We start from the raw sequence: 144,179 nt of genomic DNA on the forward strand, positions 1-144,179 counted from the left end.
GCTTATTCTGGTAAGAAGCCTGATCTTTCTCATTTGAGGATTTTTGGTGCTAACGTTTACATGCATGTGACGAAGGATGCCAGAAAGAACTTGGAGCCGACTGCAGAGGTTGGGATATTTGTGGGGTACACTGATACGCCCCACAACTATCGTGTGTATTTGCCAGACAGTGGTAAAACTGTTGTGTGACGGGATATAAAATTTCAGGAGGAGAAAGCCATGAAGTGTTCGCTTGAGAGGGAGCTACACTTGCATGCAGATGAGGAGCTATTAGTTCCTAAGGATGAGCTTCAGGACGTGGATCAGCCACAGGACAAGGTTCATGGAGTGGAAGAGACCACTCATGCAGCGCCAACCATCAGAGGGCGAAAGCGCTTGACAGAAGCTGAGCGACTGGCTCAAGATGCAGAGAAAGTTGTAGGACCACCTACAGCCCAACGCAGGCAGAGACAGTCACCTGATCGGTACACTGGATACATGGCTCTTATGAGCAAGTGTGTTGTGACTGAGCCATCCTCTTTCGAGGAAGCTGTGGAGGATCCCGCATGGGTAGACACCATGTTGGAAGAGTATGATTCTATTGTCAGAAACAGTGCATGGGAGATTGTTCCTAGACCGGAAGGGAAATCAGTGGTGGGTTCGAGATGGATCTACAAAGTTAAGCAGGCAGCTGACGGGAGTGTGGAGAAGTACAAGGCAAGATTTGTTGCCCGAGGCTTTTCACAGATTGAGGGGATCGATTATGAGGAGACCTTTGCACCTGTCGCAAGGTATTCTTCCATACGGACGATTCTTGCTCTCTCAGCGCAGATGGGATGGCACATTCATCAGATGGATGTGAAGACTGCGTTCCTCAACGGAGTCATTGAGGAGGAGGTGTACATTGAGCAACCCGAAGGCTTTGAAGTCTTCAGCAGCGAGTCGCATGTGTGCAAGCTCAAGAGAGAGCTGTATGGGTTGAAGAAAGCACCACGTGCTTGGTACACACGGATAGACAGCTATTTCACAGGACTTGGATTCTCCAAGAGCGAGGTGGATCCGAACCTATACCAGATTGTGGTGGAGGGTAAGTTGCTTATCATTGTACTGTATGTTGATGATTTGATTCTAACGGGTGATGAGCTGTTGATACTATCATGCAAGAAGGATCTTGCTACAGAGTTTGAGATGAAGGATTTGGGCCTCCTTCACTATTTCCTAGGATTGGAAATATGGCAGCGCAGTGGTGGACTGTTTGTTTCTCAGGGCAAGTATGCTCGGGAGATACTGGAGAAGTTCAACATGCATGGCTGCAAGCCTGTTGATACTCCTCTTCCTGGAGGTTGGAGGAAGGAGGATGCCACTTCGGGAGAAGAAGTGGATGCCACTGTTTATCGACAGTTGGTGGGGTCACTGATGTATTTGGTCAATACACGACCTGATATATGTTATGCAGTTAACCAGCTTTCACAAGCTATGGTTAAGCCTACCAAGCTCTTCTGGAAGGCGGGCAAGCATGTATTGAGCCACTTGAGAGGCACATTGGGATATGGATTTTGGTACAGGCAGGAGGATGCAGAGTGGGTAGGGAGCCCAACGGACAGAAAGAGCACATCAGGAGGGGTCTTCAGTATCAGATCGACAGTAGTTTATTGGTACAACAGGAAGCAGAGATCTGTGTGGATGAGGATGATCTTGGTCGGGTTTTTCAGGTCCAAGCACATCAGGTACCATCATATCAGAGATTGTGTGCAGCGGAGGATCATGTTACTTTCGTACATTCCAACGGAGGATCAAGATGCTGATATTCTGACGAAGGCTCTCACCAGGAGCAAATTCGAGTACCACCGAGGCAGGATAGGGGTTGTTGATAATCCATATCTTTTCGAGAGGGAGTGTTGAGATTGCAACAAGATGATGGAGCTTAGTGAAAAGAGTCGCCTTCACTAAGTGGGCCCGCAGGCTATTTTTGGCGCAAGTCTATTTTTAGACTATGTCTATTTTTAGACATATGGATCATGTCTATGTTTATGGATGATTGATCAAGTTGGGAAAAATAGATGGACTTCTATTTTTGATGAAAGTGTGATTGATCACAGTGTGAGTGATCAAGTCTATTTTTAGACTGGCTGTCAAAAATAGAAAAGTCAAATATTATTATCTCACAATAATATTTGGACTATAAACTTAATCTTATTCTCTTGGAGCACTTCAGTTTGAGCTACGGAAGTGGCACATGCAGCTGTCAGAAGGAAATTCGTTTTTCTTATGAGTCAATTGAGTTGTTGCATGCATGACTTCAGTTAGAACTCAAGTGAGTTGAGTTTAGTGGACTGGAGGTACAGTTGATGGAGTTGTGTTCAGTTTAACTTAGTTAAACTGGTTGTAGTTAGTCTAACTACAGATAGACTAATGATGAGTTGATAAACTAATTATTAACTCATAATACAACTAAAGAATACATCAGTTAACTCAGTTGCATGTCAGTGCATGTTCAGTTCAACAGGGACAGGTGGTAGAGAATCAGATTGCTATCAGTTGTGACTATAGTTGTGCACCAGATCTTGCACAATCAAAGGATTGAGTATGCCAATGAGTTTGCTCACGTATTTGGCCCACATTTTAGCCTTCGCTCACGTCCACAAAGAGTGAGTGACTATTTTGCAGGTGAAAATCGAGTTTGGGAAGCTATTCTCATCAGTTCTTGAGCAGGTATTGAGCAGTGGAGGCAGGCAAGCAGTGGAAGAGATTTGGAGATCAGATATGAGTTGTATTGTGTGTAACAGAGGTGGAGATACTTGTGAGAAGTATTATGCTATGTAATGTTACATGACTGAATCATTAATATACAGATAGTGTGGGGTTTTTAGCGAGATGCTTTCCCCGTGATACATACTGTTTTAATGTGTGAATGCTCTTGATGTTTTATTGTTATTGATGCTGCTATATTGTTGATCAACGTAGAGGAGCTTATGTATTGTGTATGTTTTCCGCATTAGTACATGATCAAGATAATCTCCATTGAATATGTGTTAAATTATTCAAAATTTCTACACCTGCAAAACTGAAACAGATTGATCTACAACTAACTATCTTACTGAAATAAAGATGCAGAATTAAATTGAAAGCAGGAAAGAACTAATCTACTTTGTTCAAATGAAATTGCAGGAATGGAAATGCTAGTCTACGCTTGCAGAATTGAAAGGCTAATCTACGCTTGCAGAAATGAAATTGCAGAATTGAAATGCTAATCTATGAAAGCGAGAAATGCTAATCTATGAAAGCAGGAAATGTCTATGCTACTTTTGCAGAATGGAAATGAAATAAACTACTTGGCAGAAGGCAAGAGTAAGAAAATAGAAGAAAAGAAACAATTACTAATACTCTGACGCTTCCCCAGCAACGACGCCAAAAAGATGGTGGGCTCCAGTATTGTAGCAATAATGCTACAACTTCTGGAGCTTCCTATCTCTAATTTTATCAACCCGGTAGTTCGTAACAAACTTGGAAGCAACGGTGCTGTATGCACAAGTACTAGCTCTTGTCGCAGTTGTCACTTGGTCAGCTCGCACAAGTCCGCTAGGGCTCAAGCCAACTTCTATATGTTCTCAGAAGAAGCTTTTTAAATGATGAACGAAGGCTATCTCAGAGGAAATTAACCTACTTTGCAAGAATGAACTGAAAGCCAACTAAACATGGAAACCCTAGTAAACCCTAATCTGACTAGTTTAATCTCTATGATGCAATGGTGGGAGTGAAAACTTCTAGAAATGATGCCATTACTTCTAGTGAGATGAGATGCATGAATTTTAACTACTTTCATTGAAGAGAACACATTTTTGTATTTTTGCTCAAGTGGGTGGAGTTATTGTGATTGTGCTTCTTACTAGGTTTTGACTGTGCAGGGGTAGTTCGGAGGGAAGGAAGGCTTGGAAAAAGGTCATGAAGGGCTAGGAGAGGTTTCAGAGGGTCCCTAACATCATTCCAAAAGAGTCCACAACGTTCAGGTGCTTGGCAACCGAGCTTGCAGGCTTCTACAGGATGTCTGCAGGGGATCCTACAGGAAGCTCGAGATTTCTACAGGAAGTCTGCTAACTTCTACAGGATGTTCTACCGTTGGAGTTTTGGGTGATGGAGGAGTCAAGGAGCTGTATGGGTGGATAGGTAGGATAAAAAGGGAGCTTGTGATGGCTCAGGGACAGAGAGATCAGATGGAGAAAAAGTGGGTAAAGTTGGTTGGTGGATAGAAGGGTGGAAGCAATGAAACGCCAAAAAGATGGACCTGCGTGAACAGTTGAAGGGTTGGAAGGCAAACGAGCTGAACAGAGGTTAAGCAGGTGGCTTAGGCGCAGTTGAGAAGAAGAAGAAGATAATAGAACAATGTTGCGCAGTGTAAATGGAACAAATCCTCTATGTCTTGCACAAAACCGAGAATTCCATCAACCTATTTCAACTGTGTTATTAAACCAACGAACAGCAATGTAAACTTTGGAGAGAAATCGTGCATGGTGTTGGAACGAAGAAGTATTGCTCAAGATTAGAATGCATGGATGGATCTACAATTGAAATGACTGAAATGATGGTGTTTCAGCTTGCATGAACGTATAAGACTACGTTTTTTGGTGGTTAGTACGGTCTACACCCCCAATCTCTAAACAGAGATGGCAGTGAGTGCACTGTCAACCTTTTCTTGGAGCTCTAATGAATACTAATCCTCCTATTCTAATCTAAGCTACTGAAAGCACTTTAACCATAAACTAATCCTACTCAATCACATTAAAGAAATTAAATCAGCAGACTGTGTTTTTCAAATGCATGCCAAAACAAAGAAATGAAGTGCTGAAAGGAAAGACAAGTAACAATACAAGGAAAAGGAGGTCTATTGCTCTTAGGTTGGGCCCTAAACTGAGAGTTATAGCTCCCTTAAGAACTCAGAATTGAATCCAAAGCTGCCTGCCTTTATTAAATAATCATGAGTCTAACAACATGCCAAAACTGGCTTACAAAAAGCAAGAAACCGAGTTGTAGCTCGTGCTTAGAAATTGCAACAGTAGCTCAAAAGTTCAAAAAGCCTCTATCAAAGGCTACGGCCTCAATATTTATACATGATGAGGATCAAGCTGGCTTCCTCAATTAGTGGAGCTTGGCTGTCCAACTAAAAGTAAGCTACTGTTCCTGTAGAATCCGTTGGCTGCCTTTTAGCTCGGTGGGGATAGCTGTTGGAGCTCGTAGTTAGGGTGGAGATCACGAAGGAGGTCATTCAAGACTGTGGACAACCTCCCTATAAACCCGCAATGCCACCTTTGTTGTCTCCTTGTCCCCATTTGCGTGGTCTTTGCTCCATTTAATGCCAAAAAACCTGAAATCATCATGTATTAGTCACATAGGAATAATGCCTGCCCTTCTTCCTACAAATAACATGAATATACTAAGAAATGATGCATAAGTGATAAAAGATGAAGGGTTGAGCAAGGTAAGTAGGCCAAATGAGCCCAAATTGTTACCAAAAATTGGGGCTCATCATCACCCCCCAGCTTAAATATTTGCTCATCCTTGAGCAATTTTGCTCCAGCTCCTAGTCCTTGGCCGAGAACTAGGCTCCGGAATACGCTCTTTCTTTCCTTCTCTTAGTGGCTCTGCCTGTTCTGCCCTTGTTGGTGATGAGGGTGCCACTCCTTCCCTCCTCTCTGTTTCCTGTAGTCGGGCCAGAGTTTCCTGTAGAACATTTTCAGCCTCCTATAGCCGAGCTTTTTCAGTCAACAGGTCTAACTTTTCTTGCCACGTAGTTTTCTTTGGGCTCCCCCTCTCATAGGTGACTGATATCCTCGAGGGGGACGTTTCCTTGGGCGAAGTAGGGGCATCTTCAATAACAATCGGGCTGCTGGACGGAGGCTGTGGCTTGCCCGTCTTTATTCTAACACTTCTTCGAGCTTTAAAGTATAGAGGGGTCTCCCTCTTTCTCTTCTCTTTTGGCTTAGGTGGCGTGCTGAGGGCGGCCAGCACAGCTGCTGCCTCCCTTTCATGAATATCAGCTTTCTTCTCCTTGGGTTTCACTTTTTCGGGGCTTCCTGTAGAAGACCCTGTTTTAGCCAATTCCGGGCTTCCTGTAGAAGACCCTTTTTCAATAGTTTTCGGGCTTCTTGTAGAAGCCGGTTTCTGCTTTCCTGTAGACACAGGTGTCACCACCTTGGCTTGCTTTGCTGCATGAGTTTTGCTTTTTGGTTTGGTTGCGGGTGCTGATGAGGTACTTTTGCTGATGTGGACCTTCTCCGCTTTGTCCGTTCTGCCTTGCAACCTTTTCTCTCTTGCTGTCAAGATGGGTGTGTCATCTTTCTCCTTGGCATCCTTTTTCTCATGCTTCTTCCTTTGTTCTTTCTTCTGCACTGTGGTCGGGGTCTTCTGGCCTGTTTCTTTCTTTCCCGCGGCCACTGATTCTTTTTCCTCACTGCTGGAGGAACCACTTTCTTCGGTCAACATCCTTATGTCTCCATCTCTTGTCAAATTTATGAATGCTTCCCATGAGAGAGGAACCTTATATGAATGAAGCGCATCCTCCACGAGAAGTTTGATCAATCCATGGTGGGCTACCTGGTCTGGTATGCCTTCTTTTAAATTTGTGGCGCACTCAATTAGAGACTGTAGCAAGAAATAGGGGATGCTCAGTTTATTTTCTACAGGAAGATCAATCTGGTGCCTCAATTCAGTGAGCAACCGAAAGTGATACCCGTACACAATGCTAAAACGGCCTTCGCAGGTTATATACTTCATGATCTGCTGGCTAACTTCATTCCATGGTGGCAGCAAACTAGTTCTATGCACCCCATTCTTGTCTTCCGAGAATTCCTCCTCTGGGGGAAAGAATTCTTTCTTGGCCTGTTGGCTCAACTTCCTTTCTTCCTTATCCCATGGCAACCCATTGGAAGTTCATTAATTCGACTGATATATTGCAGGGTGAGCTTGAGGCTTAGGCCCCTGAAGTTCATGGTGGCCAATGTTTCGGATTTCGGCCTCAGAGCCTGCAAAAACTCTTCTGCAACTTCGTCGTCATAACCCTGCAATTTGTCACAGAAGGATATCCATTGTGCTCGTGTGAAGAGCTCCACTACCTCAAGATTTTCCCTTAACTTTGTTGAATCAGTGGGTTCCCGTCTAATAAACCCACCCGGCATGATAAAAATTGTTGCTTTAACTAGAGGTGGCGAACGCGGAAGAAATTTGGTCTACTGAGACAGAGCGTAGAATTACGCTTCTGTCATGCATATAATCCACGAAGCTTATCTCTGAGGACCTTAACACAGCTTAATTACACTGACATCCTGTAGAACGACAGTTTATGCACAACAGACAACAATTGCAACAATTTCCTACGACCAGACTATAGACGACGATTCTGCCACCTTCAAAAGCCAATTGCATGGAGAGTTCAGGTTTACCTTTTTATCTGCCACCTTTTGACGTGAGGAACCCGCCTTCCTGTAGAAACAGCTTTCCTGTAGGAGCAGCGCGCGATTTCTGGGAAAGACTATAGTTGGTCTGCGCTCTTGGTGTTGCTTCACAGGCGTTCTAATAGCCAAAGGCTCGGCGTATCGAACTGCAGAGGGATCCAGATGATCACTTGAGTTCCAAACGGTGAATGATAAATGCATGGGGCGATCTAGCCGATTAGATTTGAATCGGCGGAATCCATGGCGCGGGGGTGAGCTGTCCCCGCTGGACTGTTGGATGACGTCGTCCCATCATTTGCCTGCGAGTTCACTTACTACCGCATCATCCCCCCGCAGATCTGCCGCCGTCTCTTCTGTTAAACTCGTTTTTCCCGACAGGATTTCTCTCACGTGTGTGCTGCCCATTCCTTTTTCCCATGGCCGCCACCCAAACATCCGACTAGACCATTAACTGGTCGACATGGCCAGTCAAATGGCCATACAGCCGCTCAACCCACTCACTTCACACTTTGCAAACAATTCAAAGTAAAATTCATGCAATCTGACGGAAGAAAGGGTCGAGACACTTACCTGTGCGGCCGCAACGCGATTTTTCGGTTTTTGGACGATGATGAGTGGATTCGTTTGCCGCTGATGAATTTGCACAGGCCCGGAGGTTCATGTTTACAGGCTGCCGACAATGGATTGGATGTTGTGGCTGCATGCACCCGCGTTTTCATTGCATATGGCCAGCACTGTGATTGGTGTACACTCTAGCGGGCTTAACTGTTACACGACTCCCGCATGATGTCTTGTAACAGTTCTTCCTCCTCGGGTGCATGTTGCACGACGAAGGATTAGGCCTCACGATCACGCTCCCTGAGCTCATGGATGGCTAGGATGGATATGGTATGACATCTCAGCATTTTTTTTATCTTAAAAATTTCTTTCTCTTTGCTAACTCAACGATCTGCTTTGCTGGTGCAGGTAACTTCATTGAATGTCGACAAGGATGGTAGAACGAGGTGACAACAGTGTGCAAGGGTGACAACAGTAGCTTGCATGCATCCAAACCGATCCTTAGTCGTTAGATCTCCTCATAAAATGAATTCTGGGCCGTCCCGAACTTCTACAAGAAGTTTCCTGTAGAAATACAGAGCTTCCTGTAGAAAGATTGCGTTTCCTGTAGAAAGTTTGCGTTTCCTGTAGAAAGTTTGCATCTTCGTGTAGAAAATTTGCATCTTCCTGTAGAAGACTCAAGCCGTGATGAAATTATGCACATACCTTGGAGAAAAGGAGTATTCTTGGAGGAGGTGCTGGTGAGGTCTCCTGACAGCATGATAAGGATCCTTGACTCTGAGCTGAGAGGCTTCCTCTCCTCCATAGAACACCTACAACCTGCATGCAATTTTACATTATGAACTTGCTGTCCTTTTCTTTTTTGCTTATTGTTTTTTCTTTTCCTTTTTTCCTTTTTTTTTTTGAAAGATAACAGGGGCGCCTCGATGAGGTTTTCACCCTTGCCACCTGCCTTAAGCGCCTCAGAGAGGTTTTCACTCAAGGATCTTTTTCAAATCTCTTTTTTTTTTTTTTGAAAGACAATAGGGGTGCCTCAATGAGGTTTTCACCCCTACCACCTGCCTTGGGCGCCTCAGAGAGGTTTTCACCCAAGGATCTTTATTATTATTATTTTATTTATTTATTTTTTTATTTTTTTAGATCTTTCAGGGTATGCCCAAAGCAGAGGCAGAACCCTTCTCTATGGCCATCATTGATTTCTCCATAGTTTTGATGAAGTCTTGTCTTGAGAGAGGCTTCCTGTAGATCTTCAAGCGATGCCCATTGACAAGCATGGGGATGGCTTCCTCATCAATGGTTCGAATAAGAACAGATCCATTGTCATGGCATTTTTCCACTGCATATGGTCCTAGCCATCTGGTTCTCAGCTTCCCCTTGAAATCTTTGTATCTGGAGTCATACAACAATGCCCAATCTCCTGGCTGGAATTGCTTGTCATTGAGGTGTTGGTCATGCCACACCTTTCTCTGAAGTTGAACCACTTCCGAGTGAAGGAGGGCCTGCATTCAGTGCTCGTCCAGTCCATTCAGCTGCAATAATCTTTCTTGTTGTGCATGGCTAAGATCTAGGTCCAGCTGAGCTGCCATCCTCAAAGTGTTGTATTCAAATTCAATGGACAACAAAGCTTTCTTCCCATAGACCAGCTCATAAGGTGTGAAGCCGGTGGTGGTCTTCCAGGTAGTGTTGTAAGCCCATGTGGCCTCAACCAGGCGATCTCCCCAGTCCTTTCTGCTGCTGCTCACCACCTTAGTCAAGATCCCTTCTAATGCTCTATTGGTGACTTCCACCTGCCCATTTGCTTGAGGGTGATAGGGGCTGGAAGTCCTATGCTTGATCTTGTGATGAGCTAGTAGATCTTCAACTAGGTTGGATGTGAACTGGCTCCCTTGATCGGTGACCAGCTCTCTTGGGTAGCCAAACTTGTAGAAGATGTTCTCTCTTAAGAACTCGGCCACCTTTTCTTCTGTTGCTACTTTGATTGCTTTGGTCTCTGCCCACTTTGTCAGGTAGTCAGTACACACAATGATGTAAGACCTTTGTCTCGAAGGAGGGTTGATTGGACCCACAAATTCCATACCCCACTTCTCAAATGGCTCAAGAGTCACTTGAGGTTGGAGAGGCATCTCATCCCTTTGAGTTGGTTTCCCCATTCTTTGGCATTGGTCACATTGGCTGATATATCTTCTGACATCTTGATGAAGTGTGGGCCAATAGTAGCCTGCCTGCAGGATTTTGAAGGCAGTCCTCTTTGCTGCAAAATGTCCTCCACAAGGCCCATCATGACAGGTGAGGAGGATATCAAAGACTTCCTCCTCCCTTACACAACGCCTTAAGATTTGATCAGGGCCAAGCTTGAACAGATTGCCCCCGATCCAAGTAAATGAGGCACTTTTCTGATGATTCTGCTCTTCTCTCTTGAAGATAGGTGCGGAGGGAACTTTGCTGAAACAAGGTAGTTTGCTATATCAGCAAACCATGGAGAGAGTGCTGAGATAGCAAACAGATGTTCATCGGGCATCTGGTCATCCACTGTTCCATCCTCATCTGCAGACAAATCCAATCTAGATAAAAAGTCAGCAACAACATTTTCTTTACCTGGTTTGTCAACAATGGTCAAATCAAACTGCTGCAACAAAAGTAACCATCTAATAATACGAGCATTCACATCTGGTTTATTCATTAAATATCTAATTGCAGCATGGTCTGTATGTACAAAGGTTTGATATCCATTAATATAATGTCGGAACTTGTTCAGTGCATGGACCACAGCCAAAAACTCTTTCTCGGTTACAGTGTAATTCAGTTCAGCTTTGGACAAGTTTTTGCTAACAAAGTAAATGGCATATGGAAGTTTTTGTTCAACTTGTCCTAAAGCTGCACCTATGGCTTTGTTCGAGGCATCAGCGTGGATGTGGAAAGGTAGGGCCTAGTTTGGACCTCTCAAGATTGGGGCTGACACCAACTTGTCCTTCAATTCATTCAAAGCCCTCTGACAATCGTCAGTCCATTTAAACTCCACATCTTTTGCCAACAGGCCAAACAATGGCGAGGCTAGCTTGCTGAAGTCTTTAATGAATCTCCTGTAATACCCTGCTAATCCTAAGAAACTCCGAACATCCCTTACCTTTTGAGGAGGTGGAACCTTCTTGATGAGAGCAATTTTGTTAGGATCCACCTGTAACCCTTGGCAAGAAATGGTATGGCCTAGCACAGTCCCTTCAGTCATCAGGAATTCACATTTTTTAGGACTAAGGGACAAGTTCATCTCAATGCATTTGGTTAGGACTTTTCCCGGATTGGACAGTGCTTCCTGGAAGTTGGCCCCATAAGGAGTGAAGTCATCCATATAGATTTCCACTGCATCATGGACCAGCTCCGAGAAGATGCTCAAGACAACTCTCTGGAAGGTAGCAGGAGCATTGCATAGCCCAAAGGGAAGGACTCGGTAGGCAAAGGTACCCCAAGGACAAGTGAAGGTGGTCTTATCTTGGTCTTCCGGGCTGATTTGGATTTGGTTGTACCCGCTAAACCCATCCAGGAAAGAGAAGAACTTCTTTCCTGCCAGTCCGTCCAACACTTGATCTATGAAAGGTAGAGGGAAATGGTCTTTCTTGGTAGCTTTGTTCAGTTCTCGGTAGTCCACATAGATTCTCCACTTCCCATTCTTCTTGGGAACCAACACCAGAGGGGACACCCATTCACTATCTGAGATGGGGTAAATGAATCTGGCATCCAACAGTTTTTGCAATTCTTCCTTGACAATGTCCTTAAGGGTTGGATTCATTCTCCTCTGAGGTTGCCTAACTGGCTTACAATCCTCTTTGATGTATATGTGATGGGTACAGACCGAAGGATGGACTCCTTTCATCTCCTTATAGCTCCAAGCAAAAGCATATAGATGGCTGGCCAACAGGCTACACAGCTCCTTTTCCTGGGAAGGAGATAGGGAGGAGCTGATCGTTAACGTTCTCTCAGGGCCGAACTCCACATTCTTGACTCTGGGAGTGACAGGGTTGGTTGTACAAATATCCACTAAGGTGCTGGCTTGGGCATCCTCCACCAATTTCTCTAAGGATAGTGCACTGGAAGATGGATTCTTGATCAAGGTCTCAGTTTCACCTCTCCCTTATTGGATCAGGGGCTGGAATTATAGAAACAGTGTTGCCCAACAAAAACACTAGTTTGCTTGGCCATGCAATCTTTGGTGTAATGTTTTCATTTGTAGAAGTTAGTCATGCGTTCAGACCTTTTGAAACGTTTCTTTGCTTAAGTGTTGTACATGGTTCTCTGTATAAATAAAGTTGTTGTTCATTTGTTTCATTGACAGTTAGATTAGATTAGCTTAGATTTCGATTGTGTGCAGGACTTAGTTGATTCGGTTAAGTGTACACCATGCAGGGCATCTCCACCTCTCTCTCATCCACCTAAGCTTCATCCAGGCTAGCTGCTCCATCTCCTGGTTAGGTTCCTCGTCTCACAACTGTTCTTCTGCCCACGTAACCCTACCTTCTTGCTCCTCCATTGTCTTAGCCTTCTTTAACACAAGCCAGCTTTCCACACCCTCTCACCACTCCATCCATTAGTCCCTGGGTCATTTCAGGCCCCTACCCTACCTCCCTATCCATTCATGCACCCTACCTCACTCACCCATCCTCCAAAATCCAATTTTAAAACATCTTGTAGAAATTTCTGAACATCCTGTAGAAATCCCTGAAACATCCTGTAGAACCCCTGTAGACTTCCTGTAGAAGCTCACAAATGAGGTTGTTGGATAGCCAAACTTTGTGAAACTCTCTGAAAGAGTGTTAGGGACTCCTTAGACCCTCTCTGAACCTTCCCAACCTTTTCCAAGCATTTCTCTTCCTTGATCCACCCCTGCACAGTAAAAAGCTAGTTAAAACACATGCATGATAATTCTGATAACTTATTCAAAAATACAAAAAGATGTTTCCTTCAGATAGAGGTAACCTAGACATGTGCATTTTACCTTCATAGAAGTAATGGCATCTCTTTTAATAGTTTGCATTCTCTCCTTTGCATCAGTAGGACTAGCTGGTAGAATTAGGGTTTGCTAGGGTTTATGTTACTTTTTGGCTTTCAGTTTCTTTCTGTAAGTAGATCAGCTTCCTTTGAGTTAGCTTCCATTCATCAGTTAAAAGGCTTCTTCTAAGAGCTCATAGAAGTTGGCTTAAGCCCCTAGCAGACTTGTGCCAGCTGACCAAGTGACAACTACGGCAAGAGCTATTACTTGTGCATACAGCACCGTCGCTTCCAAGTTTGTTACGAACTACTGGGTTGATAAAAGTAAAGAAGGGAGTCCCAGGAGTTGCAACATTATTGCTGCAATACTGGAGCCCACCACTTTCCCCAGGTTATTTCTTCTGTGTTATGTGTGATTGATTTCTCATTCTTAGTTATATGTGTTCTCTTGATCTTTCTCAATTCGATTAAGCTTCCGCAAAGTGTTGTTGAAGTAGATCTTGTAATGTGTTTTAGTATATTGCATAATCTGTTGACATACAGTGATAATTTCTACACGGGTAATATGTTTACTTCTTGTGCAACGACAAATTATGGTTTGTCGATGGTGATGAAAAGTTGGAGTCATATTTAAGCTCTTTCCCCGACTCGTAAAAAACTGAAATGAAAATATTGCAGAGTATTTCCCTTTTTGACTCATTAGAGAAAATAAAAAATGGAGTCCGCTTTAAGCCCTTTTCTGACTCTCAAAACACGAAAAGATTGTCAAGTTCTTGTCATTTTGACCTCGTAAATGGTTTTGAAATGTCGTTTACCCAATATACATTTACCCCTTTTTCGAGCTGTGATAAACTATTTACGAAAAAGGTACTCCTTGACTGACATGGTCAAGAGGTTCTTTCGAGTATCATTTTCTACCTTTTCAGGCTCAAGAGAAAACTTTACGAAAAGGGACATTTTGGAGTTTTCTTTGTTGTGTCTTTTCAAACTCTCTGAACATGAAAAAGATACTGAGTTTTCCCTTTGTCGAACTCATTAAACTTTAAATGACATCGGATTCATCACCATGACGGACGCAAGCTTCTCCTTCCTAGGGTTCGTTAATCTTACTAGGTCGGATCTATCCGAAGGATGGAATTACATTACAAGCATATTCTATCCCCTTCTAGATTGTGATAAAAAATAATTCAGGTACCTACTAGAAATGGTGGGGGAAATGGGAAATTTTTACTAGTTGTGTCTGTAGCTTGTCACTCTTGGACTGGACACTCTTTTGCTTTGTGTCGGGTTGGGATATCCCCACTTCATCATTGACCTTCTTGGGTTTGGGCCGCCACTTTTTTCCTTTCCATTTGATCTCTACCACATCATCATGACCTCCAATCCTATGGATCCAAAAGCTGCCAAAATTCGGAGTCGTGTCACCGATATGTTCAAGAGTTAATCCTTCTGCAATTTACACTCATTCTTGATTCTCTGTATCATCCATAATCATTGCATCCCTTGTCTCATGTCGATGATGTGGGATACATCATGGCCCTCCTTTGACAAGGTCACTTCCTGTCGACTTCAGCTCATTATCCGGGAAGTTGATCGAGAGACTCCCTTCTAGTACCTTAGAGATTACATGCCCTAATGGCAATTTCTTTGCACTCGACAACAAGTTCTCATCATTGGATTTCGATCGAGTGACTTCGCGGATGTTTGAATTAAGTTCCTTATTCAGAATCCGTGAATTGTGTTGCTGGTACCTTGAGAGCCATTGTCATTATTCGTGGCTTCTCTCGCGCTTATTAACAGTTCACAGCATTGACTGGTAATCAAGTGATTTTCTAGTATGTTCGACATCAACACATCTATTCACATGCTAGAATTTGTACTTTGATCAGGTCGTGTTGGAGCGCAAGACCCTAGCTCAGATTACACAAGTCTAGGTTACAGAGAAATGTGACATGATCATGCTTACATACGTGTCTCTTTCAGATGGATGGCTGTGACCATACCATGAGTCTGTTATATGCAATCCTTCTCATTATTGGATGGATACAACCATACCTTAGGTTTGATATGATCCTTCTTACTAGATGGTTGCACCCATACGTTGGATCCATTTACATGATCTTTTTCTATATGGTTGTGTCCATACCACGATTCATGTATCAGATATTTCAGTGATGTATATGTATCTATGCTAGCTACAGGTTTTCCAACGGTGGTCTCTGGTTCCGTGCATATACTCATAAAGCATTTCACCCGTCACTCTTGCTCGACCTTCATGCTTTAGGGGGCATCTATTACACAAAATTTTGTCACTGTCCCTGTACTCCCCGTTCCCTGGTCTTGGAGGACCTCTACTATGACCCTCATGTGCTTTCCTACTATGAAGAACATGTCCCTACATCCCACTTCATTTGTAGAACATTTCCCTCTTACATCATTTCCCAAGAATATTCCTTCAAATTTAGTTTTCAAGGTTGGTGCTAGCACTCAGTTTCCTCCCTACGCCGATTTGCAGAGTCTAACATTGGGCCTAGCACTGAACGGCGCTGGTAAGCCATTCATGACCCACGCTGACCCTCTTTTGGCAAGTTTTTAAAAATGGAGTCGAAGCTTCTTAGTCTAAAAGCTTTGTGAACGGAAGTGTGGTAAATGGTTGGGCAAGATAGAGCTGAGAGAGACTGTTTGGGTTCCTTTCCGCTATTAATATGGAACAAACCAAAAGGGATAAGGCTTATCCCATCATAAGAGGGTCTATTTCCCCTCTATCAAAGCTATATAAACTCCTCATTTTACAACCTCAACTAGCTAATGAATAGGCTGAAATAGTTTGAAAATATTGATAGCCATCTTGAGAACTTTATCCTTCTAGTTTGTGTGTGAAGAGAGAATAAGCTTATAGTGTTTGGTTTGGAGCAAAGGAAAAGAGGCCTTGAACTTCCATTGTTTTGAGGGTGAATCATGAGATGCTTATAGTGGTGTTGGAACCCGGACATGCCAAAGGGAACTTGTAATGTCAAGGTTCTAGTTGTATTTCTCTTTGAAGTTTATATTAATACAACTAATGGTTTATTTCCTATATTGTGTGTAATATTACATTTGATAGCTTAAAACTCCTTGACCTTTTAAGTATATTGAATTTGATTTTATGTTATCACGTTTGTTGTTGTTTCTTGCATGTTTGTTTTAGGTATTTGAACGAAAGGAACAAAAGGAAGCTAGAGCAAGGAAGCAAGATCACCATCAAGTGGATTAGTGTTATAAGAGGTAGGCCCTCTTATTCGATTCTAATCTAAGGACATTTACGTTAGATTGTCTTGTTTGCGGCTAGACCCACTCTCATGGGCTAGAGGGATCGTCTCTGTCTGCGGAGAGGATACTCCTACTCCACACCGCGGTTTCGCACAGAGGCAAGTAAGCTGTCCTTGTTGGTAGCAAGGGTGTGACATATGCGGCAATTCAAGGAAGGTGCATGAGTGGTTCTAACACACGGAGGGTGAGGTGAGTGCGCCCTTTGGAAACCTATGAAAGCATGTAGTTAAGAAGGGAATACACTAGTAAAGATGCATCACAACATGGAAGGCAAGTAAGATAGCAATCCAAAGTGATGGTTAAATCAACAACACATTTCAGTAAGATTCATACATACATATACAAAAAATAGATACACATGCATGCGTAAGCAAACAGATACATATATGCTGGCATTATAATACAAGTATTTTCCTTGATGGCAACTCTACAGGTCAACTCAGTTTTGATAAGAGGCTAATATGAATATTCAGAGGCAATAGGGCAGTGGTACAGAGGATCAGGAAGATGGAACTAAGGTCTATTGATCAAAACAAAGGAGTTGAAGGAAGAAGATGATGTAAGAGAAGTTTAAGAGATACACGCAGGTTCACTTAGTCCAAGTAGCATATACATGCAAGTACTCAGAACAGAAATAACGTATAACGTACACACGCACTCCCACAGAAGGCAAAGCGTGTACATATTGAAAACCATGGTTTTGGTCTGAGGTGTTTGGTCCAAGGTATCTTTGGACCATGATATTGACCCTAGGTATTTAGTCCAAGGTATTCGATCCATGGTATTTGATCCAAGGTATTGGTCCTAAGTGGATTTGGTCCATGGTATTGAGAAAGGCCGAAAACTATACAAAGAAGAGACGATCATAAGGTTAGATGTGCAAGTGAATAAGATTCTAAGGAATACTTCTATTTGAAGTATATTTTATGTTGCAGGGTTATGTTTGGGACTAGATCTGAAATATTTATGTGTACCTTGAGTTCAATATTGGATCAGGATCATGAGACTTGAAATGAATTATTCTTGAATGATCTGATATTGGTTGAGGCTAGATCTGATGTTTTGCATCTGTTTTATTCGTTGTCTATCATTTATCTGAAGTCTGGAATTGTAGCAAATTTCTAAGTCAATATTTGCAGATTTTTACGCAGGTTCGTCTCAGCAAAAGAGCGTATACACGCAGGTTCTATTCTTTCAAGTAGTCTATACAAAAGAAAGGCTTGATGTTCAGAGATGATTGATCTGTCAAATCAATATTGCTGATTTATTACTGCTGCTATTTTACTGTTGTCCATCAATTAAGTCTTCTTAGATTTGAATATAAGTTTGAATGCATAAGGAGGTTGATATTTGATTGGTTGTATAAGTGAGAAGTGTTTTCTGTTGCCTGCCTATGTAAAGTTCTATAAGTTGACAGTAGATTTTCAGTACACTGTTGGTTGGTACAGTTCGTGATTCATAGATTTTATGATTCAGAATTTTTAGAGGTATACACAGGTTGGGTTGAAGGAAGTGGTGTATACACGCAGGTTTTCTTCATTGAAGTAGCGGATACAGTCTGACACATGAACTTTTGAGGTTTCAGTTGGTTCTAAATGTTGATACAGGTTTTTGGGTTCAACACAGTGTTTTGATGACAGTGATTTGATTGTTTCAAATTAACTGCATGTTGGTTGATAAAGTTTGAGTTTCTAAATTTCTAATGGGTTATTGATGAGTCAAGGTCTTCATATGTCTTGATATGTGCTAGGATCATCTAATCTGAAAATTCATGAAATGTGGCCCCTGGTGGAAGAGTGAAGTTTTCTGTAGGCTAGCACATATGTACTAGTAAACATATTGGCTAGTACAAGAGCTAGGGGGTTGTAGCTCCCTTCCAGTAGAAGCTGGAGAATGTGAGAAGGTTGTAACCTTCTGCAGGTAGAAGCCTTTGTACTAGTATGAGTCTGCACCAGTACAAGATTGTAAACAGATTTTCTTATTATTATTAAAATAAGACAGAGACAACAGTAGCGGGTGTTTTTCACCCACATTGGGTTTCCACCTTAAATCTTGGTGTTCATGTGTGTTGCTTATGTGTAATGGTTTATTATGTTCATACTGCACATGGTTACTGTTTAATGATTGATGAAGTATTGATGCACTGATTAAAGATCAACATATGATGAATTAACTAAATCATAAATTTACCACATAAACATTGGTTGCCTTAAAGAAAGTTGCATTTACATGCTAGTTCCCCTCTTTGAAGTAGCGTATATAAATCTGATTCTGAAAAAGAAATATTGATTCACCCCCCCCCCCCCCCCCCCTCTCAATATTATTTCCAACAATATATAATTTAGAGTAAACAAGATAGATGAAATACAATATGACATATGCATGAAACATGTTGGCTCTGTTATATTAAGAAGTGTAAGTTCCAGTCATACAATACAACCATGACCAACCGCTAATTCCGATAGCGAAACATTACAATCATTGTCACCTCCTCCTACAAAGAGATATACTAGCTCTACACAATGGAGAAGCCAAGGCTCATTACAATACTATCCAAGCTCTCTCTAAGATACTCCTATCAGAAGCTTGGCTGACCAAAATCATCTACAACGAGTTATGAGGTACTATATATCGCAAAGGGTGGGGTGGCCCTTGACATTTCCCTTTGTGACTATTCACCTACCCTCATGACTCTTCAACTAATCTATGACTGTTACATTCAACTATCGACACTTGAACTTCCACTTGACAAGATGTTACATACAATCTGCACATGTACCCATGTGAGACAAAATAAGCTTGAGCAAGCCATGCAAGACATCGCTAACACTTGAACCATTGTGGTAAGACCAACTCTTCGACATCCTTGTGATGATCGACAGTGGCGAACTGATGCTAAGCTTGATCGTCCGTGATGATGTTCATGCACTCAATGGTGACATCCTGTTGAAAGCGAACTCTTGCCTTCGTTGCATCCAGGTACACTGATATGGCCCCTCTGTCCAACGCGTTCAATAGAATGTGCATCATCATATTGAGTGTGGCTAGACCAACAACATATTGATGCATAGTGTCTGTGCTTATCTCCAAGTGTGTGCTAGTGACAATGTGCATCAACTTGTTGAAGTACATGTTTAGCTCCAGTCAAACTTGCTTCTTATCTTCGCCTCAATGAGTGTGCCAAATGGGTGGGATCGCATGTGTGCGCACAATGACATGCATGCTACTGAATTCCCTTACATGCGATCAACAACACTACTCACCTTGTCTGCTCCATGCTAGCTGCTAGGATGGATCTATAACTGGTATGAGCACAATTTCATCCACCTGTGCATGTTGCGCCCCCTGTTGTACCTGTTCCTGCTGCAACTCATTCTCTCGTCTGTGCAACTCCTCTTCTTCGTTGAGTTGCCCCTTCAACACATGCAACTCCTTTTTTGTTTCTCTCCCTGCCTCCACATGATCTTCGTGTTGCGCTATCACCTCATAGCTTCAATCTCGAAAGCTACTTTAATCATGAGTGGATCTACTTTGAACTTGCAGCTTTGTTATGCCTCTATGTTGTCAATAACCTTCCTCTTATATTCATCGTGTGCAGGTGTGTTGTCTTTTGCTGCTACTCATTGTGATGCCATTTCCATTCCTCTTGATATCCTTATTCATGAACAACTTGATGTCTTCATGGATAGGAAAGTTCATAGACACTTGATTAACTACATCCCCAGTTGCGCTCTTAATGGTGTCTTTGACTCTATTCTCCTGGAAGCCATTGTCCCTGTGTTTCTAGGAGGAGGACAACAACTGTGATACCTAGAGACATAGCAACACTCATGGCAATAAATCTGTCAGTTGAAAATGAAAAGAAACTGGAGGATTGACATGTAACATACTTGTGTGACTGTCCATGAAGATTTCTCAATTTTCACCGATAGGTTGGGAGATTGATTGCCAAGACTGCAGACAACATAGTTCGGGCTGCCGGGAGGCTAACTGACTGCTAGAACTATGCAATGCATGGTCCAGCCTGGCCCGCTAAGGACTGAAATTGTGCAATGTGCAATTTCATTCAACAGTGACATGCAACCAACAAATTACATTGCGCAATTTCTGGGGCCAACAGGAAACTGCCTCCAAGAATTGCGCAATGCAAGCCTGGAGGTCAGTGCCAGGCCAGACTTGCAAAATTTCTAGGGGGAAGGTAGAGTCTTCGCTTCCGTAAATTCACAGTGCTAGCCGGGCAAGGCAAGGTCTGGGCCAAGGTAGCCCAGACCCACTGATGGGCAATTGAAAACATGAGAAGTCTGAATGCATGGTGATACTAAGTGTAAGCAAGAGTGAATGATCATACATGCAAACTTCAAGTGCAAGATTGAGAAAATGGGAAAGCATGCATGTGTGTGAAGCGAGTTGCCGCAACGACGACCATCCATGCAAAAACAGTGTCATGCATGTGAAATCAATGAGATGCGAATGAAAACTGAAACGGTGCTTCTACAAGATAACATACATAAAAACGACAGCAAGCGCTCACTGAAATCAAGCAGACAACACTCACACAAAGCAAAACACAAAAAGAGACAAAAATGTCACATAAGACATGAAAAACAGACTTACCCCGAAACAGTTTAGATGAATGTGCTGATGACTTCTAGATGTAATGTGGGATGTCAGAGCTGCAAGGTCGATATGATGAATTAGCTTTGCAACGTCTAGTTGATGAGTTTTGATAAAATCAAGGTTGTGATGCTCATGCCACAAAACTAGGAAAATCGACACTTGACGGTAAGTTTATGAAATGATCTTTCCATGTAACCTCCAACTGCTAAAAATAGATCCCGAATTAAGGGATGCCTTTGCATGCTACCTTGGGAAAAGCAGACCATGCAAGCAAATCAATTTTTCTCGATCTCAGAGGGAATCAGTCAACTTGAAGGAACATGCATTGGTCTGTGAGTCTGGGATGAAAATCTGTGCAGTTTTTGGGCTGAGAAGAGATGGTAGTCCTAGAGGGATTGCATAATTTTTGGGAGGAATAGGTGACTGTCTCCCAGGATTGCGCAATTTCAAGACTAAGCAGTTGTCCTGGGTCAGACCTTGCAATTTTCTCAGGGAAGCTTGTCTGACTGCATTGCGTAGTTCTGAACCTAGCAGGCTCCTTGATTGATTTGTGCAATTTCTGCTAGCTGTAGGGCTGGCTGTCCTAAAGGGATTGTGCAATTTCTAGGAGTAGTAGGTGACTGTTGCCCAGAATTGCACAATTTTTGGGAGCAGTAGGTGACTGCTGCCCAGAATTGCACAATTTTTTAATGGAAGACTGTCAGGAAGGATTGCACAATTCTGGAGCCCAGATGGGTGTCTAGCCGGGTTTGTGCAATTTTTGGAGGGAAGTTTGGTTCCCCTCCAGAATTGTGTAATTTTGAGAGAGAGCTGCTCAACCAGCAACTGACACTAAGTCCGAAAAGCAATCCGTGAAGGGGGTAGAACAAACTTGCAGGCATAGGCTGACAAGACTCTATGAAACAACTAAAGATGATGTGTTTGACAGTGCAAGACATGCTGTTGAGGATGGTCAGTATGGAGGCTCCAAAACGAAGCTAAGGAAAAATTTTGGAGGGTGGTTATAGCCGCTACAACACGATTGACATTTTTTTTTAATTTAACCCCTTTCCGATGTTATCGAGTAGTATACGCACTTGTGTGCATTATGTACTTAGCGCACCATTTTTTTAATTTTTTTTTTATACCTCTACCACAGTGCACCATATGCTATTAAGCACTGGTGTGTATAATTAGGTAAAGCACCGATGAGTTTGTATATTATAGATGCACTATTAAAAAACATCTGGTAAAACATCCGCCCACCAAACTTCGCTAGTGACCTTCGCTACAAATATATATTTTGGACTATTTTCATAGGGGCTTCTGCAAAAAACTCCACTAAAGGGTCTTTTCCTTATAGTGGGGAAAGATTACAAAATAGGTTGTAATTAGGACTATAGTAGGCATAAAGGAGATTGACTTCACTTTGAGATCACCTTTTCCATGTCTTCTCATTTACCTTTTAACATTATGTCTAGTGTTGGATGATATTTACAATGGGTACTTGAAACACATGGCATATGAAAGGTTTCTATTTAGTAGCATTTAGGAGAAAGAGGTAGGCATGAGCATGGAGCTTAGTGATGATGCCACCTATCTTGTGAGAGGAGTTGGGTCCATTTCTTTTCAGATATTTTCAAGTGATGTTGGTGAGCTATGTGATATTCTATTTGTTTCTAGTTTAAAGAAGAATATTCTTTCAACTCTTTATATGATAGATCTAAAATGGAGAGTTATAGTTGAGAAATAGTCATAGGGTATTGTTATTAAATGAAGTCTAGCTAGCTTTAAGACCTTAGATAAAGGGTTGTGAGTTTGTGTCCCTTATAAGTCACTTGTTGATCTAGTCTTAGGTGTGGATTTAAGTGAGAGGCTAGATGAGTATTATAGTGTTTAGTAAGCTTAAGAGCATATAGGAGAGCCTATATATTCAATGAGGAAAAGTACACCTCCTAGGAGATGTGCTAGACATTTTCACTAGTTTCTTACATCTACATGCCTTCTAATTATTTTGAGAGGAGGTTTGATGCTTTGATGAAGGAAAATGTTGAGATTGATTTCAAGTTTGTAGTTGATGAGAGTATTATAGAGTACAAGGAAAAGGTTGATAAATGATCTTAGATAGATGGAGATACCCTCTAAAATAGAGGGAGTCTTACTCTTACTTTAATATTCTTTCACTATGAAAGAGTTTGCATGTCACCTAGTTAAAGTTATTTCAATTACTAAAGGAATTGAGGTGTGTAAGAGGGACTCTCATGCTGATAGTTTATTAATTCCCTTGCATAGGTTGCTAACTATATTATAATCCTTGTATTTTAGGATCAATAAATTTACTCTTTCATATTTCTACCTTTGTGACTTTGATAAATGCGATCCACTTGCATTGGTATTGTATGGAGATATGATATCTTTACAAGATATCCTAGATAGCTCATGATGTGGTGTCCTTTAATTATATGGTACAATTTTAACTTGAGTTATGATGGAGTTTACCAAGTGTTTTTATGATCTAAGGTTATGTTCCTTCATATTCATAGGTAGCTGTTGTGAGAATTTTACCCTTATTTCCAACTAAGGAACTCCAAAATCTATCCATTATCTATATAGAACAAAGGATAAATCGTATATTATCTCCATAGATCTATCTATTTGAACTATTTACAAACAAGGAAAGAGGTTATGATAGGATGAGGACATACCTTTTGTGAGGATTGGTGTGATCCTAACTATTTATGGTTATATAAGATCTTTCTTTAATCCTTGAAGATATTGCACCACTCCACCATATGTATCCTGCACACAATGTAGAAAGACACACAAAAAATTCCTTCCAAATGATTCAACGTGAGAGAAATATCACATCTAATCTATACCACTCAATATAATATAGATTTAAACACATATGAAATGAACACGATGAATTTTGGAGAAAAGAAATAGGATCTATATTAAAATGAAGCATGAATCATACATGTATACCTTGAGAGTATGAATATCCTTCTTGGATCCTTGGCTCTAGTTGCTCCTTGGGTAATGATCAAAATTCATGTTATATTTTGATGGCAAGGAGTCTCTCTAAGAATTCTAGCATTATTTTGTTATTTTATTGTCTCTATCTTTGGTCCCCCTGTAATAGCCTCCTTATATAGATTTGATGAGGAGATGAAAGGATGAATGTAGACACTTACTGCTTAGTGAGTTTGGATTCCAATACAAACTTCTAGGCCATTATATGAGCTCATTCACACCTTCTCATAGTGCTCTCCCCATAAAAGAGAAATTCTAAAAGCTTTATAGGGTCATCACCATTTACTGAGGGACATATTGAGATCATCACTCCTTGCAAGCTACAATGGAGCAATGCATCACTCCCAGTTAGTGTAGTAGGAATAATGAATTTGTGATTTTGAGTTTCCCAAGGTAGATTTTTAGTGTTTTAACTAAATAAATAATGTGGGTCTCTCAATTAAGCTCAAGAGTGACATATAAGGTTATAATAATGGTTAATATTATTGGAAGGAACAACATGGTATGATAGCACAGGTGATAGGTTCTTGATAGTTGATCATGGTTAATTCTAGGACCTAAAAAGGTATAGGTATATAGGTGAAAAGTTTGGTAGAGCTATAGAGGGTGTCAACACATGCTAGTGTAAATGCTTTCTTCATAACAAGGGAGTGTTAAATTTAGGTTTACTTTGAAAAAAAAACACTAATATGTAAGGTACTTCATGAGATTTGTGGTACATGGGGATGTTCATGCCTTGAATGGTCCAAGATGTATTGGCACATGGGATATAGTTAGTGATGGATTTACACATTGGAGATAGCTTGCATGAAAATCTTTATTGTAGATTTCTTGTAAGGGCGCCAACCACATTTTATCGATATCCTCCCTGGCCACCCATATATATATATATATATATATATATATATAGAGTGATGTGCAAAATTTCAAGAGTAAATTCTAGGAGAAGTTGTACATGGTAGGGCAACATCTTTGTTGGAGATTTCTCTCATGACTAAGGTTTACTATTGTGAAGAAGAAGATATAGGAGATGCTCATTATTCATAATAACTCATTATGTCTATCACTTCTGTGTCAAAAATGTGATAAAGTGAAGCACACTAGTCATATTCTCTATCTTATATCTTCATTTGTACTTAGTCTCTCTCTCTCTCCCTCTCTCTTGGAATTTATAGGGTTTATTGATCTTCTTGGAGCATCTTGAATTTTAGATTTAGTGTTTCATCCCTTCGAGAATTTAGATTAATTTTTTGAGATGAAGCCTTACATGTATGTGGTTAAAAACAAGAATAGAAGGAGACTTCTTTCCTTAAAGGATTTGTTTGAGTGATTCATGTATGTTGGAGGTCATTGGTTGAGTTAGTTTTTTTTTAGTTCTCCCTATCGAGGGTCTTGGAGAGCTAGTGGACTATATTAACCTTTCAATAAGCTTATGGGATGTACAACAACTTCATCATATGCACATTAATGAACTTTTCTACTATCTAATACTTGTGTAAATCGTAGTTTTGGTTTTCAAACATCTATGTTCTTCATGGTTTGTAATTTATAGGTAAATATGTCATGATAATTTGACTAATTAAATGGTAAGTGATTTAACATCATAATTGAAGAAGCTTAGGTATGTTTTGCTATTCTATTTGCTATTGCGAATAAGATATTTTTAATATATTTCAAGCATGATAATATTTCCCTATAGGGTGAAGCTTATTAGAATACTTTGGTATCTTTTGTAGACTTAGATTACCCACAAGTTTGAGGTTGTTAAGGATTGAAATGTTGTCCATTTTTTGTTGTTGTTTTGTATTGTATTTTATAACAACAGTAAGGTTGAAATCAATTAAGTGTTTTGTTAAGTCAATGAAATTTCAATTTTGCATTAAAATCTAGTAAAATTTCCGAAACAAATAACATCAATTGACTTTTGTTAGTTGTCTATATTCTTAAATAACTAATAAATTTACAAATATTTATAAGTATTTACCTTGCATTATTCAACAAGAATATATTTCAAGTTCTTATATGACTCCTACACAAGTTTCCTATAAAAAAAAGGTAGTTATTAAAGGTAGGTGAAAATGTTTGAAAGATAATCATCATATAATATTAAGGGAGCCCATAATTAATTATGAAAATGCATGTTGATTCTTGAATAGGGGCATGCTAAAGAGTTGTATGTATTTATAAATGGAGGGGACATTATTATTTTTTATTCAATACATTATATTATTTTAAAATATGTTTTTAATAAGGTAACAAAAAAATTAAGTTAGGTTTTATGCATTTTATATTTTTATGAAAGAAGCAATATACATATTTTTTTAATATTATAGGCATTGAGAGACTTTATGTTATTAATAGATTAGACATGAAATAAATGGAAAATTGAAACTCTAATATGAGCAGTAATTAGAAACTAAATTATATATATATATATATACTCACTCTAAGTTATTAATAGATTAGACTTGAAATAAATGAAAAATTGAAAATGTAATATGAGCTCTAATTAGAAATAAGTTAGGAAGGTAAATAACAATTTCAATGATATATATATATATATATATAAAAGTTGTATTAATGTAGAAAGTAACTAAGCAACTAAATTGTATTTTCAAAAATGTCTCTATATTCATACAGAACATGACATAATATCAAAAATGTGTTTGTTGTATCTTTTTTTGTGTGTATATTATTGCATTTCTAGTAGTAGGGTTAAAAGACATTTATGTTAAAAACATATAAAGGTTTCACATCGTAACTAAGAAATTTTTATTTAAGTAGTGACATGATTTAAATTAAGTAGATTATGTATGTTATTTTTATGGGATGTTTAGCTTGGACATCTATTGGAAGTTTAATTCTTTCAAAGTGGCTTCCATCCTCAATTTCTCCCTATAAGATTTGAAACTGTGACTTGATAAGAACTAAACCCACACAAGCTAATTAGGTTATACCACATAAATTATGAATTTTATATATTAATAATATATAAAAAAATAAATCAATAAATGTATAAATTTCACATTAAAAATATTAAATATAAATATATATTTTTTGGAAAAAAAAAAAAATTTAACTAAAACGTTTAACCAAATTAAAAAAAAAATAAAAATAAAAATAAAAAATAACTCTCACGATAGACATTAAATCATGTAACTATATATATATATATATATATATATATATATATATATATATATATATATTATTTATACGCACTTTTAAATAGTATTTATTTTTTTATTTTTATTCTGAGTTGACACGCCTATTTTAATAACTATGACAGGGTTGAGGACATGGTAGGACCAAGTCCTCAGCCCTGGCGGAGCATGCGGGGAAAACTATGCATCATGTTTGTATAGAAGAGGCTCAAGTCATTGCCAAAGTTGGCCAGTTTCACCATGGCAAATTTAGAGAGGCCCTGGAGATTGAGAAAAGGCCAAACAATCTTAATAGGGATGATGGTGGGAAGATTAGCAGTTGCTGGGTCCCAGCCTTGTCTTCCTAGCCTCCTCATTCCCCTTGTGTTAGGTCTTAGGCTTTCTGTCTTCCTCTCCTTAAGTTTTATTGTTGACGGGTTAGTCATATTATTATGAAGTGGTTGAGTTATTTATTTAGTAATTTCGGGCTAATTTTCCCGTTTATGATTCTAAGGGGTATATTCTTATTAGTTTAGATTTTTTGGTTCCATAATCTCTATTTGAAATTTCCCTTTAACTAATTTCCTATTATTTAATTAATAAAAAACCCCTTTTTAAACCTATAAGTAATAGTTTACTTACCTAATAACATAGTTAATTTTAATAAAAAAAAAATTAGTGATTAGATATTCATTATTTAATGAATACAAATTACTAAATTAATAACCATTAGGTTTAAATGATAAACAAGAAATTAATATAAATATATGATATACCAATAACATTGAGTTAGTTTGAATTAGTTATATTAAAAAAAAAAAAAAACATATACTTAAATTATGGTATTTACCTAATGTAACTAAATTCTAATGTTTTTAATAATATTGGAATTACAAATTATTAAGTAATTATAGGTTATTCAATAACTTTAATCATTGTATTTCAAATGGGTCATTGTATTAAAATAATTAATAAAGATGATATATTTTAAAGAACAAATAGAGAAGATCCAGTTTACCAATGGACCCTTAGATTTAAATAATTATTATTAAAATTATATACACAATTACCTATTGTAACTAAATTCTAAGAATAATAGTATTTTAATACTATTTATTTATATAATTTAGGAATAATAATAGATATAGATTATTTAATAAACATGAAGATAGAATTTATTATGGACCATTATATTTAAATAATAAATATAGATTATATAAATTACATTTAAATAATAATAAATATAGATTATATTTAAATAATATATATAGATTATATATATTTAAATAATAATTTTAAATATTATATTAACTAATTATATGTTTTTATTAATAATAAGATTAGTGGTTTGACTAAGATCATTAGGTCAAATTAGCCGTTGGCAATATAGCCGTTGGAGTCTCTGCACACTCTATTTAATCTAGCTAAGCCAGTTTGGTTCTTCAACTTGTCCTGACGATGAACCACACTAGTTGGTTCGAAACGCGTCGACAAAAGATTGGTTATGTGATTTTGCATTTTCTAAACAATGTCATGGATCACAGAAGTCTAAATTCCTTAACTATTTAGATGTCTTCATACACAAAATATAATAAAATAAAATAAAAATTCTCAGGCTGGACATTAAATCATGTAACAACATTAAATTAAATTAAATTAAGTATTTATACTTAAAAATATATATTAATAAATATTTTATTTATACACATTTTTAAATAATATTTAAATTTTATTTTATGTTGACTGTCACCTATTTTAATAACTATGGTACCTAGATTTAGATTAAGATGGCACTCAAGTTTAGAATATCATTTAGATGGGTCATTACGTTCTTTGCCCTTTAAATAATATGTTATATTAAGAATATTTGTTCTATTGTCTCATAGATGTACTTCAACTTTTAAATAATTTGTAGTCTCCTCACAATTTTAACATTATGAGATGCGTACTTTATTAAAGAATTTTCATTGAAATCTACAAATAGTGAGTTGACTAGTTGGTGAGGTGAAAGTAGTTTAATTTCAATTTCAATCTTTTCAAAATAATGGTACTGTAGAAGTTAGGAAATTATATTGTGATTATGGTACGTTAGAAGTTAAGAAATTATATTGTGATTATGGTTATACGTTTGCAATTAAAATAAAATAATTATATATATACAAAGAGGGGTAAAATATATTTTAATTAAATTATTTTTTAATAAAGATAATTATTATTAATTATATATTTTTTTAAAGTCTGTCGACTTGTTATTACTGTTTTGAAAATTACATTATCTAAAATAATACATTGGTGATTTTTGAGGAGGGAACTTTAATTTTTTATATTGCTAATTTACTTATTTTTTAAGTTAAATATCTTTATTTATTATATTGCTAATTTACTTTTTGTTTTTATAAAAGGATGAATTCTTAGGTAACAAACACTTTTCAATTTCAACCTAAATAAAATAAAATAAAATAAATAATAATCATTATTAAAACGTTAAATAATAATCATTATTAATACGTTCTATAGTGAGATGATATACTTTATACTAATATTAAAATTACATTTTATATATTTATTTAAATAAATAATATCAATAAAATAAAAAATTAAAATTAAATATGTTAAAATTAAAATTAAATTTACTTTTCAGATTTCTGTGATTGTTGGAAATGTTAATCAAATTTTTATGATGTGATTAATTTGAAAGACAATCTTATTATTAAAATTTATTTTAAATAAAATATTTTTTTTGTCCCTCCTCCCCCTTTTTTTCTTGATATATTTTATCTTATTTAACATAATTATAATAATTCTCAAGCTCCTAAGTACTCTATTTTAAATAAATTCCCTCCTCTCCTTTTCCATATATATTGTTAGCATATATTATCCCTTATCTTTATTCATATTCTAACCCTATTTTAACATAATTAATATATACTATTAAGCTCTTAATTGCTTCATTAGCATATAATATTTTGAATCTATCTCTTAACTCCTCTTTGCTTCATTATCATATCTCCTCTTTACCCTACTCTTTACAGTATATAATAATTTAGATCTAAACCTCACTAGTATTTAATATTATTATAATCTCCTAATAACTGCCGGTAGTAATATTTATCGATTATTCTTAACCATCTTCTTAATGTGGAGTATTCTTAACAATACTAATTTATAACTAAATTTATAATAATAAATATTTACTAATTTATAATAAATAATTCCTTTCCCGTGTAGCATATTTGAATCTTACTCTTAGCCTTGTAACCTGATTATTTATTATATATAACAACTATTTTTATCTTATTATTATATAATCTCCCATCCTCTTTTTATTAAGAACTTATTTTAACTTTTTAAACAACTTAATACTTTTATTAACAATTTACAATAACTACAATATTAATAATTCATAACTAAAAACAGAATATTAAATAATATATGACTAAAACTAGAATATCAAATAATTCCATTATACATTTTTTGAATTTCTATTTACCTATTTAACTAATCTCCAACTGTTAGTTTTTCAATGGTTGACCTTGGGCTGTGATGCATCCTTGCTATTTGTTCTTTTATGATTTTTTCACTTTGTTGAAGATGAACCTCAATAATTGGTTCGAAAAATTGACTAAATCCTAATGGTGTGATTACTCGGACACACATTAATCTACAATATAGATCACAAAAATCTCAGATCTAAAATAATTACATATTTTTTAAATTCTTTTAAATATTAATTTTTTTCCTACATTAAATTATATAACATAAATTTAATATTTTTTTTAATATTAAATTGTATTTTATTTTTTAAAATATAATAGTAACGTATTTTGATTTTTTTAATAATATTGATTAAAATAATTAAATGTGACGTGTATGGAATGAATTTTCCTTTATTTGGAAAATCATATTGATCAAATATCTCTTCTAATCCTATGCTTTTGAATAAAATCTAAAAATTAAACTTAGTCTTATCCCTAAAATCAACCTAAAATATTTTTATAATATTTAAAAAAGTATAACCAATATTTAAAAATGAAATGAAAAATTATAAATCAGAGGAGGGGAGAAGAATGTGACCATTATAGCTTTTTAAAATGAGATGTGCAATGTCTTTATTTTATAGGATCCCGTGTCTGGAAGGGCACATGCACCTTGGTCAGAAATACTATTTAACTACCAGTAGAAAGGCCACAGTGAAAAAGGACAAAAGTTGCAGAATACTGCATGTTATTGCAAGGGTGGCATTGACGAGATTGGATCCTGGACCCTCCAACAATCGCGCTATATTGTCTAGTCTCAGCTACCACCAAGCGCACGCTAAAACTATTAGAGGACGGCAACAGTTCCCAGATAGCAATGGTTCAGGAAATCCGTGGACGAAATTGTTTAGAGAGGTAGAGGTAGTACTAAGGGGCAAAACGACGGGTATGACTGTTAGGTGAGCACCAGTGTCCACTAGGGTATAGCTGTCACTGTAAGGACGACGGGACCCCGTTGGGAATAAAGCCTGCTAATGCCAATATAAACACACCACTCCCTTCTCAAGCTCCCCACCGCAGAGTTGCAGAGCAAAACCATTTGTCTTCGTTATCTGGAAAATTCAAGGCGGGCATCATGCCGTACCCCTTCCAAAGAGTTGAACTGGGGAGGCCTGAGGAGGCCTACCACCCGAGCACTCTCAGAGCTGCGCTCGCGGAGTTCATCTCGGCTATCATCTTCGTTTTCGCCGGCGAAGGATCCGTCATTGCTTTCTGTAACAACGATGCCGTTGCCCTAATGTGTTGTTCTTTCGTTTCTTTTTTCCTGTTTGCATCTAGTGATTTGATTTTGTTTGCGTTGCGCAGCCAAGCTGACAAACGACGCTTCGACAACGCCGGCGGGGCTGGTGGCGGAGGCGTTGGCGCATGGCATAGCGCTGTTTATAGCCGTGGCGGTGGCGTACAATCTCTCGGGAGGACATGTTAACCCGGCGGTGACCTTCGGGCTACTCGTTGGCGGCCACATCACACTTCTAAGAGGCGTTTTATACTGGATTGCCCAGATGCTCGGCGCCACGGTTGCCTGCGGGCTCCTCAAGTATACCACCAACGGCATGGTAAGCCACTTCTTCACTGGCTAGTAGTTTTTTTCAAAAGGAAAGAGTTAGTTTTTTCTTCATCAGGGAAGAAATTGGGTTTAGAGTAGTTTTCAGGTATGTATAGTTTTATTTGAGTTTGAGATTGGATTATTAGAGTAGCTTTGAGGTATATATGGTGTTGTTCGAAATTGAACCATATAATTTTGTTGGAAATTGAACTCTAAAATTTATGAGACTAAATCTCCTCACCTAACTCTGAAATAATTACTTCTTATAAACTCATTTGGTTAACATAAACCCCTCTACTTAACCATGAGACCACATCCTCCCACTAGTTACTTTATTACTTGTTATGAACTCATTTGGTTAACCTGAATGCAGAGCATCTGGGTGTTTTTGTTGTCTTCCCCCTCTACCTAACCATGAGACCACATCCTCCCACTAGTTACTTTATTACTTGTTATGAACTCATTTGGATAACCTGAATGCAGAGCATCCGGGTGTTTTCGTTGTCTTTCCCCTCTTACCTAACCATGAGACCACATCCTCCTACTCGTTACTTTACTAGTTACTTTATTACTTGTTATGAACTCATTTGGTTAACCTGAGTGCAGAGCATCGGGGTGTTTTCGTTGTCTTCCGGCGTGGGGTTGGGCAACGCTCTGGTGTTCGAGATCGTGATGACCTTCGGCCTCGTCTACACGGTATACGCCACGGCAGTTGACCCCAACAGGCGCTGCCTGGGCACCATTGCCCCGATCTGCATTGGATTCATCGTGGGCGCCAACATTTTGGCCGGCGGGGCCTTCGACGGAGCGTGCATGAATCCGGCGAGGGCCTTCGGGCCGGCGCTGGTGAGCTGGACATGGGAAAACCACTGGATCTTCTGGCTTGGACCCCTCATTGGCGGTGGCCTCGCAGGGGCGGTGTACGAAACGTTTTTCATCTCGGCGGAGCCCACCCATGAACGGCTGCCGCTGTTGGACGATTGACGGAATTTAGAGTCGGAGTTTTTCGTGTAAAGTGTGTGCCGGCATCGCATTTAACATTTTTATTTACATTTTTCATCATTTGTCTGAGGCGGAATAAATTTCTACTTGTTTGTAATGCCGCGTTTGTGTTGCGTTCCCTGAAAAGGCCTGAACGGTCTGAAAAGTTCTATATTATTGAAATTCTGGGTTTTTCATTGCATACGGTTTCCAATCCACCAAATTCTATGTTCTGTTCAAATTCTTCTGAAAATTTTATGTTCTGTTCAAATTCTTGTGAAAATTCTATGTTCTGTTCAACACTTTTGGAAAATTCGCTAAATGTCGTGTTGCTCTTTTAAATTTTAGACGATTCGCCCAATTGTTTGAATGTCCGCTAAATGTCTGAGCATGTTGTTCTTTTCAATTCTAGACAATTCGCCAAATTGTTCGAATGTCCGCTAAATGTCATGCTGTTATTTTAGCTTTTAAACAATTTGCCAAAGTTTGATATAATTCCTGAAAAGCTCAAAGTTTCACTAAAGTTTTATAACAGCTTAATAGGATGAGGTAAAAATACAATAATAGTAATAAAAATTTCATTGGAGTAGATAATATTGGAGTGGTTCTTTTTGAGATTTTTAAGATTTTTTTTTTTTATGTTTTTCCAAAATGTTTGACGTGAAATTTTGATTTGTGTTATTTAAACTAGTTTTTTTATTGTATATATGAATTCAGCACTCTGAAAAATTTTAAGTTACTTCAATTATGCCAAAATTATATTTTCAATAAATTTCTGCCAAATTATCGAAAAATTAAACTTAAAAAACCAATCAAAAACACTTCTAAACAGTTTCACTAAAAACAAATCTAATAATATTTACTTGCTCCAAATTTTAACGTAAGAATATTCTCTTTTAATACATAATATTTCATATTGGTGGCAGGTAATGGATATTACTTTAATAATAATGTAAGTCAGGAAAGCAGAAAGGCGGGTAAGATACCAGGAAACGACATACAAATACATAATTTACTTATTATTTAACTAGCATTTGCACCAAATGTTGCAAAGAAAACGCCGTAAGGCATAAAGTGCGGAAATCCATTATCCATGTAGTCTGTGCATTATTCAACAAGGTGGATCTCTCTAAATTCGTTGCAAACATTTATGTTGTTGCATTTCTAATTTATTTAGAATCTACTACTAGCTCCTCTTCTTGGAATATTAAATTTCTTATCACCCCATGATGACAATCCCTCTAATTATTGGCATCACAGTTTTTTCCACTTTAGTGGGTTTACCTTCAACCTAAAGAAACATGAACTTGAGTCACTCAATTAAAAAGAAATTGCTAAATTGCTATTTATCAAGTTTTGAGTAAAAACAATTAATAAGTCATATTTACAACCCTTTAAATATTTACTACCTTTTAAGTCTTGTATTTATAACTCATATTTATAACCCTTTAAAATGAAACTGACTATTTATATTTTTATTAATAATAAAAAGAATCTTCTTTATAAAACTGACACTCACATGCTACTCCTATATATTTATGTTATATTTAATATTCAGTGTCCATCAATTGAATGACAAGATGAAAGCTCAACTTAATTGCACCTTTAAAATGTGACTTAAAAGTTTAATTGGTAATTATTTATTCAGTAATTTGTACATTGTTAATTGCAATTTCTCTTGAAAACCAATGTTTATATTAAAATTTTAAAAATTAACACTCACTTCTCTTGTAGTCTGGTGTTTCTTTATTTGATCATGGTACTCAAGATTGCCCTTCTCCAAAGTATCCAATGTGAAGATGATATCTTATGTGTTTCCGTGTTTCTTTATTTGATCATGGTACTCAAGATTGCCTTTCTCCAAAATATCCAATGTGAAGATGATATCTTATGTGTTTCCGCTTTCTCAATAGGTTCATGTGATTATTATTTTTTTTGTTGTTAATGTTTATGTTTTTTTATGCCCATCCATTATTTATTATCTAAACATTGATGTTTGAAAATCCGTAAGTGGCTAGTGTGGAAATTGCAAGGTATGCTGAGAATTTGGTTATCTAGTAAGCTTAGAGTCATTCTTGAGTCATTATCTTTACCATCTCATGAAGAAGAAGAAGAAGAAGAAAAGCCTATTGAATTGAAAAAGAACCCTAAAAAGTATTAGGATCCATGGGTCATTTTTTTTGCATCATGTAGCAAGATCATATGGTTAATTGATTATGCCACATGAAGAATTAGCCTTTGCCAATAGTTAGGCTTATGACTAGGTGATTTTTTCTTTTAAATTAAAAGGCAAGCACCGTTTTTTAGTGTTTCAACTTCATTTATAAAGAGTTTAGTGCTGATAATTAGTAGATTATATGAAATTTTGAAAATTGCAATAATATATTATTGTTGTAAGGCTCTAGATTCTCAATGGAACTCATATAGTGAGTGGATAAAGAAATGATAAGTTTTTCAAATGGTGAAATAATTTTCATATGCGTGATATTGTGATCTAGATAAATAAAACCAAACTCTTCATTTATCATGTGCCTTAACTCTTTTATATCTCCAATGTATTTTTCGTACAAATAAGAAGCATTTTTTAATCATGCATCATGTAATATGATCTCCAATCAGTAGAAAAGACTTAATATCAAAGAAAGAAAGACAAAGGAAAATGCTTTTAATGTCCCAAATGACTCAATGTTACAAAAGAGATGCTTGCTAATGAATAGGATAAGGTAGCTTGGGAAAAGTGTAGTAACAGCTTTTATAAAGAATCCTATATAGATTTCCTGTTAACAACATATTAAGATATTTTAGAGAGTAGTGAAGTATGTTTAGAGATGTGCTAAAGAAGATAAGGTGACTAAATAAAAAAAGAAGATAAACATTAATTCTTATTCGGAAATAATACAAAAAAGAATTTGTGGGAACTTACTACTCTTGAGAGAAGCTTCCTAAAATTTCCTAATGGTGCTTCTCCTTAAATAAATAGGTTTAAGGCTACATCTAATTACATCAACATGGATAAGACAAGCTCTCAAGGATATGGATGTAATTTAATTACTAGAGTTGATATTCATGAAGTGAGAGTGCACACATTAATATCTCCCAAGATTGAGGGAAGTGGAGGTTAGATTAACACATACATGACCTTTGTTGTAAAAGGGATCAAAACAAACAAATAGATTTGCAGGAGTGCATCATAAAAACCTATTAGATGATGAAAAGTAGGCATGTAGGCATATTTTCCCTAGTGTGGAAAATGAGTAAATTATATTTTAGTAGAAAATATTTTCCTATTATTTATAAGGTCTAATATTTTAACAAAAGATTGGCCAATATTTCACAATTTTTTATAATTTAAAGCAAGATTGGCTGAAAATCTACGAGATTTTATAATTGAGAGAAAGATACGTCTAAATAATATATACATATTTGGTTATCAAGAAGACATATATATATATATATATATATATATATAGAGAGAGAGAGAGAGAGAGAGAGAGAGAGAGATTGATTTTTTAACTTAAGGTTTTATATTAATCAAAGATCATATTTACATGGGTTTATAAGGATTTCTAGACTGACCATGGAGGATACAACCTCTCATCGTTTGCTCCCTAAAAATATACCTTCAAGGTTCCTTAGGTGGATAGCAGAGCTACTATACTTGACATTGGCAATGTCCAGTAGCTTTTCTAGCCCAAAATCTGCTATGTATGGCTCCATGTCAAAGCCTAGAAGGATGTTGCTTGGCTTAATATTTACATGAACAAACTTCCTTCCATGTAAATAAGCCAGGCCTCTGGCTACTCCCTTTGCAATTTTAAATGATAAGTCTGTGTTTACAAAACATAATCTACTGCAAGGATGCTAAGCTGGAAATGGCTATCTACCTTTCAGCGAGCATTGTTGACCCCTCCTCAAAGATTTCCTGGACAATGTCTATATTTTGCTACTTTTCAACTGACTTAGACGATGAATCAGTGGATTTCCTTCTGGAAAAATTCTTAAATTTGCCTTCCTTCTTAACTAGAGCTGGTGGTGCGGATTTTTTAGGTGGGATCAAATCCACTACAATGCATGTAGTGTCGTCCCTAAGTCCTCTTATCCTCAAAGCCTCCTACAGCTAAAACGGTTAGGCTATGATAGAAAATAAACTTAAAGATGGTGACATTGATCGCTTATCCTTGTCAATAGTATTTGTACCTTAACAATTTGTTTTGCAACAAGTTCTACTGGCAAGCCTCGGCAGCAATTTGTAGCCTTCTCAGAGCTCAATGCATCCCAAACACCATTAGTTGCAATGATAAGCCTTCCTCCAGCATTCGATAACTATTGAAACAAAAATTACCAGTCTAAATCAAACAGACACATTGTGACCAGGTAATTTTTTCTTCCAGTAAATGGATAAAATCCATCCCCTGCCATTGCAACAATAATACACCATATATCACCTTCCCATTAAAACTGAGAATGAGCTGCAAGTAAACTGTGAGAATGCAGATGCCTCATAAGCATGGAGTTAAGTTTGATCCTTGAGCTTTGCTACAATCCTCAACTGTAGAAATATTGAAATTTTTAAGAAGACTCTAGCCATTTCATAAGCAGCTGAGTTGACAGCAGAGTTCGTCTGTTGTTGAGTCCCAATCATAGAGATGTCTATATGAGTTATGTCAATGTCTAAGTAGAGCTATTGAATATGGAATGTGGGTGTAAGTCCTCATCTCTATCCAACTTATGTCAAAGCAAGGATGCTACATAGGAAGAAAGAATTGGTTAATCGGTTGTGGATGATGGCATTTTTTCTAGAAAATGCAATACCTCCATCATTGATGGTCTCTTTTGAGGGGAAGTAGAAGCACAATTCAATGCAATCCCCACAGACACTGAGATTTCTTCCCTTCCTTCAACCTCTGGTCGAAGAGTAGGATCTATAATGTGCAAAAGGCGATGCTTGTCATCTACAATGTTTTGACCCCATGCTACAAAATCCTTAACTGAAGGCTAGCATGCACAAAAATGCCCTCAATAGGTGTGATGTCAGTTTGACAGACAGCACAAGCGAACAATCCTCATACTGTCTGCACCGTATATTCTGAGCCCAGCCTACAATGTGAAATACTCAATTATTAGCATGACAGACTTGCAACAAGATGCATTCTACAATATTCTCTACAGCTAGTTTTTATTTCAGTACATCACATAGAAAAGCAAGGATTTATGTCTATATATCCCACAAAAGATTGTGCAGATTCCTACCTCGGCTCCACCAACAGTATTCAATCTACCAATCTCACCACCACTGGCCATTATGCGCTCTCTCCTACAGTATCATATATCAATACAAATCAAGAGCTTGAAACAATAAACTGGCTAAACAAAGACTGGTTTCCACAATCAACCGACCAAAGGAATACAGACACTCGTATAGCACAAAGGGTCATGGTTTGTTCTACATCATGGCAAGAATCTTACTCTTCAAGATTGGCCTCAAGCCTGTGATCAACAGTTAAAAGAGAAACCAACCCTCTAGGCGATTCAAGAATGCAACGAGAATCACCTACAGATGCTACCGTGACTGTCCAGCCATCTATTATCACAAAAGTAACAGTGGTTCCTGATGTTTGTTCTGGTAAAACCAACAGATATCAGAACAAGAAGGATAGGAAGCGCCACTAGTAAAGATATACAAGACATGCAGCTAACAAAATATTAATGGCACATCCACAGGCATATATCAAGGAGGTCTCGGGATCAAATGTCATTGAATATCTAGTGGTTACCAGCAGTAGCTAAACAGGGGAAAAGTGTGGAATCCATAAGGAACTCATAATATGCAGGCTTGTGATTACCAACAGTAGCTAAACAGGGGAGATTGTGGAATCCATAAGAAACTCATAATATGCAAGCGATTGAAGGGCTATCTTTGTAAAAAAAATAAAAAACAACCATGCAGAAATGAATTGAACGAGATTTCCTGCAGATATACATGAAATGGAAAAAAGAGAACAAGAGAACCCACCATAATAGGCATTTGCCAAGCTTCCATGTGGAATGTAGTCATAAACCAGCAGTTTTTCCTCTATACCCCAATAGAAAGCTCGGAGGCGAACAATGTTGGGATGTTTAACCCTACCGATTTCTTTAGCTTCTGCTTCAAAATCCTTGTACCTTTCCAAACCACCATCACCAAGTCGCCTTTCTGCAAAAGTTAGCCCATCTTCCAGAACTGCCTTATACAATATAGTATAACCACTGGCACCCAATATATATGCGGAGGCTCTGAGTAGCTTATCTAATTCCATGTCAAGATCTCCATTTAATGTCACAAAAGCTCCTTGATGTTGATCTCCATTGTCCGAGACACTTCCATCTGAGCTCTCATCAACTTTTTTAAGGCAGAGCCATCCAACTCTACCCAAACTGGAAGAACAGTCTCCATTGTCGTCCAACTGAATATTCCTGGTATTAGGCCCATCCTCTGACTCCTTCTTTCTTCTTGTTCCCCAGTAACAGTACATAAAAACTGTGCAAAGGAGGCTTATCCCTACAAAATCGCCAACTACAATGGCAACTATGGTGCCTTTACTTAGACCTTTTCCCTTGTTGATAACAGGCATGGCTGCAATTGCTGAAGGTGAGCTGATTTTTGGAGGATCCGAGAGTGTTGAAGGAATTGAACATAAATTTGTCAGTGGGTGACCACAAGGACCTGGATTACCAACAAAAGCATCATTTTTCTGATGCAAAAGAGCTTCAAACTGTGGAATGGGTCTAGTCAAAGGCACAAGGTTACCCCAGCGTAAAAATTGCAGACAAAAATTTGTAGGCGTCTTCAACAACACCCAACACGAATCTGAAGAAAAATTTTGACAACGACAATGGATTTCTCAACGACTTTTCTTCCTCTGGGGCGGATTCGCCCTCGACTCCTGCAGATTCAATCACAAAAACCATTTGGACACAGCAGTCGTCGTCAGACGATTCATCTCTGACCTTATTTGATCCGGATCTCATTTCTACATTCAGGAAAGCCATGGATGAAATTTGCCCCAGAGATTCAATGGATGGAGCCCGTTTCAGAGGTCTGTCAGGGCAGCATGGGAAGCAAGAGCGGAGAAGACGAAAAGGGTACCCCAGGCAAATCTTTCAGGCTCCGATCTAGCAGCATTCAGGCGAGGGTTTGCAACTGTTTCAAAAATCGTGAACAGTTGCAACCACTCAACTACCTTCCCTTGATCGAACGATTAACAATCTTCTAATCGTCTAACACATAATCTAACGGCACACAAGGATGACACGTGGATTTTAGGGAAGTTCATTCAAAGGGAAACGCCTTACGGTGTAATGAATGTTATAAATAATAATGAGGAACTTATTAGAATTGAGATAATCTCAAATCCCAAGGAAATTGGTAGCCGAGGAAGCGTGACACAAATATATTTTTTTTAAATTTATTAAAAGTCAATGCAACCTAACAAACTTATGCTGAGCATATTCTCTCAATCTATGCCCTCAATTAAAAAAAATAAAAAATCAACAGATCCTCATCCACCTTAAGTTGAAATAAGAAGCCTTCGCAAAAATGAAACATTACAATGTAATAAAACTCATATCATTCAAATTTAATCTAAACAAACAAAAAAATCACCCCATTAGAATTACACCAAAATTATAAATAAGTAAAATTATTTTCAAATATCATAAAATTTTGGATATTAAGCTTTAAATAAATAAATAAAAATATAAAATTATATTTTACCATTTTTCAACCAAAAAGTCTAAACAAGTAAACTAGCAATTGTCCCAAAAGGTACAAAGAGAGGCCGATAGGATTATTAAATTGGAATTGTTGAATTTTTATAGAAGAGTTAATTGGTTTGTCAAAAACCTTGTTTTCTTGGACTGGATCATTGTGCAATTACTTTTCTTTAGATATTTTGTTTATATCTATATTACAAAGAACACATTGAATGTCTTATTTCATTTTAGAGTAAGTTAATTACCCAAAATCAAGAGGTTAAATTAATTACCCAAAATCAAGAAACCTCTATAGATGGCCAAGCATATACAAAGCTTGCTAGTGACCAAGGCAATAACCACCATGACTATCCAGTGCCAATATATTTCATTGAAAACCATAATTGTATATTGCATTTAGAAAGTCAAAACATAATATTAGAAAACATGTTGATATATTGCTATTAAAAAGTTAATTCCATTACAAACCATGATATTATTATTATATTTTATAAAGAATAATATACATATATAGAATGATACTACATTGAAAGCCATAATTGTATAGTGCGATTAGAAAGTCAAAATATAATATTCTTAAACCAATACTTATTGTATTCATATGTGATGTTTAATAAAATACAATTAAATTTGTGATGTATAATTAATTTTTTAACTATTTTTATTTAAATAATAATAATAATAATATAATTAAAATAATAATTAATAATAATATAATTGAAATGATAAAATATAAAGATTCATAGGGATGACCAAAACAACCCAACTTGCAAATTGACAATTGGACATCTTAATAGTAAAGGCATTTTAAAAATAAGCATGACTTTGAAAGAAAGTTGAAATTGATTTGATCATGTCAAACCTTTTTTGTTTAATAAAATACAATTAAATTTGTGACGTATAATTAATTTTTTTAACTATTTTTATTTAAAAATTAATAATAATAATATAATTAAAATAATAATTAATAATAATATAATTGAAATGATAAAATATAAAGATTCGTAGGAATGACCAAAACAACCCAATCTACAATTGACAATTGGACATCTTAATAGTAAAGGCATTTTAAAAATAAGCATAACTTTGAAAGAAAGTTGAAATTGATTTGATCATATCAAACCTTTTTTGACCTATGCAAAAAGTTGATGAACAGTTTTGGACATATGAAAAAAGTTGCTAAGGAGAGGTTGAGATTGAAATATATAATCATTTTGGCCGTATGTGGTGGGTGAGAAAGTAAAGGTCGAAATTGAATTAATTTTTCATAATTATAATTATGATATTATGTGATAAAGGATTAAAAAATATAAAATCCCAAAGTAAAAGTTGTTCCAATTAAATTTACTTTATCATAAAAGAACGTTGTATCTCCGTGCATATTGTTCTGTATCTACATACCTGTTATAGACATTTTTGGGCACTGCAACCCCATTGAGCATAAATGTCCATAAACCAAGGGCTCCTAAGTCCCTAAAAGTGTTGTTCCGACCCCTAAAAGAACAAGGTCAACTGATTACATCTTCTCCCAGAAGTTCTCCATGAAAAACTACTCAGAATTGGTCAAAACTGGACCATTTCACCTGCTCCATAGGCAAAGTGCATTGCATCCCACCTAAATACACACAGTAGGTGCGATGCATGTCAAAAAGCCCTTCTATGGGGTGCGATGGGCGAGAATGGACAAATGGCAGGGTCAATCCGCAAGGTGGAGGAGCATGGAATCTTCCAGAAACTTCTCCTGTGACACTTGTCTCTCTGAATTCGACCAGGGATGAGTAAGAGATCATCAATCTCCAAGTGGAATCAAGAACTATCAGATGGAAGACACTAATCAAATCTCAAAAGCTGACTCACCTCCTTTGCAGACATCTATATATGGATCCCTCATCCCAGAGATCCAGGGGCTGGAATTTTGTATCTTGTAAGGAAGTGTTGTTGGTTTCTTGGTGCAACATCATAGTGTTGGGTGATCTAAGCTTTTCATGAGGTGAAGAAGGGCTTCTTGCTGAGAGGATGATGCTGGGTCAGAACAATTGGTTGTAATTCTCTTGGCTCTTTCTTGATTATCAATAAAGCTATTCAAGTTTTACTCCACATGATTGTATGATTAATGTTTTATGCATTTGTGTGGTCAATGTACATCTGATCCTATATTGTTTATGATAATAGATCTATGTTCTTGGATAGTATTATGCTGCTTTGATTCTACAGGTACCCTGTGAAGCTGGGTGGACAAGGAAGCAAGTAGCAAAAGATCTATCAGGAGGGAGAGGAATCGAACAAGGAACCAAGCGCAAGACAGAGGTTGGTCTCCTTTATTCTTCTCTTATCTATTTCTCATAAAGGAGAACGAAAGTAGTTTTAGTTTGTTTGTTTCTAAGGTAGCTACCAGCCTTAGTGGGATTAGCAGCTCTGCATAGACACTATTCCCGGTAACAAAATGGCGACTCCACTGTGGATCGAGTAGATTGTTTGTTCATCTACATTTGTTTACTTTATAAACTTACGGACGGAGCCTGAAGTCAAGCCAACTAGCCTTCGAACTGCATTTGCTATGCAAGTGCAAAGTAGATCAACGCTGCTTCAGTCAATCTCCGGGTTTTGTTTATGAATTAAACAATTGATTTACAAGCTTTCTAATTGCCCTCGTGGTGGCTCTAGTAACCTCCTTAGATCTACCCCTGTGATTGATTTACTGATTACCACTTGCTCGGCCAAAATCCCTGAACTGAACTGCAAACTATGACCCGGAACCCAATCAAAGTCTCGTCCCTGGTCCAGCGCACTGTCTGTTCTGTGAACTTCAAATGCAGCGCACTTCCCGAGTGTAGTAGGTGCGTTGCATTTCAGTTTCACTGTGTTACAGGTGCGCTGATCAGACAAGGCCTTGTTCCTAAATTTTGGTTTTTGTGTTCATTCTTTTCAACTCTATTCAGGAGTTTTGCTGCCTGTAGTCAGTACACCTCTGTTTGAAACCCCTTTCCTTGCTGTTATTCTGCCTCCATTGTGCAAAGAACTGTAAATGTTTTTATGTATTTTTTGAGTCATTTTCAGTTCTCCTTTACAAAGAAGTAGCGTAATTGTACTGTCGTTTCTTGATTTGAAAGTGTCGCAAGTGTCATTTTCAGTCATAGAAGAGAATCTGATTGTTCTTGATAGTCGATTACCCTGTTACTCTTGTATTTGATCTGAATTAGTAGTTTTTCTAGTGTCGAAAGCAAGTTTTCAATTCCAAATCGCAAAGTGTTGTCCTTGTCCTCATTTTGTTTTGAAAAAGAAACTTGTTAGTATTTGTCGCTTTGGAAAAATAATTCAAATTTGCACGTAGCTTTCTTTTTATCATTTACACATTAAGAAGGCTGAAAACAAATACATGCATGTGCATTTGCACTTAGACTGTTTGTTGGTTTGATTTAGGACAGTGCATATAGTGTGTGCTCTTTGCTCTTTGTTGAAAGAACGCCATCTCTCTTTCCTTAGTAGCTAGGATTTTCATTTGCAAAAAAAAGACTAAACGACTGTTTATCATCTTAGATTGCATTTTAGGAATTGTACATCTACATCACGTGGTGAACTTGAAAGGAAAATTTCTTAAGCAAGATCAACTATAAAATAAATTTAATGAATCTAAAAACGCTTTGGAACCTAACGCACAACATCTAGAAGTCTAGGCTAGAGACGTATTCCAGCGTCGTAAAGCCTGGTAACTGTTGTTTTCACTGTTGGTTGGGTGATTCCTCCACTTTGAGACGATAAGTACCAGTACGGACTTGTGCTCCCCCGTAGAGTATATTTTGGGAGACCACAATAGGCTTAATCCTTTATCCATAGGAAGTCATGTCTGCTGCCCTATCGATCGCAATGCACTGAACACAGCATTCGGGAAGATTGACTGCCGTACCGTAAAAAATATTATGCAGTTTTGCGATTGGTTTGGTAATCCCTCTGTCTAGATTTCCAGAGCAGTCCCTTTCGTTCCTTTTTAGACTCCTTAACGGAAAAGGTCCATCTAAGCACTTGTCACTTCAGGCTCATTAAAAATCAAAGGCAACTAGAGTCATCTTTTGTTTTTTTTCGACTCTTAAAAATTGAAAAAACAAGTTGTGTCAAAGCGTCTAAAATTTATTTTAAACGGAATAATTATCACCTTTCCTACATTGGTCTTAGGTTGAGGAAAATGGAGTCCACCAACCAAGGAGTTCCCCTTGGAGGAAATCCTAGTCCCTTCTCCTCTTGGGGAGATGTTGGTGTGCCCCATATGGCCACATTGTCACTTCCAGGATTGACAATTGGCTTGCCCGTATGGCTTTTCTCAACCTCCGTCGTTCAGAACACCGCGATTCCTAAACAATCGAGTCAGCAACTAAACGATTCCAGAGTTACCCCCCAACCCTCTACTTCGTCCAATTCTTCCTCTCCTCCTTCCTCTTCGCTTGATGAAGCTGGTAAAGCCAAAAATCAAGTACCTGAGAAGAAGAAAGAAAAGAAGAAGAAAGAGAAGAAGAAGAAGGAGCCAAAAGCGAAAAGGGGCAACCAAGCATCATCTAGCGAAAATCCACACACTGCACCGACCAGGCCTAAATCGCCATGTGTCATTTTCAAAGGAGACCACTATCATCGAGATTGTACTTGCATCCCTCAGATCTTAAGGGACTGGTCTCCTCGTTTGCACAACCCAGTGTCGTCAACCTCTGATGATCATGTTGAAAATGCACCGTCAACTAGTGAAAGTGAAGCCCCTGGACAAAAAGGAAAAAGTAAATTTCCTTGTAAACTGGGTGAAGGCGATCACGCCGTCCACCATTGTCCCTTCTTAGATGAGGCTAAAATAGTTTTGGACGACCGTCCGGTTTCACCGTTACGGCTCCCTCCTGGATATAAGAAACTCTTGCCGAGTCCATCGCTAGTTGAAAATCTGGCTGACACACCCTTGTGGTTGGCTGAAGCATCTATCATTGAAGGAAAACCCTCTGAATCCATACTAGACGGAAGTCAAAAGGTCGAGGCAGCAGTTGACCCAATCTTGCCTTTAGAGGATCCATCTTCAGATGATACAATCATCGAAGAGAACAAGAATGACACCGTTCAAATTCTCTTCGTAAACACAGACTCCGATGAACATGGGGGCAGTCTACCCGTTCCTTTACCACAGGAAGGAAGTCCGTCAGAGTCATACCTGGCCGTCTATTTAGTCCCACCTCCAAGCAACCTAGTTGTTTCCTTTGACTGGAATCTACTAGGCAGACCCCGTTTATCGGCTAGTGTACCATTCTGAATCATTGCTCAAATATATAGAATGGTCATGGCCGGTACCATCATAGATGAAGGGGCTTCTGTGAGTATCCTTTCCTCAACTGCTTGGAAAGCGCTTGGTTCGCCATCGCTTTTGCCTGAAATGAGAAATCCAACAGGCTTTGACAAAGGAACCAGTCGACCGTTAGGGATCCTTCCCAATGTGCCCATAACATTGAGAGGGAAAACCATTCACATGAACGTAATGGTAGTCCAAGGACCCCTGGATTATAATCTACTCCTTAGACGAGACTATATTTATTGCATGGGAGCTATTGTCTCATCACTCTTTAGAGTAATGTGTTTTCCACACGAAGGAAGAGTGGTCAAGCTCGTAGACCACCTTTCATTTCTCGGTTCACACATAGAAAATAGTCATATACCAACCCTGAATGGTCTTTTCACGCAAGGAATGTCTCATCAATCTCCAGTCCGTCCTCCTGATGAGCACGAGTGATTCGGAGGATATGACTGAAACCCAGGGGGCATGCACCCTGGTCTGCTTCGGCAGGAAAACTTCAGGTATAGGGTAGGTTTCTGCGAGGGATATATGACTAGTCTGACACACCCGTCCGTTTTGGAAAATGGGATTAGACTGGAATAAGATTCCCTCGTCAAAGTTATGTGAGTGGAGGCATCTGCGCCACTCGCCTTTGTCTATTTCGGTAGACATCGCCGAAGAAGTGTTTTGTTTGTAACACAGATAGAACAATCTTTGGTAACCTGAAAGAGGTAGGCCTTTCCTGATAAAACAAATGTTTTGTTTGCAAATTGAGGGGTAACCTCGAAACTCTATTTCACTATACCTAGGGGCATGCAAACCTTTTGGCATGCAAGCGAAGAGTGACCATTTATTTTTTAAATTTGTAGGTCCTCTAACCCTTTAAACTCGTAGGATTGGTCGTTTCCTAACTTGCATAAAGAAAGGATGCGGGGCAAAGCTTTGAAAAATTGTCATTTTTAGATGAGACATTCTTATTATACGACTGGATCAAGCAGTTTTAACGCAGACTTCAAGCTCGTTAAAAAATAAACATAAGCAATGAGCAAGTGTTTCCCCCAACGTTTAAGCTCATTTTAAAATAAAAAATGAACTAATTTCCGGTAAATAACCGTCGTGAATGTAGTACTTCAGCCTTTAAAGCCTTGGTCGTGTTTTCATCATCACCTCCACTCTGTATTGGCCGATCATTCACTTCCACTTGATTGTTTACCCCTTTTGAGGAACAGCTGCGAAGAGTGATCCTGTTAGCCACCCTTGTAACACTGCCGTGATTGAAAATTCCAAACCTTACCTGGAATCAGCTGCTACCCGAATTTATCACTCGTTCCTCAAAGACGAGTCTCCTTTAAGCTCTTTTCAACTGACTCGTAAAATATGAAAAGATTGTCGAGCCATTGGCCTCTCCAGCTCGTTAAAGTGACCGGAAGTGCTATCCCTCCTTTAGATTTTAATCTTTTTAGACCTGAGGGATTATTACACAAAAAGATCGAGCACTTGTTTTGTTCAGCTCGTTAAAAGTACCGAAAATTCATCCCTTCTGTATTATTTTATACTTTTTCAGAATTAAGGGATTAGATGACGAAAAAGGATTTTTGGAGTTTCATTTACGTCCCTTTTCAGACTCTCTAAAATTGAAAAGGACCGAGTTATCTTTGTCGTTAAACTCGTTAAAACCTAATAGCGACAAACTTGTCCATAACAGACAAGAACGAGTTTCACTATCGCTAGGCTTGTTAAAACATAGCGATGGGTTTGCCCGAAGGGAAAATTATAGAACAAGCATATGTTATCCTCCTCAAGCTTGAAAAAAATAAAGAGGTACTGGTCAGCAATGACTGGGGAAAAATTGGGAAGAAAACTTGAAGAAACTTTGTTGGTAGCAAGTCGCTCTTGAACATGACACTTTCACTCCGCATCCAAGTCGGGTTGGGTTGTTCCATTCACTGGTCATATCACCATGGTTCCATCACACCATCCACATTTGAGGTTAATGCTACCGATCCATCATGTCAGTGTCGCCGATATGTTCAAGAGAAGTCGCTCAGAGAATTCACCTGTGTCTCACCCACTATAATACATTTACGCTCCATTCTTTCATGACCGCCACCCTGAACCTTATATCACCAGATCGTTTTCACCTCCATTAAAATCATTTGCTCCGTCCCGTGTCATTGATGTGGGATTCACTAAGGCCCTCCTATGACGGATCGCTTCTTGTCGACATCAGCTCATTATCCAAGAAGTCGATCTAGGAACAACCCTTTCAGTACTTTGAAGCTTGCATGCCTCAATGGCAAGTTTCTCACTTCCGGCGATAGGTTTACATCAATGGCCTTCGACTGAAAGATTTTGCGTGGTGTTCAACGCCAAGTCCTTTATTCACACCACGTGAATTGTACTGTAGTACCTTGAGGGTCATCATTATTATCAGTGATTCCTCTCGTGCCTGTTAATGGCTTACATCATTGGCTGGTAATCAAGTGATGTCTTTCCATGTTCAACTCCAGAACATCTCTCACATGGATCGACTTGTACTTTGAGTGAAGATCGAATGAGATTGAAGACCCCAGATCTAGTTTCATCCATCTGAGCTGCGATATATATTCAGGAAAATAAAGACATCAAATGTACATCATTGCTGCACAGATAATCATTCAATCTAAGGGATGATGGCTCTACCAGAATCATCAGTCTACACTCAGACGATTGTCTGTCCTATGTACATGAAAATGAATTTATAAAGCTAAGCATGGGAATTCCCGCCTCAGCTAGATCATAAAAATAAAATGAAGATAATGTATTGTATTGTATCTTATTACAGGTCGCCTCCCAGCTCGAAAAAACTTCGGATCCTCATGATAAAGCATTTCACCCGACATCAAAAAGATTAACGACCTCATGCTTTAGGGGGCAACTGTTATAGACATTTTTGGGCACTGCAACCCCAAGCATAAATCTCCATAATCCAAGGGCTCCTAAGTCCATAAAAGTGTTGTTTCGACCCCTAAAAGAACAAGGTCAACTAATTACATCTTCTCCCAGAAGTTCTCCATGAAAAACTAATCAGAACTAGTCAAAACTGGACCATTTCACTTGCTCCATAGGCAAAGTGCGTTGCATCCCACCTAAAAACACACAGTAGGTGTGATGCATGTCAAAAATCCCTTCTATGGGGTGCGATGGGCAAGAATGGACAAATGGCAGGGTCAATTTGCAAGGTGGAGGAGCATGGAATCTTCCAGAAACTTCTCCTGTGACACTTGCCTCTCTGCATTCGACGAAGGATGAGTAAGATATCATCAATCTCCAAGTGGAATCAAGAACTATCAGAGGGAAGACACTAATCAAATCTCAAAATCTGACTCACCTCCCTTGCAGACATCTATATATGGATCCCTCATCCCAGAGATCCAGGGGCTGGAATTTTGTATCTTGTAAGGAAGTGCTGTTGGTTTCTTGGTGCAACATCATAGTGTTGGGTGATCTAAGCTTTTCATGAGGTGAAGAAGGGCTTCTTGCTGAGAGGATGATGCTGGGTCAGAACAATTGGTTGTAATTCTCTTGGCTCTTTCTTGATTATCAATAAAGCTATTCAAGTTTTCCTCCACATGTTTGTATGATTAATGTTTTATGCATTTGTGTGGTCAATGTACATCTGATCCTATATTGTTTATGATAATAGATCTATGTTCTTGGATAGTATTATGCTGCTTTGATTCTACAGGTACCCTGTGAAGTTGGGTGGACAAGGAAGCGAGTAGCAAAAGATCTATCAGGAGGGAGAGGAATCGAACAAGGAACCAAGCGCAAGACAGAGGTTGGTCTCCTTTATTCTTCTCTCATCTATTTCTCATAAAGGAAAACGAAAGTAGCTTTAGTTTGTTTGTTTCTAAGGTAGCTACCAGCCTTAGTGGGATTAGCAGCTCTGCATAGACACTATTCCCGGTAACAATACCTATTTGAAAATGGAAAAACACCCACTTTAAATTCAAATTATACTCGTCTATTAACTGGAAATACTTTATCAATATGAAATCATATACCATATACCTCTCTTAACTATATCCACTTTATTAATGTGGATCCATGAGCTGGATGACACTTGTGGCCATATAAAAGTTTAAAGTCAAGAAGCTTGGTGATAATCGAGCATTTAAATAATATTTTTGAATTTTAAATATTTAAAAATGGTATATTTATTCTGCATCAAAAGATACCTTTAATGACAGAAAAGGGAAGCTACCTTGCTTGTATAATTTCTAACTTCAAAAAGCAGGAAGCTGCCTTTACTTTTATAATTTTGAAAAACAATATGATAGAATTGAATAAAATATCATAAAATATCATAGACTGAAATGAACAAAATTATAATAAAATATAATATAATAGACTGAAATGAATAAAATTAAAATAAAATATTGAACAAAGAAAGTAGTAATCTTTCCATACAAGTAAAATTTAGTAGCTAATATTGCAAAGGGAAATCCCATCATATTACAGAATGAAATCCCATCCTATTACAAGTAAAACTGAGAAATTTCATATACCACAATACAAGTAAAACTGAAACCAATCTTGTAGAGTGAAATCCCATCATATTACAGAATGAAATCTCATTCTATAGGATTTACTAGGGTCATTACAGAGAAAATAAACATAAGTGGAGAGCTGATTCACAAGGCATGACATGGACTCTGTAGAGTGAATCCCATCATATTACAGAATGAAATAGCATTCTAAAGGATTTACTAGAAACGTTACAAAGATCGCTATCACAATGGAGAGCTTCTTCACAAGGCAGGACATGGATTCTACTTACAGGTTGTAAGCCCTTCATTCACCACAGAAACTCTTGTTGTTGAAGATGAGAATCAACACAAAAGTTAGTCATTCCACATCTACTACAAACTTACAACAATATTAACATCCTGCAAATATTCTCATCTATGAGGAGCTTTGGGGGCCTATAGATTACAAGAGAATAGCATAAATTCTTCACTAAACATGTTAGTAGTGTACTGATCATCTTCGCTGTTGGAGACAGAACTGGTGTTGAAGTTCTCTTTCCTCACAAACCCAACAGGGGCTTTCTTGTCATAATTCTGAGTAGAGAAAGGTTGGTAATCGAGTTGTATGGCACGTATGGCCACAGTTCTGCACGCTTCCCAGTGTGTTTCACTTTCTTCAGTACCTTGTTCGGCTTCACATATCTCGTGACTGTCACTTTCTACATATTTCTATTTATATACACCATTTGAACTCCTGCACAAAATGTCCCACAGAAGAGAAACAAAAGTTATTACAATCATCAAAACCTAAGCTTATATTAACGTAGAAAAGAAAATGATGGGCCACTTTGGACTGTGGCTTAGAGGTAGATCTCGGTTGTAATAGGTGACAAAAGTTAGCATCTCCTTACAGAAATCAGCAACAAAGCTAATGGATTGGTAATGAGCAAACATAGATCCTGAGGTGCAACTTTTCAAAAGCCCAAAGTTAAAAAAAATTGGTAAAACAGAGCAAACATGAACTCTGAGCTGAAAAACTGAAGAAACTTTAAAGAATTAATCAGCACACAAGTAGTTAATGCTGAAAGCATTTGCAAGGCAGTGTATCATTCTTCCACTTTGATCCACATTTCCACCATATGTGTCAATTCTCCTTGTGGTTTAAATAACCAAGCAATGCCTCTTAGTTTTCCAATATTGAACAACAAATTTCAATGACAGTTTCACCAGAGGCGAGGGAAAGATTTTAGTTAAGTAGTGTTGGCGAGGTAAATCTCCTCTGCGGACAGAGGCGATCCCCACTAGCCCAAAATGGGTCTAGCAACAATCAAACAATGCTAACACGCAGGTTCCTAATTACAAATTAAAGGTAGATGATGAGAGCCTACTTGGATTCCAACGCTAGTGTTGTAGAAGAGTCGACACTCCCGTTCCTTTGCTTCGGCCGGTCACAATCCTCACGATCTTCATGAATGGACACCTACACATGCAAAGAACGACACAAATACAAGCATAAAATCCAATAGATGCAATTATATATCGGTCAGAAAAGATATAACTCAAACATCATTACAATGAACAACAAGAGTGGAACCATAATGATAGTCATCTATTATTGATAAACAACAAAGAAGAATACAACCATAGTTCTGACGTCAAATCCTCCTTTGGCTGGGTGATCAGCTACATATGCCTTGCAAAGCTTGTCGGGATTGGGAACAAGCCTCTCTCTCTTTTATTATGAATGCAAAGAAGACTCTTACAGCAATCTCTTAGACTTCTGAAAGTATAATTCTCCCTATGCTCGAACTAGCTTGTCAAAGGCAACAGAACAAGCTTTTATAGATGGAGGAGAAGAGATAAGATTAATCACACCATCTATGGGATTGGGTTTATCCTCAAAAAGCTATTATGGATAGAGGAAAGGGAGATAAGATTAATCACGACATCCATGGGATTGGCATTATCCTTAAAAATCTTCATGAGTCGAAAGGAAAAAACTTTCGCGCATGTGTTTGTTAAAAAGCTTTCCCAAACTCGGTTGCCGTGGGTATAGATCTGAGACAGAGCGCAAACTGGCATGCCCTCTTTGGAGGATTTCCCCCATTGGCGCGAGTAATACACTGTGGATCCGCGCTAATGGAAAAAGGGAAATTTTTAAGGATATTCTGCAGGAGATGTCTTCAGGGCATATGAAGTCCATACTTAGGGGAACATAATGCAAGTGTTTTCAAGTTATGTCACTTCTCACAGGTCCCGGAATGAGTCCTCCAAAGTGCAGGAGAGGGGTAACAAGGACGGTAACAAATGGTGACAAATTACTGTGTAACAGATGCCCCCTAAAGCATGAGGCCCGAGAGAGAGAGGGGTGAAATGCTTTACAAGAACACATGCAACTGAAAATGCTGCCGCCGGAGAATCTGCATAGAGAGGTACAACTGATATCTCAAGTACATGATATATGTGGTATGGGCGCAGCCATCCATAACAGAGTACATAATAATCTAGATCCAAGGTATGGGCGCAGCCATCCGGTGAGGATCGATGAATAGACTCAGGCATGGTCGCAGCCATCCAGTGAATGAGTCATGTAATAATCACAATAATCCACAAAATCGCAACCTGGATTCCAACAGACAAAATCCAGGGTCTTGCGCTCCATCTCGACCCGAACAAAAGTACAAGTTCAAGCATGCAAATACATGAATTAAAGTCGAACATGCATGAACATCATCTGATTACCAGTCAATAATGAAAACTGTTAACAGACGCGAGAGGTACCACCAATAATGACAATGGCCCTCAAGGTACTATAGGTACAATCTACGGCATGCGAATCCGTGAGTTGGCGTCGAACACCCGTAGAATCATTCGATCGGAGGCCAATGATGAAAACCTCACGCCGAACATGAAGAACCTGCCATTGAGGCATGCAGGCTCCAAGGCACCGGAAGGGAGTCTCTATATCAACTTCCTAGATAATGAGCTGAAGTCGACAAGAAGTGACCTTGATCGAAGGTGGGCCATAGTGTTTCCCACATCATCGACACGAGACAGAGGAAGAATGTTGTGGTGAATCAGAATTATGTGAGCTATCAGAGGGAGGTTGTTATTCTGCAGAGGTCAACTTCTCTTGAACATATTGGCGGCACGACAGTGGACTTGGTAGTATTTGACAACAATGGATCAAAGGTCATGGTGACGAGGCAATGAGCAGATGAGAGGTCAAACAGGATCACCCAAACCCACGAAGGCAAGCGAAAAACGAGATGAGATGTCCCCACCCAGACACAAATGCAAATAAAGTGCCATGTTCAAGAGCGACATACTACCGACATGACAATAATTATGGTTCCATTTTCCTCCACCATTTCTGGCGAGTACCCCAGTTATTTTTATTAACAAGCTTGAGGGGGATAGCATATGCTTGTGAGGCATCATTTCGACGGGATCCAATGTCATCAGGTTTTAACGAGTCTGACAAAGGAAGAACTCGGCGTCTTTTCATGTTTAGAGAGTTTGAAAAGACAGCAAAAAAGAAAACTCCAAGGGTGTCCTTTTTCGTAATGTTGTGTCTCTAGAGCCCGAAAAAGTATAAAACAATGCTCGAAAGAACCGCCCGACCATTACGATCGAGGAGTACTTTTCATGTTTAGTGACTTTGACCTGAAAAATTAGAAAAGCGACTGAAATCACGTCGTTTCATAACCATTAACGAACCTGAAATGACAAGGACCCGACAATCTTTTCATATTTACACGGTCGGAAAAGAGTTTAAAGACGACCGCCTCTTATTTACATTTAACGAGTCAAGAGGGGTAGCTCGGCGGTCTTTTCGTCTTTAAACGGTCGGAAAAGAGCTGAAAGTAGACCTCTATTTTTATTCTCTTTAACAAGTCAAAAAGGGAAAAGTACTCAGCAATCTTTTCATCTTTTACGAGTCTGAAAAGAGCTTAAAGGAGACTCGACCTAGAGGAACGAGTGGTATAAAGGGTAGCAACTGGTTACGGCAATGGTGGAACTACTCAAAACATGTAATGGTTAAGAGGCTGGCTAATAAAACAACTCATCGCTGCGGTTCCTCAGGAAAGGATAAACAACCAAGTGAAAGCATATGATCGGCCAAAGATATGGTGGCGATGGAATGAAACAACCAAGGCTCATCTAACAGAATTTAGCAGATAAAAGGCAATCATGAGATGTAAATAAGGTATGGGTTCATTTTTACACAAGCTTGAACCATGGAGAACTCTGCTTAGATTCGGTTTCATGTTTACACAAGCTTGAAACGAAAAACTATGCTTGTTATAAGTTCGCATGCCCCCAGCATAATAACGCAAAATGAGGTACATGCCCCCCAAGCTCCATTGCATTCAACAAAGTGGATGGAATGAAGGTTCACTCTCGAGATGTATGAAAGACTCGACTTGTATTTTACGAGATCTTAATCAAAGACTCGATTTGGAAAGGAGGAGATGTTTCATTTTTTAATGAGGTTGACCTAGGAAAAGAACTATCCTCATAACCCTTATTTCATTTTTTAATGAGCTTGACACAAGATCAAGAACTATGCTCGGCCAGACCTAGTTTCATTTTTTAAGGAGCTTGACATAGGAAAACGAACTATGCTCCGCCAGACCTAGTTTCATTTTTTAAGGAGCTTGACATAGGAAAATGAACTATGCTCCGCCAGACCTAGTTTCATTTTTTAAGGAGCTTGACATAGGAAAACGAACTATGCTCCGCCAGACCTAGTTTCATTTTTTAAGGAGCTTGACATAGGAAAACGAATTATGCTCCGCCAAACCTAGTTTCATTTTTTAAGGAGCTTGACATAGGAAAATGGACTATGCTTCGCCAGACCTAGTTTCATTTTTTAAGGAGCTTGACATAGGAAAACGAACTATGCTCGACCCAAGCCTAGTTTCATTTTTTAAGGAGCTTGACATAGGAAAACGAACTATGCTCCGCCCAAGCCTAGTTTCATTTTTTAAGGAGCTTGACATAGGAAAACGAACTATGCTATGCCCGAACTTCATTAGAATGAACAGGAAGTCGGGGCTTCCAAGAGTGCAAGTCGGGGCTTCCAAGAGTGCCACTCCGGGTGGAAGGGTAACATCTCGGAAGTCAGGACCCAATGCCCCCAGGACACTATGCACGACGGCGACATCACTGGATACAGGCACGGGATAAGTGGCCACGTAGTTGATCTGTGGTGGGGCAGATGCAACTGGTGGATGAAAACCAGGAGGGGATGACGACTGCGTAGGAGGCACCCGGGGACGAACGAATGATAATTGATCTATAGTCACTATCCTTCCATCGTGTGGAAAGCAAACCACACGGAAAAGTGAAGAGACCAGGGCCCCCATGGCATAAACATAGTCACGGCCAAGGAGAAGACTGAAATCTAAAGCACCTTGGGTAACCGATACGTCTATATAGACGGTTTTGCCTCCCAAAGTAATAGGGAACTTTGGAAGGATCCCTAATGGTTGACTAGTTCCTCTGTCAAAAGTCGTCAGATTCGGTGCGACTGGCACAAGCTGTGGGGAACCCAAAGCTTGCCAAGTAGTAGCGGGCATAAGACTGACAGATGCACCCTCATCCAAAACAGTGCCAGGTATCGTCTTATTATAGGCGTGTACCGTGACCCAGAAAGGCACATGGGATGGAAGGCGGGAGGTAGTCAAACGACTCCAGTCAAAGGAAACGACTGAACTACTTGGTGGGGAAATCGTATGATTGCCCCCTGCTCTAAAGGGACCAAAGCAGGACTCTCGGGAGCAGCTGGGATAGGAGAATCATTTCCAGATGCAGGAGAATCTGAGGAGACGAGAAGAACATGGGAATGATGCTCTTCCAAAACAGAGTGGTCGACGGGTGGTGAACTCGAGTCGACACTCTTTCTGACCAATGGTTGGTCTAGAACAGGCTTGGCACAGCCAGGTTCGGGAAGAGGGGCCTGGACACGAGAAGAATTTGAATCAATCTCTTTGTCAACAGGGGGACGATCTGCGGCTGCAGAAAGACGTTGATAGCCAATGGGTAGTTGGGGTGAAGGAGCTGTAAGACTTTCCAAGACAACAGAGGCTTTATCCATGAGCGGACAAAGGTGAAGGTGATGATTTCCTTCACAAAGTCTACAAGGGATTCGAATCTTCCCTTTTCCTTTACCATTTCCAGCTAATAGAGTAGCATCGCCGTGAGCTTCAGAGGATGATGAGGGGCGGGCCGGATCATGAGACCATACTTCTAAGACCCTGGGAATGCCAGGACAATTGCGCAGAAGATGGTCATCCTTGCATAATCTACAAGGAAATTTGACTTTCTGCGGAGGAGCAGAAGGTGGCCCGATGGGAGGTGTACTCGAGGGACTAGCTGCAGTTTTAGCCTCTCCCTTAGGAGACTTCTTCTTCTTCTTCTTCTTCTTCTTCTTCTTCTTAGTCACCTAGTTACTCCAATCTAGACTTTCACCAGGCGAAGTAGAAGATGAGGACGTAGAAACAGGCAAAGAAGGGGAGAGGTCCACCTTAGAATCAACATGATGTTGTTCAGGTGGAGGGACTGATTGACCAGAAGTTGAGACGGCAGGGACCAAAGAGGTTGGGAACAACCAAACAGGCAACCCAACAGTTAACCCTGGGAGGGACAACGTTGCCATGTAAGGAGCACCAACATTCCCAAAAGGAGCGAAATGACCAGGGTTTTCGTCAGAGGGGATCCCTGGGTTGGTGAACCCCGGAAAGGTTGCCATCGAAAAAGAAGCCTACTCAAGCTAACACAAACAAGATCTAACCGGGTAAATGTGAATCGCGGCCGAATAAATTTTAAGACAAAGGAACTGAACTTGACCTTTTCATGTTTTAAGAGTCGAGAAAAGGACAAAAAGATGACTCTAGTCTCCTTCGAATTTTTAATGAGCCCGAAGTGACAAAATGCTCAGATGAGCCTTTTCTTTTAGGGAGTCCGAAAAGGATCAAAAGTGACTACTCTGGAGAACTAGGCAAAGGGTTTACCAAACAAATCCATAAAACTGCATATACACCTTGGCAATCATATGAAAACCAAGGACTTTCCGTACGGAAGTCAATCTTCCCGAATGCTGTGTTCAGTGCGTTACGGCTTGTAAGGCGGCAGACACGGCTTCCTGTGGATAAAGGATGATAACCTAGTGGGGTCTCCCCATATACTCGACGGTATGTGGGAGCACAAATCCGTGCTAGAACACTATTGAGTCACAAAAGGAGGAATCACCCAACCTTAATGTGAAACAACAGTGACTAGGTTTAACGACGCCAGAACACGTCTCTAGCCTAGACCTCTAGATGTATGCGTTAAGTTCCAATGCATTTTTAGATTCATTCAGTTCATTTTACGGTTGATCTTTGATTAGGTTTCAGTTTCCAGGTCTTACCGTATGTAATCTCTCACAATTTCCTAAATGCAAGCTATATGCCAAAATATATCATTTCATTCGATGAACACTAGCTACGAGAGAGTTGAGATCTTTCAATCAAACAAAATGATCATAAAACAATCAACAATGATGCTAATGCAGCTAATGGCAATAAACAAAACTTTTCTTTAAAGTCACTAATCGCTAATAACAATGAAAAGCTCTAATTTCCATTAACTACTGCAACGCAAAAGAGATTGTTTGTTTTCTTTTCGATGGCAAAATGCACTAAACAAATTTTGAGAGATAATAACAAAGAGTAAAAAAGACAAATTTCACTCAATGAAAACACAATCAAGTCCTTGAAACACCAAGACAATCTTTCAAACCAAGAAAAATCACAAAGACCTCAATGAGCTATGTAATCTAAGCCCAAACGAAGCCAAGCGAAATCCAAACGAAAAAGAGGTAAATTGCTTGAAGAACACAATAAAAAGTTTTGAAAACCACTAGACAAGTGCAAAAAGTAGCCAAGAAGTCGCCTGGACAATCAAAGAACCAAAAACTCCTACGGAAGGCTCGATGCACAAAGCCACTAGATGCCCTAGCGCTGGAATGTGAAATCGATGGAAAGAGCAAACATCCAAAGGGTAAAGGCTAAAGACCAATCAAACAAGACTCTAACACATTCAGTGATTGAAAAATAGTATCTAGACACAAAAACCAAGCTTGGAAGGCTCAAAACAAGCAAACTTTAAAAGTTTCCCTGAGCTGGCGCGACTTTCAAGCTAAAAGTAGCGCCAATTGAGGATTGGCGCGGGCTGTACATTGACAAGTTGCGCCAATTGGCGCGACTGTCATGCAAAAAAGAGCGCCAATCAAGTTTTCTATGCTAAAATAAAAAACAAGCAATCCAAGACTAGGCCAGCAGTATCCAGACAGACCAGGCAGCAAGAGACAGCAAAGAATCCAACCCAGAAAGCTATCTAAGCAATCAAAACAAGAGAAAACCAAAGAGACAAGACAAACTCCAAGTTGTTTAGTTCGTAAACCAAACCGGAGATTGACCGAAGTGACGTTGATCTACTTCGCTAATGCAAAGCAATAGCGCTTCGAAGGCTATCTGGTCGTACTTCAGGCTCCGTCCAAAGTTTACAAATCAAACAACAAGCTAACTCCCTAGCGGAGTCGCCAAATTGTTGGCGAGGTAAATCCCCTCTGCGGACAGAGGTGATCTCCACTAGCCCAAAATGGGTTTAGCAACAATAAAACAATGCTAACACGCAGGTTCCTAATTACAAATTAAAGGTAGATGATGAGAGCCTACTTGGATTCCAACGATAGTGTTGTAGAAGAGTCGACACTCCCGTTCCTTTGCTCCGGCCGGTCACGATCCTCACAATCTTCGTGAATGGACACCTGCACATGCAAAGAACGACACAAATACAAGCATAAAATCCAATAGATGCAATTATATATCGGTCAGAAAAGATATAACTCAAACATCATTACAATGAACAACAAGAGTGGAACCATAATGATAGTCATCTATTATTGATAAACAAAAAAGAAGAATACAACCATAGTTCTGACATCAAATCCTCCTTTGGTTGGGTGATCAGCTACATATGCCTTGCAAAGCTTGTCGGGATTGGGAACAAGCCTCTCTCTCTTTGATTATGAATGCAAAGAAGACTCTTACAGCAATCTCTTAGACTTCTGAAAGTATAATTCTCCCTATGCTCGAACTAGCTTGTCAAAGGCAACAGAACAAGCTTTTATAGATGGAGGAGAAGGAGATAAGATCAATCACACCATCTATGGGATTGGGTTTATCCTCAAAAAGCTATTATGGATAGAGGAAAGGGAGATAAGATTAATCACGACATCCATGGGATTGGCATTATCCTTAAAAAGCTTCATGAGTCGAAAGGAAAAAACTTTCGCGCGTGTGTTTGTTAAAAAGCTTTCCCAAACTCGGTTGGTGTGGGTATAGATTTGAGACAGAGCGCCAACTGGCGCACCCTCTTTGGAGGATTTCCCCCATTGGCGCGAGTAATACACTGTGGATCCGCGCTAATGGAAAAAAGGAACTTTTTAAGGATATTCTGCAGGAGATGTCTTCAGGGCATATGAAGTCCATACTTAGGGGAACATAATGCAAGTGTTTTCAAGTTATGTCACTTCTCACAGGTCTCGGAATGAGTCCTCCAAAGTGCAGGAGAGGGGTAACAGGGACGGTGACAAATGGTGACAAATTACTATGTAACAAGTAGTTTTCAAATACTAGGTTTCCCTAAGCTAGATACATTTGAAGAAACATCTTTGTTAAGCTGTGGAGAATTAGTATGTAGATTTGCTTTTTAGCTGAAAATACTTAGGCATCCATATGCACACAGTAAAGATATCATAACCTACAACTATGATTTACTGTATGTGCTTTTGTGAAGATGGACATTGCAGTTCATAAGATACTTTTGTTTGGAATTAAATAATAAAATAGCCATTTGGAAGATGGAAACAAGTATAAGAGTTTGACACAAGCTACACCATAGTTATTATGATTAATGCCTGTGTAAACTAAAATGATTTAACATAAAAGTAGGGTATTGTTCTGTAGTAGGTTCTTGATCTAGTCTAAAAACTATGTATGCATACTCGTTCCACAGACAAGATGTCCAGAGCACATTGAGATGCATTGCCATCTGCTAAAAATTCTTGGGGATGATAAAGCAGCCAGTCATGACATGGGAAGGCAACATAAAACTGGATCATCCTTTGTGATTGCAAACTGGTATTATTTATCTACTCTTATGAAGGTGACACTGTAGTGCATAAGATACTTTTGTTTGGAAAAATAATCAAACAACCATTTGGAATATGGAACTTTGCAATGCCTGCACATCATTTGTACCAATTGAATATCTTTGTTTAGGATCTGTAATTTGTAATTTTTTATGGATCATTGGAAACAAGTATAACGATTTGACACAAGCTATGCCAGAGGTATTATGATTAATACAAATATAAAATAAAATGGCTCAACATAAAAGTAGGGTATAGTTCTCGAGTAAGTTTATTCTAAAAACTATGTATACATATTCTGTTCACAGACAAGAATTCAACATCACATTGTGATGCATTTCTATCTCCTAAAAATTTTTGGGGCCCAACTATAGACTATACCTAACTACTCAATACTAAATAGTGCTTTCTTTTCTCTGAGAATGGTCAATTAACTTGCAGGAGATATTGGGAGCACGAAGAAGTATTTACAGATGATGATGAAGCAATTGGATATGATCATGATGAGAGAGAAGATTTAGCTCCTGAACTTCCTGCCCCACCCGAGATCAAGCAAGTATGATTGTATTCAGATGATTTGCTTATGATATACTAGGTTTTATTTGATAGCTGCAAATGTTGTTTGGTTATATTAGGTAACTAAGTAAGTTGTTTACTGTTTAACATGCTATGAAGCTGGTTAGACACCTTTATAAGTTATGATAAAAAAACTTAGTTTGTTTTGTTACTTACATGAGATCATGCAAATCAAAGGAAATTTTCTTTAATTTTGATCTGTCTCGCTCTAACACCCTGACACATTATTGGCAAAATACCTTCTCAAGTTCTCTTCCATGTGAGGTTGCCTTGCTACTACGCTTGTAGTTCTCATTTTTGCACTGGAGTTCATGGCCCTAACCTAGATACATTTGAAGAAACATCTTTGTTAAGCCATGGACAATTAGTATGTAGCTTTGCTTTTCAACTGAAAATACTTAGGCATCCATATGCACACAGTAAAGATATCATAACCTAAAGCTATCATTAGAAAATCTAATTTTCAAATTGGAACCAATTATCTTTATCAAAGATGAATAAGGTATTATCAAAAAAAATATATTCAACAAAATGCATTTTACCAGTTTACTGACCTGCAAATCATGTGACAACATCTAGATGTTTTTTCAACAATTTGTCCACATTTTCCACACAGTCGCCAATCTTTTTTTTTGGCGAGCTTTAAGAGAAAAAAATCATCTTTGTCTCTCTCGAGAATAGACAATTTCTCCAGGTCAGAGCAATCCAAACCCACATGCCATGGCACACCACATTGAGCACAAAACAAACTTCTACATTCAGGGCATTCTGACTCTTTAATAACAACAACAAAGGGCAATCGATGAATTCTATGATTTGGAGTTTAGATAATGTACTTTCATTCCACCCATCAGATCCAGCTATATTCTCTAACTTGTTTAGTTCATCCAATGTTAAAGACTCTAACATTGGATAACTGCCACTGCCAATGTCCATCTCCATCAACTGATTGCACATAGTAATTTGTAGTTCTTTTAATTTAGGCAGCTTCATTCCCTTTGGAAACCTTTGCAATGATGGACAATTGATAATTACCAATAATTGAAGTCGGGACATTGTTACTTTATTCCACTCACCAGATGACCCTGCAACTAGGGATTTTAACTTGAGCAAGTTTCTTAAAACTAATTTTTCTAACATGGGAAAAGACTTACCTGCAGTTTCACTTTTGGTCTCCTCCAAGGTAGGAAGAGCCTCCAATTGGTAACATGAGCGCAAAAGTAACACTCTGATATTTTGTAACTTACAAATACTGTTGGGTAGAGTTGCCTGTTGATAATTAATGAGATGAAAATCCTGCAATTTCTTCATATTCCCTATGTTTTAAAGAATACCACACTCAGGGGCTGCACCATCTCTATCTGCACCTGCATCAGCATCGTTGTCACATTCTAATGTTAAGCTTCTCATCTCATCCATTATACCCAGTGCAGTTTCTGATTTCACCACCGTTGTCAGCTCCATGAGACTGGAGAGCTTTGAGAGATCTTCCACACTCATTGCACAAGTAGACTCCATTAATGGCAAAATGAGAGGAAGTGAGCTGAGAAAGATTTTCCGGAATCTTCTTGAGACTAAAGCATGCATCCAGCTTGAGATGCTTTAGATTCTGAAGACCTCCTATTTTATTCGATAGTGCATCCAATTCTATACAAGAATTAAGATTCAAAACTTGAAGACTAGATAGATTACAAAAGTTCTCAAGCAATGATTTTATTGGAGTGTATGACAAATCAAAACCTTTAAGTGACAGGATACTGAGGCTGTCAGGAAAATCAGCAAGCTTGGAGCAGTTAGACAAGTTGAGAAACTGAAGCTATTAAAGTTGCTTCAAGGTTGGCAATCTTTATTGGAGTGGATGACAAATCCAAAACCTGAAGAGACTGGGTATTGTTGAACAATTCTTCTGGAATCTTTTCCAAACGCATATTGGAGGTTGAAACCAAACTCCTCAGTTCTGAACATCTCAAATCATTTGGCAGATCACGAAGAGCATTATAGCCCACCGATATTTGTCTGCAATGCCTGGAAACTTTGTCAGTCAGAAAGCTCTACACTGTTGACCTGCTGCAAATAAGCATGTTCCCTCCTTTTGGCCTATGTCAATTGCCATGTCACGAAAAGCTTCATGAATTTTTAAATACTCGACACTGTGATAGTCATCATCAACAATATACTCCACACGGTCCACCAAGCACCTTCTTACCAATTCATCAATGCATTGCCGCCCAACATCCACAAAATAAGGTGTCCCTGGCTTGTTGAGGAAGCCTTCCGCGTCCCACATCTGCACCAGCGTCTCCACAACAATTTCTTTATCTTCTAGAAATGTTGCACAATTTAGAAAAAAAAATCTTTAGATGGAATTCTGACAATTCATTGCAAGTCCATCTTAACACCTGATAAAGCTCTGCGTCAATGGCCCTGAGATTTGTTGGGACAGAAGCATCTCTCTTTCTCATTGAATTTAAAGCATGGCTCCACTCATACTCATTCTTTTTAAACCTCATCACTCCAGCAACTGCATTTATGGCCAACGACAAGCCTTTGCAATCCGAGGAAATTTCTCTCGCTCTAGCCTCTACAATATCATTCTCAGGTCCATTTTCAAAAGCTCCTTTTCTAAATAAGTCCCAGCCTTCATCTGAGGACAAGGGTTCTATCTCCAGGGAGTAATCCTTTGCTCCCATCTTTTCAATCACTTGTGTGCTGCGGCTGGAGACTAAGAGTTTGCTACCAGTATTATCCCCAATTCTGACGCCCACTTCACTAAGATCTATTTCCTTCCCAATGTTGTCCAATATAAGAAGCAATTTCTTTTTGTCTAGAGATGCACTCAATTTCATCTTTTTCGTCTCAGGATTATCATTTTCCTCCATACTTATATTCAGAGCCTTCGCAACGGAAGCCTGCAACTGTTCAATTTCAAAGTTCCCACAAATTGTAAACCAAATGACGAGATCAAAGAAATGACTGACCTCTTTCTTGTAAGTATTGTAGATGATTTTGAGCAACGATGTCTTACCCACACCCCCTTTACCATATACACTGATTACACGAGCTTCGCGACGAGCTCCCTCCAACCAACCATGCAGCTTCTCCCAAGCAGATTTAATGCCCGCCCCTACGAATCCGAAGTCAGGCACAGGTTGAAGAAGGCGCTGTGCTCTAGGAGCGGCTAAGGACATAATCTACTCTGCATTGGAGGACATCGAAAAAACCAACTACTATGTTCTTTCTTTTTATTACTATGTGCTCATATTAGCAGTTGTTGTTACTTGAAAAACACCTTTTCTACAAATATAACATCCTTGTTGTTTTTCTAGCACATTCAAAAAGGTTCCACTATACACATACTCTGTTCTCATTCTCTCTTATTTCCACTTCCTTATGATATTTTAGTCACCTTTCCTTTCTCCACATTAGAAATTTATTGTATCATTTTTTTTGTTGTATATATACTTTGATCCTTCTTATTACCATGGGTATCAATCCATGGTTTAATGCATGGAATTCTTCCTTAAATGTATCAGCAAATGGTTCCTCTACAAATCTAAATTCGTTAATGGTGCAGCATTTCTTCAACTCCTCTTCCCTTGAAATTTTTCTCTATATGACCATGAGCTAAGACCAAGTGCTAAACATGTTGTTGCTAGACATATCGTTTTTCACCAAGTATTAATCCCTAGGCTCCTCCTGACCCATGGTTGGAATCATGGCCTCGACCAACAATGCTTGCAATTATCCTTGTGGTTAAACACATAGCATGTTTCAAAATGTGCCAAGTTTTCTGATTAAGATCGATGGTGTAAACTCCACTTTAGGGGCCCCTTCCTTTCCATTCTTTAACAAAGCGGGGGGGAGGGGGGTTTTCACAATTTTTCATTTATGCATGTTAAATAACTGGCACCTTTTCAATGCATGTCAACTAATCTCGTAAGGTGGTCAAATCTAATGACAAAGACATAAATTTGGGTCCCCCTAACTTTCCAAGATTTAATGGGGGGAGGTCTAAAATTTTATCATATGCACTCGTGCAACATGGCACCACAAAGGATAATCAAGCCCACTTACTTGTCACTACCTGGTGGATTATGCATGATTTCCCATGCCATGTCCACATCATTGCCACATCACAATCTGCCACATCACCACCATGTCACTACCATGTGTCACTCGAAAATGAGCCACTTAGCCACCCAAAAGAGCCAAAACCACTTGCCACATGTCCTCACCTCACGGTGCCACATCATCACTTGAGCCATGTAATATCTCTATCACTACCACTTTTCTCCAGATGTGGTTCCATGTCACGTTGGGGTCCAACTACATGCCACCTGTGCCACCTATTTCTCATCACTCATTCTTATGTGTGCACATCATTTAGAATGGTTAGTCAAACACGCAATTGGGTGCTTAGGCTAAGCACCCTGTGACCAAGGGCTATGATTGGGAGCCTTGTTAGCCACCGCTCGTTTATTGTGAGCAGGTCCTTTGGGCTAGGTGGTCTGATAAGCACCTAGTTTCTTATCGCTAGCTCCTTGGCAACTTGGAATTGTGACTAGCGCCTTGCCACTCCACCACTCACTGCTCATTGCTCATTGTGTGCAAGTCAAGTCTCACCAGTGATATGATAAGTGCATAGAGTATTGCCTCCAACTTTTTGGCAGTCGGGCATTATGACCAGTGCTTTGTCGCTCCACTGCTCATCCACCATCGACATATTCCTACTAATCTTGTGCATTTTGTTTTGTTTGGCACCAATCCGATGAGGTGGGGCCCTTTCAGAACCATGTCCCTTAGGAATCATGACTAAACTTTAACTCGAGATTTCTCCTCATTCCTTAGGAATTTGACCAAGTTCCGTATGTCATTAGAAAGTTACTTGAGAGGGAAATATAAATAAACACTTTTCATGCCCTTTAAGTCAAGGAAACTATAGTCCAAATCCTTGCAAGGATATACTATCCAATTGGCCTGCATTCATGACTTCATATAAAACAATATGCAATTTACACTTAATATCAGACACTTAAAGAAACAAATTCATGAATACTAAGCATGCTCCCCTGAACTTGACATCTCTTGACACCAATGACTATACATTACAACAATGACAACGATCAAACTACCAACATACTCAACAATTTAAATAAAAAGGGAAACAAGCTTCACAATATTGTTAATATGGTGATTTGTCAATGCTTTCCTTCTTTGAAAGTCATAAATATCAACCTAGGTGATACAAAAATATCCATTCATGTTATAGATGTAAACAAACTGATAATAATATTTAAATCAATAATAATGTATCTAAATTATATATAAATAAAAGTAATAATTAAATATAATAAAAAATTTCCAAATAGTACATGGGTATTTGGTAAATCAATGTACGCATGTCACCAATTCAAATCCCCTTAAATATTAGAAAAAATAAATAAAAACACTTTGAATAAACAAAATAAATAAACAATTGCATATATATATAAACTCACCCATTTGTGGTGGGCCATGGATCTTTAAAGGCAATCGGAAGAGGAATAAAGGGCAGGCAGAAGAGATTGAAAAGATGTATTTTAACGGCGTATTTTTTTAATAATTTTTGGTAAAATATTTTATGTTGTAAAAGTAGATTCATGTCATATTGTTCATTTAGATTTTAAACAATTCGCCAAAGTTTATGTCGTTTTTGGTTAGACTTTGATCATTCCTGAAGAGCTAAAGTTTCACTAAAGTTTTGTAACAAGTTAATAAAATGAGGTAAAAATAAAATAATAGTAAAAAAAATTAATTATAACAAAATGATGAGTAGACAAAATTTATGTGCTGCAAATTTTAACGTAAGAATACTCTTTTCATACAAAATATCGCATACTCGTGGTCGGTAATGGTTCTCACTTTAAGGAATACCAGTAGCAAATTCACCCGGAAATTCTGTTTCTCGTAATAGAGAATGGCAAGGAAATGGTCAGTCAGAGAATGTGTCTCAGGCTGATTAGAGATGACCACAGGCATATTGAATTAATTACGTACCATTCTTTGCACCCGGACGTCGCTACTCCCAACAGAAATCCTGAAACCGCACCATTCACCGATTTGAATTTGAATTGGTTTCCCGTGCCAGTTTCATTTTCATTTGCATTCAATACCCAGTGAATGATCCAGTTTGGGCTGCTTTCTTACCAAATTATAGTGATGAGGTGAGGTTGTTGGAAACGTCATGGAATCAGGTGGGTTTGAGGTTAAGGGATGGGCTTCCATAGACAAAACGTCTATGGGTCATCGGTCCTCTTTTTACTCAATCAATTTGGATGAGTAAGAAGGGTAATTTATATGTTGAAAGTTTTCTAAGATAGTTGGACGGCCAAGCTCCTAATGCAGTAGTTTATGTTTTCTTCATACAATGTCAATGTCTTCTCTTTTGTCGTAACAAATCCAAGAATTAGATAACTTATAGCTCTTTTTTTGGTGTTTCAAGTTGTTAATTCAAATTGGATCATTATATTGTTTGTCATCCATCTAGATGCATTTTGAATGGAAAAAGTGGAGGAATCAATGCACGGGACCGTTTTCACTGACGAGACCCATTTTGGCGAAACGGGGTCTGAGACCTTCAGGTAGTGTTTTGGGGCATCAAACAATGTTTTTTGGGGGTAAAATTTTGTTATTTTTTTATGTAACATATTTTCATGTTATTCTACACACAAAGACCTTTTCAACGACGCAAGAAGCGTGCCAATCAGAGTTCGTATGCAAAATTTATGTCACTCAGAAGTTGACCTCCCTGTTTTCACACCTATAGTTTGGGAGGATGCCGCGTCAGGCCCCATTATTCATGGAAAGGGAGCTAGTCATGTGTTTGTGACGTAAAAGAATCTAGAAGAGTCTATTTTGTAGCTCTAGCTAAGAGTTGATGTCGTTAAACTTAACCACTAGAAGGTTATCGCGCTATGTTATAACCGAGCCACTAGGAGTGAGAGGGATTCCATTCTTTCGAAAGCATTTTGTTCCATCGCTGACCAAATATAGCAAAGAGAAATAAGAGGTAGAGAAAACAGAGAGGATTTATGAATTGTAGCAGGCCATGGACCACATGCATTACTTCTTTGTACTTGCAACCATATTTCTTGACAGAGAAAGAGAGCCTTATCTTCCAGCTAGGTTTTCTCCCCAAAGGTTTATCTTGTGCCTTAATTTTTCGTTTCTACTTTTCTGCATAATTTTCATTCGCATCTATGTACTAATTACAATAAAACCAGATCTAAAATTTTAATAAAACTGTAATAATGTAAAATTACGATATTTTAATACATTATTATTAGATATATCGTGACGAACTGTCTAATGAAATATTTACCGTAGTTAATATCTACCGTAGTTTACCGATCAATTGCAAATGAAGCTCCTTTCACCGCTAGTTGGATCAAGTGCAAAATCACTGGATCAGAGAGTTTCTTCTTAAAGGGTAAGTGGCTTGAATCGTAGGACGCGACTTTCTGGCAAGAGGCAAGAGAACAGGGCACCTCAGCATGATTTCTTGAATCGAGTGATGGTGAATGATGAGAGGCAATGGAAGTGAAGAAGAGAGAGACAAGGAACTCAAATATGTCGCTCGAATTACTGTTGCAGATGGAGAATAGTCATGGAATGAGTTGGAGTTTGTGGATCATTAATCCTGAATGAACGAAATCAAACTATGATTTTGGCCAACTTTCAGAGTTAATGATTAGGCATGGAAAGGTTTGAAATTGGAGTATTGCAATATTTTATAGGCTGAGATATCTCATGGGCTTCAATTTATTGCATTACAGTTTATGATGTATGAGATTCATACCAGATGTAAGCTCATTGCAAGAAATAAAGCCAATGAGTTAAATAAATTTTCTTTTAAAGTTTAAAAAAAGATTTATCTCTTTGGAGCTTTGATTTTGGAACAATTTCAACCCAGTTTAGTTTTGTGTTACAGAAGGGTTTCCGTCATAAATCAACAGCTTTAACCAAAATCTACAATGTAGTTAAACTCAATTTTCTTGATATCAATTTCTATATGTTACATTCCAATTCCATGGTCTTTCCTATTAGTTTCGCTTATAATTATATATGGCAAAACTTCACCAAGCTTCATATAAAATTATATATTGCAAAACATCACTACTCGTTGATTAAGTTTCATTTATTTTAAAAGATGTATACAGTCTATCCATGAATCAAAGTTCAAACCCTCTAAAAACCATGTTTTATTTTTGGCCTAGCTTATGTTCACAAAATTTGCATCCATGGATATAATTTCAGAGTTTCATACAGAGGTTGTGCACCCACAATGCACATTAATATATCATAACGAGGACCTGGTTAGCTGAATATTTCACGAAGGACAATATGACTTATTAAGCTTTATAGAGCCAAATATTTCAGGAAAGATATTATGATGTATTAAATTTTATAAATTCTTCATTAATGCAGACCAAAAAACTTATCGAGAAAGTGTTTTTTAAATGAAAAAAGTTGTGCTCACGGTAAAATGAGCACATGTCCAAATTGACTACATCTAAAATTTTTGCAATCCTTTAATTATATGTACAGCAAGAGTGTTCAAATTCAATGCATCTAAAATGTCTTTAATCCTTCAAGCGAAATTTGTTATATATATATATAATACTTCCTTTTTCTAAATATCTATTTGGCGGATCATAAAGTCACTATCAAATTTCATCTAATTAGAACATTATGAACTTGAATGTTCTCATTGAGAGGATTAAAAGATTAAGATATTCTATTAATATTTTAAAGAGGAAGATTAAACATTTTGTGTATGTGGCTAATTTGAGTTTGGTTAAAATTAATTTTATATATAATTATTAACTATAAGAGACTGGGCAGGTAAACTATTATGTAAATTTTATTTTGAAAATTTCATTATCAATTGTTAGGCATATTTTATTTTGGGCATGGAAATTAAATCTGATTAGGAAAAGAGGAAGCTCTTATTGAATGAGAGGAAGTATGCCAAAGCAATATTGTAGAAGTTTAATATGTGGGATAGTAAATTGATGAAGGTTCATATTCCTATAAGTATAAAGTTATTTGCATAACGTTGTCCCAAGACACAGGGAGAGAAAGAGAACATGTCTCATGTTCCATATGTCAGTGTAGTTAGTAGTTTGATGTTTGAAATGGCTTGCACTAGATCGAAAATTGCATATTGTAAGATCCATTGGTATACCTCATACAAATACACTAGATTTTTTTTTTTTAACAAATTTTACTAACATGTGACATTCCACGAGTTAACATATACTCAACTAATAATCAAACAATAAAATCACAATTAAGTGAAATAACCGTAGAAAGGGAATAACAGATTGCGTAAAGAAATAATCACCAGTGCAACTTGTTTCCACAGTGTATTATGTTGTATATTTGCAACATTAACATTGTTTAATTAATGAGGGCTTATGGCGAATGATTTATTTTCCAACGTCGTGCAAGCAATATCATGAGATAGATAAATAGAAAATCACATAAATGGACACCAATATTACCTTGGAAACCCTAAAGTGAAAAACCAACAAATGTTTATTTTATTAAACGTGTTGTGAGAGAATTCACCCCTCACTCATTGGTAGCAAGGGAGTCCATCCTTTATCCATTATTAAAAATTTACAAAAGAAACATAGTCTTAAATTCACGCATAATTAACTAAATGCCATTGCATTAAACATGATGTCATGTTTCTCAAACTCTTTACCCCATAGTTTTTCGAACACACTGCCTTCGTGGCATGGTTGCTTCCTGCAGTAAGTTACTAGTTGTAAACTCTGATAGATGAACTTCCACTCTACATGTAACAATAATTATACATAATGACCTCATCGAATGCAATAGTATTAGTTATAATCCGTCTTTTAATCATTGCAAAAAAGGTTAGTTTAGGAAACTATCACTCAATTCTTCATGAAAGTCATGATTGTTTCCTACAATCATATTGCTAGTAAAATCTAATATCAAGATTATCCAAATCCAACATATGATCTTATTTTTATCAAATAAAATGTGAGAGAACCGAAATCTCTCTATCTCCAATATTCAATTTATACTGGTTATTCTTTGAGAATCATTTACACATTATACCTATTTTCAAGAACACTTTCTTACACATGTAAAAGCAAAAAATTGCATCCATAGCTAATAAAAACCATATTTTTAATGCATTTAATTGAAAATATATATATATATATTTGCACAACTGTGGTATTGTTTTCTAGTTATTCTTCTTCTTGAAAAACTATGAATAATATTCTACCAAATCTTGTTATTACCATTGCAATGACATAGATTAATAATATAATAAGTTAATATTCTAAACATTATAACTCTTTTCATGAAAACACTTTCTTGAACTTGTAAATGTAAAAATCATCTCATAACCATAAATATTTAACACTTGCAATACCTTAACTATTATATGAAAAACCATCATTTTAATGCATTTAATCAAAATGCATGGGATTAAATACAACACTATGAGAATATGTTTGTACAACCATGCTAGGATTCGAGGTTCATTTATTCACAATGGTGGATTTTTCGACTTGGAGCAAGAGAGTGTCTTTGATTGACACAACAAGGGAATTTCTACAAAGAAAGGCATGTCACAGATGTCAAGACTAGAATGTAATATCTTTGCAATGTCTTTTATAATCTAGTTTAGTGACCAATAAATGAAACATTGGAGTAAATTTAATATAAACTAAAGCAACCAAAGGTTTCAAAAGTAAACACAAAATTCAACATACCCCAAAATTATTCGATCTTTAGTAAAGTCAAAGATCATATTTGATTTGAGAAATTTCATAACCAAGCCAAGTAAGCTTACAACTCTCTCTATATATTATTATTATTATCCAATTTTAAGGTCACAACCAAGCCAGACGCCACATTGGTGTATGAGACCCCCTTGTTTCTGGGACAAGGGACCCGCCACCATGACATTGGTGTATGAGACCCCCTTGTTTGTGGGACAAGGGACCCACCTCTGCGTCGTGATTTGACTACTAAGTCTATGAAGGCATACATACTCTACCCCCCTCTGGTTTTGAACCTATGACCTCTTAAGATGAAACACATGTTCTTAACCATTAGGCCCACTCAAGCTGTATATATTTAAAATGATTTTAATGCAGTGATATGATATTCTATAACTAGTCTTTAAAAAACTGGAAGAAACTCTCTCACAAATAAAACTGAAGCCACAAGACGTACCAAAAAGCAACATGCACATAATACATCATATTTAAAGCAATTTTGATGCAGTGATAGGACATTCTATAACCAACGTTTACGAAAATAGAAAAATCTCTCACTCATCAAACTAAAACCATAACCATTATCCTTAGTTCTCTTGACGTACCAAAAAGTAACATGCACATGCTTCTTCAGCATTTTTAATTGAGCGATAGAAGAAATGACGCATACACAAACTCTGTGAAATTGAACCTGTGAACCAAATCCAAAGCCAAACAAGGAAAAACTCTAAACTATGGAGGGGACTTTGTGTGAATAGAAATCATGGTCGTGAGAATGCATATGCAGAAATATTAAGTAAGTTCAACAGGAAGAAAACTTAACACTAACTGACCTTCTTCATTATACTCTTCGTCTTTGTAATATTCCTCATCGTCATGGCCATCTTCATCTTCATCTTGTTCATCACATTCTTTGTCATTGGACGAGATTTTTGATGCCTTTTCAGAGGGGAAGTCAATATTCTGATTTGCAAAGATTTCACAATCATGCACCAGAATGGTTGTCAAACCATTTGGAAAATGAAGAATTCTATATTCACACGACTTTAACGATTGCATCTGTGTTGGTGACAATGGTAAGATGACATCCTAAAGACACACATGCACTGGGAGTATTGACCAGGTTTATGTCAAAACTAGGGAAGGGGCATTAGATAATAGTAAAGAGGCTTTTCAAGTATCTGTGTGGCACTAGTGATTATGGTTTGTGCTACCAAGTAAGACTAGGATTGGACATAGTGTTAGACATATATGGCTTTGTTGATACAAACTAGGTTGGAGATCTAGATCAAAGAAGAGCTACAAGAGGGTATATGGTTAACTTATTTAAAGGAATCGTTAGTTGGATGAGCAAGAGACACTCTATAGTGGCACTTTCAACTACATAGGTTGAATACATGGCAGCCAATCATGTAAACAAGAAAGCATTTTGGTTTCACCTGATTGATTTTTCATTATATTCGTTTGAATGTTATAGTACATTGTATACATGTCGAAGTATTCATAAACCCCCAATCCATTAACCATGGGCTAGAACATAATCGTAGTTCCCTTGATCAAATCTACAAAATACCATGGGAAAAACCATCATATCCAAAACCATGTGAAAAACCATGGGTGGGTCTCTCCACCATCCTTAGATACACCTCTCATCCTTAGGTTTTCCCAACCATCTTTGGATCCGCATAAAAAAAAACAGGACTTTGCCCTAAATCTTGTGCAGGGGAGCTATCACCCCTCTACGAACCTCTCACTGCGCTTGACGCAATGTAACAATGCATGCAACTAGTTATCCAAAGAATGTAACACATACCCACCATATTATATGATTTTTGTCACATGCTACCCCTTGACATGATGTTGTCACATAGTTATTTTGATATGAAAGATGTTGATTTTTTTTATACTACAACTCTTTTTCGGACTATGGATCCACCACTAAACACGTCACTACTGCTTGGAATGTAATTTTATTTATATAAATAAAATTACTAACTTATATATATATATATATATATATATATATATATAATTTTAAAAATTCATATTTATTTTGAAGTGGAAATTTTTTTATAATATTATTAATATTAAAATGGAAGCCATAAAATATTTTTCTAATTATATATATATATATATATATATATATATATATGAAATATTTTATATAATTTTAGAAAAAATCAAAGGATTTTTAAAGTAAAATATTTTTATTCCATAAAATTTAGATTAATAAAATGGAAATTGACTTGTAGTTGTTTGTAATAAAAACATGAAAAATTAATCACAATGATTTTTTTTTCTAATCAAAATATCTCATTACTTAGATTTAATAAAAAATACGTGTCTTAGTTTTCCATTGGAAATCAAACCATTGGAAAAACTAGAGTTGTTTAAGCATCCAAAATTTGAGAATGTTTTGAGAGTTTGAAACTTAAAAAAAACTATATTGAGGCCTATATCCTTCTAAAACATCTAGAACATCTAGATATAGAAAACTAGAATACCAAAAATGAAAATGCGCCAATGAAGAGTGTACTAAGGTTGTCATCCAGTGTTGGGGAAGTTTGACTCATCCGTAATGATTTTTTCTTTGTTTCTCCCTGTTGAGAAACCTAGGTTAGGTGGAAGACCTAAATGAGACTCAATAAATTATCTATTCTTTTCACTGTGGGTTGAAGGCCATCAAGCATTAGTGGTATTTCATCTCAGGTTTTTTTCGAATCTATCAATACTCATCTTAGCAACATCTTGAGGTGTCAATTTATGTCAATCGCGTGCATATATTGGCCGAACCTCCCTCTAGTGTGACCAACATCTCGAACCCAATCTGTAATTTCAATAGTTGTCTCTATGTCTAAGTGGCAACCTCTCACTCCTGTGATGTACCTCTTAGTGTTAGAAATTTCATCTTCTACTTGTAGTGGCATGTCATCCCTTTAGTGATTGGTAGATGATTTTTCTCATTGTTTCACATGAGAGTTCTTTATCTACCTATAGTATGTTACTCTGTGACAAGATCATGCATGCTATCTAGGCATGATGACCAATGAACTATTATCCAAGACTTTAACCTATTATATAAAGGGGCTTCTAGGTAGAAGGGTGATGGAATTAGAAGTTTAGATGAGAGTGGACACAATAGGGGAGTTAAGAGGCCTAAACTAATGACTAGCTTTAGGGATACTTTTCACCTCAAGTGATCAGAAGGGGGACCAGACAAAAGATGAAATTTAGGAGTAGTCAAGAATAGAGAGAGGGGTGGAAAAATTTTTGAGGGACAAGGCCAAAAATAAGGATGATTAATGGAAGAAAAAAGCAAGAGCATGACCTGCTTAAAAGAGAAATACCAAGAAAGGGCCAGCATGAACAATAGAAGACAAGAGATGTAAACAAGCTTACCACCAATCCTGCTTAAACACTGCAAGCAGGAGCCAAAGGCCATGAGTGGTCGAATCTCCCCATTTTTCTGTACCTTAATCCATGAATTACCTCCTAGCTCATATAATATCACTAAAGTACTCAACCCTGATGCCCCTAGCTCATGTAATGAGAATTTAACATTAAATCTTGCAACTTCAAAGACTTTGTAAAGTTTTCTTGCAAGCCTCCACTCTCATCATTAACAACTGATATAATAATCCATCATTGTAAACATTAAACACCACCTATGTTGATGAATGTTTGAGCTCATTATATAGTGTGTCGACATGATGGTAATCATGTTTGTCGAAAAATTAATGTTATGAGGGGTGTTGTTCCACATCTACCAATGGTTATCCTTATTGGGAACAACCATGCACTCGCCGTTACTTGGCATCCACCCCACCCCACCCCCGACAACCACCCCACCCTCGACAACCTTGTAGAAATTATGTCTACAAATCCAGCGATGTAGACCTGTTGCAGGTTAACCCGATAATGCAATATAACCAAAGCAAAATAATATAACCTACTTCCACTATAAATTTGCGGAATCTTAAAGATTGAGCAAGATAGAGCTAAACACATATAACCAGAATAAGAATCAATGCACATGAAACACAAAAGGATACTCAGGGGAAAGCCTCAGCTAAAAGCCCCACTATCTGTATTATCATACAAGTTGGAAATATCTCATAATTACACAAAGCCTTAGCTCTCACAGCTAGCTAGCTTTCAGTACAATCCTCACAGATGTTCACAAACAAAAATTGACTTCTCATAAGTCTTCCTATCTGTCCTCCAAGCTCCTATTTCCTTTGTGTAGTTTTTCCTGGGTGATCCTCCTGTTACCAAGTGTAACACTGCTCTCACACATTGCTCTAACACACTGCCAGAACTACGCAATCCTCAAGGAACCTTCCCTTGAATGCATGCATGAGTTTCCTTTATAGGAAAACACATGCAACTAATAGTACATTGTCCTTGACATTTAGCTCAACTGGGTCTTTCTCAGAATAGACATGCATGAGTTTCTGATGAGGGAATCTTCAGTTATCTGAAGTACACTAGTTGAGTGCATGCATGCATCAACTGACTGAGAACTCACAATTAGTTCCTCAAACAGTTTGGAACTAATTTAACTAGACTTAACTCAGTAAACTAAGCTAACTAATTACAACTCAAATATGACTCAATCTTATCTCCTTAATTAAGGGATAATCTCCTTAATTTAAGGGATAATTGTTGCATGACTTCAGAAAGACTTCTAACTTGAATTTCTCCAACTAATTAATCCATAATGAATTAATTAATTATTTCCAAGCAGCTGGTGAGACTAAATTCGAATTTTAATTCAAGGACAAATTAAAATTGGAATATTCTTGTTGCCACATTTCAACACTCCCTCTCTATAAGAAAGAGATTATCTGCCACCTCGATCCTGTCTCTATGGAACTCGAATTCACACTTTGACAATGCCTTTGTCAAAATTTCAGTGTGTTGCTCCTCTTTAATTAATGAAGCTTTTCGGAAAAAATCACATTGCGAATATTTGGTCGATGCGTTTTGAACCAGCCAGTGTGGTTCATCTTGCTCCTCTGTTCGAAATATACTGCAACAACATGATCCTCCTCACTACACAGTCTCTGAGATGATGATATCGGATGTCGATGTGCTTCGACCTATTATGAAATATTGGATTCTCAGAGAGTTTGATACAACTCTGATTATCACAGTTGGATCCATCCTCTGATCAAACAAACCAACTAGGATCTTCCACATCCAAATGGCCTCACATGTTGCCTGACTTGCAGCCATGTATTTAGCCTCTGCCGAGCTGAGTGCAACCGACCTCAGTTTCCTGTTGTACCAAGAAACTGCAGCTGACCCAAGGTTGAAAATCACTCCTGATGTGCTCTTCCTATCTGATGGACTCCCTACTCAATCTACATCAATGAAGCCCTGTAGCTTCACTCCCTCTATCTATATGTACCATAATTCATATTGAGATGTGCCTCTGAGGTATCTCAATACATGCTTTGCCGCCTTCCAAAACATCTTGGTAGGCTGAACCATCGCTTGAATCAGCTAGTTCACGACATAGCACAAATCTGGTCGTGTGTTCACTAAGTACATCAGTGAACCCACAAGCTGCCTGTACACAGTAGCCTCCACTACTTCTCCTGAAGTAGCATCCTCCTTCCTCTAGTTACCAGCTAGAGGAGTCTGCATGGGCTTGCACTTCTCCATGTGGAATCTCCTGAGTATCTCATTGGCATACTTGCCCTAAGACACAAACAACTCCCCATCCTTCTGCCACACTTCCATGCCAAGGAAGTAATGCATGAGACCCATGTCTTTCATCTCGAATTATCTTGCAAGCTCCTCCTTGCAAGACATGATCAACTGATCATCACCTGTCAATATGAGATCATCAACATAAAGTACAATGATCAACGGCTTACCTTCCACCATGATGTGGTACAGGTTCACATCTGCTTCACTCTTTGTGAAGCCCAACCCGGTTAAGTAGTTGCCTATCTTGGTGTACCAAGCACGAGGTGCTTGCTTTAGCTCGTACAAAGCTCTCTTGAGTCGACACACATGTGACTCACGATCGAAGGTCTCAAAACCTTCTGACTTCTCTATGTACACCTCTTCCTCAATCTTGCCATTGAGGAATGCAGTCTTCACATCCATCTGATGGATCTTCCAACCCATCTGTGCTAATAGTGCCAACATCGATCTGATCGATGAATACCTTGCGGACAGGAGAAAATGTCTTATCATAGTCAATCCCCTCAACCTGTGAAAATCCTTAAGCAACAAATTTTTCCTTACGCTTCTCCACACTATCATCAACAGCTTGCTTTACATTGTAAAGCCAACGAGAACTCACAACTGACTTGTTCTCCGGTCTCGAAACTACGTCCCAAACACTATTACGAACTATGGAGTCATACTCCTCCACCATAGCATCAACCCAAATCAGCTGCTGCACTGCTTCCTCAAAGGAAAATGGCTCAGTATCAACACATTCCCCAACAAGGGCCATGTATCCAGTGTACCTCTCAGGTGACCTCCTCTGTCTACACTGAGAAGATGGTTCTCCCACATTCTTTCTTGTACCCATCAACAATCTGTCAGCTTCTCTTGTGCACTTCCGTCCATCTCTGGAAGACTATTCCTGAGTGGATGTCTCCACTCCTGGAATCTCTGCATGCGGTTGCTCTGCATTAGTCTGAGGCTATTCCTCCTTGGGAACCAATAGTTCCTCCATAGCCTGTGGTTGGAGCTCCCTCTCAAGGGAAACTCTCATGGACTTCTGCTCATCAAACTTGAGATCTCTGCAAACCATTGTCCTCTGACTGGTAGGCAAGTACACCTGATAGTTGTGAGGTGTATCAGTGTACCCCACAAGTATCCCCAACTCTGCTCTCGGCTCAAGCTTCTTTTGTGCATCCTTTGTCACATGGAAATATACCTATGAGTCAAAGATCCTGAAGTGACCCACATCTGGTCTCTTATAGGAGAAAGCTTCCTCTGGTGTCTTCATCCCAAGTATGCGATGCGGGCTTCTATTCTGCAAATAGACCGTTGTGTTTCATGCCTCAGCCCACAAGTGAAGTGGTAGGCCTTGGTCATGCAGCATCGCCCATGCTGCCCCTACAATAGTCTGTTCTTTCTCTCGACCACCCCATTTTGCTGTGGGTTATGAGATGTTGTCAACTCTCGTTTAATTCCTTCCACTGCACAGAAGTCCTTAAACTCTTGAGAGACATATTCTCCACCGTTGTCGCTTCTCAAGGCCTTGATCTTCTTCCCTAACTCTTTCTCGACCAAAGCTTTGAACTCACAAAACTTTGTGAAGGTTTGGTCCTTCTTCTGCATGAAATAAATCCAACATTTATGAGAAAAATCATCAATGAAAATCACATAATACCTTTGCTTCGTTGTGGATGCTGTCAAGAATGGTCCACACAAATCAGTATGAACTCGCTCTAAGATAGCCTCTACTTGACTGTCTCGATCATGAAAGGAAGACTTTGTGTACTTTCCCAAAGTACAACCTTTACATGTGTCAACTTGCTCAAGTTTACCTTTGGGAAGTCCTATAGATATCTGCTGCATTATCTTCAAAGCCCCATGATGCAAATGGCTCAACCGCCTGTGCCACAACTTGCCAATATCTTGGCTTTGCACCAATTCTACTTTCGTACTCAATGTTGCACAATCATCTACCTCTAGTTTATAGAGATTCTTCACCCGAATCCCTATCCTCTTGGTCTGACCTATGGCTATGTGTCCTAGGAACACCTTTCCTTTACTGAAGACAACATCGTAGCCTTTGTCCTCCAACATCGTGACCGATACCAAATTCTTCTTCAGTCTAGGCACATACTTCACATCTGTCAAGGTGAGAGGAGCTCCATGCTCCCTCTAAAAAGCAACCGTGCCCACTCCTGAAACACTGTACTTTCCATCGTCACCCATATCTATGCGCATCTTGAGGTCTTTCTCCTCCAAGGTACTGAATAAACTTTTAACACCAATCATGTGGAATGAGGCTCCACTGTCAAGATACCAAACACAACCCACCATCAATGACACCATGCATGCGATGAGGGTAAAGTCCATTTCAAACTGAGAAGCTAATGCCTCACCTTCCGATCCTTTTGTGGATCCCTTCTTGGATTTCTTCGATGGGCAATTAGTGTCATGCGGAAAGAGTCAATTTTGCGGACAAAACCAACCTCCCTAGAAGCTAAGGCTTTCTAGTGACAAACAAGACAATTAAGCACTATCTTTCCCTAAATATGCATTTAGAATACAAGCAATCAGGTGTTTAAAAACATACCTTTAGTCCAACGCTGTTCGTAGCAGTCTAGCCTCTCCAATCCAAATGAGCTCCTCCTTCTCTTTGAAACCTGCATTCACTAACAAGCAAACGATTACATAGCACCTGAATAACTCATAAAATAAAACATATTCATCATAAAGACCAAGGAGTATATGAAACAAATTATATATAACAACTTGTTGAGAAAAATGAACTTAATTGTATTAAGTGGAAACAAAAGAAACCATTACAACCAGTGCCTTGGTGTTGTGCAGGTCCCTCCCAGGGTCCAGCAAGAGTTCTCCTTTACTTTGATCAGCTCACCCACTTCCAAATGAAGCTAAGAAAGGATGGGAATCTCTCCTCTCAAGCTCTATAAGGGAGTCCTAATTTCAGCAGCATCTACCCTTAGGAATGTTCAGCTTTCAACCTCCTCTCCCTCTGGCCCAATGCCTGTATTTATAGTGCTTTGGAGGAAGTTAATCAGGTCCACCATCAATGGGATAAGCCCCTCTTTCAATGGGATAGATCCCCTCTTGATGGGATAAGTTCCTCTTTCTTTGGGATGCATGAACCATCTGGAGGCGCTCAATACACGTCAAACCATCTTCTAGAATGCTCTAGAATCGACCACAAGTAACTTTTTTGGAGTAAAACTTGCGCCTTTTGACCTTTACAGGAGTACGCACCCACCACTTTACAGACAGAGCGTACAAGTACGCAGGTATTGTGAACTTGAGGTGCGTACATGCAGGTAAGGCTAAGAGAAACTGCGTACCCAGAGTTATATAGATTTTTAAAGACTTTCTCTCTTTCTTGGAGCTTGACATGAGTAGCAGAGGTATAAGACTTGCCAAGGAGGATAGTATGAGAGTTGATGGAGCCATACTAACTGCAAATAGTCATGGTGACAAATTTTAGTGTAACAGATTGCCCCCTAAAGTGAAAATCCTGTAGTAGATTAGGGTTTCATATCATCTAGGAAGGGTGAAGTACTTTATCATTTCAAGGATTATCTTGTGGAGAGCCCAGTCGGAACCTGCAAATATTCAACACAAAATACATATGTAAGATCATATCATCACTGAGGTAGGCATTCCCATACTCAGATTGAAAACTTTAACTAACAAACTAACTACTGCTCTGATATAGGAATGATTTTGCAGTACATCATAATCATAGACTCATGTAGACACAGTATGGACGCAGCGATCTGTTTATGATTAGTCTACTGTATAATGAATACAAAACTCCTCGCAGCCTGGATGGTTGAAACTAGATCCAGGGTCTTCATTTCTACTTCCCGAAATGGTACGATTCTATCCATGCGAATAAATGAGTTGATGTCGAACATGGTAGAAAACACTTGATTACCAGTCGATGATGTAAACTGTTAACAAGTGTGAGAGAGACCACCAGTGATGTCAATGGTTCTCAAAGTACCCAGTACAATCCATGAGATGCGAATGAATGCGTTGATGTCGAACATGTCATGGAATCCTTCGATCGAAAGTCAATGATGTAAACTGTCGTCAAAGGCGAGAAACCTGCCATTGATGCACGCAGATTTCAAGGTACTGACAATTTCTAGGTCATCTTTCTAGATAATGTACTGATGTCAATAGAAAGCGACCCGTTGCAGGCAAGCCCTCAACACAAAATCATAAATCAAGTTGAAGAAATGTAGCTGTAAGGACTGACTCAGGGATGGTCGAGATGGATGACAGGTATTTTGCAGATGAATGGTTTATTTGCAGTGACCTCTTGAACACATAACGACACGACAAATGGCTTGGTGACAATTGACCCAAAGTTAATACCCGGAACCGGTTGAAGATTTTCAATGTGGTTTGATCAACTGTTAGGCAAAGGATTTCCCAACCCAGGTGAATGAAAAGTGTCGTGTTCAAGAGTGGTGATAAGGTTTCTTCTGAGACAAAGGATAACAAATAGGCTCATTTTTCTCTCTTTTCCCCCACCATTTCTGGCAAGTACCTCTTTATTTTTTACAAGCTTGAGGAGGATAACATATGCTTGATTATAAGCTCATCCTTCGGATGAGTCCAACTTAGTTTAGATTCGAACCCTAAGAAGGAGTGGTCTGTTCCTGTTTGTAATCGAACAGGTCCTTTACTGTGAAATTTTAACGAGTCCAGTATAGGAGAAACTCGGCGTTTTTCAATTTTAGAGAGTCTGAAAAACTTAAGAAGACTCCAGGGTTGACTTTTTCGTAAATTTGTGTCTCCCAAGCCCGAAAAAGTATAAAATAATACTTGAGAGAATCGCTTGATCTTTTACGACCAAGGAGTACTTTCATAATTAGTGTCTTTGACCTGAAAAGTAAAAAGCGATCAAGGACACGTCGTTTTATTTCCAATATCGAATTTGAAACGACAAAAATCCGGCAATCTTTTCCTGTTTTTACGGTCAGAAAAGGGCTATAAGGGGACCGTCTTTTAATTCCGTTTTAACGAGTGTAAAAGAAACACTCGGCAATCTTTTCATGTTTTAGGAGTCAGAAAAGGGCTTAAAGATGACTCTGATGTTTTTGTTTGTGAAAAATGACAATTTTCCCTGAAAATCCTTTATCCTGCACAAAAACCAACACATTACTCATACCTGTTTAAAGATAGATAAAAATACTTTGAAAAATACCTTTTCATGGTGAAAAATAAACAAATTTACCATTTATTTACCCAAAAAACCTATAAAAAGGGCTTTTACCAATTCATTTTTACCATTTTACTGTTGAGGAGAGAAAAAGGGCTTTTGGCAAGAAACTTCCCGTGGACATTGCGGAGAATCCGACCGTCGAAATCGAACGCCGTCTCATCAGGTATTCTACAACATCCTCCTTTGCATTTTCATCCGTTTAGAATTTGTTTTTAGGCCCTAGTTTCATTTTTTGGAGGCTTTGGGGTTTCAAGGTCCGCCTTTCGGGGTACGCAGGTGCTCCACTGGTGACCTGCGTACCCCGACATTTTCTCAGTTGGGAAAATGGCGGGCGTACGCACCTTGCCTTAAAGGAACCCGCGTACCCACGCTCTGTTCCTAAAGGCGGGGTGCGTACTCCACGCAAAGGGTTTACAAACCCCAAATTCTCCAAATTGGACCAATAAATTTTGATTTTATAAATTCTAACGGATGTTTTCTGGTGTGTAGATTGCCCACCATGCTTGATTGGCGCGAGAGAGAGCACGAAGATGTTGATTTGGCCGCCATTAATCATCAACCGTCCATTGATGCTTTGAAGGCATGCGGCCTTTACAAATACTGGGCCATACCTGGCATGAGGGCCCAGGTGCGCTTTCTAGAGTGGCTGGTAGAAAGGTGGAACGTTCAGGATCAGTGCTTTTACATTGGAGGGCACCAGCTCGAGATAGAGCCCTCAGATATTTACTTTCTCACTGGTTTGCCCAAGAGAGGCGAACACTTGACTCTGTTCGGGACTAGGCCGGGTGGCCAGTCCATCGCTAGTCTCCGACTAGAGTGGTGTAACACTCAGAACCAGGAGAAGGGGATAGAGATCAAAACTATATCCCGACCTGAACTTATGGTAATTGCCTTTACAGTTACCAGACTTTGCGGGGCTGCCGCTTTGCACATTGCCACTGGATCCCAGATGCGGATGGCGATTGATTGCTATCGGGGCACCATTTTCAACTGGTGTGATGCTGTGTTGGCCAATTTAAAAGGCCAACTGACTAGAGCCAAAAACGGACAGCTGAAGACTTTTGGTTATGGGCCTTTAGTTGTGAGTTTTGGCTTAGAGAGGGTTCCGATGCTGATCCCACAGCAGCTCACTGTTGAGGTTGGGCTTCCCCGAGAGCCTAAATTGATGCGATGGGTTGCGGTTATGGCCCGTCATCCTGACGAGGGCACGGAGGTTGTCCGATTTACTCCGGAGTATTTTCACTGGTTGGAGGACCAGATCTTTTCTATACAGGATTTTCCTTATGCCGGAGTTGATTTTCGTGGAGATCCGGACATGGTTCTTCCACCGGGAGAACAATGGGATGACACAGGTACTTCATTTTTCACAAGTTTTTAAATTATTTTTTTTTTTTGTTTTTATATCGTCTCAAAACTGACAGTAATAATTTTCAAAATGCAGATGTAGGCCCACGTCGTCCAGCCAATCTCCGGCCTTTCGAGAGGAGACTACCAGTTGCAGCGGCACCGGCCCCACGGGACGAGGCCACAGAGACCCTAGCTGAGTTGGAACAAGACCTAGAGCGTCTTACGGCAGACATACCAGAGACTACTATAGATGATATTCCTATCAGGCTTCAGCGCTATGTAGTCGCAGTCCCAGGACCTTTTAGGAGGTTCTTGTGTAGGGTGGCTCGTGCAGTGGTGTCGTATAGAGAGCATCACCAGTGATTGGATGGTCGTTTTTGTAGACACATGTGACATTTTGGTTTTTTGTACTTATCATTTTTGCCGATCATAAGGTGTTTTTCAACCTATGATCGAAGACGATGTATTTTTTGACACACTCCTATCTATATATATCATTATTACCGGCTTATCTTGTTAAACATGTGTGATGAAATGTTTTTAAATTTACATGTATGATTATTGCAAATGTCTGTCTAACATTCGAGAAGCAATTGCATCTGCTAATGTATTTAAAGACCTTGGAATATGCTGATATTCAATGTAATCAAATTCACGTTCCAAGAGACGCACTCTCAAAAATAACCTTAATAACACTGGATTTCTAATGGCATACACTCTATTAAGCTGTAATACAACGAGTTCAGAATCTAACCTCACTATCAAACTCCGAATCCCAAATGAAATAGATTCAGACAATAACTCAATCACTGCACTGTATTCTGCAATGTTGTTTGTTGTTTGACCGAGGCTCACCCCATGCATAGAAACTAACTCGTCAGAGGGCGAATAGATAACCCAAGCTGCGGAAGAGATATTCCGTGTACTACGACAAGCACCATCAGCAAATCCAATGTATGTTTGGAGAGGCATCGACATCTGCAAACATCAAGAGTAAAACCAAGATAAGCAGAATAACGACGAAAAACACACTTTCTAAGCTAAGCACACTGTCTAAACTAACAAACACACCAGCTAGAAAGAAAAACCTAACCTAACTAAAATCTCCATACCCATCATTTAAGCATAATACCTCTTTAGGTAAAGTCCATTTCTGGGTTTACCCAAAGAGTCCCCGTCAAAGTCTACCAGCTCATAGGCCCCTTTTGCTAGCTTTCGCTTGACAATGTAGGGCCCATGCCACATAGGAACGAATTTTCCAGCACCTAATTTATCGTTAGCTTGATCATATAATAGCACTAGGTCTCCTTCCGAAAAATTTCGAGGGGTCACATTTCGATCATACTGAGCTTTCATACGTTTTGCGTGAGTCTCGATTGCCAATGCAGCATCACGTCGAGTCTCATCTAATTGAGCTAAGTATAATAAACGCTTCTCCTCTTCGGAAGTAGCTGGAAGTAATTCGACGGCCATTTGAAGTGACGGGATTTCGCATTCAATGGGCAGCACAGCTTCCAAACCATAAACTAGTTGGAAAGGAGTGAACCCTGTTGATGTTTTCACTGAGGTTCGGTACGCCCAAAGCGCGGAAAATAACATGTTGTGCCAATTCGACCGATGAATACCAATGATTCGTCGGATCATGATAACTAAAACTTTGTTGATGGACTCAACCAGACCATTCGCTTGTGGATAATAAGGAGTTGAGCTATCGTGACGCAAACCAAGCTGGCCTGTAAGTTCTGTCATCATAACGTTTCGAAAATGGCGCCCATGGTCAGTGATTATCGCTTGTGGGACACCAAACCTAGCAATAATGTGATTGAATACGAAAATTGCAGCTGTCTTGCCGTCTGCCTCGAATGTAGGCATCGCCTCGGCCCACTTAGTAAAATAATCTACCGCAAGGATGATATACGCATGCCCCCCGGCCGAGTGAGGGTTACATGTAATAAAATCGATACCCCATTTGGCAAAAGGACCAACGGCAATTATAGGGTGGAGAGGAGCAGGTGGAGCGCGCATCTTGCGATCAAACACTTGACAGTTGTGGCATTTCCGGACCGCAGTAATACAGTCTTTAAACAAGGACGGCCAGAAGTAGCCAGCGCGCAATATCTTTTGGGCTGTGGCATACCCAGACATATGACCGCCACACGCTCCAGAGTGACAGTCATTCAGAACCCTTTCAGCTTCCTCGTGAGTTAAGCAACGTCGAAAAACCAAGTCCGCCCCACGGCGATAAAGAGTATCTCCAATAATTTTGTACTGTTGGGACTGGAATCGAATTTTCCGACGTTCCGACTTTGAAACTTCGGGCCGAAAGGATTGGGTCTGGAGATAGACGATTATATCCCCATACCACGGATCTAAAGTGCTGATGAGAAACAAAGATTCGTCCGCAATGGGCTCCTCTGCCACAGTTTCTGTGTCAGCACGCGGGAAGTCACACATTAACTCTGCAAAAACTAAAGATTTCTTAGACTTAGATTTCTCAAACTCCAAGTCGAACTCCTGCAGGATAACGATCCATTTAGAGTACTTGCCCCCTAGCAATTGTTTAGTCAAAATGTAGATCATAGGGTTGCAATCCGAAATGACTGTAGTTTTACGGAGTAGAATGTAGTGACGAAAACGTTGGACAGCTTGAACGGCTGCCAATGCCAATTTCTCCACATGTGAATATTTGAGCTCAGTTGGATTTAACGTCCGACTAAGGTAATATATCACATGTTCCGTTCCGAATTCGTCTTCCTGAACTAAGACCATTCCAATGGTGGAATGAGCGGCGGCGAGGTACAAAAAGTAATCCTGGTTGTAGTTGGGAGGATGCAGCAACGGTGCATGGGTCAACGCGTGCTTGAGTGCATCAAAAGATTTCTGAGCTATCTCATCCCAAGAGAATTGAGCGTTCTGTTTCAACAACCGGGTAAAACCCTTTGTAATCTCGGCGTAGTTAGGAATGAATCGTCGTAAAAAGTTTGCTTTCCCCTGCAAACTTTGGAGTTGGCGAAGACTCGAAGGAGGAGGCAATTTGATGATAGCTTCTACCTTCGAGGGATCGACGCGAATGCCGGCTTTTGAAACTACAAATCCCAGCAATCGTCCCACTTCTATACAGAAGACACATTTGTGTGGGTTCAACCGAATACGATAATGCCTACACCTCATGAAGATTGCTCGTAAATGGACAAGGTGATCAGCTCGATGTAATGAATGAGCGGGCAAATCATCGAGATACGGTTGCACAATGTGTTTGATGTCATGAAACGCATAAGACATCGCCCTTTGAAAAGTGGCTCCGGCATTCTTAAGCCCAAAAGGTAATTTGCAATAAGCAAATGTCCCCCATGGACAAATGAAAGCCGTTTTTGGTTGATCGGCAGGTAGAATATTGATTTGATTGTAACCGGAAAAACCGTCCATAAAGGAAAATATTTCACTGCCGGCACAATCATCAATTATTTGATCGATATAGGGTGTTGGGTAGTTGTCCTTTGGACAAGCTCGATTGATATCCCTATAGTCGATGCATATTCTTATTGTTCCCTGTTTTTTGTTAACCGGAACAATATTCGATACCCAATCCGTTAACGGGATCGGATAAATGAAACCTGCTTTCAACAGCTTCTCAACTTCTGCTTTAATTGCAGCCGCTTTTCGTGGGTGAATCTGACGCAAACGTTGCCGGACGGGTTTAGCGTCCGGGTAAGTCTTGATCTCATGGACAACAATCGCGGGATCAATTCCTGGCATTTCCTCATAGGACCAGGCAAACACGTCGCGGAATTCTTGAAATAGGGCCTTGTATGTCTGAATTTCGTCATCTGAACACGAGGCACCTATATGAATGTGCTCAACAATTCCGGGCTTGACTGAAATGTCAATGGGAATAGTGCGAGAAATGTTTCCCAAATTCAGCTCTGAATCAGGATGTTTCATTGGATTCTGAGCTTCTTTGACATATTCAGCTGTAAAGATTGATGAGAAATCATTTTCAAAACGATCATCCTCAGGTAAAAACGAAGATCTGTGATGGAGATCTTCCCATGGTAAATCGTCTACACACAGGACTTCACGAAGTTGCTCGTCAGATGACACAACTTCGGGAAACGCTATTAACTCCGAGGTTGACGTGAAAAGTGATTCCTCACGGACCACATTCATTTGGTCGATTTTGGTTGAACGCGGGTCGGTAAAAGACTGCACGGCTTCATAGGCAATTTCATATGGACTCAAAGGCATAGCATCACCAAATGAGTCTATCTCAGATTCAGAAGGAACGATCCAAGGATCGTCATAAACAATGGTGTCTGATGTAATCATATGAATGGATGCAAATGAAGACAAGGCGTTGATTGGAGGAAAAGGAAAAGTTCCCAGTAAACCGGCATCTTTAACTAATCCTACTCCAACATCCTTATAAGGGATAGTCGTTTTACCGACATGCTGGATACTCTCTGAAGAGGCTGGGTCGGATGAAAAGTAAGCCAGCTGGTCTATTGTTACGATCTTGCCATTATGTGGAAACTTTATTACTCTGAAGACCGATGAAACGACCGCTGTCATAGCGTAAGACCAACTTCGACCCAAGAGAAGGTTGTAGTCTAGAGGGGCATCAACCACCTCCACATCTAGACTAACGGTTTTTCCTTCAACCCCTATAGGCAAATCCTGTAGAATGCCAAACGGATGGAACCCACGGCCATCAAAGGCCTTAAGAATTGTCGGGGATTGATTTAGTGAAGGAGAACCAAGCGATCTCCAACACTGTATCGACATAATACACGTGGAAGCTCCCTCATCAATTACAGTCCGATGAATAGGCCTGTTTTTGACTATCACTGGGATCTGGAAAGCCATTTGATGAGGTAAACGCGGTGTACTATTTTCTAGATCAAAGATTATTAGGTTCGGGTCCTGAACATCAACAGCTCCTATAGCCGACAAAAGTAATTTGCGTTGTGCTGGGCATGATTGCAGCACTTCCAAAGCCGACATTGCTGAGGGTGAAACAGCTAAATCCTCAACAATGTTGTAATTCTGGGCCGCTCTCGCATGTGGATTGAAAGCAGACCTTCGAAGTACACCCTTGGCGGGCGGTTTGATTACTAAGTCCGGGTTAGGTTTCTCGATCTGTAGTGGATCGGAACCGGGAGCTGAGGTTGATGGATTAGAATGAGAAGATTCTGCTTCTTTGCCATCAACAGGACTTTTACTACCATAATCTTGCGATCGAGTCGCAATCCTTACATGAGACATCATCAATATGGGTTCTTCACTGGCACTCGAGGAAGAACCTATCATCTTACTCTCCTGCTTTGGAAATGGATCTTTCAAAACAGCAGGAGTTGGGGAACCCTTGACGATTTTCACAACCTCGGCCCGATGAGGGCAATCTCTTGTAAAATGATCCTCTTCACAAATAAGACAAGGATATCGAGGTTTGCGCTTTTCGTCATTGGTTTCCGACTTTTCTGTTTTCTCCTTTGGAGTTTTGTCTGCTTTATTCTTCTTCTTACCTTTCTTTTTCCCACCGGATTTTGATTTAGCCGTAGATGACTCTACAGCGTGAATATCAGCGGAAACTTCAGCAGAAGATTCTCCTGTCGGGGAGTCTGGTAAGGTTATAATAGGAGAAGAATTCTTTGAGGATTTCTTCTTGCTTTTAGTATTCACCGTACCAATCATGCCATCAGCGGCATGAGACCCCGAAGGAGCAGCAGCGATTTGATTTGACTTAGGAAGATCTGGGATCTTTTCGTGTAACGTACCTGACTGAGTGTAAACTAAGTCAAGGTACTGCGCTTGAGCAATCACTTGCTCCTCAGTAACTACTCCGGCCTTAGCTACGTCTTCAGTAATCTTCGGTAACAATGATTTAACAAACCATTCAGCTAAGATTTGGTCCGGGATAAAAACTTTCACTAATCGCCTTCGACGTCTCCATTCATGAATATGATCGGAAATATAAGTGGACGTCGATTGTTTTAATGAAGTTAGTAACTCCGTGCCATTATCATATCTGACCGGCAACTGAAAATGAGTTAAGAACGAGGTAGCTAACTGGCTAAAATTATAAAAAGAGGCCCGTGGTAACTCAATGTACCACTTGGCCGCGAGACCAATGAGAGTACGCTGGAAAAGACGTAAGCGGATCGAATCATCCGAGATGGAATTAGAGGCACACCAGAGGTGGTAAGTCATCACATGATTCGACGGGTCCTCTCCAGACTTACCTTCGAACTTGGGTATGTCACTGGGCAACTTATTTGGCATTGGCGGCCAAAACGGAAGATAATTTATTGGATCGTTCGTTAGGCGCGACAAGTCTGGTAAATCCAAAGTTGCGATAAACGGTAATTGCCGATTAGGATCCCTAAAACTCTGGGTCACGAGACCAGTCCCAGGAGGAGGATATCCAGGATAACTTGGAATAGGAATCGCATTCGGGATATTGTATCCTCCCGGAAAACCAGGATTAACCGGACCGTACTGGGGTTGTTGTGGTTGTTGATAAGTGTACCCAGGATACGGTTGATACTGGTAAACTGGCTGCTGGACAGCAGGCCCGTATTGGTACTGTCCCTGGTACGGTTGATAAGTGAATTGTGGTTGACTAGTGACAACCGTACTTAAACCAGGTTGTCCTACAGGCATCTGAACCGTAGTTTGAATCGTGGATCCAGACAATGGTAAAGATGTCTGAGGAGTAGTTACAGAGACAGTAGAAACCGGAGCTGTCGATACTCCAGAAGTAAGTGGGGTAGATTGAACAGATGTTGCGGTAGTTGCAGCAGTCGTTTGAGATGGAGTACTAGGTGCAATAGGCCCAGACTGAGAAACTACCGAAGGTACAGAAGTTTGAACATTAGACTGGACTGGTTGCTGGGGTGAACCAGAAACTAAGGGTTGTCCAGCTTGAGATGACAACTGTACACTTGGCTGCAATACCTGTTGAACTTGCGATGGATCCCACACTATGTTCATTCCGGGGTATTGACCCATGACAGGTTGAGGATATTGAGATCCATAACCGGATTGAGGGTAGGATTGATAATTGAAAGGTACATTTCCCGTACCTTGAACATAAGATTGACCTTGGGGTGGTTGATAACCTTGACTCGAGTACTGACCTTGGGGTAGATACCCTTGAGGTAAGTACTGATACTGGGGTTGACCTTGAGGTATAAATTGATACTGAGGTTGACCTTGGGGTACATATTGAGGCTGGGGTTGACCTTGAGGAATGTATTGCACCACGGGTACATACTGTCCTTGAGGTTGCCCCCCAGACGCAATTTGTGTACCTTGAGGTTGCCCCCCAGGCGTTAATTGAGGCTGCCCCCCAGGCGGTAACTGGCCACCTTGAGGTTGAGAACTGGGAATTGAACCTGACATCATGTAAATGTCTCCTACGCCCAACGGTTTATTACCATTGTTTCCAGTTAATAACCCATGTTCAATGGGTTGAGGAGATGCTCCCGCAAAAGTACCAGAAAGTGACTGATACCCAGAGGGAACAGAAGGACCGCCGTACAAGAAAGATTCAGGAGATTGAGTAAACATGGACGACTGACCAGACATATTTACAGGAGTATAAATACCTCCAGGTGGATAAGGAGTACGAGGTGGAGAAAAACTTGACCCTGAGTTGTCCAAATAATTAGTTAACGAAAGATACCAAGTAGTACTTCTAGGTGGACTGTAAAAAATGGATTCACGCTCCCTTAGATCAATAGTAGGTTGATCTTCAGGGATAGGGACGCCTATTTCTTCTTCTGGAGCAAGTTCTTCAATAGCTATCAAACCAGAAGGAAGATTTTCGGTGATGACTCTTTCTACCCTAGGTGAATCAGGAGCACTAGAAGTTGGAGTAACAGGTTCAGATATCTCAGGTTCTTCGCCTATATCACTAGTAGATGAAAAACTACCAGCAAGCTCGGAAACTGCAATAGCTTCGGGATTATAACCTGTTTCTAGACTTTGGTAATCTGGATGGACTACCAACGAAGACTCTCCTTCTTCAGGTGAACCTACTTTACTGCCACTAGGAGTTACAAGGACTTTCAAACCTTCGTAATGACCCGGGACGTCTTCAGGAGGTTGGCCCCGAAGTCTACGGGACTTCCTCAACAAATCGGCCACGGTTACAATCTCAGGAGACTGGCCCCGAAGTCTACGGGACTGTCTCGGTAATTCAGCCACAGTTAAAAACTTTTAACTACTGCACACGCAAACAAAGTAAAATCTCAAAGCAAACCGCCTAAAGTCTCTAAAGAACCAAACAAATTCGAATCACACGCCTAAAGAATCTAGGGCGTCAAACCATACACAAACAGTAGCCTTCCGGACCGAAAACACTAGTTGGTGATGAAGTCCAACATCGCCGAATTCAGTACAGAAGTGGCGGGTGGAACAGTTACCCCGGCAACCTGCTTAATGAATAGACCGGCACAAGTTCCTCCACTTTAACCGTCTCGAGTGAAGTGAACCCCCCGGAAAATCCAAGTGAGTCTAGCCGACGTCTGCTCCAGGTACAGTGGGATCTTCCCTCCACCGTCACCTTGGGTAGAACCCTAAAGATAATGGTCACTAAGGTCACCAACAGCAACAAATATACCTGGGGGAACAGTCTACGATCCGATAGCACGCAAGGGCAGAGTATCAAGCTCAATCCCCTTGCCGGCTCCTTGACAATAATCCAAGGTTTACCGACAAGTGACCCCAGGCTCCTCGACAATAATCCGAGGTTTACCGTTTGTAGTACGTGCGTATCTGGCGTCGTTCCCAATGAAGGAGGATTGATCCCCTCACTGGTTCGGACACGATCTCGTGCTTCTCCTTTAAGAGGAGCTTTCCCAGAGCATAAATGTAACAGTTGGATTTATCCTACCACAAGATGAGCTACTTGTTTGGTTTTGCTGTCTTGGAGAGTTAATTACTCTCCTACTCCAAGACACTAGCCTGATCTATATTGGTGTTTCAGAGCCCTAGTAAATAAAAAGTTACTAAGTTAATTTTACTTTAAGCGTTAATTTTTATGGCTTTTCTTTAGGACAAAAGGTAGTGGAGATGAAACTGATGGTGTGTAGACTCGACTCAAATCCACTAAAAAGATGCACCTAGGATGATTTAAACTATTTTTCTTTTTCAATGAATTCCCTAGCTAAGAGAGTTGGAGAATGCAAAATTGATATAAAGACAACTTTCTTGGCAATGAAAATCAAAGAAACAATCTCTTTATCTTTTCCAAAGCATACAACACATGACCACTAATTATTTCACGAAAATTCCTTTCTCTTTTCAAAGACTTCAAATGCTACTAAAACAAACTTTTCTTCAAAAGAGATTTTTGTATTTTTTCCTATATTAACAAAGCATGTAAAACTACTTAACAAAAATCAAATTTAAAAAATCTATGACAATCAAATCAATTTTACCTAAAAGCAAATCTAAGAGAAATTCACCTAAAAGCAAATCTAATGAGGCAAAAGCCTACAAAGTATAATTCCAGGATGTTTTACTCAGTTACAATTCAACCAAGGACTAGTTCATGCAGAATCATAAACCAGTCAAAAACAAAAATCAAAATCTTTTGTTCTTTTTCTTAAGAATGAAATTCACAGCTTAACCAACAAGCTTTCTCGAAATTCCGCAAAGAGACAACACAAAGGTAGGTTTCTCACACAGGTGGATTTTATGAAAGGTCCGACTCCTAAGAAGACTGAAAAGACCAGGGATATCCAAGGTTTTACAACTTCTAAAGCCAAAGTCACTACAGGACCAATGCAAAAATCAAACCCTAGGGCTAGAACTTCTATGAATTTCACTAAAACCCTTGATACTAATGAAACAAGCTTAGATGAAGACTTCTGACAGGTAACCAGTGGATCTGGGCAGCAAAAACAAATTATAAACAAAATCTAAGAGGCAAAAAGGAAAAAATTGAAATTTTCTCAACTTTTGACAGGGTACGCAGGCAACCTGTTTGCACAGGTGCGTGTACGCTCTGTGTACAAAGCTGCAGTGCGTACAAGTACGCACTGTGCTTAACGCAGAGGGTGCGTACTGCTAGCAAAACAAGAAAAAAAAATCTAACTTAACCCTAAGCTATTCCACCCAAATTCACAGTCAATCAGCCAAAAACCAGAAAGAAATCGACTTTTCTCAAATCAAAGTATCAATCAAAAGAGAAATCAATCAAATCCATGGATTCCCCAGTGGAGTCGCCATTTTGTCATGCGGAAAGAGTCAATTTTGCGGACAAAACCGACCTCCCTAGAAGCTAAGGCTTTCTAGTGACAAACAAGACAATTAAGCACTATCTTTCCCTAAATATGCATTTAGAATACAAGCAATCAGGTGTTTAAAAACATACCTTTAGTCCAACGTTGTTCGTAGCAGTCCAGCCTCTCCGATCCAGATGAGCTCCTCCTTCTCTTTGAAACCTGCATTCACTAACAAGAAAACGATTACATAGCACCTGAATAACTCATAAAATAAAACATATTCATCATAAAGACCAAGGAGTATATGAAACAAATTATATATAACAACTTGTTGAGAAAAATGAACTTAATTGTATTAAGTGGAAACAAAAGAAACCATTACAACCAGTGCCTTGGTGTTGTGCAGGTCCCTCCCAGGGTCCAGCAAGAGTTCTCCTTTACTTTGATCAGCTCACCCACTTCCAAATGAAGCTAAGAAAGGATGGGAATCTCTCCTCTCAAGCTCTATAAGGGAGTCCTAATTTCAGCAGCATCTACCCTTAGGAATGTTCAGCTTTCAACCTCCTCTCCCTCTGGCCCAATGCCTTTATTTATAGTGCTTTGGAGGAAGTTAATCAGGTCCACCATCAATGGGATAAGCCCCTCTTTCAATGGGATAGCTCCCCTCTTGATGGGATAAGTTCCTCTTTCTTTGGGATGCATGAACCATCTGGAGGCGCTCAATACATGTCAAACCATCTTCTAGAATGCTCTAGAATCGACCACAAGTAACTTTTTTGGAGTAAAACTTGCGCCTTTTGACCTTTACAGGAGTACGCACCCACCCCTTTACAGACAGAGCGTACAAGTACGCAGGTATTGTGAACTTGAGGTGCGTACACGCAGGTAAGGCTAAGAGAAACTGCGTACCTAGAGTTATATAGATTTTTAAAGACTTTCTCTCTTTCTTGGAGCTTGACATGAGTAGCAGAGGTATAAGACTTGCCAAGGAGGATAGTATGAGAGTTGATGGAGCCATACTAACTGCAAATAGTCATGGTGACAAATTTTAGTGTAACAATTAGTCGCATTATGTTCTATCTCGTGACAATTAAAGCATCTCACTTTAGACTTGTCACCCTTCTTCCCTCCATGAGAAGAATTTGATTTGGAATGGGAAGCCTTCCCCTTTCCTTTCCTTGCCTTACTTGCTAAGGCCAAATTTTCTTCATCATCATTCTTTGATGAAGAACCATCTCGTGTGCTCCTCTTGATCTCCTCCTGCATCAGATCCGACCACAATCGTTCCCAATCCAGCAGTTTCTCCCTTCCATTCACAGAGTCCTGGTAGTTATTCCAACTCTTTGGAAGGCCGAGGAGAGCGAGGCTCACCATATCATCATCAACAGTAGTTATTCCCACACTGCCAAGCTCATCTTTGTAGGTTGTGAGCTTGTTCAGATATGTGGAAATAGTATCGCCCTTCTCCATCTTGATTTTTTGAAGCTTATCCTTGAGTGCCAATTTCCTCTGGTCGCTACTGTTCTGGTAGAGGTTCTTCAATGTCTTCCACATTGAAAATGGAGTATCCTTCCCATGGAGACTCCAGACAAAATGGTCTCAAACTCCCTCAAGGATGATCTGTCTCGCCTTTGTTACACACTTCTTCCACTCAGCCAACTCTTGTGCATTAGCTGCAGCTGGCTTTGGGATTTCTTGATCAATGAAATCCTTCAAGCCATTGTCTTCTAATACAGCCTCCATTCTATCTTTCCATGCTATGTAATTCGAGCTGCCTTCCAAGGAATACTCAAGTCTCAAGCCATAAAATGCCATTGACCAACCTAAAGTATGGTATGAATTTGATTTGCACCTGCAACCCCAAACTTCAAACTTCAAATTCTCTTCTTAGTATACTATTCACAGCTCCGATAAACTTAGCTCCGATACCATGTAGAAATTATGTCTACAAATCTAGCTCTGTAGATTTGCTGCAGGTTAACCCGATAATGCAATATAACCAAAGCAAAATACTATAACCTACTTCTACTATCAATTTGCGGAAGCTTAAAGATTGAGCAAGATCAAGCTGAACACATATAACCAAAAGAAGAATCAATGCACATGAAACACAGAAGAATACTCAAGGGAAAGCCTCAGCTAAAAACCCCACTATCTTTATTATCATACAAGTTGGAAATATCTCAGAATTACACAAAACCTTAGCTCTCACAGCTAGCTAGCTCTCAGTACAATCCTCACAGATGCTCACAGACAAAATTGACTTCTCATAAGTCTTCCTCTCTGTCCTCCAAGCTCCTATTTCCTTGCGCAATTTTTCCTGGGTGATCCTCCTGTTACCAAGTGTAACACTGATCTCACACACTGCTCTAACACACTGTCAGAACTGCGCAATCCTCAAGGAATGATTCCTTCTGCATGCATGATTTTTCCTTATAGGAAAACACATGCAATTGATAGTACATTGTCCTTGACATTTAGTTTAGCTGGGTCTTTCTTAGAATAGACATGCATGAGTTACTGATGAGGGAATCTTCAGTTATCTGGAGTACACTGGTTGAATGCATGCATGCATCAACTGATTGATAACTCACAATTAGTTCCTCAAACAGTTTGGAACTAATTTAATTGGACTTAACTTAGTAAAATGAGCTAACTAATTACAACTCAAATATAACTCAATCTTATCTCCTTAATTAAGGGATAATCTCCTTAATTTAAAGGATAACTGTTGCATGACTTCAAAAAGACTTTTAACTTTAATTTCTCCAACTAATTAACTCAAGATGAATTAATTAATTATTTTTCAAGCAGCTCGTGAGACTAAATTCAAATTTTAATTCAAGGACAAATTAAAATTGGAATATTCTTGTTGCCACATTCAACAAACTTGTCCTCTCCTTATCACCTCATCTAAAAACATAATGAAATTTAACTCCTAAAATTTTACCATATTTTAAATTTTGAAAATGATAATGTATAATAAATTGAACACATCCCTTATTACTCTAACAATTAATAATTCAACTCTAACAATTAATAATTCAATGTCTCAAAGTATCCAAAGATTCAAGTTTGTTAGACGCTATTTAAAACATAAATACAATTTAGATGAAACAATTATAGGCAAATCAAATTAGAGTATAGTTTCTTTATTAAATAATCATATTTAAATATAATGGTTTTATAAAAAATTATGTTTATTTATTTATTTTATTTTTAAGTTTTAATTAATTTATTTCTTTTTAAAGTTAATATTCAATTATGTTATTTAATATAGATATTGAAATATTTTATTTAGGGCCAAAGTGAGTAAAATATTTTTATTATATCTCTTTCATATTGAATTATAATATCACCATGAATAGAACGAGTACAATAAATATAGGAATATTCATGTTTTATGATGCTTTTAATTATATTTAACCAAACCTCGAGGATAATAGCTCACTTGGGAATCACAAAAAATTAGAACTATTTAAATATGTATATTTATTTCATTTTATTATAACTAACATTATTTTTTTATTTAAAAAATATTTTATTTTTCTTTAAAAAAAATGTTAATTCTAAATTTAACATGGAAAAAATTACACATCTCCTTTAAACTAAATTATAAAATACATATCTCAATACAATAACTACAAATTAAAAACAATTATAAATAATAAATAAATAAATAAAATCAAACAATAATTTAAACACACACATGACGAACACTGAAAATTTAGATTTGAACTCACTCTAATTGATTGGATTTATTGCCTAGACTAAATTATAAAATACACATCTCAACACTAGAGGTTTGGGTTTAATCAGATTCAAGACCTGACTAAATTATAAAATACACATCTTAACACTAGAGGTTTGGGTTTAATCAGATTCAAGACCTTTTTATTTTAGATTTTTTGCAAACCATATGACTGATTCTTTCGAGGTCTTTTGCAAACCATATGACTGATTTACTCGTAAAAGGATGTGACAGGTAAACCTTTCAATTTTGTCATTTAATGTGGAAGACAAACATGCCTATCCGGTAAATAAGATGGCTATCCGAGAAATTAAAAGGATGTGACAGGTAAACCTTTCAAGTTTGTCATTTAATGTGGAAGAGAAACATGCCTATCCGGTAAATAAGATGGCTATCCGAGAAATTAAAAACAATTAAGTGAACAATTTTTATTTTTATTTCCTTTTTCTTTTTCTACCCTTACCCTATAAGAGCAAATAGGTAAGAATTTTAGGAACGTGACAGAAAGTTCCTGAGTCTATAATTAGCAATTGTCCCAAAAGGTATAAAGAGAGGCCAATAGGATTATTAAAAGCAAGAAACCTCTACAGATAGTCAAGCATATACAAAGCTCGCTAGTGACCAAGGCAATAACTACCATGAGCATCCCGTACCAGCAGATTTCATACTAAAACAACAAAACCAAAACCAAACCATTCATATCAATATATTAAGTTTAAAACGCGTTCATACTAAAAGCTCAATAGCTTATTGGCAACACACTTTATTTTTTTAAATAAAAAATAAATTACACCGTTTTACATGATAAATGAAAAGCGGAGAAATTTGTGATTTGCAAATATTAAAACAAACCACTTACATTGCTGGTTGACACTACGACTAAAACATTAAGTAATTGTAATATGCTTTTCCACATTGTAATTTAATATTTTAAAATAACCGCGCGTTATCTAATCTATTTCTATCTTCAACTTGTAAACTCATTAATTATTTCTAAAATTGTTGTCCACTTATACCATATATAAAACCACCTTAATTAATAATGATAACCCCTCAAGTGAAGGTCAGATCAACAATGGTTAATTTCAAATAAGAAAAAACATTATTTACTTAAACCATGAGTGTTGAAAAAGCATTATTTAAATAGATTATATAAACATTAACCATTCCGCAATATCAACATTATTTACTTGGATTATGTCAACATTTACCATTGCGTGTATTTCGAATTAAAAGACATTATTTTTTATTTATTTTATAGGTAAACATAGAAATAGAAATCCGGAAGGTAACCATAACCAGATGGAAATAAGGTAGGCCCCATAATTGTATAATGCGATTAAAAAGTCAAATTATAATATCTTAAACCAATACTTATTGTATTCATATGTGATGTTTAATAAAATACAATTAATTTTGTGATCTATCACTGATCCCACAACAAAATAAATTATGAATAAGAATTTCAATCAAGGGAACGATCATGGATGATTTTATTATTAACAGTGCAGGAAACCATAACTTTAGGAATTGGATAAAACAGTATACAATGTCAATTATATCCTTTAATTGATCTCTTTTTCACAATCATCAACAAATTACCCTCAAAAAGTCCAGAAAATGATTTATCTGTTGAAACCCCACAACTGAGAATACAAACTTTGTTAAGAGGAGCCTCTGGATTAATTTGGGCAACACAATCGACATGCACAACTGTATACTGGCTGAAAGTGGATGTGCCAAGGAAGTGGTAAATGGGTTTCCCATTGATTGAAAACCTCGACTTCCCGTCATTTATCATAACCCCCCTGTCAGTATTAATTCTTATAAGATCACACATGTTGCTTTCGTCTAACTTGCAGTGTCTGCATTCTCCACATTCTCCAGTAAATTCTTAGAAGATCACACATGTTGCTTTCGTCTGACTTGCAGTGTCTGCATTATGAAACCAGCTCAAGAAAAGATAGAAAAGATAGATCAACGCCTTAGAATTCAGCCTCTTCGAGGGGGCAACCTCCTTTACATTACATAAATGAACAATTCTTGGATGATACAAATGAAAAGACCTCCTTTCTATATATAGGAGTCTAAGGGGTTATAACATAATCAGAGCCGACATAACAATAATAATGTAAGGGCACAATAATAACAATAGTGGGCTTCTATGGGGTACATTAGTAACAATATGGGCACTACATGGGTACATCAATATAATAAGTGGGTTTTACTAATAACAATAAGGGGTTACACTAGTAGTATAGGGGCCTAACATGCCCCTCTCCTTCAAAAAGCGTTGTCCTCAACGCTTGAGTAGTTCTTGATGCTTCTGTATAAAATTCTTGTCCTCCCATGTGGAATCTTCAGCGAGTAAATTCTTCCACTTGATGAGATACTTTGAAATTGATCGATTTCGTAGCTGTCGGGTTCTTGTTTCTGTGACTGCTCCAGGTTCCAATATGATTTTTCCTTCCTTTTCAATATCTGGCAATAATGTTTGAATTGGGATCTTTTGCAACTTTTGAATAAGTGGCCATACTTCTTCGTCCTTCTTCCATTCATCCCTTGCTTCGTTTATCCAATCTGGTTGGATAACAAAACAATGCTTCCACATCCTCATCCTTGAAGAGTCTTCCCATTCGGTAAGGTCGCCATTTTTTAAGTGCTTGTTGTTTCGTTTGATTTTGCACCGAAGTGGCGTTATCCTTTAAAAGTTGGAGAACTTGTTGTTGATGCTCGATGTGATCTTTCACTGCTTGAACCTTTTTCTTCTTGATATGTCCTTCTATCTCTAGAGTTTGAGGAGTGGTAATTTCTTCCAATCCTTTACAAGATATGGTCGGATTCATTTCTTGATGCTCGATGTGATCTTTCACTTCTTGAACATTTTTCTTCTTTATATGTCCTTCTATCTTGATAGTTTGAGGAGTGGTAATTTCGAACAATGAATTACAAGATATGGTTGGATTCATTTCTTCTTTCTCAATGTGATCTTTCACTTCTTGCACCTTTTTCTTCTTGATATGTCCTTCTATCTTGAGAGTTTTAGGAGTGGTAATTCTTGCCAATGCTTTACAAGATATGGTCTGATTCATTTCTTCTTTCTCTGGGGTGGGGTCCTGGCGTATATATTCTTCTTTTGTTGTTTCTTGATCCTTTTCTTCCTCCTCTTCATATTCTATGTAAAATAATTTCTTCTCAGCACACTTATGACCTTTAGTGCATTTGCTATCACAATTGTAACAAAGCCCTTTTTCTCTTTTTTCTTCCAATTGTTGTGGTGTAACCCTTGCAGGTTGTGGAAGGCTAGGAGAAACAACACTTCCATCTTTATAGTTGTGAGAGGTACACTTCCTGGTTTCCATAATTTTGCTTTCCACTATGTCACAAAGCCCTTTTACTCTTTCCAACTGTTGTGGTGTTGCTCTAAAGAAGGTGTTTCTCTTTGTATCCTCATAATGTGCTATCATTTCCTCCGTGAAAATTGACCACGTAACAAGTTGTTTACAAGAACAAAGCCCTTTGTACCATAAAAATTGATCTGGTTCTAAATATGAAGATGCAATACATACCTTTTGTAATAGTTGTACACCATGTATATCAAAATATTGCTCCATCTGAAGTATCCAATTTACCGGATCCTTGCCATCAAACTTCCTCATCTTGCTTTTTCTTGATTTTAGGAGCTCGACCTTGAAACGACTGTAACTATGTACTTTCAAATCTTTAAGTTCTGAAATTGTGACCTGTAGTAGCCCTCTATGTCCTCTTTCCAATGCCACCAGTCTGATCCAAATTGGATTCTCCAAGAAAGAGTTATGCACAATCTCCCAAGATGACCTGATTATAGACTAGTTCAGTAGAGCGAACTTGTACGACGTGCCACGAGTCACTATTTCGACCTTTGGATATGAAAAACACCCAAAAGAAACTACAGTCCGTCCTCTTTCTGTACCTTCTTACGAAACTTCAATCCGATCCCTAGAGAGAAAGTTATGATGATTTTCCCCAGGTCACCTGTTTTGAATGTAATTCAGGAGTATGCAAAAAGACCAACTTCCTCAGATCATATGTCCACAAATATCACGCGAAAAGCTCTGAAATTCGGACCCAAAGTTTAGCGTGATTTCTTCTCAAATGGGTGTTTTTTGCGACTTCTGAAACGTCACAGAAAAAAAGTTATAGCGAAAATGCCAAGATGACCTGTTTGGAGCAGCGAAACCCTAGAATCCAAAGCTCTGATACCAATTGTTATGAAACCAGCTCAAGAAAAGATAGAAAAGATAGATCAACGCCTTAGAATTCAGCCACTTCGAGGGGGCAACCTCCTTTACATTACATAAATGAACAATTCTTGGATGATACAAATGACAAAACCTCCTTTCTATATATAGGAGTCTATGGAGTCACAATATAATCCAGCCGACCTAACAATAATAATATAAAGCCACAAAAATAACAATAGAGGGATTCTATGGGCACATTAATAACAATATGGGGGTAATGGGGGCACAACAATATAAATAAGGGGTATAACTACAATAGTAATGGGGTAATCACTAGTATTATAGGGACCCAACAACATTCTCTAGTAAATAAGGGAAGCACACTGTCACCCTCCTTGAGGTCAATCACCCCTTCTCCAACACTCTCAACAACTCTGTGTCAAGCAAAAGACCTATAGTTAGTGACCAATGAATCACAAGAAAATTACTGTCCCTTTTCCCTTTTGAAATTCTACATGATGCCTGCTAGTATGACTAATTAATTTCTTTGAAATCCTACATGCCTGCTAGTATGACTAATTAATTTCTTTGAAATCTTGAATGCCTGCTAGTATGACTAACTAACTTTTTTGAAAACCCACATGCCTACTAATATGACTAACTAATTTTTTTGAATATATAGAACTCATGGGCAAGAGCAGAGTGCATACCCAGCTCCTTCATGTCCCAAAATGCGGGGAAAGAGAGGAGTTTGGCCCTGCAACCAAAGCAGTATCAATATCAGTCATTCCATTTCACTGTTAAAAGCAATATTTGTATGTGTTATACAGTACAGTGCAGTTGGAGATGTGTAATTAATATCCTTCCTTCAAATTTTCTTGATGTTTAATGATAATTATTCATAGCATATGTTTGCTTCCCAGAAACTTGATGTTTAATGATAATTATTCATAGCATACCTTTGCTTCCCAGAAATAAAGGTCTGTATGACACAAGGCAATATAATGCACTTTGATTCTCACTTCCATTGCCTGTGGAGGAGCCACTTCCACTTCTTCAATCTTAAGAGGCTCCCCTACACCCCATGAAACAGCAGCTGTAACAAAAGTACAAATCAAAATATATCAGATTTCAAGAAGCATAAATTGCACACATACACTTTGCATAAATCCAGCTTAACCCTGAAAATCAATTTTGCCATGAAATGATATACATGAAATAAAAAGAATGTGGCCATGACTCCTTGCACTGAACTGAAGTGAACTGAAGTAGTTACCTTTGCATTTGATAACCTGGCCTGCAGTACATCTCGCCATTTTCCTTTCTGCCCAAACAAACAAACTTACTTTTGCCTTTCGCGTTAGTGTTGCAGGAGGCAGAGATGGATCCTTAATTTATATTCTACTTCCTTTGAAATTGCCTTGAGTGAATGATGTTGAATTGCTTGTTGATGTAGAATCGTTTTTGATATCTTGACACAGGGTTTGATATCTTGAAAATCTTCTCCACATAGTTTGGGATTGCCTATAAATGCCTCTTTGAATTTACTCAAGCTACTGGGGATTGTTCCAAACAGTTGATTGTTTGATAGATTTAGGAAACTAAACGTAAGGTTGGCTAAAGATGCAGGGACTTTCCCCTTGAGTTGATTGCTGGATAGATCAAGGTATCTGAGGTTTTGGAGATCACCCATTTGCATAGGTATTTCACCAGAAATATCATTTCCTTTCAAGTTAAGCTCTGTAAGTTGTTTCAGAGACCCAATACTCGACGAAATGTTACCAGAAAGTAAATTTATTTGCAAACCCAATACATCAAGATTATGTAACCCATAAAGCGCATTTGGTATACTTCCTGAAAATTTATTATTTCTAGCATTGAAAATAGATAAAAGCCCTACCTTGGCAATCTCAGATGGAAGCTTACCTGAAAATCTATTACAGTCAATTTGTAGGTTAGATAAATTTATAACATTGCCAATATCTTTAGAAATGCTTCCTTCAAAGTTGTTAGAACTGAGATGTAGCAACGAAACTCTTGGCAATCCCCATTCCAAAATAAAAAATATCAGTTTTTTACCTCAATCATTTCTATTCCAAAATGAATATTTCAGAAATCAAAATAAACCTTGCAAATAAAAATGCAAACAAATTAGCCTACCTAGAAGTATGTTCTCTTTTGCATTGCATTTATGCTAAAAGGAAATGAAATGCAAAAAAAAAGGGTGATATTGCATATGAAAATAAATGGATAAAAAACAGGGTGACTAGAGAACTTAACTAGTGAAACAGTTGAAAATGGTTCTATCGAAGCCGCGCCTCTGCTCCAGCTTGCCATTTTCTTTTACTTGCATCATAATGTGTGCTCAAGTTGGAGATTGAATTATTAGCGCCATGTTTCAAGCCTTTTGATCTTCGTTGGACAGACACAAATCGTAGGTATGCTCTAATCCATAAGGATGGTTGATTGGATTGTCATCGATCCGTGTCGCATATGAATGAAAATGATGAGGCTTCATTGGGTCGAAAAAGATTTGATCTTGAATGCGAGATGCCAGCGAAATGATCAGTCAGAGGTGCGTGCAGATCAATGTATACCCATTTCCAGAAGAATTTTGTCATCTGTGTTCCTTGAAATGAATTATTGTTCAAACATGAAATTGGTATCTGAAATCCATAAAGAGTTTAATGACTGTTGTTTTGAATACTTGACAAACCTCCAAGAAATGGATTTGTTCTCTAATTTGGGAACTTGATGAATCTTCAATTTGAATAACTTTATGAATCTTCAAACACATGACTTCTCCTCCAATTTGAAGATGCTTCCAAATGCTTTCACAATGAAATTTAATTTAATATATGGCAAGTCTATATATAATGAAATTTCATAATTTTCATGATTCCATATTTTTGAAAATGAAATTTAATTTGATGTAGAATGAATCTATCCATAATGGAATTTGGATGTGGACAAATATCTAACTGGTTTGGATGAAATGGTAAAAGATTTTGAAGAAACATAATTGTTTTATTAACACAATTCAAGATCTATGCACAGTAGTTGTACTCCACTTTGCAGATGATTCAAATTTTTTGATAATGGTATCTAACTTGATATAGTATAATGGAATTTAATGTGCCACTTTGCAGATGCATCCACATATTTTTTGAAGATGGAATTTAATTTGATATGGGGCACGTCTATGTGCAATGGAATTCAATGCAATTTTTTACAAATTGACCATGGAGTTGCATAAAGAGAAGGATAGAAAATAGGGGCATGTGGGTGGAAACCATACTCACTGTTTGGATGTTTGGAGTCATAGGAAAATACAAAGAGGGACATATAGATGAAAATCTCTACTATTGCCGCTAACTCTTTGAGACATGATTTCTTATGGTGATCCAGGGATGCGCTAGGTTGGATTGTGTTGAACCCTTCAGGTGGTTGAAGGGATAACCTTTAAGATGGAATGTGCTGAACACTTGAGGCAGTTGGAGAAAGTTGAAGGCTCTGGCTGCTACAAACTGGAGATGGTTGAAGGGATAACCTTTAAAATGGAATGTGCTGAACACTTGAGCCAGTTGGAGAAAGTTGAAGGCTCTGGCTGCCCCTAACTGGAGAAGCAGTAATGTATTGGGAGAGCATACGAGTCATATGTGGTATAAAATGAATTGCATCCTACAATATTGTAATGTCCATTACTATGTATTTCATTTTGCCAACACTAATTGTTTAGCACAATCTCTCCTTGTGAAAACAAAGTACTATTTAATTTAAATTTTATTTATTCACCCATGTTGATGATGATCTTTTCATTATACTCCTAGTGTTTTATGATGGTTGATTTTGAGAGAATGTCAATCTTTTTACTTCGGTCCTACTTCTAATTTAATAGTTATGGACAATGAAAGATGGGCCACCATGCGCTGTTTTGATAGTATAGATAGATTGTTTTCATACGGTTTGGTTATGGATAATGAGAGATGTGCTGTCACAAATTGTTCTCATGGTAGATACTGTCTATTTGAAAATATCCACCATTTTCATTGTATAGTTTGACATTTCAAGCCCAAAGTTGTTACATAAATGCATTTCCAGACTAAAACACCAAAAATTAACATTAAAAAACAATTGCAATCTAGCAACGTTATACTAGTTACAAAAAAAAGGAAGGGAACTGGGAAGCCAGTAAACAATAGAAGCCATATTTTGGTTTTTTTATCCAAGTTGAAAGATATTGTATGAAATCATGACACACATGGTTCTTTTTGTTTTCGGCTCGTTACAAAAAAAAGGAAGGGAACTGGGAAGCTAGTAAACAATAGAAGCCATATTTTGGTTTTTTTATCCAAGTTGAAAGATATTGTATGAAATCATGACACACATGGTTCTTTTTGTCTTCGGCTCGTCCACATAGTTAACCAGGTATCCTATGGAGTTGCAAATTTGTATTTTCCAGATTCATTTGTCCTTTACAAATTTCTCTTATCCATCGCTATTTACAATTTTCTAAAAAAAACTCTTGGGAGTGGAAAGTAAGGGCTTCTGTATTTCCAAATATTAAAGTTTTCAATTTTTTTTAAATTACTAATGGTTTCCTTCCATATAAAATTATAATGATAGTGATCTATTAACATCCTTCTTGATCAAGTCATGTTAAGGTTACCTTTATGATATTTATTAAAGTTCAGTTTGATAGATCCTTGTAATGTGTTCGGAACTCTATCCTTGGGGAATGGAACATGAACTCTGTAAGGGCCATTTCAACTTTAGTGGGTTACTCTCAAAATTTTGTATCTTATTTGCTATTCAACTAAAAATATGGTTCCAATATATGAAGTTGAAGCTCCTGGATTTAAATTTTCAAAATATGATTCCAACTTCCAAGAAATGAAATTGAAGCTCCTAGAATACAATTTTCTTTGGAGCGCAACTGCATGCTACTATCACTGGAATAACATTTGCGCATAATTTTTTTCCAACATGTTGTATTTGCCTTTTTGCATAAGAAAATGGAAGCAAATATATGCGTGTATTTTTAAGTCAAAATTAAAATAACCATAAACAACACCATGAAACTTCTTGTAAATTACAAATACAACTGTTCAATAGATAACATATCTCGGTAGAAAAAACCAATTGTAGAGGGATATTGTTTCCACCCAGATGTAGAAATCCCAAACCCCAAGTTCAAGGCGAAGATGTGATAAGGGAAAACTCTCCCCAAAACAACAACAATGTGAAAACCAAATCCAAAATAAATGAGCATCAGAATATTTCATTACAACGAAATAGATCCCAATTATGTCTCTGTAAAAGAAGGGCATCAATTCATAAAATAATCAATCAATCCCTTGCAGTACTTAGCCATCGGCAAGGAAAGAGAAATGTTGTTCCTATACAATGAAAAAAAGCCCCCTGAATCCCAAAATATTGTGATATCCATCGCCACTTGAAATGAACTGCAATGAATCCCAGTAGAGAAATCTGTATCATATGAAATGACTTGCAATTAATCCCAGAAAATTGTGATATCCATTGTCATATCTTTCATGAGGGAAATGTGTATTGTCATATGAAATAAATTGCAGTGAATCCCACAATATTGTGATGTTCATTATCATCTATGTCGTTTTGCCAATGCTACTTGTCTGGTTGAGCACAATCTCTTTTTGTTAATTCACTTTATTTTTCATTCATTCATCCATGGTGAAGATGATCCATGTTAATCTTTTTACTTCTGTAGTGCTAATTTTATATTATAGTTATGGGTAACGAGAGATGAGCCACCATATATTGTTTTCATAGTATGGATGGACTGTTTTCATAATATTGAGTGTTCTTATAATGACACTGATGCTCTTAGAATTTGTCTTCCAGGAAGAGGAGGTTGAAGTGTAGACTTTAGAGTTAGGCTTCTCTCCATCCTCGTCTTTCTCATTAATAAAAAATTTCAAAATTTACATTAAAATTATAAAATACTTGTAATGTTATTGAGGCGCCCCAATTTGAAGCAGTGGATCTAGACTGTAAGAATCTGCAGGAACAGTGCTGCCGCGCCACCTGACAGAAGATAAGTTTGTAATGCCAGGTGATAGACATGTGTTCATGAAGTTAATCTGTTCTGATCAATAGCACCGAAGATAACATGCAGAGAAGGATTTGATCTGATAGATGAAATAAAAGCTTTGTTGGAGAACAGATGCAGAGGAATCGTCTCCTCTACTGATGTTCTCATATTGGCTACTCATGCTGCAGTTGCACTGGTAAGCTGTCAATATCAAACATCTTCCTAAAAAACAATGAATTTAGATGCAAAGGCAATATTTACAACTGGAGATTGTAATATCAGTTAGGGGATCTTGATTACCTAGTACCAACTGGATGAAGGGATGACATAGTAAGTATTCCAAGTCCAACATTCTCCGTTGGCTTTGTACTAAATGCATTTGAAACAGTTGGTTTCAACCCCACAGATTTAGTGACAATGCTAGGTAAGCTTCCTGGAGAATCGGCAGATCCATGACGATGTTGCATCCGCACAGGAAAGTATACACTCTATCAAAACCTGCAACCTTGACGCCTACCTCATGAAAATTGACCTCTTCGGGGCTTTTGACTGCGTTGACTGGGAACTATTGTGGATGATTCTGTACAAAATTAGCATGGGATCTTTATTGATAAATTGGATTAAAGCTTACATTAAGATGGCCTCTCTAGCACTAAATTCTTCCAAATATCAAGAGGACTTAGACAAGGCTGCGCTTTGTCTCCTCTTCTATTTCTCATCACAATTGATGGTCTGTCCAAAAAATTAACAAATACTCGAGATCGTGGACAAATCACTGGCTGCAGAAATGGAAACAGGGTATCCCTTTCACATTTAATGTTTGCAGAAGCTCTCTTCACAATAGGCCAATCATATCCTTCAGAATGGCGGGTGATCTTCAATATAATTACAGATTTTGGAACCACATCAGGCCTTCTTGTGAACTGGTCAAAGTCTTTATTTATCTCGAGTGATCCTGAAGCCACAAAGATAATGGAGATTGCTAACATCTTTGGAGTTAAATCCTCACAAATGGACGAGGGCTTCACCTCCTTGGGCTTTTTTCTAAAGCCTAACGGATACAAAATCAAAGACTGGGACTAGTTGGAAAAAATCAGAAAACGACTCTGTATGTGGTGTCACTGGTGGATATCCCTGGGGGCGTATTATTCTGGTAAAATATGTTCTGCATAGCATCCCTATATACTGGATGCACATTGTCAATTTACCTCAAGGAGTTCTGCACAAGCTTAATACAATAATCACAGGTTTCATATGGGCCGGCACACAACAAGCTCGAAAATTCCATCTCGTCAGTTTGGACATTATAAACTGCTCGATCAAACAGGGTGGATGGGGGGGCTATTGGGGACTGTTCCAGACAGTTGATTGTTTGATAGATTTAGGAAACTAAACGTAAGGTTGGCTAAAGATGCAGGGACTTTCCCCTTGAGTTGATTGCTGGATAGATCAAGGTATCTGAGGTTTTGGAGATCACCCATTTGCATAGTTATTTAACCAGAAATATCATTTCCTTTCAAGTTAAGCTCTGTAAGCTGTTTCAGAGACTCGATACTCGACGAAATGTTACCAGAAAGTAAATTTACTTGCAAACCCAATACATCAAGATTATGTAAGTGTAACCCATAAAGCGCATCTGGTATACTTCCTGAAAATTTATTAGTGCTAGCATTGAAAACAAATAAAAGCCCTACCTTGGCAATCTCAGATGGAAGCTTACCTGAAAATATATTACAGTCAATTTGTGAATGAAAAGGACGACGAAATTCGATTTACATATAGAAGAAAGGAATGTCTGTAATCCAGTGAATCCAAATTTCAGTGTTGTGTGTAAATTTCCAGCCATCGAACTATAGCAGAGATATATGGCGTCTGCCGTTACAACCAGTAGCAGGAAATCTCCCCATGTGCTGGCCATTCCATTCCCTGAACAGAACCAATTGATTCCATTTATCGAATTTTCCTATCGACTGGCATTCCATGGAATCTCTGTCACGATTCTTACAATGCGTTCTCATTCCCCTCCCCTGCAACATTTCTTACAGTGAGCAAAAACAGAGTCCCTGGACATTTAGCCTCTGTACATCCCCCTCCCATCAAATCAAAACGAACTACAAGAAGATATTTCCCGGAAATCTGTCCCTCTTCTCGTCTACTCGTTTCGATTATTAGCAGAGCCAATCAAGCAATGGATCCAACCGCAGAAGCCACGTTCCGTGTGCATCATTAGCGACTTCTACCTCGGCTGGACTCGGCGGTTTTCCACACATCCAGTGCATTTCCTGCCTGAATAGACAATTACCTATGGACGCACACCACATCTCGAGGTCAAAACCGACGATGAGTATTTTATAATGCCCGACCTTCCTCTGCAAATCGCGTTTGGCTGGACCCAAATTTCACGTCACGTGTCAACCTGAGAATGGAAAGGATGAGGAAACTCTGTTTGAAAGGAAGGCCTACCGGCCTAATAAGAAGTGCTGCATGCAGCCTGTGGTCAAGTGAGGAGGGCGAGGTTGGCCAGGTTATATTGGCAACAACAATGTTCAATGTTTTGTTTATATATATATATATATCTATATATATGTATATATAAATTATAGTTTGTTTTTATTGTATAATAAAAGCAACAATTTTGCTGGTAATATGATGAATTTTTATAATGATGATGATGATTAGTAAGACTTATGGGTATTATCATGTAGTAGATTCATGGAGGTCAGAATCACAAGAATATACAACATTATCATAATCCTTTTTTTCTGAAGTTCCCATGATAGTCCATGCCCATGAAGGCCATTATTGAAGTGGAAATCAGTGGAGGAAAGAATATGACCATTGCACAGATAATAGCGGCACAAAGATTTGCAAAATAAAAACTTTGTTGGGGTCGGACTCGCAAGCCTTAAAGGTATCAAGTATAATCTCATTCCTCTTCTAGTGATCAAGGTGGTGTGGCTATCACAGGGAATGTTAAATATTCATAACAATAAAATACATAATAAATAATAACGACTATGCAAAAAATAAGTCTTGGGAGGCAAGGCCTTGGTTTGGATGGGATTTTGCTTGTTCCAAGGTAAGGAGAACTTTTTGAAACTTGAGAATTCTAAATGCAATTCCATCTCCCCTCATTGTTTTTGTTCTCAGCATTGTTTTCTTAATTATGTGAAAGACAAGTGTTTTTAGAAATCTAAAATTATTCCCATCCAAACCCAAACTTATCATAATCTCAATGCACTATTGGAAAATATGTTCCGTCAAAACTGCAATATTCCAAATCTCTCTCTCAATCATTACTTTTGTGATTGTTTTATGCAAATTTCAACCAAAGATAACCAAAATATAATCAAAATATCTAATCTCAAACCTAGAATTCTTTACATCAAATTTTCATGTTCTGGTGAAAATTTAATATTAGTGTAAAAAGTATAGTTTCATGCAGAAGTATGATATTTATTTACGACAAAATTTACTCACAATTTAACCATAGTTATCTCAAGTTCGTCAAATTACTCGGAAATTCTAGTGTTTTTTTCAGCGCCTTTGGCTGGTTTTTCTATAATATTGCAGCGTTTGTCCAATTTTTCGCGGCAACTTGTAACTAGCAATTTCTTTCTGCAAGATTGTAGCCTTGCGCGTCTCTCTAGTTTTTCTACAAAATTGCAACCTCTGCAGCCTTGCGCGTCTCGCCAGTTTTTCTACAAAATTGCAACCTCTGTCCAACTTTTTTGGGGTAACTTCTAGTAAGTTATTGCTTTCTGCAAGATTCCAACCTATGGCCAACTTTTCTGTGGCGCTTCTGGTTAGCTATTGCTCACTGCAATATTCCAGCCTATGGCCAGCTTTTCTATGATAGCTCTTGGTCATCTATTGCAACATATTTTCTCCGGGTCAATGAATTATTTATGTGAATGAATTAGTTTGGTAGGAAACGGAAAGATGCGAAAAGGAAGTAGACGAATGAATTATTTCTAGAGGAAAAGAGAGAGGAGGGTGGTGTGATATAAGGAAAAATAGCTTAAAACTAAGATGCGTGGACGATATTTGGTCTCAACAAATAATGGGAAGCACAACAAGTACTAGTACTAGTCTTACATGGATTTTACTGAACTTTGGATAACAGTATGAATATGCATGTATTATTTGAAGTATCAAATCTAATCTAAAATTTCTATAGGAAAATTTGCATTGGATATCCAAAGTATCTATCTTTTAGACTTTGGATAAATTCTTTTTGGATATCTAAAGTTGCTGAGTACCTTCTTTTTAAACTTTGGGTGTTTTTTAGGTATCTAAAATTGTCTTGGGACAAGTGAAGTTTTTAATAAGACGTTGAATTGGAAATTTTGGTTAAATTTTAGGTGAAGTGAAATCGGCACCAAAAAAATTGGTTAAAATTTCATAACAAAGGAAGATGTTTAGTCAAAGAATGAATTAATTACTGGTCAACGACCGCGAAAGGGACTAATAAGAAACATTTTAGGAATTTAAAAATATTTACAAACGCACAACTTATAAAGTAATACAAAATCCCATATAGGTCCTCACCAGGTAAGCATGGTATAGTAGGGGATTTGAACTTTGAACCTCAAGCTTTACAAAAACTTCATATTACTAGAGTCACCAATATGCCACCCTAGACAAATAAATCCTAATCTTCATCACCACATTCTTATTGAACTTTTTCTTTTAATAATTAATAAATCAAAAATTAAAATAAATCCTAATATTAAATAATATAAATATATTTTTATAAAATATATCAAATTTTTAATTATTTATTTATTGATTTAAGAAATTCAACATATATGAATAAGGTAACCATCATTATTCCAAACTATTTATTGATAACATATCCAACTCTTCAAATTAAGACATCATACTTGATATTACTCTTTCCAATAACTATTTCTAATATTACTTATTGTTAACAATTTTTGTGATGATGACGATGATGATGATGATGATGGTTAATGTCCACTGTCTATTGGACCTAAAGAAACAAATTATTTAGTTTGATTTAATATTTTATTCCTATGTTCAAAAAGCTTGGAGAGAAGCCTACCGAACTCGCTGTATTTTTGACAACGTAAAAGGCTAGGAAGGTCAGTTTTGCAACAAATATTTTGAAACTGAGATCTAATGTGGTTGTACATAGGGCACTCTAAGAGGAAGTGATTTTCATCCTCGATGTTTGTATTCTCACAGAGATGGCAGAACCTTTCCATCCATGGTGTTTTAGGAACTGCCCAACGACCTGTTTCACTATGGAGCTCATGAGAGTTCATTCTAATCTTGGCTATATTAATTTTCTTCTTTGAGCTAGTTAAAACAGAGAGATACTTTTGATATTCTAGGGTGGGGTTGATGACCTCCTTATAATGTCTTAATTTTCTTTTAGCTGCTAAATCTTTCTCACACCACATTTTTTCTTTGAACTTGGAAGTAACAACATTTTTAATGTTATTAATGTTTTGTAATGCAACATTCTCGTCGATCTCCCAATGGTTTAACCAAGCCCTAGTGTCTTTATACCAACCTCGTTTGAGCCTTAGGTGGTTTTGGCTGGAATTTAAAGCTAGCTTAGGAAGTCTATGGTCTCCTATGTTATTGACTTTGTGCTTGTACAACAGAAGCCTAGTCATAGCTAGGCTCTCGATAGGGGAAAGACCCACTTTTATAAGGAGAATAGGATAGGGTGTGTTGTTTTTTATTTTGAGGTTATAAGTTATAAAGCGCTTCTGGATTTGCTCAATCTTTCTCTAGGATTCTCTGGAGATGCTACAATCCCAAACCTCACATCCATATAAGATAACCGGAGTGACTAAAGTTTCAAAGAGGAACTTCTTTCTATCCCACATTACGAGGTTTGTCGTTTTACAATTATTTTCAAGACCAAAATAAGCTTTCCATCCCCCATTAATCCTTTTCTCAATGCTATAGTTCCAGTTGAGCTTGTGATGAATATCAATTCCTGATACTTGTAGGAAGACACTTCCTCCAAGTTACTATTGTCATACATAAAATTAGCGTAAGTGCCCTTCTTGGATTTGATAATCATAACTTTTGTTTTGTTAGTGTTAACAATCATACCCATGGTAGAGCATAAATCCTTAAGAAGTATAAGTTGCTTATCAAGATCAGATGGGCACCTTGCGAGAAGAATAATATCGTCAGCGTAGAGAAGAAGGATGATGACTATCCCAGTTAAGATCGTGCCAGCACATCCTGCTTCCTCTAAACAACCTTCTAGCTTGTCGATGTAAATGCCAAATAGGGTAGGGGAGAGGGGGCAACCTTGTTTAACTCCGATATTACACTTAATATCTTTCGACCACCCCTCATTGCTCTTTAACTTGACAATTACATTCTCGTATAACCTTATAGCGGCAGCTCTCAACTCAAAAGGAACCTTTAGCTCTTCTAATTTGTTCCAAAGGTTGTTTCTAGGAACCATATCGAAAGCCTTTCTAAAGTCCACAAAGCAACAAAAGAGATTGGATTTATCATTGCGGCATTCCTCCACAATGATCCTAAGCGTAACGAGGTGGTTTGTTGTTGAGTGCTGCTTTCTAAAACCCGCTTGGCCTTTAGCCCGCTTACCTTCACTTTCAAGCCATATGCTCAACTTCCTTTCCAAAATAATACCATATAACTTGGCTAGGAGAGGGTTGATCATAATTGTCCGATAATTAGAGGGGTTATTTATATCCCCACTTTTAAAAATAGGGATAATGAGGCCTTGAGTCCATGGTTTAGGGAACCCTTGCTTGACCACTTGATTGAAAAGCTTGTGAATGTGGGGAATGAGGACAAGACCTCCAAATTTTAAGATTTCTGCCTGGTAACCTTCAATGCCCTTAGCTTTCTCATTAGCCAAGCGATTAACCCCAAAATCAATGTCTTCTAATGAGAAAACTTCTTTCGTTGTGAGCAGGGTTTCAAAGTTATCCATGACATTTGGAGATTCATAAAGCTTTTTAAGATAGGAATTCCAGTCATGTAAAGAAATTTTATTATTATCTTTAGTTTTCCTAGTTAGAATCTGCCTCCAGAATTTCTTAGGAGCTACCTTAGAGAGGTGTAAGAGATTCTCTTGTCTTTTACAAATATACTGTCTTTTTTTCCTTTTAGTTAGGGCTTTGTATATTTTTATCTTGCCAATTTTAAGATATTCATCAACAACTTCCTTAATTGCTCTCCTCGCACTTTTACAATCTTTGTCATACCATGGGTTGGTTTTGTTATTTCTTTTATTACTTGAAACTTCAATTGAGAACTTGTTAATAGAATATGAGAGGGTTGTAGTAAAATTATGATAGAGATCTTCTATGTTGTCTATACTAGATAAAGGAAGCAAATTAGTTTTTAATTCATTTAGAAAGAGATCTTTTTTATTTCTATCAAAGATTAACTTCTTTTGGCTATAAGGATTATCTTCTATGGGATCTCTATGCATGACAAAATTGAGAGTTATAAGTAAATGCCTATGATTAGAGTCAGGCTCATGGTCATTTAAGATGTCAAAATTTGTTATTTTGTTGTATAGAAGGAGATTAGAGATAACATAGTCTACCACGTTGCTACCAAGCCCATGGATGCAGGTCATCTGGCTAGAATTGGGCCACTTCTCTAGATCGTTGCAAATTATGAGATCCTGAGCAATACAAATCTTGACTAGCTCCAACCCAAACAAATTCTCCCCGAGGTCTTCAGAGCTCCTTTTGTATTGGCTAGCTAGAGGATTAAATTATTAAATGAATGAAATAAATTTTTTTATAATATCTATTAAAATAAATTAAATATAATAATAATAATAATAATTTTATTTTAAAATAATTAAATATTTAAATGATATTTTATTTTGTAATATAAATTTTATTATTAGTATTTAATATTAAAAATATATTTATTATAATTAATATAAATTTAATTTATAGAAAACATATATTTTTAAATATTGAATTCATTCAAATTACATATATAATATTTATAAAAATAAAAATGAAAAATACCATTCTTAATGAGGATATAGTGTTTGTACTATTTTGCATATGATATACTAAAATAAGAATATACTATTTATACTATTTCGCACATGATATACCATTTTTTCCAAAAGACTTATCATTATCATTTTCCTATGAAAAATCTTATTTTCTTCAAGAAGTTTGAATTCATTAGTTCTTTTCTAGAATGATTCGATAATCTCATTTCTTCCATGAAGAAAGATCTCTCTTCTCTTTCTTAGTGGGAATAGAAAGAGTCCTTGTTTTATCGGATGGTTCCGAATTGATCGGATCTGATATGAATTCCGTTCTCGGAAAAATATGGGACATAAGTCATAGATTCCTTTGCTTTTTCATATACCATTTCAAGTGCTATATCTAACATGTGCTAGATATAGATGTTCGTACCGAAAAAAAGATGTTCAACTTTGATCCTAAAGAATCCGCAAGTACGTTCAGAATTAAGTCTGTCTGCATTGGGTCTATTTTTCTAGGAGCAGGAAGAAGGTGATGTGATCAGCTTCGCTATTTTATGGTACAAGGTCCTTCATCCTACATTTACCATATATGGATAAGTACCATTAAGATATATTTATCCATATACGGGTGTAAAAGAAGAAGCAGTACAAAAGAAAAGGTTAGATATTCTTTTCCTCCGTACTACTTTTTTTTCTTTTCAAAAAAAATTAAAAGCAATCCCTACCCTGTATTGTTGTAATACAATAGATCCACCCTACCCTGTATTGTTGTAATACAAGATCTCATAACCTATTTTATACTTATAATCTGGATCATAAAGATCTATCTAGTGATCAACAATCAATTTATTTTCATCAAAATCAATTGCTTCCACTGCTTGCACTGGCCGTTTTGACGTAAGGGATAAGTAGAAAGCAGTAGGAACTGCAAGGAACAATACAACACCAATAAACGCAAGGGCATTTACTTCCATGATCTCCTTATTTTAACTTTGTTCAAAAATGGATACATAGACCATTGATGATACTTCCAAAACCACACCAAAAGAAACCCTTTTAGGAACAACCTTAAAACTGCTTAATTTAGAATATGGTAAAGTAGCTCCTGGATGGGGAACTACTCCTCTTTTGGGTTTTGCAATGGCTCTATTTGCAGTATTCCTATCTATTATCTTGGAGATTTATAATTCTTCCGTTTTATTGGATGGGATTCTGGTTAGTTGGGGTTGAGGAACTCTAAAATTCACCTGGTGAGCTCTTGAAGAAAAAAAAAAAAGAACTGAGGGATTCAAACCCGACCAGATAGTGGCTTTGAGTTTTTAGCTTATCTTGTTCCAATAGTTTTATCATGTAATTACTTTTCTCTAAGGATTTTTGGAATATGGGTGTGCAACTTGTTGAAATTGATCCATATTTATAGTACAGAAGACTGATCTGTTATCTTCATCAAGATGGTCCTACCTCGTTGGATATTCCATTTCTAGAATATTTAATCTCTAGAGCATGAGATCCCATTCTCCTATTTCATTATTCAAAGAACTAATTGGGTTTCCGATCTTGTCCTATTCGTCAATTCCTTCGTAATTTGAAGATTATTTTGTACGTTATACTGAAAATTCCTAAAGAAGGAAGAGCAGACAAGTAAGGGGAAATATCACTCATATAAAAAAAAACTATAAAACTTTTGATAGGGTTTGTTCCTAATGAGAGAAAATGAATAAAAGGTGTTTTTCCTCCTCTTTTATTTTGTAAGCCAAAAAAATAGAAGAAAATATTCTATCTGCACATTTAGATTCTCATAGTTCGGGTATTTACAAAAACTTCACATAATCTTCCATCAGAGAAATGAGCAAATATTTAGTACTTAATATTCTCTGTTTTTCTGTTGTTCCTTCGACAGATATTTAAATTTGATCGATCCAATTTTTTTTCCGATCATATAGTGGAAGAATAGATTGGCTCATCACTTGACTGAAAGGCATTGAATGAAGTAAATGACAGAGTCATTTTATTTGTACAAATCTTCTCTTCTAATTCAGATTAATATAGAAAGAATCTCAAAAAGAGATTTCGATAAGGCCTTACCCTTCTTTGAAGGGTAAGGCCTTATCGATTTTTCACTTTCACATGTATACTACTTCCCACAGTAAGTGCATTTCCCCTACTATAGGGATGACCCTAATTCGGAATATGAACCATAGAAAAGGACACCCAGTAGACCAATCATGATAATACTAGTTACAGTACCTATCAACCAAAGAGGGATCCTTCCAGTGGTATCGGCCATTTCTCTTACTCCCTTTCACATTTTCTTAAGTGGTCATACTCGAGACATAAACAGTCATAGCATAGATAATTATGCGTATTGGATCTCTTCGAATGGAGTGAGAATATTATCATTGTTCCTAATTGAAAAAATAATTGGAGAATAATTACAAAACCATATGGGATAGTGAAGACTATCCTCCTTTTCCAATTCTGTTGACCAGAAAAGTTGGAGCTGCATAGACGATTTGAACCATTCCTATCAATCATTACCAACCACAGCGAAAAGAAATATAAAATGAGTATGAGGTAGCAATTCCATGTTTGAATTAACCCATTCCCTTTTTTCAATGGAACTCCGGCTATTGAAGCATACATGTACTATAATAATGCGCTTACCCATGTAGGGTAACTAGGTATGTGAAAAAATTGGCGATTTCATTGTATAAGCGATGAAGAACCCTAAATAGAATACTATTTCTTATCCAATATTCCTGAACCTAATGTTGGTCTATCAGATCTCTAGAGACCTATACTTAAAGCTTTGATTAGCAGAAAGATAGAATTACTCGCAGTGTATTGTGGCCAAATAGAAACGTCTCCCCCCTCGTACGGATAGAAGTGGGTGGAGGTACCAAATAAGTGACTACTAGAATCAGGATTTTGAGCATAAAGATTCCATTGACCTGTGAAAAGTAGTTCTAAACCTTCGGGATGCAGTAATACATCCAAAAAATTATCCCATCTAACATGCACTCCCCTTGATTCAGGAATAGCAACATGAACTAAATGCCTTGTCCAAGCTAGAGAACTGACTCCGAAGAGTCTTGACAAATGATGATTGAGACAGAATTTGACATTTTTGAACCATGAAAGACTTGGTCTCCATTTAGGTTGTAGATGTAGCCTACCCGCTACTAAAAAGATGACAGAAAGAAATAGCAGGAAAAGAGCTCTAGCATAAAGATCTTCGTTAGTGCGTAAGCCAATTGTATACCACCACTGATAAACACCGGAATAAGCAATATTGACCGGATCGGGAGCACCTCCTCGGGTAAAGGCTTCTATAGCTAGTTGACCAAAATGAGGATCCCAAATTGCATGAGAAATGGGTCTTACATGTAAGGGATCGCGTACCCATGCTTCAAAATTGCCTTGCCAAGCCACATGGAACAAATTACCAGAGGTCCACAGAAAGATTATTGCCAACTGACCAAAGTGGGAAGCAAAAATTTTATGATAAAGGCGTTCTTCGGTAATATCATCATGACTCTCAAAGTCATGTGCGGTTGCAATACTGAACCAAATACAACGAGTAGTTGGGTCCTGGGCCAAGCCTTGGCTGAAATTTGGAAATATTGATGCTATATACTTTTCAAATCCTCCTAGCCTTTATCCTACTACAATAATTCTTTCCAGGAAGAATGCCCATGTTGTGACGATTCCACCCAGAAGGTAATGAGCTACTCCTACAGCACATCCCTGTACAATGCTCAAGGCACTCGGCTGGATAGTAGGAGCAAAATTCAATTTGTTATGGGCCCAAATAATAGATTCAATGAGTTCTTGCCAATACCCACGGCCGCTGAATAAGAACATTAAACTGAAGACCCAAACAAAATGAGCACCTAAAAATAAAAGACCATATGCAGATAATGAAGAACCATAAGATTGGATCACTTGAGAGGCTTGTGCCCATAGAAAGTCACGGAGCCACCCATTAGTTGTAATGGAACTTTGTGCAAAGTTTCCTCCCATAATATGAGTTACCACTCCCTGATCACTTATATTACCCCAAGCATCGGATTGCATTTTCCAGTTGAAATGGAATATTACTACCAAAATTGCATTGTACATCTAGAATAAACCAAGGAAGACATGATCCCAGGCAGATACTTGACATGTTCCTCCTCTACCAGGTCCATCACAAGGAAAGCAAAAACCCAGATTAGCTTTATCAGGTATTAAACGGGAGCTACGGGCAAATAGAACACCTTTAAGTAGGATTAAAACAGTCACATGGAGAGTAAATGCATGAATGTGATGTACCAAAAAATCCGCGGTTCCTAATGGAATTGGTAACAAAGCCACTTTGGAACCTACTGTCACCAAATCACCACCTCCCCAGGTTAAGCTGGTACTCGCTGTTGCACCAGGAGCTGTTGAACAAGGTGCTGAAGCATGAGTGTTTTGTATCCATTGCGCAAAGATAGGTTGTAATTGTATAGCAGCATCTAAGAACATCTACTACTTTAATGCCTGTTTCAAAGATGGATAATTTTGTATCCAACTCTGTAAAGGCGGGAGCAGGTCTATGAATAGGAGATGTTATGCAAGCATCTACAGGACCCAAATTATCGACAGGTTCTCCAAGAACATTGAAAATTCATCCGAGAGTAGCTCCACCAACTGGAACACTTAGATGAGCTCCCATGTCAATCACTCTCATTCCTCTCGTCAAACCATCTGTAGCACTCATAGCTACAGCTCTAACCTTATGATTTCCTAATAATTGTTGTACCTCACAAGTAACATGAATTTCTTGACCGGCTGTACCTTGATCCTTAACTGTTAATGAATTGTAAATATGAGGCATATTACCTGGAGGAAAAGAGGCATCCAGTACTGGGCCAATGATTTGAGCAATACGTCCCACATTTTTTTCTACACGTGAGGAAACCCCAAGAACAAGAGGATTTTTTCTCATACAAAAATGGAAATAATTTCCATGAAGAATATATAAATATGATTTTGCCAATATCATCAATAAAAAAATGTTCCATATTGTGTTGATCATACCAGTAAATAATAAATGGAAGTTACCACCTTGGTAAAATCCAACTTCATTGAAAAGTTTAAATTCATCCATATTTGGAATATGAAGTAGGTAGATGGATATGAATAAGGATCATGAGGAGGATAAAAAAGTTGGTTATTCCCTCAACTTCAATAGGATGGAATTGAATATAATTTTCTATGAATTGTCGATCCAAATGGCTCTAGATAGAACCTATAATAGGGTCTCGAAAAATAAGTAATTTCTTTTGGGCTTGTATCCTCTTTCTGGGTTCACTAGGATTTTTCCTAGTCGGGATCTCGAGTTATTTTGGTGAGAATCTGATACCCCTATTATCATCTCAGCAAATACTCTTTGTTCCACAAGGAATTGTAATGTGTTTTTATGGTATTGTAGGTCTGTTCATTAGCTCTTATCTGTGGTGCCCAATTTTGTTCAATGTGGATAGTGGCTATAATAAGTTTGATAAAAAAAAGGAATTGTATGTCTTTTTCGTTGGGGATTTCCCAGAATAAATCGTCGTATTTTCCCACGATTTGTTATGAAGGATTTTCAGATGATCAAAATGGAAACTCAAGAAGGTATTCCCCTCGTCGTGTTCTTTATATGGAAATAAAGGGCCGACAAGACATTCCTTTAACTTGTACTAGTGATAATGTGAACCTAAGGGAGATCGAACAGAAAGCCGCTGAATCAGCCCGTTTCTTGCGTGTATCCATTGAAGCGTTTTGAAATCGGGGGTGTCTTTATCCTCGACATACATTCAAAAAACAGAGACTAAAGCTAGTGTCGGATTCAAAGCTGGTGTTAAATATTATAGATTAACTTATTATACTCCTGAATATCAGACCAAAGATACAGATATCTTGGCAGCATTCCGAGTAACTCCTCAACCCAAGGTGCCACCTAAAGAAGCGAGAGAAATAGTAGCTGCTGAATCTTCCACCGGTACATGGACCATTGTTTGGACCGATGGACTTACTAGTCTCGATCATTACAAGGGGTGATGCTATGACATCGAGCCCGTTCCTAGAGAGGAGACTCAATTTATTGCCTATGTAGCTTACCCCTTAGACCTTTTCGAAGAAGGTTCTGTTACTAACTTGTTCACTTCCATTGTAGGTAATGTATTTGGATTCAAGGCCCTATGGGCTCTACGTTTGGAAGATTTGCGGATTCCCCCTTCTTATTCCAAAACTTTTCAGGGTCCACCTCATGGTATCCAAGTTGAAAGAGATAAATTGAACAAATATGGTCGTCCTTTATTGGGATGTACTATCAAACCAAAATTGGGTCTATCAGCAAAAACTATGGTAGAGAAGTTTACGAATGTCTCCATGGTGGGCTCGATTTTACTAAGGATGATGAGAACGTAAATTCCCAACCATTCATGCGCTGGAGAGATTGTTTTGTCTTTTGTGCGGAAGCAATCTATAAGGCTCAGGCTGAGACGGGTGAAATTAAGGGACATTATTTGAATGCTACTGCAGGTACATGTGAAGAAATGATAAAAAGGGCAGTATTTGCAAGAGAATTGGGAGTTCCTATCATTATGCATGACTACCTGACGGGAGGTTTTACCGCAAATACTTCTTTGGCTCATTATTGCCGAGACAATGGCCTACTTCTTCACTTTCACCGCACGATGCATGCAATTATTGATAGACAAAGAAATCATGGTATGCATTTCCAGGTACCTCTTCACAAATATTGTGTCAAACCAACCCCACATTTCATGGAAAACCTTTCTCACTCCCCTCAGGATCATTACTTTCCAAAGGGATTTTACTGATAGGTCCTATGGGAACTGGCCGTTCCTATTTGGTCAAAAGTCTAGCAGCAGACTCATATATTCCTTTAATAAGAATATCTCTGAAGAAGCTCTGGTATGGTGAGTATTTAGATTACCCTGTTGAACGTATTCCTATTGAGTTTGATCCTTTTGTGAAAGACAAAATGGAAGATTTCCATATTACCTTAGAATTGGCAAAAAGCATGTCTCCTTGCATAATATGGATTCCAAACATTCATAAACTGAATTTAAATGACACAGCTAACTATTTATTTGGTTTTGGCTTCACTGACTTGTTCCTTAGTGTATTAATGAACAATCTCTTTAGATTTAGAGATGGTGAAAAAGATTCTATGAGAAATATTCTTGTTATTGCTTTGACTCATATCCCCTAAAGAGTGGATCCAGCTCTAATAGCTCCAAATCGATTAGATAGATTGATCAATATTCGAATGCTTGTTATCCCACAACGACAAAGGGAATTTCCTATCCTTTTATGTAGCAAAGGATTATACTTGGTAAAAGTTCCCGAGGAATTTGGATCTATAACCATAGATTATGATGCACGAGATCTAGCAGCACTAGCCGATGAAGCCTTAATACTTAGTATTACCCGAAATAAATTAGTTATAGACACTAATACAATTCGATCCGCTATTTATAGGCAAATTTTCATTTACAATCTATGGATAATCAGGTTGGATCTGGTCAAAATAACGAAAGAATTATCTACAAAGTAGGAAAGGCTTTTATACAAAATACACTTAGAAGAAATTCTCCCATGAATCCTCTATCTACCAAAAAGGAATTATGGAAGAAAAGGTTTTTTTATTTGTCCGAATGGTATTTAGAACCTTGGATTGCCGAAACAACTATGAAGGAATTGACCATACTTCCCCATATTTTGGGTTGCTTGGCCGGATCAGCGGCTCGAGATTCTTGGTCTATATCAGAACGAAATAGAGAGAATTGGATTCCTTTCGATAAATTAGCTGAGCATGATCTTGATATAGCTTCTAGTCTTTTAGAAAGTATTCTGGTGGAGTTTCCATTTTCTAGGTTAGGAATATGTCGGGGTAAGTCCGATAAGGATCAGATCACATTTTCTCCTCAACTCAAAATGAGAGATCATCTAGATATGATACGATTTATGAAAGAATATGAATTAAAGTTTACTCCCTACGCTGGTTCAAATCCAGCTCGACCCAACAAATATCATCAATACCAATCTATCGGTATGGTTATATTCATGCTAATCATGAATGAAAAGATAATTGGTTATTGAACCCTGACATCGATATCCATTCATATCGTAGATGCCCAATTTCGTATGAATCGATACAATTCAAAAATGAAAGAGAAGGATAAGATATTTAATCGACCTAGCACTCGCATAATCTATATGACCTATCTAGCACCTATCATGGAATAAATATTATCCAATAGTAGGTGAACTGTACTATATTGGGATTGTACAGTCCGTCCTCATTAACCACTCGGGCATCGACCCAGGAACAAGACAATAATTGAAAATTATTTAGGATACCTAACGAATGGATCATGGTACCCCCAGGGGAAGTTGAATCCCCGTTGCCTCCTTGAAAGAGAGATGTCCTGATCCACTAGATGATAGGGGCCACTAATCTATTCTTTATAATATGAAAGTGATCGGGAAGTTGTCAATAGTATGACCAGAATTCTTGGTTTCCTCAAGTTTTTTTTCAATAAACTTGCCTATCGATAAAATGGAGTCCCTTCAGAAATTACTTATTGCAACTAAAACAACTCTAAAGCAATTTACAGAATCTCTATTTGTGATCCATCGGCCCAGTTCCGATAAAAAAGACTTTATGGACTCAAATTATATAAAATGTTTCATGCTTGATAATTTTAATCATTTTAATAGTGAATGAGGCTTATCGTTCTCTAATCGAAGTTATCCGGAAAAGACTCAAAAAAAGATAAATGGGTTGGTTGGACAAAAGATTGATCCGTATGTTACAATCGGATCGTGGCGGGTATAGTTTAGCGGTAAAAATAAAAATCTTTCGGGATAGCGAGTATTGTCCAAAATCTCTTCGAGATTTAAACCCATAGCTGATAATAGAACTGGAATAGATATTTTTTGTTTTCTGCTTACATGAGCCCATATCCTTTCTCCCACATCGATCTTCTTCCCCAATTTGAAATCAGAGTGCCAGTATATATATAATTAATTCTATTGTGGTCTAATTCCGAACGGTAATAAATACCAGGACTTATTAATATTTGATTAACCACGACTCTGTAAATCCCATTTACTACAAATGTTCCATGGGAATTCATTAAAGGAATATTTCCGAGAAATACAGTTTGTTTCTGTATCTTCCTACTATTCCTCCGAATCGATCTTGCTAGTACATATAATTCAGAGTAATAGGTAAGGGACTGATATGCAACATCTCTCTCTTTGATGAAAGGTTCTGCTAATTCATATTCATTACCAAAAAGCCTGAATTCAATTTCTTTATCTATATCCTCAATTTTTGGAAAATTATGAAGTTCTTCCATCAAGCCCTGATTGATAAAATGACAAAATCCTTCAAATTGTGTCTTACCAAATTCAGGGATTGTAAACACTCCCTCATTTTCATCTAATCGCATTGGAAGTTTCCCATCTGTAGAAAAATATATTCAATTATTCCCGATTGAGTTCCAATATGAGCAGGACCAGCATACATCCAATGGGCTAATTTCATAAATTGAACCTTATCTCAAATTGATTCGTATTCCCATCTTGCACCACAGATATATCCCTTTATCTCTTCCCTATTGTAATCACATCCCTTCTGATAAGTATGGTTAAATTATGATAAAAAGGAAAACAAAGTTGGATGTTTTACGAAAGAAAAAAGGGAAGAGCGAAGGAAGGGAAAACAGGAACCAATGAAATAAGTCTGGGATGGAAGGATTCGAACCTCCGAATAACAAGAGCTGCCTTACCACTTGGCCACGCCCCATTCCCATCCTATTTCCCTATTCATATGCTAATGAATACTTATATCAATTTTTTTGTCAACCCATTAGTATCCAAGATTCATTAGATCAGATCTCAATTGGGGAAAAAAAAATTGTGGATATTTCAACAAAATAGGTTATTGATGGAATTGGACATAATAGGAGAAACGAAAAAAGGGACAAGAATATCCATTCATTGATCATTTTCTATTAGATTGGGTAAAATGTTGTATGTATGAAAGAATCATCCCTTCCAACCCCAAGTCCGGTCAAACTTGCCGAAGAGCTTCGATCGATTCGATCAATCAAAGACTTTTCTGGCTTTACCCCCCCAATTTTTATTGGAGAATAAAAATGCCAGTTATGTTCAATATTTTTCTAGATGATGCCTTTATTCATTCAAATTATCCCTTTTTTGGAAAATTACCTGAGGCTTATGCGATTTTTGATCCAATTGTCGATGTAATGCCAATTATTCCTGTTCTCTCTTTTCTCTTAGCCTTTGTTTGGCAAGCTGTTGTAAGTTTTCGATAACAAGTATCCCCTTTTTTCTTTTTCAAGTTTTTGGGTCGCTGTCATTGATCCAATTTTTGTATAACTCTTTCCATTTTTTTTGTGACAGAAGTTCTATCCTTGCTCCACCCGACGATACCAGATTCAGATACCTTATCTGCTCCCGGATAAAAACTTTTCCACTCACCTTCATCAATTCCTTCTGATCCCACCGTTCACTTCGGATCGGGCTATTGGGTCACGTATTGATACGATCACCAATGACTTATTTTCATAAATATTCAATAAATATCTAGTTGATCCAAAAAAATAAGAGGGAAAAAAGACCATTTTGAAAACAAAGAGAAAAATTGTATCCTTCTTTCAAATTGATTTTCGCACGTGATTCGGAGAAATAATTTCGTGATTTGTAACAATAATACTATTGTTTGGTATTCAAGTATCCATATATGGTACAAAGATTGATGATCTATTCTGTTTTACTTATAATCAGGATTTCGAAGATTACGTAATGCTTACTCTTAAGTTGTTCGTTTACGTAGTAGTGGGGATTTTCATTTCTCTTTTTATCTTTGGATTTATATCGAACGATCCAGGACGTAATCCTGGACGTAAAGAATAGTGAAAAAAGTCTCTAGGTTAATGGGTCTTTTCTGTTCTATAGAAATATTCGGGGTTATTCGTTTTCAGGATCAATAGTGGACGAATGGAGAGGGAGGGATTCGAACCCTTGGTACGGATGATCCGTACTACAGATTAACAATCCGCCGCTTTGGTCCGCTTAGCCATCTCTCCAAGATGGAAGAGTTCATGTGTAACAAAATGAATGGTGGAATAAAGGCAACTACATATTAATGATAAGGTATGTGAAAAATGCAAAAATGTTGTATGCGAAAATTTTAAAATTTAAAATAGAAAGAATACTCTAACAAGGAAATGACGTTCACATAAATAAGCTAATTATTATCTCATAATGGAATATGATATTTGGAGACTTAGAGTTAAAATTTACTTACCCTTCAACAAAAAGCGACCTATTCGAACAATCACGAACATTACCGTTTTCACTTCTACATGGAAGGTTCTTTAATAACCTTAATCAATTATTACTTTTTTTTAGTATGTCGGTTTTCATGTTAAATTAATTATTATATATATATATATATTTTTATGTATAGTATGTCGGTTTTCATGTTAAATTAATTATTACATTTTTTTATTATGTATGTTTTTATAGTCAATAACATGTTGATGCATTATTTTTGAACATGTATTTGTATGGTACGTGTTTTTTTATTTAAATGATGAGGTTGGGAGTTTTTTTTTTTTTTAAAGAATATTGACTCAATTTTGTTGAGGTATTATTTTGTGTTTATTTTAAAATTGGATGGTTATAATTTTGTTTTAATTTTTTTTTTTATATGATGAGGTTGGGAGTTTTTTTTAAAATATTGTCTCAATTTTGTTGAGGTATTATTTTGTGTTTATTTTAAAATTGGATAGTTATAATTTTGTTTTAATTATTAATAATTATTAAATGAATGATAGAGATTTAAATTCTATGGAATATTTTAAAATAATTTTAATAGTAGTTACAAATTAAAAATTGAAATTTATTTCAAAAATTGTTATGTTTCTTTTGTCTTTTTTAATTAAATTAATTAATTAAAAAGCATATCAAATGAACATATGTCATACAAGCATGAGTTATGGCATTTTAAGCATATGATATTATGAACATATGTCATACAAGCATGAGTTATGGCATTTTAAGCATATGATATTAGTAAGTCATGATATTAACCATAATATTATAAGAAAACCTATTTACAATCTTATAATAATAATAATAATAATATCCATTTTTAAGGTCACAACCAAGCCAGACACCAAATTGGTGTATGAGACCGCCTGACTGCTAAGTCTACGAAGGCATACATACTCTACCCCCCTTTGGTTTTGAACCTGTGACCTCTTAGGAGGAAACACATGCTCTTAACCATTAGGCCCACTCAAACTATATTACATACTTTTTAAATATATTAATATTTAAATTATATTAATTATTTTTATAATTATTAATAATAACCATTTAAAATAAAATTATAATTTAGTTAATTTTTATATGTTTTTTAATTTGAGTAATATAAAACATATTATGAAATACTTATTTTGATACTTATTCATATATCAATAATTTTATTTATATAAATATACTACTAAAATTATATATGAATATCATTTCTTTATTTTATATATTTTAATATTTACCTTTTTTATAATTTAAAATTTTATAATTAAAAAATCAATTATTGTAATTTTATAAATTAATATAACTTTATTTATATAAATATACTACTAAAATTATATATGAATAGCTGTAACATCCCTAAGTAACTCAGTGTAAATTAAACAGTTGAGAAATAGTTACGAATCAGTTATTAACTGATTCTTGATATGCAGGAAACTGAATGAGGGGAGAAGACTCGCGCGGGGAACATCTCTTGGTGTCAATGAACGTTTCTTCCTTCAAGGCCATAGCTTGTAAGGCACCGTTAAGTGTCTGTTATTCCACAAATTTAAGCTCATGTATATTGTTAGTTAGCTGTTGCTATTTGGCCCCTAAAGCCATCAGTCCTAGAACGATTAACCTGTAAATTGAACACTGGAGGTTGAATCTTCCAGACTTGTAGAAATGAATATAGTCGAAGTGGTAGTGTTGCACTTCGAAGAGAGATAAGTAACCGGTTAACCTCTTGGGAAGCGACGTTTTATGATAAGCTTTTGGAGGGAGAGAGCGGTATTGGGTTCATCGAATGATTCGATGCCTCAAGTTGTAATGTTAGATTTGCAGGCCAAATACGTGGGTTTTCTGCAAATGAATACATTGATGCGAAGAACAACCGTCGGCTTGACGATTGCTGGAGATATGTTTTGGTCAGTGAGAAGATGGCTCTTGAAAAACGTTGATCTAGGCCGCAACAGTTGGAGAAGGAACCATCGAGGGGAGAGTTGTTATTCCCCAAATGCGTTAGTGTTATTGTTGCTACCCAAACCCTTGTTGGGCTATCTTTTTTTATTACAAGTTGTTTCCAGTTTGTGGCTGGTGTTACGGAACAAATCAGGCATATGATGTTCAAAGGCTTTTCAAGACATAGTTCTGACAGGTGATGGAGGCAAGGAGGCTGCCATGAAAAGATAAGTAACTTGCTCACTTTCTTGAACAAAAAGATTTAATATTTTATATGTTTTTCTTGGTAGAGAAAGAATTTTAGTGCATGCAGTAAAAGAATGATTATTTTATATGTTTTCTTGGTAAGAAAATATGTTAATGCATGCAGTAAAAGAATGATTATTTTATATGTTTTCTTGGTAAGAAAATATGTCCATGCATGCAGTAAAAGAATGATTATTCTATATGTTTTCTTGGTAAGAAAATATGTCCATGCATGCAGTAAAAGAATGATTATTTTGTATGTTTTCTTGGTAAAGAAAATATGTTAGTGAATGCAGGAAAAGACTGAATATTTAATATGTTTTCTGGGTGAAAGGATATACGCTAATGGCATTGTGATACTAGCTAATTTCTAAGTTCATGTGAAATAATTATGCCTTACATGCATGATAGAATTAGCTAATGATGCACTTCTAGGCTCATAGATATTTATTTCTATAGTTTTCTTTTTAGGAAAGTGTGCATACTTCATGTATGAAGATGATGGCTTTTATGAGAAGATCTCTTGAAACAAAAATAGAGTTTCCTATTTTTGAAAGACATATGAATAGTGTTCATATCATACCAAGAATCCATACTTGTTTCATGGAAAGATTATGTGCATTGAAGTAAAAGTAATTGTGTTAGGAAAAACACATGTTGCATGCACATAAGGGTAGCTATTGTGACTGTGGAAGTATGATTTTGTATGATTTTGTGTGTACGTAGAGAAAGTGATTATGTTAACTTTCTTGAAAATAATAATCTCTTGAAAAGTTTGTCTTGTTAGATGAGTTGTGTCGATTTCTTGGTTTTGATGCATAAAGGGTAAGTTAACCTTGTTATTGTATCTTGATAAAGATGGATATCTAATTAATTTCTTGGAAGGAAGCATGAGAAACCCTCATATAGGAAGATAGAGAAATGAGGTTATGATGACTTCCTTTAAGAAAGAAGTATGTGGTTTGTTGTATGAAATGATGGTAGTATTCTAGTGAAGGGAATATGTATTGCATACATTAAAGAAGGGCTAATATGATAAGCTATGGTATGCACAAAGAATAGTCATTGTGATATGGAGTTATGTTCTTTGTATGTTAGAGAGACTATGTTGAGTTCTCGAAAAATAACTATGTGAAAAGAACATATGTGCTTAAGCATAGAAATAACAGTTTATTACATGTATGAAGATATAACGATTATGTTATACATGTTAGTAGAACTAAAGAGTTAGATCTCTTAAAGAGAATTATGCATTAGTGTAAATAAACATTGTGGAGGTCAAACAATATATACTTGAGTATATGTACTAGCTATATAGTATGTCATGCTTGCTCATGCATATGAGTAGAGGTTAAAAGATCTCTTTTAGAGGTTGCTTATTGATTGATTAATATGGTATCTAATCTTGTTGCCAAGCTTGTTGACAACTACATTGACAGGAAATGATGGCGGATGGTGCCAAAGGAAAGTGATGTTTAACCTTGTGGTAGGAAAAGGATTAATGGTCCATGCAGATGAGTTTGAGTTGCAGGATCATACATTGCTAGAACAATCATGCCACAAGGAATGTTGTATGTGGCGGTATGTAAGTAAAAGATTACATGGAAACTGTATTAGCTTTTAGCTAGTTATGTGACAACTTAATGATAATTCATTGTAATGATTTTATAACAATGGTTAAGGGATGGAATCCCTTATAAGCCATTGAGTGAGGGGTGAAATCCCTCATGAGCGTTTAATAATGAGATTAAATGTTTGCTAGTTTTCACCCTACGGGGTTTCTAGGGTATATTGGTGTTCAATGGTGTGATTGCCTTTTGTGTCAGTTGGATGATGTTGAATCCTTGATGATGATGTTTCTTTATTTGATGTGATAATCATAATGTCCTAGTACGTGATTATTTAATATGGTTAAGGAAAATCATAAAATGGACGAAAGGTTCATGAGACAATTTATGTTATTACACTACCACAGTGGTGGTTAATGGTTATGCAAATGGTTATGTAACTTACTGTCTTATATTGCAATTTACTTCATGTACTAATGAACATTACATCTAATGGTTAATGAGGAATGTGGAGTTGTGAATTGGATAATTACTTGTGGGTAATTTATATAAAAAATTCTAACTCCCTACTTTTACATGCGAGGTTACCGAGGTATGTGACAATAGCATTTTTTTATTTTATATATTTTAATATTTACCTTTTTATAATTTAAAATTTTATAATTAAAAAATCAATTATTGTAATTTTATAAATTAATATAATTTTATTTATATAAATATACTACTAAAATTATATATGAATGGCATTTTTTTATTTTATATATTTTAATATTTACCTTTTTTATAATTTAAAATTCTATAATTAAAAAATCAATTATTGTAATTTTATAAATTAATTTAAGAAGGTGGGTGTTTTGAACTCCTATCTTTCGCATGTGTCATCAGTCGAATCGTAGACATCATTTTATAAGTAACTTTCAAGTAAAAAAGTGACGTACAAATAACATGAAAGGACCTATATTATTGACTTTTGTGAAAAGCTAATTTGTGAAAATTAGCTTTAAGGTACCCAAAAAATGTAACTTTGACGTACCAATAAAATTGAAAAAATAACTTTAACGTACAAATTTTCAAATACATATATTAATTAAATATAAGTAATTTTTGAATACAATGACTAAATTGATATAATGATATCATTTTTCAATAGGTTATTATTTAATAATTTTGAAACGAAGATAAGTTGATCATTTATTTGAAGTAAACAAATTAATTATTTTACAAACAGGGTTGCAGCGCAGTAATTTTAATTGGAAATTTTCTTAAAAACAGCTAACTGAAGCATAAACACGTCGAAGGAAACAACCTTGTTAGTTTATTTGACAAATGAGAATGAGAATGGAAGCCATGATTTTTTAATTTAAAGGAAATGTTTTTTTCTTATAATTAGTATAGATATATTTTAATTATGGATTTATCAAGAATTGAGAGATTAAGTTTACTCTCATTATATTGAATTTTTTTTTTTAAATTACATATCAAGAGATTTAATCCCTTTTAGTGCTTGATAAATTTGTGATTTTTTGTGTCTGTATATATACATTAGGTGTAATTTTTCATTGTTTAGATTGTATTTTTAAATAATTTATAATTATTTTTCCAAAAGGAAAAATCGTAATTTCCGTTAAAAGATAAAATGAAAATTACATGTAGCAAAGGTTGTCATGCATATCTAATAATATAGTATGAGCTAGTTATACATTAGTTCATAAATAAATATGTACATAATATCAAAAAAGATGGATCATAAGTATATGTCATGAGGAGATCCCCTGTGGCCACATATAGGTATAAAAAAATGTCACATGGTTATGTAAGCATCTTAAGCTCACTGTGTGTGATAATCTGCAAATGGATGATCGTAGTACTGATAATAGTTCACCCCTATGTGCTCTTGAATCATCCATATCCCTGAAACTTGTTGCACACCTTCTTTGGATAGCTAATTAGAAATGGTATTTATCTCCCTATAAATGTGTGAACATACAATGTCATCAAAATGGCCTCTTATAATGTGAGTCTCCTCCAATAAATTTTTGAGAGTGTGTGTGTGATAGTGTGTTGTCTGATTGAACCAGTCAATGACAATTTTTTAGTTTCTGAATACTTGTAGTTTTCATCATCCCTTCTCTAGCACGAACAACAGGAGTAATTTTGAACTGAATAGCTCAGTGAAGTTATTAGTACCTGACCCAAACCCAAAACTCATTTTGAAATAATGATTTTCACTCAAGTACATAATGGCTCCACCTCCACTGCAATTTGCATTTGTAGCACCATTGAAAAATGCCCAGGGCTTTGAATGATCAATGACTTCAGTCGTGATTGCGCGTATTGAACCAGTGGTTGGTTCTTCTAGGATGAGATCATATATGGCGAGTAGGCAAGCTCTTAGCTTTTTAGGATTGTGCCACTGCTCTTTGAAAATCTTCTTGTTCCTACCTATCCACATTGCCCAACAAATAAGACTCGGTAGATTCCATAACTTTTTGGATTTGGGCTCTTGGCACTATTCCTACCATGCTTCATTTACCGATCCTCCTCTCCATCTATACCGGATACCTAGTGATTGATAAGTCAAGTTCCATATCCAAGTTGTTGTACATGATATGAATATGTGTTATTGTTTCTTCGTCACATTGACATAAAGAACACCATGTAGGTCCCTATAGATCCCTTTTCTTTAAGTTGTTCGTAGTAGGAAATTTGTTTGTAAGAATACACCATAATAATAGTTTGGCTTTTTTTCGGGGGGGGGGGGGGTGGGGGGTTTTAACTTCCATATACTATTCCACCACCAACACATTACTTCAGGTTCCTTATACTTATATGCAATGAGATATCCTTATTTGGGATTGTATATACCCCTTTTTGAATGGACCCATACCAATTCATCATCCCCATCATTGATTCATACATGAGAATTGGATAACACATTTGTAAATTCCTGCCATCTCTGTTTCCATTGTTCTGGTATATTTAGATCATGAGTCGTCATCCAATCCTATCTCTAAATGGATGTAGCTTCTGTATTTGAGATTTGATTTTTTTTTTATCTCTTTCCTCTTTAGATCATTTATGAGTTTGGGAGGGAGAGCATACCTATCACCATTGTCAGAACATGGATCATTTCCTATCAAGGCTTGTTCCCCTGATCCAATTCTCCATGCCAATCTTGATTTGATAATGTTAAATGATGCTAGAACCACTTTCCATATGCAAGATACATTAGATTTGTATTTGTTTTGAAGTTTAACCCAATCAATAAGAGACAAAGGATAGATGTACTTCCTCACAACAATCTTTGTCCACAAACGTTTTGTCGTAATCAATCTCCATCCCACATTTGCAGTCGATGCCCTTGAGAAAGTATAAAATTTTTTGATGCCACATCGACCCCACCTATTTGGTAGAACAATGTGATCCATTTAATCCATGCAAATACCACGCCCTCTTTTTCCCCACGCCATAGGTATCCACAACATGTCTTCTGAATTATGTTTAAAATGCCTTTTGGAATCCAGGAAAGAGCCATCTAGAATACTGAGATTGCTTCCAGCACAGATTTGATCAAAACTAGTCTTCTTGCTTGGAATAACCACCTGTGACACCATAAATTAAGACTTCTTTCTATCTTTTCTATCAACCATATCGAGTGCTTCTTCCTGTAATCATTGAGTTTCAGCCTAAAACCTAATTATTTTATACATTCCTCTATATCAACCGGCTGGAAAGGATATTTCACCCTTATAAATGATATTTCATATCTAGAACATCCAACAATATAATGGTTGATTAAAGCGGATTGATTTCCATGCCCGTGGATTTTTAAATAACTGAGTGATTTGATACAAAGAAGTAGCATCATATCTGATCCATCAAGAAATATAAAGACATCATCTACAAACAGAAGATGTGTTAATTATAGATTCCCAATGATACCCGCTCCTTTAAAGACACCTCAAGCTTTTTCATTTGATATAATTATGCTTAGCCCCTCCATCACAAGTAAGAACAATAACGAGGAAGAGGACATCCCTGCCTAAGTCCTCTTTCTGCATGGAAAATGTGACTAGCAGCACCATTCACCAGAAAATCAAAAGAAGTTGAAGTGATAAAATACATGACCTAGTTTATAAAATTGATATGAAAACCAAAAAGCGTGAGTAACATCCTAATATAAAGCCAACTGGCTTTATCACATGCTTTGGCCAAATCAATCTTAAGAATCATGCACTTGAGTTTCCTTGTATTTAGGCTATGCATCACTTCTTGTGCAACTCTTATAGATTCATGTATCTGAAGATTATTCAAGAATGCAAATTGCTCTTTGATATATGGTTAGATAGAATAGGTTTCAGTCTATTTGCAATTATTTTTGCAATAATCCTATATATGTAGTTGCAGAGTGAGATAGGCCTATAATCATCAAAAGTTTGAGGATTGTCTACTTTCGGTATAAGTGTTATGAATGTAGTGTTGAAAGCATCATACATTTTACTTGATGATCTACATTATTCCACTACCTTTAGAATATCACTTCCAATCAATTCATAAAATTCCATTAAAAATTCAACTCGCCAGTCATCTGGACCTCTGATTTTTTGTTTCTTGAACCAATGAAGAACTGCTTCCAGTTCACCAATTGTTATTGGAGCCAAAAGATCCTTATTAACATCTTCGTATACATATCGAGGAAAGAGAGATGCAGTCTGGATAAAATCAAGGAGAGATATTTCTTGTTGTTCCTAGAATACAGATTAAAAACAACTTACCCCCATTCTTGACAACTCATTGAAAGAAGAGGCTTTTCCACCATGAGCATCTGATAGTTCCCATATAGTATTGATGGGTCTTCTTCCCTTGCCATATTGTTGGAAAAATGTTTTATTGTCATCCCCTTCTTGAAGCCATATATCCTAACTTCTTAGTCTCCAAGTCTCCTCCCTATCCCTGAGCAATTTTTTCTTTTTTAATTCTAACTGAATAATCTGCATTTTGGAATCATTACTATCATACCCTCCTCCACCAAGCATCTCTAGTTGCCTAATTTCCTTTGAAATTCTATTAAGGTATTCATCATATCTCTTTATCTTATTCTTCACCCATTCCATCATTTTTTGTTTGATAGTCTTCGGATTTTCTTCAAAATATCTCATTGTAGACCCCCATTCATAAGCTTCCATATGTCTCCAATTGTTCCTAACCATTTGAATAAATTCCTCCTCCTTTAGCCATCTAACATTGAACTTGAAGGTGGCTTTTAGTTTCCAAGGTTTCCCTACTAGTTCCAAGTAAATAGGACAGTGATCAGATACTCCCCCATTCCTTATCCACTGCCTGAAGATCAGTATGTTTTCCAAGAAAAAATCTCTAACAAGAAACTGATTGATTCTTCTAGCAATCACATGTTCACTTTTCCTATAGTTTCTCCATGTAGGCATGAACTTTTTTTATCCAGTGTCGACGAGATGATTTGATTCGATCTAATGGCCAAAATAATGAGGCAATTGATCCCACTGAGAATGAGTCCCCCAAATTTCTAACAATCCAATTAAGAAATTTATATCCCCACCAATCCCTAGCTTTGTTGCCTGCATAAAGGATTTGTTCATTAATCTATTGCAAAATCCCACCCTCTCCATGCACGGCCCATAGACATTAACCACTATGATCTCTACTTGAAATTTTTCAGAAAATATATCAGCGGCTAATAATCGATCACTTTCCCAAGTATTTATCTTCACAGTTCTACGGTTTGTCCTTATACCCAAACCGCCCTATCTCCCTCTGACGTCTAATGCAAAAAATTCCCTATTGTTAATCAGCCCCATTAACACATTTAGATCTCCATACTAATACCTAATGTATCATATAATAAGATCACATCAATCTTGACCCCCAATATTAGTTGTTTCAAGGATAGTTTTTTGGGTTGACTAGCCAAACCCCTATAGTTGAAAAAAATCAACTTCATTTTTGAAAAGGAGCCTGGGCTTGTCGTGCTCTAAGGACCCTATCTAAGGAGAGTTGGAAACCAACAATAATATTTTGACTGGCTTGGTGAATGGATTTGGAAATATGAGATTGTCTTCCCCAAGAGATTTTGCAAAATTTGGATGACAATAACTAACCTAAACCCCCCTTAGGATCCTTCTGAGCATATTCCTGTGACAATTATTTTGATCTAGATATCAAATTATATCAAGGCACTCTACAGGAATTGATGGATGGATCATTTAGCATATAGATGGATGGGTCGGGAGAAGGATAACATATAGTGACCAATTTAATCAGATAGTGAATAACCCCAACATGTGATAATGATACCCTACCTAACATAGACTCCATATTGGAAACAGACAAAGAATTTTCATTCATAACATTAATAATAGGAGGAGAAGAAACAATGTGAACTTTGAAACGATAACTATAAACTGAAAATGGGAACTCTGGCCAAAAACCCTGAAAAAACATAAAAAACAGAGCTAAAAACGAAAAGTGTGTATACTGGAATGATGGTTTTTTTTTTAGGGTCAATTTTGAACATGTTTTAAAAATGGCAGTGAAAATGAAATTTTCGTGCAAAAAACACCCTGAAAACGAAAAAGTGCTAATACTCGAATGATGGTTTTTTTTAGGGTCAATTTTCAACATTTTAAAAAATTGTTAGTAAAACCGAATTTTTATGTGCAAAAACACAGTGGTTTATGAGGGAAAAAAACACACTAATGTTTTTGGTAGAATAACATTTTTCTTTCCTAAGTATAAATTCAACATGTTTTAGTAATGACCATAAAGATAAAATAATGGGATTTGAAATACATTAAAATTCTATTACCCCGGAATCACCCCGCCACCCCCGCGGGCCGTTGGGCCGCCGGGGTGGGGCGGAGGGTTGTCCAGAATTGTCTTGCCACCCCTGTGGGCCGTTGGGCCGGCAAAGTGGGGCGTAGGCTCCACCTGATTGGGGAGAAGGGTTGTCCAGAATCGCTCCGCCACCCCTGTGGGCCGTTGGGTAGCCGAGGTGGGGCGGAGGGCTGCAGACAGCCTCTGCCCCACCATAGTTGTCACGCCCCTACACTGGTGGTACTCTTCCAACCGCACTATAGGAGGTGCGACACCACCGACCACTTTCTTTTCACCAATACTTGCGATCGTGGACTGCGCCTACTTTCGATACTTAGTTTATTTTCTTCTTTTACAAAGTATATGTTTTCATTATAACATAGTGAAAACCATTAACATTCACCATAAACAACATTAACCATAAATGCACAATAGTATAAATGGAGGGGCAACTCCCTATAATGAGTCTTCCCACAATATCAATATATGTATAAGTTATAATCTTGAGGAAACCCCAAATTTACACTTAATCAAATTTTACATTCACCTGGCAAACTCAGTTTCCTAGCTCGTTGGCATGCCCGCACGGTCACCACATGAGTTGCCCAACTCGTCATTTACCCCTGAACGCGTTCGTTCAGCTCGCCGTGTTGTTTGCCCAACTCGGGCGCCGCTACCCGTGTCACCGTGCCACCCAACTCGGGCACCTCCACACGCCAGCCGCACCTCCGTTCACAAACCAACACTTCTGTTTTGCCTCGCTGGGCACTCCCACCCGTGGGTCACCCTGCACGAGTTCACCCAACCGACTCGTTCACCATTTTGTTCGGCGGGCACACATGCCGTGTCACCCTGCCCGAGCTCCTTCGTTCATGCCTTTGGTTCACCCGTAGTGCGAGTTCATAACATATCCACCCTGCTCCTCACTATAGAACCATCACTATGAACTTCGCACTTGTTCGTTGATCGAATGTCCTCAACTAATCTCACCATTTGGTTATATATATGGTCGCCCGCCATGTGGGGCGTTCAGCCGACCCACCAACCATAACGCATCGGTTCACCTCTATAATATGTCGACCCGCCTTGCCACTGCCATGTTTCATGCCCCTTCGTTATTTTGGCTCAAGTCGGCTCGTGGGCTCGAGCTGCCTACTCGCCCACTATAAGTCCGCGGCCTTAGCTCATCGCCACACTTGCCCATTCACTTGCCAACCGCAGCTTGCCCTCGCGCTTGTGTCTCGCCCTTCGCTAACTCGCTGATTCGCCCGTTTCCATCGTTCAAGCACGCCCAGTGGGTGCGCCCGTGCTGCCCGACCGTCGCAACAACCGCAGGGCGTTACATCCTCCACCTAAGGTCATTTCCATCCTCGACAATCCGGCTATCCTTTGTAGCTTCCATCTATCACCAAGATGTCCACATCAATGCCACATAATCCATTAGCATATGTGCTACGAATAGTCGTCTTCTTGATCCATGACTTCAATCCATCTATACATTGCAAACATCCCTGCAACATATATAATACGACAGTCTCCATCATGTGTTGTCCCATCATGTGAACTCCTCTACATAATACTCTAGCCAACACAACATCATAGTCGAAACCAAGAAATCTATCTGATACAAACCCAGTGCACTACATGCCTTCATGTTATTGAACTGATTGGGTAGCTAATCCAACCATAACGCTCAACCCATGAGAATGTACCTTCTCCATGCCACCGTCGGTTGTTTCTTCAACATCCTGTCACAATCTCAAACTCAATCAAGAATCTGCTCAAAACCCATGCTCAGGTCCATGGAATCTTCATCCCATCTACAACATGTCGTGATGCTAATGCCAATGTGCTGCCTCGTAGTTGCATTCATTCCTGCATCATCTACCTGTCATCATAAAGAAGCCTCCTCCAAGGCCCCTTGTCAAGGTGGTGTAGCTCCTTCCAACCAAGGTCCCTGCACCAACCCATCTCCAAGGTTGTCTATCAAGAGAGGAGGGCCAGGAAGTTTCCTCCCTGAGTCTCATCCACCCATGTATCATATTGGTGCTGTGTCCTCAAGTATCTATGCACAGCCTCAATCTTTTCACATGCACACCCAAGCTTCTCAAGCTTGTCTTTCGTTAATTGAAAGTCATATATGCCCATTGCATACCTGCAAAATTCCACTATGACAACCCGATCTCTACCTGCATAATCCTTCCCAACCACTGCCACTGAAGAAGTACTTGAACTTCCTTCATCTGCAACTCTGTCGTGAAGATCTCTGGTAGAAGATGTCTCTGCCAAGTGCTTCAGGATTCGTGAGATTGATCTCCCACTTCCTTCCTTCTTCTTCACTCTTGCAATGAAGTCAATTAACTTCTCTTCCTTCGTTGTTTGAGTCATACTCCCAAGTCCTCTTTTCTCCACATCCTCATGCTTCACATTCGGATCTTTGGGATACAAAGTCATAGAAGCCAACCTTGGCCCATACCCTAAGAAACTCCTCCTATTCATTGGAACCAACATGGTTCTCCCTTCAGTTGTGATCAAGAGAATGTCCCAGTCCACCATCGGTATGGCTTGTGAAAGCTTCAAAAAATCTTTTCCCAGCACCATAGAATGATCATCCATGTCCACGATCCTCAAGTCCAACTTTCCAAACCATGAGCCCACTCTCACCTAAGTGTTCTCCATCACACCAGTAACAACCTTCATGGTAGAGTTGACTGCTTTGAAATCACTCCACTCTTTCTCCATCTTAGCTTTCTTTCCAAAAGATTTTGCCGCCTTCTTACTTAGGAAACTATGAGTAGCTCCCCTATCCACCAAAGCTGCAAATCTCTTGCCCTTCACAGTCACCTATACAAAACTCAACTTCAAGGAATTACCATCTTCCTTCGGCTTGATTTTGCACCTTACATCAGCAACCTTCTTCAACAATTCAACCTTAGAAGAGTCCATCGACTTATGCTTCGACCTAACTTCCTTCTTAAGGTACTTCACCTCCTTGCTTGGCTCTTCTAAGTAATTCGATCCTAGTTCGGCTTGACTTCCATCAAGCTTTTCCTCCATCGCATTATGCTCAAGTGCACCAACCAAGTGTCCATTGACTGTTTCCATCAAACTAAGCTTCCAAACATCTGCTTGATTGTTTCGGTAGTAGTCCCCAAGTCTGTCAATGTAGTCAAGCTCATCTTGCATAATTACAACGACCTTCTTTCTAAGAAAGTCCTCCTTCATCATATCCTCATATTGGCCCTTGAGTCCCTCGAGTTCTTTCTTTATCTTCGCACAACCTTCCCGAATCTGCATATTCTCGGCCTTCATCGAAGCCCATTCAGAACTCCATTTCCTCATTTGTTCAATACCCTGTTCATGAAAGCTTCACCTTGCATTGTGGCTAGACTCACCAGTCACAACCTAAGGTTCCCCTACCATCTCTACCATCAGCCTTCTTTGCAATTTAGTATAGACCATTTTCCAAAGATACCACTTGTCACGAAGTGTAGATCAGCTTCTCTGCAAATCCTGCATCTTTCCCACCATCAGCTCTGATACCACCTGTCACGAAGTGATAGTGGGATTAGCCCTTTGTCACGGTCCCCTGAATTAGCTATGATACCACCTATCATGCCCCTACACTGGCAGTACTCTTTCAACCACACTATAGGAGGTGCGGCACCACCGACCACTTTCTTTTCACCAATACTTGCGATTGTGGACTACGCCTACTTTTGATACTTAGTTTATTTTCTTCTTTTACCAAGTATATGTTTTCATTATAACACAGTGAAAACCATTAACATTCACCATAAACAACATTAACCATAAATGCACAACAGTATAAAGGGATGGGCAACTACCTATAATGAATCTGCCCACAATATCAATATATGTATAAGTTACAATCTTGAGGAAACCCCAAATTTACACTTAGTCAAATTTTACATTCACCCAGCCAACTCGGTTGCCCAGCTCATCGGCACGCCCGCACGGTCATTGCATGACTTGCCCAACTCATTGTTTAACCCTGAATGCGTTCGTTCAACTTGCCGTGTTGTTTGCCCAACTCGGGCGCCGCTACTTGTGTCACCGTGCCACCCAACTTGGGTACCTCCACATGCTGGCCGCACCTCCGTTCACAAACCAACACTTCTGTTTTGCCTCGCTGGGCACTCCCACTCGCGGGTCACCCTGCATGAGTTCACCCAATCGACTCGTTCACTGTTTCATTCAGCGGGCGCACACGCCATGACGCCCTGCCCGAGCTCCTTCGTTCACGCCTTCGGTTCACCCATCGTGTGGGTTCATAACATCTCTACCCTGCTCCTCACCGCAGAACCACCGCTATGAACTTCGTACTTGTTCGTTGATCGAATGTCCTCAACCAATCTCGCTGTTTGGTTATATATATGGTCGCCCGCCGTATGGGGCGTTTAGATGAGCCACCATCTATAATGCATTGGTTCACCTCTTTAATATGTCGGCCTACCTTGCCATCGCCATGTTTCATGCCCCTTCGTTATTTTGGCTCAAGTTGGCTCGTTGGCTTGAGCTGCCCGCTCTTCCACTATAAGTCGGCGGCCTTAACTCGTCACCACACTTGCCCGTTCGCAAACCAACTGCAGCTTGCCGTCACGCCTATGTCTTGCCCTTTGCTAACTCGCCGGATTGCCCATTTCCACCGTTCAAGCATGCTCGGTGGGTGTGCGCATGCCGCCCGACCGTCACAACAACCGCAGGGCGTTACACTGGTGGCCCAATGGCCCGTGAGGGTGGCGGGGTAACTCCAGGAATCACCCCGCCACCCCTAGCCTCTGCCCGACCACAGCGGCCCAAAGGCCTGTGGGGGTGGTGGGGTAATTCCGGGAATCACCCCGACCTCCACCTCACCATGGTGGCCCAACGACCTGTGGGGGTGGCGGGGTGATTTTGGTAATCACCCAGCCACCCCCGTGAGTGGTTGGTCCACCAGAGTGGGGCGGAGGGCTGCGGATAGTCTCTGCCCCACCGCAGCGGCCCAACGGCCTGCAGGGGTGGCGGGTCAATTCCGGGAATCACCCCACCACCCCCTTGGGTCGTTGGGCCACTAGGGTGGGGCGGAGGGCCGCATATAGCGTCTGCCCCACCCTGGCGGCCTAATACCTCGCGGGGTGATTTTGAGAAGCACACCGCCACCCCTGTGGGCTGTTGGGCCATTGGGTGGGGCAGAGGGCCGTGGACAGCCTCCGCACCACCCCGACTGTCACGCCCCTACACTCGCGGTACTCTTCCAATCGCACTATAGGAGGTGCAACACCACCTACCACTTTCTTTTCACCAATACTTGCGATTGTAGACTATGCCTTACGTCTATACTTAATTTATTTTTCAACAGCTAAGCATATCTTTTGT

General features: G+C 38.0%; 1 protein-coding gene and 1 pseudogene across 2 annotated transcripts; one reads left to right on the forward strand and one right to left on the reverse strand.

The window, feature by feature from the left end:
• The first annotated feature begins 31,451 nt into the window (after window positions 1-31,451).
• Window positions 31,452-33,308, forward strand: LOC149190635 (aquaporin TIP1-1-like; annotated as a pseudogene). Its single transcript, XR_016256009.1, has 3 exons — window positions 31,452-31,793; window positions 31,885-32,135; window positions 32,732-33,308. The product of XR_016256009.1 is annotated as an aquaporin TIP1-1-like (transcript).
• Window positions 33,309-36,700: 3,392 nt separating this feature from the next.
• Window positions 36,701-110,293, reverse strand: LOC149190636 (putative LRR receptor-like serine/threonine-protein kinase At4g37250). Its single transcript, XM_089413432.1, has 5 exons — window positions 110,165-110,293; window positions 104,297-104,660; window positions 45,245-45,253; window positions 39,087-39,851; window positions 36,701-36,933 (listed from the first exon to the last, which is right to left on the reverse strand). Exons 1-5 carry the CDS (start codon window positions 110,291-110,293, stop codon window positions 36,701-36,703), a joined length of 1,500 nt encoding a protein of 499 aa, XP_089269558.1.
• Between the last annotated feature and the right edge of the window lie 33,886 nt (window positions 110,294-144,179).

This window comes from Pinus tabuliformis, chromosome 3_1, assembly GCF_031772625.1.
Source record: "Pinus tabuliformis cultivar Carrire ecotype Pingquan chromosome 3_1, CPIR1, whole genome shotgun sequence".
Taxonomy (NCBI): domain Eukaryota; kingdom Viridiplantae; phylum Streptophyta; class Pinopsida; order Pinales; family Pinaceae; genus Pinus; species Pinus tabuliformis.

Excerpts from the sequence above, each read along its gene's own strand:
- LOC149190636 (XM_089413432.1), bottom strand. The coding sequence starts at position 110,293 with ATGGGTGATCTCCAAAACCTCAGATACCTTGATCTATCCAGCAATCAA. Across the intron at positions 104,661-110,164 it reads ACAATCAACTGTCTGGAACA|CTTCCATCTGAGATTGCCAA; the intron begins GTCCCCAATAGC and ends TTTTCAGGTAAG. Across the intron at positions 36,934-39,086 it reads TTCTCTTTTTTCCATTTCAT|ACTTATCATTTAAAATTGCA; the intron begins GTATATCTGCAG and ends TTGTAAACACAG.